Here is a 144,179-nt window from a genome sequence, read left to right as displayed (position 1 = left end):
GTGTGTGTATGCGAAGAAAACTTTTAAGATCTACTCTCTTAGCACCTTTCAAATATACAACACAGTATTGTTAACTATAGTCACCATGCTGTACATTACATTCCCAGAACTTATTCTTCTTATAGAAGTTTATAATTCTTTGTCAACCTTCACCCATTCCCTACCTCTCCCATCTGGCCGTGGTAACCACCAATCTGCTCTCTGTTTCAATGAGTTTGGGTTTTGGGGGGTTTTTTTAGAGTCCACATATAGGCGAGATCATACAGTATTTGTCTTTCTTTGATTTGTATCAGCATGGTGCCCTTGAGTTCCAATTATGTTGTAAATGGCAGGAGTTCCTTCTTTTTTATGGCTGAATAATACTGCTGTTTGTGTGTGATATAAATAATTAACATATAAATATATATGTACACCACATCATGATTTCTTTAACCATTTATCCATTGATGGACACTGAGTTTGTTTCTATGTCTTGGCTATTGGAAGTAAAGCTGCAATTAACATGGAGATACAGATATTTTTTGAGATAGTGATTTCATTTCCTTTGGATATATACCTAGAACAGGGACTGCTGGATCATATGGTACTTCTTATAATTTTTTGAGAAACCTCCGTACTGTTATCCATAGTGGCTGCACCAGTTTACATTCCCACAGTAGTGCACAAGGGTTCCCCTTTCTCCACATCCTTGCCAACATTTGCCTCTTTGTCTTTTTGATAATAGCAGGTGTGAGATTCCTAGCAGGTGTGAGATGATATCCCATTGTGGTTTTGGTTTGCATTTCCCTGAAGATTAATGATGCTGAGCACCTTGTCATGTGCCTTTTGGCTATTTTGAAAGTAGCCTGAACTTCTATTCAGGGTTTGCCTATTTTTTAATTCAATTAATATTATTTTATTATTTCTTTTCTTCTTTTTTCTTGTCTTCTTTTGCAATTTTGTTGTATGTATTTCTTATATATTTTGGATATTAGCCTCTTATCAGATATGTAGTTTGCAAATATTTTTTCCCATTCCATAGGCTGTCTTTTCATTTTGTTGATCATTTCTTGTGCTGTACAGAAGCTTTTTAATTTGATACAGTTCCACATTTATCTCTGCTTTATTGCTTGTACTTCTGGTGTCATATCCATGAAATTAACCCTAAGACATGTCAAGGAGCTTTTTCGCCTCTGTTTTCTTTTAGGAGTTTAATAGTTTAAGATCTTACATTTAAGTCTTTAATTCTTTCCAAGTTAATTTTTGTGAGTGGTGTAAAATAGGGGTCCAGTTTCATTCTTATGCATGTAAATATCCCATTTTCCCAGCACCATTTATTGAAGAGATGGTCTTTTTCTCATTGTGTATTCTTGGCTCCCTTTGATTGGGTTTAAATCTAGCAGTTTATTGTTGCTTCCTATTTATCTCATTTGTTCTTTTTCTTTCTTCATCTACCTTATTTTGGATTGAGTACATTTATGATTCCATTTTTTTTTTCCTATATTGGCATATTAGCCATACTTCTCTGTTTGTCTGTTTGCTTTTAGTGATTTCTTTAAGGCATTGGTTCCCAAACTGCATTCCTTGGACCAGCATCACCTGGAACTTGTTAGAAAAGCAAATTCTTGAGCCCTATCCAAGATCTATGTTATCAGAAGCTCTAGGTCTGTGGACCAACTGGTGTATGGTCTGTGAAGTCCCTCAAGTAATTCTGATGAAGCTAAAATCAGAGGAACATTGTTCTCAGTTTAGAGTGTACATCATTAGCTTATCACAGTGTACTCCAAATAATATTATACCACCTTCTGTACTTCCATTCCCCATGCATCTCTTTGGCTGTTGTTCTTATTCATCTTTTTTTTCCATATACTATAAACTCCATGGTACATTGTTATTACATTTCTTTTAGCATCAATTATGTTCCAAAGAAATTAAAAATTAGGCAAAATACACACTATATTTATTCACACATTTACCATTTTTGTGCTTTTCATTCCTCTAGGTAGATTCAACTTTCCATCTGATTTCATCCTCCTTCCTGAAGACTTTCCTTTAATATACTTGATAGTGCCAGTTTGCTGGTGATGACTTCTCTCCCCTTTCGTTTGAAAAGCTTATATTCCATCCTCAGTTTTGAAAGTTATTTGTGTTTAGTGTAGAATTTGCTTAGTATGGAATAGTTGGATTTTCTCTTGTCTTTCAGCACTTTGAAGATGTCACTTCATTTCCTCCTGACATGCATAGTTTTTGACAAGAACTCCATCTTTCATCTTCTGTTTATTATTTGTAATGTGTCTTTTTGCCCCCTTTGGCTGTTTTTATGTTTTTCTTTTTGTCACTGGTTTTCAGTTTTATTATAAGTTGACTTACATGATTTTCTTTGTGTATATTCTCCTTGGGGTTCATTAGATCCTTGGATCTATGTATTTGTTTTCATCAAATTTGGAAAAAAGAATTGGCAACTATTTCTTAAGTGTTTTTTTTCTTTTTCCCTTTGTCTTCTTTCATTTTGGGACTACAATTACATCTATATTAGACTAGTTGATATTGTGCCACAGGTCACTGAGCCTCTGTTCATCTTTTTTTCCTAATTTTTATTCTCTGTGTGGTCCATTTGGATAGATCGTAGTGCCAGGTCTTTAAGTTTAATTATCTTTTCTTTTGCAGTGCCTATTTTTCTGTTAACCCATCAGAATATTTATGATTTTATTTTTTTTTAGAATATTTATGATTTTAAATATTCCATTAATCACTAGAATTTCCACTTAGGCCTTTAAAAAATCTTCTATTTCTCTTCTCATCATGGTGATGCTTACCTTTGAATATAATGAAGCATGTTTCTCATCACTGTTTCAATGAAATGTCTGATAAGTCCATCATTTTTGCCATTCTGGGCCTGTTTCTGTTGACTGATCTTTCTCCCTGTTATTAGTTGGCTTCCATAACAAAATCCCACAGACTGAGTGGATTATTTTTTCAAAGCCCTAGAGACTGGAAGACTAATATCAAGATGCCAGCAGGGTTGATTTCCTCTGAGACCTCGCTCCTTGCCTTGCAGATGACCACCTTCTTGTTGCCTCTTCATAGGGTCTTTTTCTCTGAACATGTACATTCCCTCATGTCTCTTTGTGTATCCAATTTTCTCTTATGAAGACATTAGTGAGATTGGAGTAGGATCCACTCTAAAGCCTTATTTTAACTTAATCACATCTTTAAAGCTTTTATCTCCAAATACAGCTATATTCTGAAGTACTGGGGGTTTGATTTTTTCCACATAATGAATTTTGAGGGGACATAATTGAGCCCATAACACTCCTAGTTTTGGTTTATAAAATTCTTGGTGATTTCTTATTGAGTACTGTACATTGTGAAATTTAGATGTTAAAAGCCATATTTTGATCTTTTCAATACTGTTGAACTTGTTTCTGGCATGCAGTTTTGTGACTTGGGTTCGGTTTGATCCTTCTGGGTATAGATCCAGAGCACCTTCAGTCTAAGGCTAATTTTACCAACATCCACTCTGCCTCTTGCAAGTAAGGTGATAACTTTCCAGAATACTACCCATTGCCCACATATGATATGTAGATCTTCCGTTCTGGCTTGTGGGAATATGAATTATTCACAACCTTGTGTCAACTCAGAATTGTTTGCCTTACTGCTCCCTGCTAGTTCTTTATCCAGATTCATGTAGTTTCCCTCACACACGAGCACATCAGTACTCAGCCAAAGACTTGAGGATGGAGCTTCCTGCTGTGAATCTCTCATCCTTTCCACAAATTCTAGCCACTTTGTCCTCCATGAATTCCATTCTTTGTCTCATCAACTCAGTGAGACCCCCAGTCTTGGCTTGAGTTTCTCGGTGCTGCAGCCTGTAAATTGCCTCCAGGCCATAAGCAGAGACAGTTGCCAGCAACTGGTTTTCTCACCTTGTTTTTTTCTCTTTTACCTACTGTCCAGTATCTGAATATACTTATTCCATGTATTGGGTTTTTCCCCTAGTTTTTCAATGCATGAGGGTAAATCTAGTCCCTGCTACTCTATCATGGCTGCAAGTAAAAGTTCTGTTTTTGTAGTTGTTTCATTTTTCAAGGTGCAAAAATTCAGTAAAGCCATTTTTTTAAGTATTTATTATAAAATCTTGGTACCCATTTAAATGGATTTACTGGGTTTTTTTCAGCACCATTTATTCTCAGATAAGATAATGAGGACATACTATATTTATCCAAGATATGATATGAATTGTTAATCACTTTGGTATCATAGGAAAAATTCAATGCAAATAACAAACTTCGGAGGAAGATCTATGTGAAATACCAGTCATTTCCTGGGATTTATTTAGTCGATTTGTTAGGGATATGTATAATTTATCTACTAAAATTTTATGTTAGCAAACAATAAAAACTGCTTGGCATTTGGTGCAGTTATTACAGCGCATAAATAAAAAAGAAAATGTATACAGATTAATATGCTTTTGTTTCAACATGGATATAAATTAGTTACTTAGAATTATCCTCTCAAATTGGTAATAGCTTTTCTTCTTTTACTCATCGCTGCCCATGACAATTCATGGGATCTTTAGAAAAATGCATATAAAACATCTAGTAAGAGAAGATTGACACGACCCAGTGTGGATGGACATCTATCCACTGCTGCTCTTGATTTCATTTCTGCATATAATGGAAAGGCTAAGGGCAGACTGCTCACTTTCTGTCTGATAATAAGCAAATCTGTGCTCATAGTTACATTCTTTGAATTATTCTGAATTCTAGCAGGGAAAGCATGAAATACATAAAATATCGTCATGGTGATCATTTACGTTTTGAAATAATTAGGAGATTAATTCAGTATGCAAAGCAGCAAGAAATGAACTTTGTTAATACCTTAAACATGCTTCCGATACATCCTTCTTGTTATATTCTGCCTAATTTTCCACCTGATTTTCCATTTTCTCCCTCTCTCTCAACAGGAAAACCATTGGTGTTTTCTGCTGCGGACCCAATTCAATTTCTAAGACTCTTCATAAACTGAGTAACCAAAACAACCCATATGGGACAAGATTTGAATACAATAAAGAATCTTTCAGCTGAAAGCCTTTGAGAGGAACCAGGACTCTGAACAAGGAATGAGTGCAATTTCTAAGACTGAAGCTCAGCTGAATCAAGTAGCTGTGTCATGCCAAAGAGTAGCAAGGTTTTCTTATTTATGATTATTTAAAATGGAAATGCAGAGGATGTGGCAAGATGACAGGTCACATTACATGTTTAATCTGGAAACCAAAGAGGCCCTGAAGAATAGTTGCTGTGATGATTCACTTTTCAGTGCTCAAATGAAAACAAAACTATTAGATGCACACTGTTGATTTTTATGGCAGATTCAAGAACTCCCTAGTGAGGTGCCTCACTTGCTCACTGTGAGACTGATAGCCTTGGTCCTCTTTGAATTGTTTTTGGTTGAACAAATGCAAGATTGAATGAAATTAAAAATGCATTGAAACTCAGATTACATTTTCTACGTGAGTATAAACAGAGTAGTTTTGATTTAGGAAAGCTCCAGGCAAATGTAGTAGATGTTTGAAAATACAGCACAGGACTCTGTATTAATACGGGTACTTCGTGTCTCCTCTTCCTTACTACTGACGCTAATACCTCTGTTTGATGTCTGTGGCCTTAATGCTGAATGAACTTTGGTAGATGTTGATAGAGTATCTATTTTTACGTTTTTCTTTCTTCTTTTTTCCTCTATGGAAATCTGCCCTCCTTTGCATGCATTAGACATGATGATTTAATAGGTCATTTTCATCTGCAATTTACTTAATCTATTACTGTTGCAATAGTAATGAGGAAAATATCATTATGGTGAATCATAAAAGGATATATAGACTAATAACTTTTCCCATTGCTCAGCATTTTGGCCTCTGTTATTTTTATTTACTTTTTTCCCCAGCATAGATTGTCTTATTTTTCACCTCTGAAGGTACTTTGTTTAATTTGCACTTTGAGACCAGAGAGCATTGTGTCTCTCAGTGGTCACTGAGATGTAAGATATCTCTCTTTTGCCACATATTGGTTTATACTGGAGACATTGAAAGTGCAGCCACATTCCTGAACAACAAGAGGAAATACTTCATTAATTATTTGAATTTAAGTTCAGAATCAGGAATATTATTTGTTGCACCATCTGGTATTTTGGGTCTTGATGGGAAATTACCGAGTTTAAAGTCACTGTTGGGATGATACTGCATAATCCTATCACTTTATGCTCACTGGCCATTATATTCTTGGCTCAGAGGAAAACTCCATTTCCCTACTTTAAGAATGAAGTCATTTTTTGCAGTTTAGTGATTTTATTTTGTAGACATCTATCAACTGCTATCAAATAGAGCACATTGCTGAAATAAGCAGAATGACTTATCTTGCCTTTGTTAAAATTTTGCGTGGTTTCACAGAACATGATAGATGCTACTGTCATTTTTTCTCTGATTCACCAATAGCAATCAAGCATGATAAACCATCTAGCATTGAATGCCCATGAACATATTACTTATAGATATTTCTTCCTTCCCTTGGAATTCTTTCTTCTTCCTTCTGTGGAAGGAAGGCGAGTCAGAAAAAGATATGGGAAATGTGCAATATTCCTACAGATTTAGCTCTGAAGGCATATTTGATAACCAGTACATCTTGGCAACACTTTCTAAACTAAAAAGAATTTTCATAAAAACACATAACAGAAAGAACAAGTAAAAAGAAATTTGAGTTAGTACAGGCTTGATGTGCAATACTGAGTCTTTGCTGATCATAGTTTATTGATGTGATTATACTAATACCCCTAATTTCAGTAAAAAGAGATGGAAGATTTTTTCAGAAAAGGAAACATCTTTTTTTTTTTTTTTTTTTTTTGGTATAAAATGCTTGTTTCAGAAAAGGAAACATCTTTCCAGGTAGGTCTGCTATTCTAGATGAACAGCCCTGTCTCTTTGAAATTCTAGTTGATGTTCAAACATGAAATGTTAAATACAGGTCATCTTTGCTTCTATAGGTAGTAATAAAATTAGGTTTTCTTCATGCATGTAGAAGAGAGTTTTGTTTGTTTTGAGGGATTTTTTTTCTCTGGGGCTATGCCTTGTCCTACAGGTCTTAAAACAGTCATGTCAGTGGCAATAAATGTTAAAATTGAAAGGGTATCATGAGATCTCTATAAGCATGCTTTACCTTTGCAACAAATAAAGCAGGCAGTGTTTTTTCACAAGATGAGGCAAATTGAAGAAACATAATCTATTTGCATCTACACTAGCATGAGAGCCTTAGGGGTTTGAGTTCTACAGCTGTGGATGTCACTGGCCCATGGTGTAACTGTGGCAAATTGCTCCCACTTTGGGATTAAGATTTCTTGTTTGGACTAGATCAGTAGTATTAATCTTTTCTGGGTAATGTATCTTTTTGAGAACCTGATTAAAAGTGAATATAATGACATTAATGCAAAATATTACATACAATTTTGGGGAGCCCACAATCTCCCCAATTTAAGAACCCAAAGCTAGGACCCCAATTTAAGAACCTCTGAACAAAATAATCCATCACTCTAGATCTTTCTACGTGTACATTTTTTGTGATTTTTTTTTTGCAAGAAACTATCCATTTTTGTAAGATGATAGTAGGAAATTAACTCTGTGGACAAAGGAAAGGAAATTCTCTTTATATGCCCTCAAACAGAGAATCCAACAGAACATTCCCTCAGTTTTTAATTTTAGATCTCCTGCTTTATGCAAGGGAAGGCTGTGATTTTACATATCCATAACAATAAAAGACAGATTCATATACATACATGCATGCATACATACATACATACCACACATGTATTCATGGCTTACTTTTCTTTTTCTTTTTTTAAATCAGGTTAAAAAAGAAATGATAGTTTTTGTTTTGTTTTGTTTTTTTCATTTAGCAACTTAAAATGCCAGCTGGGTGATCGTTATAACAAAAGCACTTAAAACAAAAAATAAAAGCAATATAGACAAAGCATAGGCTGAATTTATTTAATCTCTATATCCAAGTTACTTACAACTCCTCAAATCACTGTTTACTTGGAGCATTCACAGCAGGTAACACTGAAATCATAAGGCATTGCTAAAGAGGCTGGTCAGAGGCAAATGGCCATTGTCATCAACAGATAATGCTAGTGCCTAAGAATGTTTATGATATTAAAGAGAAAAAGAGGAAAAAGAAACTTAAGAAAAAATTTTTTTCCTTAAGGTTAACCCAGCTTGAATGGTGGTGGTGTTTTTTTTTTAATTTTTTATTGTTAATCACCATACATTACATCATTAGTTTTTGATGTAGTGTTCCATGATTCATTGTTTGTGCATAACACCCAGTGCTCCATGCGGAACGTGCCCTCTTTAATACCCATCACCAGGCTAACCCATCCACCCACCCCCTCCCCTCTAGAACGCTCAGTTTGTTTTTCAGAGTCCATCGTCTCTCATGGTTCATCTCCCCCTCCGATTCCCCCCTTCATTCTTCCCCTCCTGCTATCTTCTCCTTTTTTTTTTTCTTAACATATATTGCATTATTTGTTTCAGAGGTACAGATCTGTGATTCAACAGTCTTGCACAGTTCACAGCGCTCACCATAGCACATACCCTCCCCAATGTCTATTGGTGTTGTTGTTTTTAAACAAACTGATGAGACACATTTTTAAGTGCTACTTATGATAAACATTCCATTTTGTGTGCAGCCCAGGACATTTTCATATCCAGTAATGTTATAGAAACATAAAAGGCTGAAGTTAGGAGTACTTTTATTTTGTGGTCGAGAACACCTAGTTATAAAGGGAAATGGTAGCTTGCCTGGTCATCCACTGGGTGAGATGTATGGCACAGGGGATACATAGTCATATCGCAGTAATGTTATGGTGACAGGTGGTGACTGCACTTATTGTGGTAGGGAGAAAAGTCATCCACTGAGTTTGTCGCAGAGCTGAAACTGGAGTTCAGCTTTCCTCCTCTCTGCTGCTCAAGGGCACTTTCCACCTCCCCATGACATCCACATCTAATAAGACGCATCTGGTCCCATTAGTTCACTGTAAACTCTATTTAGTGCAAGGTGGAAAATAAGGTACTATGTGTTAATTCGAGATTCAAATGTAGAAAATCACACTCTTCTTCCCTATGTATCTTCTGATTCTAAATGTGTTAGTCTTTTATGTTTTGCCAATTAGAACCTATTTCCAGAAATCAGTTTTAAAATATGGCAATTCCGCAAACAATGAATCATGGAACACTACATCAAAAACTAATGATGTAATGTATGGTGATTAACATAACAATAAAAATAATTACAAAGTCAAAAAAATAAAATAAAATATGGCGATTGTGCTGAAGGGATTATGTTCTCCAGAACTTTGAAGAAATATGGAATCGTTTGGTTTCTAGGAAAAACTAATATTTAATTTTAAATTTAGATTCATAAACAGAAGTCATAACTTCCAGCTTTCTAACCATCCAGGAAAATGTTGATATTAAAACGGATGATTATTGTTCTCTACTCACATGACCATTATGTTCAGGAGAAAACAATCAGCTTTTTGTTAACTAGTGAGACAGGAAATAAATGAAATCAAGCATAATGAGCATTTACTTCAAGCAGCACAGAACAATGAGAACTCCTCTCTCCTTCTGTCTAAATCTCCACTCCATTACCCCAGCTTCTTTATCCCATACTGTGGTATTCTCAAAGGACAAAGTTGCAAAAGCTAGCTAGATGAAGTTTTCCAAAGGAAAGAAGCAGAAGACTTCTAATACTTGGCGAAGAAAGGTCCATTAAGACAGAAAGAGAAAAATGGCCATGCCAGTCACTTAAAATTAGCAAAGAGTTAAGCAATGTTGCTTTAGAACAGAGACCATAAATTTTCTTTGAAATGAATATGCAGAATGTTTAGTTTCTCTTATACAAAATTGTTATATTCTTGTTGCTAAAATCTGAAAGTGGATTTCATATTTTAAACATTGTAGCAAAACTACCAGTAATCTTCCTGCAGTGTTAGGCTACAATTTAATTTCTAAGGGCAAGAAATGCCTTAGAAGAGCAAAACTAGGAAGAAAAAAAAAGGAGTCAAAGAAAAATTACTGAACACATCAGGACATGATTATGCTTTTCTTTTCAGAACTTGATAGATGTTCAAGTGTTTGGCAGAACTGGCTATTACTGTGGTTTGGGAAAATGTAAAAGAATGTAATATTTGGTTTGTTTCTAGGGGTCCTTTCACATTTTCATTGCAACTAGAATTTTAGCAGAAGCTTTACCTTTGATCAGAATTACATCTGGCTTCTAGGAGAATTAGAGTTTTCATGAGCTGCTGGTTGACCTGGAGACAACCCCGCCATTTAGATGGGAACCAGCACTATGTAAATGCTCTAATATATGTAGCAATAAAGAAGGGGAGTCTGCCATGCCTTTTCTTCAGCTGCATACACTGCACATTAAAATTCTGTCACTGCAAGGTCATATTTCTCAGCTCTCATCCTGCCACGCAGAGAATGAAACCTTCTTCACAAATGTAGACACTGAGAAACAGAAGTTCTCTCTTGCATTGTAACAGTGTATCTGTTCACCTATATCTGCATATTCATTTGAAACTGGTTCTCAATTAGGATGACTATATAATTCATTTTGGTGGTGAGAGATCTCCACAGTGTACAAAATGGGGCCTTGCTTGTCTGCTGAAAATATATATGGCAGCCAACCCATTGGCCAGGGAGAAAGCAGTTCAATCTTCTAGGTTTTCCTCTCCAACTGAGTCTCAAAAGAATGTAAACTACCTTACCACACATATACTGGAATGTGACCTGAGTTGTACTCCATGTTCTGTGATTCAATGTCCTGCACAGTTTATTCTTGATTATCAGGGACTGTCTAGTTTAGGAAAATCCTAGCTCTTCAATAAGTGTAGCTTCTTTAACCACCTAGCTAGGTGCCCACCAGGTACAATTGTATCCTTTAAAGATGGCCACCATCTGCTGACCAAATGGCATTGACAGGGACCTTTCTTTCATTTTTTCTCTTCTCGTTAAAATTTGATTCAGATTCAGAGTGGGGAAGAGTAGAAATTGCTTTCAAAAGTAGGAATGATTGACTGAAGTTCTGTTTACCCTGAGAGTGCCAGTGTCATCATTTTATCCAGCAACCTCCAATGTTAGAGTAAACAGGCCCTAGGTTAGAAATCCGAAGACTCGTAGCCTTTATCCCTGAAGCGTATTAGACTCTGTAATGTGTGTAATTTCTACCTCTGCCTACATCCCTTTTACTGGTATGTAGTGGAGCAACATGTGGGGAGGAAGAGGAAAAAAAATGCTGAGGTAAGAGAAATTTCCTGGGTAAATCTTCCTTAGTAAGTTCTTTGCTAACATAGTAAAAACAAAACAGTGCTCTGAGAAAGTAAAAACACAGGCTTTTATGAGTCACCCGTCCATTGTACCTGAAAGGCTTAGTATTTAATTATGTTTTCTAGGCAAGTAGAGAAATACCTGCAAGCAAATAAGCACCATTGTCTTTGTTTTTCTGAGATTCCCATAAACAGAGTTGCCTGTTATGTCCAATATAGCTGCCTTCAGGATTTCTCTTAAGTAATTTTGATCAGGCCCAAAGTGGCTAGAGATAGCTGTATTGATCTATGACAGTCAAGCTAGGAATTGCTGGAGGGTGATATAAGTTATCCTACTTAAGGTTTGATGGAGGAAAAAGCAAGTGTTTATGAGACATCCCACTGAATTAAAACCAAGGCCTATATCTTAGAACTAGAAATAATTCTACAGAAGGAAAAAAAAAGCACTTCACTGTAGTTTTTTTCCTAGATGAAATAAAATTAATTTATCTTTTTTATAACTCTTACCAAAGATACTTCACACTATGTATCTTCTTCGAAGCTTGTGTTCTTTTGTAGAGATTTGTATTTAAATTGTGTGTGTATGTGTGTGTGTGTGTGTGTGTTTGAGAGAGAGAGATAAAGTAAGTTGCCTGAATGAAAATGACATTCTGCAATAATGTGTAATGACACTTTCCAGCTTTCATAATAAGCATTCAGTGGTGGCAGGTTTGCAACTGGAGTTCTACCAAAATATGAGATGCTCAGCAATCCAAGTGTGGCATTTGATTCTTGTCTGACTAAATGGAGGTCTGAGTTTATACCTTGCTAGAGAGGAAGCACTAACCCAGAGTCAATACTTGCAGAGACTTGGGAAAATATATATATATATATATATATAGTTATTTTTTAATGTAACTTTATTATTGTGAAGACATGGTATGTTTGTAGAAAACCTTTATTGTTTTAGAACAGCATAGTGTTTAAAAGCTAAACAAATAAAGGTTGGACAAATATACTTAAAATATCTCTCATCATAGACTAATTGTGCACCTTTGGCAGTAATAATCAAGAATTGTCTCCTGGATTTTTAGAACAGGTTAGTGTTATTTTCATCCTAATGAAAGAACTGATGATCACACTAGCCTTACTTGTAAAGATATTAAACAAGCAATATTTAAGAAATGTTCCTTTGAAGCATTGAAAATGGTCTAATTCCAAACTTCTCAACTCTCTTAACATCATTTCATCCAATGTATAATTGCTAAATTTAATATGCTGGGTTTGGGATTTTGGTTTTATTTTTGTTTTTTTGGTGGGGTTGGGGGGTATTATTCCTACATCTCATAATCATGCCCACTGAAATATTTATATGATTTTAAGATATCAAAATTATATATATTTTTGCATAGAAAATTAATAAAATATAATATGTTCATTATGAAGTCTAAATGTTGAGTTTTTATACTTTATCACTGAGGATTTCAGCTTTATCTAAACGTGAGTTTGCTGTAAATATTTACACCCATACAGTCACTCCGGCTGAGAGGATTTTGTTTGCAGTATTCCCTTTATCTGTGGTTTTGCTTTCCGTGCTTTTGGCTTCAGTTACACGCAGTCAACTCTGCTCTGGAAGCAGATGACCCTCCTTCTGACGTGTGGTCAGAAGGTCAATACATAGTAGCAGCGGAACGCTACCTCAAGATACCTGGGTTATTCACCTTACTTTGTCTCCTCACGTCAGCATTTTACCATCTCACATCATCATGAGAAGAGGGGTGAGTACAGTACAATAAGATATTTTGAGAGAGAAAGACCACATTCACATAACGTTTTTTTTAAAGATTTTATTTGTTTGACAGAGAGAGACACAGCGAGAGAGGGAACACAAGCAGGGGGAGTGGGAGAGGGAGAAGCAGGCTTCCCGCAGAGCAGGGAGCCCGATGCGGGGCTCCATCCCAGGACCCTGGGATCACGACCCGAGCCAAAGGCAGACGCTTAACCAGCTGAGCCACCCAGGCACCACTCACATAACTTTTATTATAGAATATTGTTATAATTGTTCTATTTCATTATCAGTTATTGTTTTTAATCTCTTACTGTGCCTAACTTATAAATGAAATTTTATCATAGCTAGGTATACATATAGGAAAAAATATAGTATATCTAGTGTTCAGTACTACCTGTGGTTTCAGGCATCCACTGAGGGTCTTGAAATGTCTCCCCCATGGACAAAGGATATTTTTCCCAACATGTCACCACCTCCCTTTCTAGAAATCTGTGAATTACACAAAATAAAGAATACTGATAGGATCACTCACTCACAGGTTTGCCTGACATTTATTTACATAGGTGGGATATGAGCAGCTTGCCATAAGCTCTCAGAGACACAGCTGTGTTCCAGCACCATCTGAAAACTAGTTGTGTGATTTTCCCCCATCAGAATAATGCAGACTAGAATCTTCTCTAAGATTCATTCCATGTTGTGTTTCTGCGTTGGCTGTGAACCTATAATTTGATAGTAGACAGGATGAGTGAATGCTTCAGTATATATGATTGTGGTCACTTTTAGGTCCTAAGGTATGCCTCGCCAGGTACACAAAGTTGGAAAGCCTTTTTGCACCAGCAGAGTGAAGATACTTGCTTCAGAGTAAAAGCTGTTATACCATCCATGTTTATAAATGTATGTTCTTTACATTAAATGATTATTCATTGTTTTCTCTAATCTCAAAGTCATTCATGGGTCAAATCAGATGCCACAGTGTTGCCTTGTTTGTAGGGACAGGTTAAAAGCAGGTTACTTCACTATGTGGTACTGCATTGTTCTCAATTCCTACCACATTGCAATCCTTCAAGTGATTTATTTTCAAAGAATCTGCTTCCCTCAGATGGTGTCTTGCCTCCTGTATTTTGCCAGGCTGTCATGCATTCTGTAATGGGCATTTCAATAGGTCAAGTTCAAATGCCTTTAAAGGCAAGATTAGCTTGCATTCCCTATGTGCATTATTTGCTTTGTGTCACAATGGGGTCATGAGTGCGTGCTTTAATAGCATTAGTGTTGTAAAATTACTCATCAGCAGCAGCCAGTGAGGGAAAACCACAAAAGATAATTGGGAAAAAATGTTTTGGGGGTACACAAATCAAGGAGACTTTGATGTAAATCTCAATCCTGAAGATTAAAAGTTCCTCTAAAATGCCTTCCTTTATTCATATTGATTACCTTGCTGTCAGGAATGTGTTTGCCAGAGCTCAGAAATATGAAAATGTGTGACAGTAAAAGTTCCTCATCAGACTTTTGATTAGGCAATGAAATCTATAAGAAATCTTTTTAAGTGGCTTGTGTTACAGAGGCCCTATTTGCAGCTTGCTGAGAAATGTGTCAACTGGGAAATGTAAGCAAACTTCTAAAACGTGGTTTTGCATTTCAGATATAGACCCAAGGTATTGTGTAAAAAATATTTCTTTGAATTAGAGTGACTGTTAATTGTGACAGATTTCAAAGTCACCTTGCACGCATTTTGACAAGGTGAGTTCTGAAATTAAATTTCCAGTTTGTTCTGACAAAAGACTTTGGTGGGAGGTTTTGATTACTAAACAAACGCAGACTTCAAGTTTTTAAAATAGCTGTCTGTTTGCCTTAGGTTTCTTTTATGGTGGTGGTGACAAGTAGTTAATTATTTATTTTTAAATCCCCGATGGGATACTTGCATGGGGAAAAAAAATTTGGTCTTTCAAAGCAGATGGAAACAATATGTCTAGTAATGTGTTACAACTGTGTGGGCTTTGTGAGGTTTGCCTTTCAGAGCTGTTGGCCCTACTCTTTAACCTCTTTCTGTCCGTAACCAGAAGGGTGCTCCAAAGTCGATCAGCGGGCAGACAGCCCTGGGAGCCACAGCCGGGATCGGAAACTGTCCTATGTCCACAGCTTCTCTTTTCTGTCATTTAATATAGACTCCATTCTTTACCTGTTTCCTTGAAACCAGCTTTAACCCGGAACCTTTATCGGGACTCTCAAACATGTATTTTTAATTATTTTAATTAGTTATCCTAGCCCAGCTATAGATCTCGGAACCTCCTGGGTCCTATAGCCTATTTGTTTGGTCTTTGGATTAACCTAGGCTCTGCTTCTGTCTCTTTTCCATTCAACCCCTGAATTAACCTACTGTCCTTGGTTCTGAGTTTCCTTTGTCTCAGGGCTTAGGGGTGTCACACAGGCATGACTCATGGTCACGGTCACTGTGCCCATGGTCACTGCTGCTGACATTCACACACAGTATATTATAGAACCAGGTAACATTATGGTAAACTGAGAGGTAGAGTTTATTCCTATGTGAAGTGATGCTCTAGTAATAGCTAAGTCTTATTTTTTCTGGTAGTTTTGTTCTGTATAGATGCCACACACACACCGAATTAGTAAATCCTAAACCATTGCTCTCATTTAGGTTCTTGTGAGCCTCTGATCACAATACTTTTATCAACCAATTAATACATAACCTTATGTGTGTTTCTTATTTAATACATGTTGTTGATTCATTAACATTGAACTCTTGGCCAACAGCACTTGTAACTCATGCCTGAATGAAGCTTGTCTAACACAGTATGTTTTCTATAAGGCACATTGCGGCCACCTTGCACTTAGGAACATTAGACAGGACTTCATTATGTTTTGGGGCCATTTTAAACAGCAAAATCACCAAGGAAAAGCATAAACATGCAAAAAATGTGGCACTAGATGAACCAAGAAAAGGACAGCAATATGGGAACTGAAACAAGAAGGCAGAGAGATGCCATGTTTTACATCAGCTGAGCACATGGGCCTCAAGTGATTCCAGTTTTTCATTGTCCTGTGCAGGTCTGCAAATGACCGGGAAAATACAGCAAGTATTGATATGGGGGTTCCAAAAAAACGTAGCAAGTAGGTGACTGGCACATAAGGAATCCATGAATAACAAGGCTATTAATGATCCATGTCTACTTTTCCTGGATATGGCAACTGAGAAGGAAGATTCTGTGCCTTTTTTGTAGTTTCATCTGTATTCTTCCCACTTATTACTGATTTTGAACTAACTTGGAGTGTATTTTCTATAGGTATTTTCTATAGGTGAGAAAAATACTTCTCCATCTTGACCTGCTTCTCTTCTAATCCTTTTCCTTCTTCCACCTCAAAAATAGGGAATTTGATTGGACAGAGTATGGAATTTTTATTGGCTCACATTCATCAGTAGGCATGGTTATTGTGTGTAAAAGATTGTGCATATACTTGTGTTCAGAAAAAAGTTAACATCCAGACCTGTGACTGCTACCCATCTTAGAAAGGCCTGCTCTCAAGGTTGGCCATTTCCCGGCATCTGGGAACTTAGGTTTCAGTAGTGTTGCCACCACCCTAACTGATAAGAGTGGCTCAAGCTAACTAAACTTTTGTGTAAACAACAAGGTTTACACTGAATGCTTGCTTTTCTGCTGGGAGTCAGGAATTTTGATAAGTGCCAGGCACAGAGTGCCATGCCATCAATCCCCAACAAAAATTTTGAGTCTCCAATGAGTTTCCTGTAGACAACACTTCACAAAGTCGTCGCCGCTTGTTGCTGGAGAGATTTTCTGTATGTTGTGTTGACTCCACTAGGAGGGACTCCTGGAAGCTTGTGTCTCGTTCCTTCTGGACATCACCCCACACACTGTCTGCATTTACTGATCTTGCCTTGTGTCCTTTTGCTGTAATAAATCTTAGCTGTGAGTACAACTGTAGGCCGAGTCCTGTGAGTCCTCCTAGAGAGTCACCAAACCCATGTCATATTGGGCATCCTGACATAATCTGCGCGCCTCTCAGTACCTTATCTCTCACTATTGTTCTGTGTGCCGGGGAGGCCAGTGGATGCAGGACCTTAGCCCACACTCTCAGCCCTCTCCTTCATTTCCTCTATTCCATGCATGTGGCTGACTCTGAAAGCAGCCTGTCTGAAAGTTGCTGTCTTCTTTGTTGTGTGTCTTTTCTCCCTTCACTTTCTTTTCTCCATCCGACAGACTAATGGCAGTAAATGCCCTGGATCTGGAGTCATCATTTACTAACAGCTGAGGGCTCCATTTGAAACTATTGCTTACATCCTCCGTATCAGCCTCACTTTATCAGAGAACCCCATATTGGGGCTAGACACTGGCCCAGTTACTAATGCCACTTTTTCTCTTCTTTGCATCTTATTGACCTCATATACAATCCCTGATACACACAAAGTAAGAGTACCTGACACAAAACAGAAGTAGTTGGCAGAGCAGTATTCAAACATTCTTTGATCACTTTTGTTAAAAGTCATGAAGATACCACCCACAATGCTGATAGTCCTCATCTATTTCTATTTTCTACCCATCCTCTTCTCCAACCTGTCTGTTCTCATCTTTTCCTTAGTGGGTTGTGCTGTGAGGATTAGTTGTCTAAGATATGCCTTTTTCTCTTTGTTCTTACCTGCATTCTCCAACCTCTTTTTATCAAATCTCATAATTACACCCATAACTTACAGAACAGCCTATATTCCCTGGAAAACCGGCCTTGATTCCATCAGCCATTTTTATTACACTTTTGAAAAAATACCAGAGACCAGTTTTCCCACCATGCTTTGGTTCATTTCATACAGAAGAATCACGGCAGCCGAGATAGCATTTGTCTGGTCAACACATGACACGGTGAGGCCAATTTGATTGCTTATCAGGTGTCACATTTTTAGTGTTATACTTTGTCAAGATGGAGGCTGATGACTTGTTTCAATTGACTTTACAGACTGGTGTCTTTCTGGACCTATAGAATTCCAGAATTGACCATACATCGCAATGATAACAATTCCTTTTGAGACAAATTCCCTAAATTTTAGAGTCGTACTGCTTAAGTTAAAATCCTGCCTAAGGTTAGCTCTGTTATCTTGGGCAATTTTTTTTTCATTAACTTTTCTCAGCTTTAGTTTTCTTATCTATAGAATGAGAGTTCCATGAATGAATAGATACAAAGTATTTAGGGACACAGAATAAATGCACAATGCTGTTAATAACAATGATGATTTTATCACATAGAGAAAGATGAGTATGGAAGTCTGGAAGCAGGATGGTAGAGCAGACAGGTATGAATCAAAAGTCTAGTTCTGAGACTTTTGGGCAGGTCTCTGTTCCTTGGCTTTCTACCTTATTAAAATTAAGATAATATATCCACTTTCAGGGTTTATATGAAAAGTAGCAATTATATAATAATAGTGCTTAGAATTATGTCTAGCATATAATAGACAAATAGGTAACTATTACAAGTGTTACAGAAGAAATTTAGGCCAGCCTGAAGAAATCCGGGAGTAGACTATGGATAATTAGTTACTATTGATCTTATTTATGAAAATGTGTTTTAAGATATTGCTCTGAGGTGATAATATTTCCATTACAATTTCATAGTTATTTGTCTGCTTGCCTGACACCTCCAGTAATTGTTCATTCCTTTAATGAAGTTCACAGTCTTAGGACCTTAATCATCTTTATATTCTGGTTCCTAGCAAAATGTCTGATTCTCAGTAGGTTCTCAGTAGCTTCTTGCTAAGTTCAATCTAGTTCTCATTGTGTTGTTATAACTGAGGAGCATACAAATAGGAAATATTGGATATTGCTAGAGGTACTTCTATGCATAGAAATAATCTTAAAATAGTCCTCAGGAAAGAAAAAATATTATAAAGAAAAACCAACAGGAATCAGTTTATCATTTATATGATCAAAGATTTTTTTTAGCACTTACACATTACTTATTTGACTAGTTAGGGAAAGGTAGAATCAGACTTCAAAACTTGAATATTAATTTTTATTTTTCCTCTCTGTTACTTATGAAACCAAGTCCTCTTAATTCTTTTCTTTTTGAAGTTTCTTGCATCTGTCCTTCTCTTTTCCCATGGCTACCATCCCACCTGTTGATACAACTTCAATACCAGTTCATTAATTCATTGACCAAAATGTAGAGGAGCATTAGAGACTATTCATATTACATAATAGAAATGATTTTTCCATGTATATTTGAGAACATTTTTCATAAAAAGATATCCAATATCCATAGCTCTTGGCCTTCTTTTTTATTTAATATCAATATCTACAGTCAAAATTATTTGAGGCATCAGCTAAGGATGCATCTCAGTGAAAAGTTTCAGAGAATGCTCACCCCAGTGACCTCTAGTCATCCGGGGAGTAGGAGAGCAGGGTTTTCTTTTGCTTTGCTAGAAAAGCTCCATTATTATCAAAGGAAACAAACCGAAAATTCTTACATACTCTTTTCTGTCTTGCATTCAAACCTTGATTCAAGACATACCAGTCATCTGAATAACCAGAAAGATTAGCTTAAGTGTCATTACTTCCTTGAACTTTTCTTGATGCTCCCAACAGATGCACACACAAATGCACACAACACACAATCCTATACATATGCCAATAAGCTATACCAATATATATTTGAAAATCCATGAACTTTGGAATCAGATGTAGGTTTGAATCCCAGCTCCACATTAGCAGTATGACCTTGGACATGCCACTTAGTCTTTTGATAGTCTAGCTTCCTTTTCTTTCAGTGAAGATAATACTAAACTCACAGAATTTTAGTGACAATGGAATGAGATCAAATACATAATATGCCCAGATCTTTACATGACTATGATGAAGTCCTCTGTAAATATTAAGTCCACCAAGTCTTTCAACTTCCATAATTCTTCTCCAATGACCCCAAGCCACATCTGTTCTATCTTTATTGTTTGTTCATGTCAGTATCTCTTACATATCTTCTTGGACTGCAAACATTGTAAGGGCAGCAATTCTGTCTATTCCGTGTGCCCACAGATCCAAGCCCGAGTATGCTTAATTCCAGCCCATGATTTTATCGATTGTTTCCTACAAAGAATCGTTCTGAACTGAACTATTTTTATAAATTATTCCAGTATTGTCTATCATTAATGGCCTTTTCATCGTGATTTATCATGCTATGGAAGCTCTAATGGGGATGCTCACCATCTGCATCTAAGAACACTGTCTTCTAGAGCCATTAGCAGATTTATCATGCCATTGTGCTTTCAATTCCTGCTGAGGATCTTTCCATGAGCACTTTTCTCTTTTCAGGTTCACTCTTTTCACCAGTTTCTCCATTTTCCTTTATTAGGAGTATTACCTAGTTTCATGCAAGCCTGACCTTTTGCAGAACTATCAGCAGTCCTAAGTATTTGCAAGTCCTTTATATGCTGAGGTGGGGGCTGCCATGATTTTCTATGTACACATTGTGTTTATTCTGTTTTTAGTTTTCTCTGTTTGCTGAGATCTAACTTTTGTTGATTTCATTTTCGTTCTTCCGTGTAATATTCATCACGTGCTTACAAGAGGTCAGGCATTGAGAATATGGAAATCAACTCCAGCCTTGTCTTTGTTGAGCTATTGCTTTAGGGGAAGAAAATACACTAAACTATATGTACACAAATAGTTATGCAGTGAAAAGCTGTGGTAAATACTATGAAAGAAGAATAAAATACGTGATGAGCAGTTATGAGAGGAAGATCTGTTTTTTGAAAGTGGCATTTGAGATCTAAAGTATGAGTAGGAATTGGGGGCAAGAAGGGAGTGATATCTGGGGTGCTATGATGGCAGAAAGAATCACACATTTAATGAGCTAAAAACCAAGCAAAAGCAAACAAACCACCCTGTGGTGGGAGCACTGTGCATCTAAGAAGCAGAATGGAATGAGATAGGCCTGGAGAGACAGGCAGGCCCCCCCACAAGGAAACCTTTGTTGAGGAGACCTGGGATTTAACCAGAGAGGAATATTTACCTTCCACAGTGTTAGAAGCATGGTTAAAAACAGCCACTTAGATTGTTACGGGGATTAGAAAAGGGCAAGTGAAGAAGGTAGAATCCAGCCAAGAGGTTATCAGAGTAGTTCGAGCAACAGATGATGATGGCTTTGACCAGACCTGAAGTAGAGAGTGTACTCTCCCACAGAAGGCAGGTGAGGACAAAGGGATACCTTCTACATGCACAGTATGTTGAAAGTAGAACCAAGAGGAAGGGTAAAGGGGGATGAGATATTAGAAAGGACTTCAGCAGCTAGGGTATATAGGTGCCATTTATTCATGTGTGGCAGTTTGGGGGAGGAACTAATTTTTAGAAAGGTATTAAGAGTTCATTTTTATTTTTTATTTATTTTTTAAAGATTTTATTTATTTGATAGAGAAGGAGGGAGAGAGAGCATGAGCAGGGGGAAGGGGGAAAAGCAGACTCCCGTGCTGAGCAGGAAGCCCGATGTGGGGTTCGATCCCAAGACCCTGAGATCATGACCTGAGCTGAAGGCGCCCCAAGAGTTCATTTTTAAATGTAAGTTTTAATTTCTGAAGGATATTTAAGTAAATTTAAAAAATAAGCAGTTGGATGTATCCATCCAGAAATCTGAAAAGAAACTTGGACTAGAGATATAAGTTTAAGAATCATCAATAGTTGTGGAAATTTGGGAAAAGAAAATTCACAAAGAAAGTAGAATGGGAAGATAAGAGGATTTTAAGGATGCTGTGTTGTGAACAGATTGCTCCTTCAGGACTGAGACACTCATTTCCCCAACTACTGACAGTGTTGGCTACAGATTGTGCAGAGCTGAGTCCCTCACCAGGAACTGGAAGGGAATCTCTTGCTCAAATTTCCACCTCCTCCCCGGGACAGCTCATATACAATGAGTAGACAAGGTGGAAAAACAAAAGTTAAAGATCCTTGCCTTGATGTGGAACCGTTCTAAAGGACTTCAAATAGCTCTAGGATCAGCTGAGATATCAGGGAAACTACATGAAGACATCTGGTGTCAGAAGTCGTCTTAAGAAGCAAGCTCTGAAATAGGATCTTGCTGTGGGAAAACCTACCATTTCATTGGCAATCAAGACTCTATCGCTAGTCATCTTTGGAGAGCGGATAACTCCTAGCTTGTTGTAGTGATCAGTTGTTTCAAACTTCACCCGGAATAGGCTAATAGTAGAATGGAATACACCTGTAACTCAAGCATAATTTAGCGGTTTGAGAAGTTCAAGGCAAATGGCTCTTGTTAAGTGCTATTGATACATTGAAAAAGAGACAATGAAAAACTGGGAGTAATTATTTTAAGGTGGATTGTGAAAGCCAGTGAACCTACAATTTAAGCTGATAGGTGAAAGCCAGAGAGCCTCCTCGGCAGAATCTAAAGAGGATTTCAGCCCCTGTCACCAGAGGACAGAAACACCAGATGATCAGTGTAGGACTTAATAATATGGGAAACTGTGTTTCTACTGAGTTTGAATTTTTAACCTTATCAATTCTGATACCTAAAGATCAGGACTCTGGTTGGAACTGAGAGGAATCCTGAGTCAAGATGGAGACATTTGTGTTAATGCACTTAGAAATCTTTTTTTTTAATTAATTAATTTATTTTTAGAAAGAGCATGAGCAGGAGGGGCAGAGGGAGATGGAGAGAATCTCAAGCAGGCTCTGCCATGAGGGAAGAGCTGGATATGTGGCTCCATCTCATGACCCTGAGATCACAACCTGAGCCAAAACCAAGAGTCGGATGTTCAACCAACTGTGCCACCCAGGCACCCCAATGAACTTAGAAATCTTGAGCCCTCAGCTTCCCCTTAACCCTCTAGTTTGCAAAAGTGGCCTACTCATCTGTTTTAAAGGTTAGTCCTCTTCTCTTGCTTGAAAATGATACCAACTTTGTTTTGCAAACAACACACACCTCTTCCAGTACCTACCTCTAACTCTCCTCATGGACATCAGACGAATAATTAGGGTCAAGTGACAATATGAAACTGCTTGAGGACATATTAGGTCAGTTAAAAGAAGAAAAAGTATACACACCAAGAAGTTACAGATTTAGCTGATACATACCCAGGAAGGTCTGGGAGAATATATATGAGTTTGAACCCTGAAGAATCTGGTCAAGATAGGAAAAATTTACCAAAAGGGGAGCATCTCCCATGATACAGAATTTAATATTCTTGAAAGAATCCCAGAAGACAGTGCTAACATGATGGGAGGATCACTCTTGGATATTTGAGAAAAAGATGGCCCCCATTAATGAAAGTGAAATGTCAGAACTCCATGGCTGATGGTGGAGGAAGGATCAAAGGGCAGACCAGGATGGATAGAGTGGATAAGACTGGGAAAACCACCTGCTGACTTTTCATGGTAAGTCTTCAAAAACCTCCATTTACCAAAGTAATTAAGAATTTCTAAGAAGGGCACTGGTATTTTTTGAGAAGCTCACTGGTGTCTGTGTTCTGTAAGTCAGAACTAAGAGTAGGAGATGTAGCTTTAGCACTGATTCCGGTGGGGATCCTAGGATACTAACACTGTACAGCAAAGCAGATGTGGCAGGGAGCACATAACCATCAGATCCAAAGGGTCCGTCACCTATCTCACCACCCAAAAGCAGCCAGCTTGTCCATTTGAAGCTGTGGCCGGAGAATGGCTCAGAATCAGGAGCATCTGGTCTCCTCACCATGTGTGAGAGGTTTTGCTGTGTCAGCTTGGCTATACTGAACTCCTGTACCAGGATTTCTACTATGTTTCTAAATAGAACCACAAGGAACATTCTCTCATAGGGTTGGAAGAAGCATTTTGTCCCATACACACATCTTCAGTATCAACGATCAAGTAGAATGAGTACCATAATGTCATCAGATTTGACGATTTACAGACCATTGGTGATCTCAGTCAGAAGGGTTTCAGTGGAGAGGTAGGAACAGAAGATAGATTGGACTGGGGTGAATGGTAAGTAGGAGGCAAAGACATAGAGACCATACATTTTTATTTTTATTTTTAATATTATTTATATTTCTTTTTTTAAATTCAGTTAGCCAACATATAGTACATCATTTGTTCCAGATGTAGTGTTCAATGATTCATCAGTTGTGTATAACACCCAGCGCTCATCACGTATTTTAAAAGAGTTCTGTTAAAAAGCTTGACTGGAGACAATAAATAGGGCAAAAGCTGGGGGGAAATGTGATATCAGAGGAGAGCGATTTTGTTTTTAAGGTGAGCATGTGTAGGGTGCCTGGGTGGCTCAGATGGTTAAGCATCTGCCTTCGGCTCAGGTCATGATCCCAGGGTCCTAGGATTGAGCCCCACATCGGGCTCCCTGCTGAGGGAGCCTTCTCCTTCTCCTTCTCCCTCTGCCTGCTGCTCCCCCTGCTTGTACTCTCTCTCTAATAAAAAAAAAAAAAAGTGAGCATGTGTAAATGCTAAAGTGTCAAGGGTCCTATAGAGTGGGAAGAGTTGAAGACACAGGAAAGGAGGAAAAGCAATGGAGGAAAGGCCCCCCAGGAGTTCAGAAGGGTTGGGATATCAAGCTTACAGAGATGGGGCCTTGACAGCAGGAAGGATGCTTAAATGGGAACAGCAGAAAATAAAAATAAGATGAATAAAACAAAAATGTAGGAAATTCGTTGATTTGCTGGCAGAAAAATAAAGGATATCCTATCTGGCAATTTCATAGACCTTATACACAAAATTCAATATTGCAACCTTGTGAATCATTCCTAATCTACACACACACACACACACACACTAATATATGTATATATATATATATATATATATATATATAAAACTGTAACTGTATCTATACATCTATATTTCTGTACTGAAAAACTTTATATCTTAATAAACTGGCAAAACAGTAAAATAGCAAGAAAAGGAACTATTGTTACAAATGTTAAGATGGAATTCTCTTTCATGATTTTATACCTAAATTTATTTCTCTTTCTGACTCCAAATTTCTTGATTTGATTTAGGCCAGAAGTCAGTAAACATTTTCAGTAATGGGCCAGGGAGTGAATATCATAGGCTTTGGTGGGGGCATATGGTTTTGGTTGCAACTCCTCAACTCTATCATTGTAGTGAAAACAGCCATTGACAGGATGTAACATAAATGAATGGATGTGGCTGTGTTCCAATAAAACTTCACTTACAAAAACAGGTGGCAGGCAGGATTTTGGCCATGGCCCACAGTTTGTTAACACTAGCCATGATTTTGTTGAGACTACCTAACTACCTCATCTAATGGGTGAACTTGATGAGTTCAATTCATTTATAAGTTTCTTGTTGAAATCAGTCAGATGACTACAGAAGAATGATCAGAGTGATACAATGTATCTGGCTTTAAAGATGAAGGGAGAAGTGGAGTGTAGATGGTCTTGAGAAGCTGAAAAACAGAGGAAATGAAATCTTCTCCAGAGCCTCCACAAAGAACACAGCCTTCCTGGCTCTTTGATTTTAGCTCAGTGAGACCCATGTTGGATTTCTCATCTACTGAATTACAAGATGACAAATTTATATTGTTTATGCCACTATTTGTGGCAATTTACTACAGTAGCAATAAAAACGAATACAATCAACAACAAAGTTCTCTTTGATTTTGGAGAGAGGTGAAAGAATTTGTCTTTCTGTGTTTTCTCTTTTTCTCTGTACATGGCCCATATGCACAAACACACACACACACACACACACACACACACTGATATAAACATATCTATGCTTTGAAATTATTCTGCAAGAGTGTTTAAAACTGGTCTGCTAAAGACTGACCAAATTCCAGGCAGAGTACTTGCTCAAAAAGCACTAAAAATAAAGCATTCAAACTTGTCCTGAGGCTTGGTTTTCAGAGTCTTCCCAGCCTTCCCTACCCGTTCCATGATCTTATCTATCCCCATAGCTGACCCTGACTCTCCGTTGATTCAGACTATTTTGAGGTCTTGTGCTTATTCTACCAAGGATGGATGGATTTTAGGGTTGCTGGGTTTTTTTTTGTTTTTGGTTTCGGCTTTCCCTGCATGATTCTGATAGCTTGAGGCACACACACCTCTATACCTAGCCAAGATGTACATCTTATTTTGAGACCAATTCACATGCATGTTATTCCCCATCTCTCTAAAATTGCTTGAGTCTGAATTTTCTTCTAATTTTTGTGAGAGAAAAAAAATGCCCATTAAATTGATGTCATAATTCTAAAAAGATTTATGAAAAGAAGCAACACTCCAAGTGGCATTTAGGGTCTTCAGTTCCATTCAAAGAGAATTGCAACTCTTCTTCCTTCTTCAAAGTTCTTTACTGCTTCATTTTCTTCTTCATTCCTTTTGATCTCTTATTTTTAGACTTCATCTCTGCATTTTTAAATCCATGCAACCCTTTTCAAAAGCACTGTGGCAATTCATTAAAAAAGCCATAAAATTATTCGTATGCTTTGATCCAGAGATTGAACTCCTGGAAGATAATATAAGAGAAATTAGATGCCAAATATGTTCAGATATTCCATACAGCACTAAACATAATTTAAAAACTAGATAAAACATATAAAATTGTTGAATCATTATATTGTGCACCTGAAACCAATGTAACACTGTGCATTTATACTAGAATTAAAATTTTTAATAAAAAAGAACTAGATAAAACCTAAATGTCCCATAGCAAGGAATTGGCAAGTTATGGCACATCAATATAATTGAGTAACAAACAACAATGACATTTATAGTTATGAACAAGGAACTGGATTTAGACCTTAGCTAAATTACCTAAGCTACCGAACTGACCTAGGCAAAGTATGTCTCCTGTTTAAGCAATTGTTTCCTCATTTGAAAACACAAATAATACTTATTCCCATATTGACATGAGAAGTAAATGAGTTCACATAATATGAAGTGCTCAACACAGTTCTTGGAACATCATAACTACTCACTAGATTGTAACATCTTTGTTATTTATTTTTAAATAAGAAATTAGAAATCACTATGATCATGATTGTAAAGCACACAAGAATTGGTACATTAACATGAAGTTATAAGAATAATTTCTTACCTTGCTAATTAAGAAAAGAACTTATGAAACAATTAGATAAACTCAGGCTATCTATTGTTTTAATAAGGTTTATATTTTAAAGAAATACTCAAGTTATTCCCACATAGTTTTAAATAGCTGAATGATTTGAAAGTCCTTAAGACCTCCAGTAGTTGCCATAGGCAATTTTATATTCAAGATACTGTACAAACTAGGAAATGCTTTTGAAAATAAGCAGCATAAAGTTAAAAAAAAAAAACACACACACCTCTTTTTACTTGTATTTCAGCAGCTTTCAGAAGGAGTCTAATCAGAAGGGGAGTGGAACTTTGTTCTACTGACATGCCCTCCAAAATAGCACAGGCTAACAATAGGAGGACCCAGTGAGGCCCTTTTTATGATGACAAAGAAAAGCGTTCCTACAAATCAAAGCCCATATAAACAAGGAAAAGCCTATTTAAAAATATCCACCATCAATGCCAGTTGTCAGCCTGCTAGAGACATTGGTTGAAATGACTTGTACCCATCACATACTTATTTCTACAGATGGAGAATTATATATGTGACTTGTTGGAAAGGTTGGTTACTAAAAATACTCTTTTTTTTTTTTAAATAAAACACAGAAAGAGAAACAAAAAGAGTGGCAGCTTCTTATTCCTTTCTCTGTAACAAAATGTGCCTTGTAATGTAGCAGTAGAAAAAGAGCAGAGCCAAAGTTAAGCAATTATAAAAGCCACACTCTAAAACAATGCTGCGGAATATAATGTTGGTTAGAATTTAATGAAACTGCCAGGTATCTTCATATATCGGTCAGGTAATTTAGATACCTTATTGAGAAAGCCTTATTGACAATGTGGTGGTGGTTTTATCACAGGTATTGCTGCTATCCAAGTAAATACCTTGAGCCTCTAGAGAAACAACACAATATTCTATCTTGAAATGCAGTGATAAAGGAGGGAATTGTCTTGTGATAAAGAAAAGAATGACTTTCTAAGATCACTGTCAAAAACAATGAAAATTCCTGGGGTGGACTTCTATTTGAGGTGCTTTGTAAAAATGATTAAAAAATACCTCCTGGACTAAAATTTTGCCTCCAAATCAAACCTAGCTAAGTAACTGTATTGTGTGCCGAAATTAGACTAAAGGCAACCAAATGCATTCACTGCTACTGCTTCTTCAGAATCTTCTGGAGACCATTATCCAAATGTCTTTTCCCACTTTTTGTTCTCAGTTTTACTGGTTCCAATTCTCAGCTAAATTGAATCCAGTCCTCAGATGCCATTTTTAATTTATTAAAAATATTTTTTTTCTGGTTATGCACCAAGTTGAGCAGAGAATCCCTTGTATTTGTCCTCGAGTCCCACAAACCCCCACTGTCTAAATAAATATGCTGTTCCCCATCCCTTGCCTGACTTTTCTCCACTAAGCATCTGAAATTAAACAAGCTAGTAAATAAGTCTGACAACTAATGGGAGTTAGAAGATCATATTACTCTATTTAACTGAGTTTATTAACTATTAGTAATCTCTGAGAGTCAAAGGCATTACTTCAATAAAATCGTGAATTTCTATTCTAGATGAAAATTCGCCAAGATCACTTGACCAATGTGTATAATAGGCTAATTCTTGCTCTTCTTTGAAATCCAAACTGGGACTAAGTGAAATGTAATCATTTAAAGTTATGTGATCTTGACTCTCTAGTCAGTCTTTTCCAGATAAAGCCATTTTTAAGAGCTCAAATTTTTCAGTCCACTCATTTTTAAATTCATTCATAAACAATCTGAACACTGTGCTTCAGAGCTTAACAGAAATTGTAGAATATTTTAGTTGAAAGGTACTGCACAGGTCAGTAGGTCTCCTTTTAAATACTCTCCCAGTGGTATAGAGGTTCAGTTGCCAGACCCACGCAGTTTTATGTGAGCCTGGATGAGACAAGTCTGTCTTTAAAGCCTGGCATCAAGAGACAGTGGAAAGACAGTGTTCAGAGATGAGGAAGGAAAGGCAAATCAAGTAGTAAATCTAAAGTTATATGGAAAATGCTGAGCAGACAAATGTTAATTAGCCATAAGAGAAATGAAGAGACGGAGGATACCAGGACAGAGTAAATGAGGTTGGATATCCAGTGAGAGTGGAAATTGGGATCTGGTGAAACATTCTGGAATACTGTGGAAGAATCACAGGGACTTTCTGTAGAACGTGCTTGGTCTTATTTCTAAATGGGGAGTTGTTAAGAGTCCTGAGGAGATTTTAGTATTACTATAGACTTAATACTTAAATTCTCTTTGTAGAATTCAACTTGAATTAGCCATCCAATCTATATGTGAAGAATTATAGTGGCGACCACTTACGATTTTCTAAGGATGCCTCTTTAGGTTTTGGAAAGCTCTGAGTATTGGACAGTTTTCCTTTTATTGGACCAAAATGGTCCCCTGTAACTCCCAACAACTGGTCCTTGTCTTTTTTTTTTTAGTACTTTATTTTTTTTATTATGTTATGTTAATCACTGTACATTACATCATTAGTTTTTGATGTAGTGCTCCATGATTCATTGTTTGAGTATAACACCCAGTGCTCCATTCATTACGTGCTCTCTTTAATACCCATCACCAGGCTAACCCATCCTCCCACTCCCCTCCCCTCTAGAACCCTCAGTTTGTTTCTCAGAGTCTACAGTCTCTCATGGTTCATCTTCCCCTCCGATTTCCCCCTTTCATTTTACCCTTCCTACTATCTTCTTTTTTTGTAACATATAATGTATTATTTGTTTCAGAGGTACAGGTCTGCGATTCAACAGTCGCACACAATTCACAGCGCTCACCATAGCACATACCCTCCCCAATGTCTATCACCCTGCCACCCCATCCCTCCCACCCCCACCACTCCAGCAACCTTCAGTTTGTTTCCTGAGATTAAGAATTCCTCATATCAGTGAGAACATATGATACATGTCTTTCTCTGATTGACTTATTTCGCTGGTCCTTGTCTTTTATGCTATACATAGCTATAACAGAAATGTAATATCAATTATACTATTCTTAGAATTTCAATGGGAACTAAAAATTCAAGAAGCAAGTTTATGTGCATATCCTAATTTAAGGCTTTAATAGCTAAGAGAAACAGAAATATGATTTTACTAGAACTGCAAGCAGGCAATTCACATAATTGTTCCCAAACTTCAAATGTTTTGTAGCATTTAAACATTTTCTAATAAAATTCTTCTTAGAAAACCAAAAAAAAAAAAAGCTTTTAATAGGATTATCACTGTTATTAACATATTTAATGAGTACATCTTGAAACAGGTACTTAGCCAGATTTATTGTAGGGGTGGGGTCTTTATTTTCACTGACCTTCAAACACATAGAACTATGGCAGGAAAGAGCTGAAGGTTGTCGTCTATTTGAAGTCCTTAACACATTTTGGAGCAAGAATGTAAAATATAAAGGAAACATTATGCTTTCTGAGGGAAATAAAAAGGTACTTCTCAAGCTCAAAGGAGTCAATGTAAATTTGTTAGTATTTTATTAAAATCAAAGAAAGGGGACAATAAAAAGAAACATTTCATTAAACAATCAGGAGGAAAGATCAAAATTATTCCCACATTTTTATAAGAGCACTTTCATTCAGGTACAAGTAGCAGTCACTCATTACTAAATGGCATCCTTTTCTAAGAAATATGGGTTTGAGGAAAACTGTCAAAGGAATGATTAAAAGACAGTGAGGCAAGCACAGGTGTATTCTACCTGAACTGAAGGAGGACAGGTACCTTTTATATCAATTCTGATAGTAGACTTCATAGACAAATGGCAGGGATTGCTCTGGGGACATCTCCTTGGGGACTTGGACATCATTTGAGTTAAAGTGAGGTCAGCCTTGTGGGCCCTACTCTATTGCCTAAGCCTCTTATAAATGGGTCTGATACAACAAGCTGTGGTAATCCTCCTTTTCCATGAGGAGTGGCTGCTTTTCTTCATGGAGCCGCTTTCTCTCCTGATGATGACAAAATAGGCTCGTGAGCCCTCCCAGCACAGCAGTGAGGACAGAGCCCACCACAGCAGCCCCGATGAGCCATGGCCAGATCCGACTTGCTTGTTCTAAGTAGGGCTTAGTGTAATCTTGAAAAATGTCCCGATCTGAAACAGGAAGACATCCCAATGTTTTTACTGTTGTCATCCTTAGCATCACCATAATCATCATCAACATCATTATCATTAACGTCGTCATCATTGTCATCAGTCAGATGCTTGGGTCTGAGTGCCAGCTCTGCACTTACTAGCTGTAAGAGCTTGGAACAGCCACCTGAATACTCCTGCACCCTAGTCTCTTCATTAGGAAGATAGGAACATACCACCTCGTTGGAATGTTTTAAAATTGATTGATAACATCTGATCTGTAAGTTATGCAGTGCCTACAGCCAAGTCAACTACTGTAACTTTTAGCTTGTTATTCTGATATTTGCTTCCATATTTCTAATATAATAGGCAAATATTACCATCTTTTAATTCATCAAGTTTATATCTGGAGTTCTTCATACAGAAATAATTTTTGTTCTCTTACAACCCCCCTTTTCTTTCCTCAGTCTTTCTGGTATCATAACATCATGATTTGGGGTCAAATCCACATCTAGGATTTTCATAAGTTTTAGTATATAAATATTCACAGTGGAAACAAATACTGTGCTATGATTATATTTCCTTATATTGTATTTCCCTGGGAGTTAATAACTTGTTGTATCCTTTTCCTTGATTTAAAAATACCCATCACTACTTATAGGATACTAGGATATTCCATATTCATTTTGTATACAAAGAAAACCAGAGAGTGCATCTCGGGCTTTTCTTGTAGCAAATTACATCTATGTGACTCAAGTCTTGAGCAAAAGCAATATATGTAACTTTGGGGCAGTTTTCTCTTTTTTTTTTAAATTATTTATTTATTTATTTGAGAGAGAAAGAGAGAGAGAAACAGCATGAGAGGGGATAGGGTCAGAGGGAGAAGCAGGCTCCCTGCTGAGCCGGGAGCCCGATGTGGGACTCGATCCCAGGACTCCGGGATCATGACCTGAGCCGAAGGCAGTCGCTTAACCAACTGAGCCACCCAGGCGCCCTGGGGCAGTTTTCTTAAAAATAGGAAGCTATGTCTTCTCCTTTTTCCTTTTTTCTTTTTGCTTATCTGGAATACAGATAGTGTGTTGATGAGCCATCATGGACCATGTGGTCCAGATTAAACCCTACGTTTTGTGGAACCACAAGAAAGAAGCAGCTCTGGTCCCTGAAATTATATTCAACAACATACCAACACTGCTACTTGAGAAATAAATCAAGTAATTTATTTAAGCCATAGATCTTTGAACCTGCATCTGCTTCCTATCCCTACCTTCCCACCCTCGCTGATGCAGGAACTATAATATTTTTTGTTTGTTTGTGTTTTTTGTTGTTGTTTAGAATTTGTTTATTTATTTGACAGAGAGAGAGAATGAGCAGGAAGAAGGGGCAGAGGGAGAGGGAGAAGCAGGCTCCCCGCTGAGCAAGGAGCCTGATGTGGGACTCGATCCCAGAACCCTGGGATCATGACCTGAGCCGAAGGCAGACACTTAACCGACTGAGCCACCCAGGTGTCCCTATAACATTCTTTTATAAACTCTTTCCTTGGCTATAATTGATCAGTACATGGTAGACCACTGACTCAAGGTGGGCCAATCAGAATCATTACTCAGAATTCACTCTGCTAGAGTTGTCAGGTGGCTTGCAAGCTGATGACAGCCTTACATCTCAACCTGTGGAAGACAGGATGACACACTCCAAGAAACAGAGATGAGAGCTAGAGAATGAGAGAGAGACAGAGACAGAGAAAGACAGAGACAGAGACAGAGGGACAGAGGAAAAGAGAGACAAAGAGATACAAAGAGAGAGAGTCCTTAGAGCATTTAGTTCCCTGGTTTCTGCTGTTCCTCAGTCTCAGCTGCATTTCTGCCTTTCCCAGAGTCTGAGTGTTCATCCCTTCCTTGGATTTTTTTAAACTAATAAATTTCCTTTTTTATCTAATCTCATTCCTATGGAGCTTTTGCCATTTGCATTTTTGAAAGTCCTAATTATTTTTAAAAGTTAATTATATGCCCACCACAATAAAAGATAGAGTAATTACCTTAGGACATTTTGGAATGCAACTATATGTAAACTCCATATATAATAAAAATGCAATCCACAAACCAATGAGAAAGGTAATAACCTATCTTGGAAAGAAACATGAAATAAAATTTAAAATGAAAGTCTCACTTTTGGCCATAAACTCCATAATGTTCAGAATGATTAAAGCAGGAATGTTCTTTTTTTTAATCAGAAGAATTTGTTACAAACTAATTTCATAACACTAAAGCCCAATATTCATTCAAAGGAGAAAAAAGTGGAGCTTCCCTGGCTTACGTGGGGCTATAGGGCTAAAACCTGGTCCATTTCTCCCATTACCTTTTCTTCTTCTGTCCTGGACACCATCTTTTAACCAGCTGTCACTAAGTTACCCCTAAAATTCCTAGAGTGCATTAAGCATAATTTGAACAGTATTGCAATTTAGAGTTTCTCTTCATCAGGAAGGGATAACAACTTGCAAAGGAAAAACATTACCAAATAAATTATAAAAATGATTTATAACTTTGACATTTAAATATAAACAATGAAAGCCAAAAAGCTAAAAGTAAAAAGAAACATCAAAAAGACACTATTTTCAATATATTTAAAATTACTTTGAAAGAGGGACTAAAACGCCTGCCTTATTTTGCTAGTAGTCACTTCAATATATAAAGTACATTTAAAATGTCTAGCAGATGGGCGCCTGGGTGGCTCAGTTGGTTAAGCGACTGCCTTTGGCTCAGGTCATGATCCCGGAGTCCCAGGATCGAGTCCCACATCGGGCTCCCTGCTCGGCGGGGAGTCTGCTTCTCCCTCTAACCCTTCCCCCTCTTGCGCTCTCTCTCTCACTCTCTCTCTCTCTAATAAATAAATTAAAAAAAAATCTTTAAAATGTCTAGCAGAGCACAGAGAGGTTACATAGGAAATATGATTTCCTCTGTTTCTGGCTCAGCTTAAACCCAAGTCACAATTTCAAAATACTATTTCTACATCTGTCCTGCTGTTCAGCTTCTCTTATAATTTCTCTACTTCAGTCCACTCCAAGTGGTCTCAGTTTTTACTGTCACCAATGGTCTTCTTTGAAACACTCTTTATATTTCTCAGTGGCTCCAAACCAAAATTCAGACTTCTGTTCTCAGCTATCTGCTTTTGAACCCAAACAGTGCACCTTTAAATTCTTTCTTAATATCATAATTTTTCTATCTTTCCCTAAAGTTCCATTTTTCATTTCACCCTTTCTCTTCAGAAGAATAGTATGGTCTTCTGTTTGTCTTGTGCTCTATCATGTTCAAATCATATGCTCACTGACTCACACAGCAAATGTATGAGTTAGTTTGGGACCATTATCCTAACTTAATGAATTAGGAATCTGTAACTTAGAAGGTTTGCCTGTAATATTTAAATGAGACAATGTATATATAGCCCTTAGTACAATGCCTAGAACATAGAAAGCAATTTATAACTGTTATTGATTCTTGTTATTCCATAATAATTTCAACAATATTTCAATGGAAACAACTTCCAATAAGAATTTTCTCTCTCGGGGCGCCTGGGTGGCTCAGTCATTAAGCATCTGCCTTCGGCTCAGGTCATGATCCCAGGGTCCTGGGATCGAGTCCCACATCGGGTTCCCTGCCCGGCAGGAGGCCTGTTTCTCTCTCTCCCACTCCCCCTGCTTGTGTTCCTGCTCTCGCTATCTCTGTCTCTGTCAAATAAATAAATAAAATCTTTAAAAAAAAAAAAAAGAGTTTTCTCTCTCGAACCTGCTTTTATTACTGATTCAGGTCAGCTCTCTCTCTTGTATTCTCAGACTCTTTCTTTCTTTGCTCTCTTGGGACATGTGACACAATGGTCTATATGTTAATAATTATTTATATGTATGTCTTACTTTTCAGGCTTGATCACAAATTCTTGAGAGCAAGTATTATGTCTTATTTGATTTATCTTTCATTCTTCTATCCATTCATTTGTTAATTCATTCATACAGCAAATGTTCCCTGAGACACATGATATGCCAGGTGGTGGTCCTAGCACTGTAAGTGAAAAGATACATAAGCAGAGGTCCTGGCCTGAAGGAAACAATAACTGGAAAAGAAGACTGACAAGTACACAAATTATTTCAAGAGTAATGCTGCAATGATGAAAGTATGCAAAAAGATACAATGGAATCATGGTGGAAAGACCTCTTATATCTGTTTGGGGAGTCAAGGAAGGCCTCCCAGAAGACTCTCTCACTGAGTAGAAGAATGAATAGAACTTGAGCATGTGATGTTGATGGCAAGCCATTCCAGGAAAAGGGAACAGGACCACCACCTGGCATGGATACATATAAATAATTATTAACACATAGACAAAATTCTATATAGACAAGCGTAGTTATTGAACACATCTGTCAATGACAGAAGCCCATCATCAAATACCATCTGCAGAATGAGACACTCTAGTTACCATGATCATGTCTCCTCATCTCATTTTTAACATCAGATGTCAAGGTCTCTGGGAATATATTGGGTTTAGGAGGCTCTCAACAGAGCAGTACCATACAGAAAGCAGGATCACATTTACCAACAGCATTGAGGACACAAGCTTTCATTGCCAAAGCTTTTTGGTCTTGCCTTTTAATCAGTTATGCATGCAACAAAATCACCTGCTGCTCAATTTTTAAAAGCATCACTAAATTCGATTATAAGAGAAAATGTTTGACAAATGCGAGACATCAGCTGCCTGATTACACTTAAGTAATTACAAACATGAGTACCTGAATGATGAATAACAAACTGCTTGAGAACTAAATTATATCAAGAAGTTTTGGAGGAATTTTTTTAGTAGGCCTAAAATTTAGCAATAAGTAAGAACAAATTTTAAATTCCTTGAAGGTGCATCAGAAGCAATAGAATAATTCATAAAAGGAAAATAGGCAATTACTATTGTTTTTAAAGTCAAACTTCTCTAAAATTAATAGTGTGGATTCACAGGTGTATGAAAAGTACCCTAAATAGACAAAACATTTCAAATCTATTTTATTTTTTTAAATGTTTAACTAGAAATAAACATTAAATACCGTAAGCCCCTAATGTTACTCTTTGAGCCTCTACCCCCTCCTCTGTTCCAATGGTTTTTGCTGCCTTTTCAATAAAAAGTACCCATCTGGACACCAGGGAAGGAACCATGAGATAGAACAGAGTGGACAGTACATATGGGGACTAAAGAGAACCCTCTCTACTGTGGAGTAATGGGGAGAAAATTAGTTTGGGATTCAGTATTGGCCACTTAGTAGCTCTGTGACTTAGAATTAGTCACTTTACCTTTCTGTTTTCAATTTACCTATAAAACAAAATCAAAGTCACTACTACATAAGGTTGTGAAGATTAGCAGAGATAACAATTTATATGCTGATGTCTGTAATTTATAGCCCATTAGTATCTGCAGTCCAGAATGTCTTCTGAGTTTCAGGGCCATCCACCTGCCCCATATTTGTCCTGATGTTTCCTATCACCCCATTTCACTGTGTAGGCAATACAACCAGGAGATTCCCTCCATGTCTGGTCTTGCTCCTACTGTCGCTATCTCAGTGAGTGTCACCACCCATCATTTTCATAGGCCAGAGAGCTTACAGGCATCCCCAATATCTCCTTCTTTCTCACCTCGTATATGAATCATTTTCCAAGTTCTGTACATTTTATATAAATTCAAAATAATGTCAAATTCTTTCATGTCTTCTGCCCTCTCCCAAGCACAACCACTGCAATCCACATTGCCTTCACCTCTCTCCTGGATGCGGGTAATAGCGTTTTCACTACCTTCCCTGAAGGTGCTTTACAACTGCTACAGAATTTTCTACATGCTGCAGGAACAGGAAGGTTTTGAAACCTCAAAACAAACCATATAAAATTTATCAATGGCTTCTGTTATTTTAACAATGTGGTCAAAATGCATAATCAAGACCCCCTTTTCAACTAATCACTTCTTCCTTATTATCACTTCATTGACCCCTAGAGGTAGGTACGTCTCTAAATAAATAAATCATTGGGCAAGTAATTGTTTAAGATTCCTTATCTTCCATTATGATGTAAACCCTGTGAAGATAGGCTATGTTGCTTACCACTGTATCCATTCTAAAACAATGCTTTCTTCAAGGTAGTTGTTAAATACATGTATATAGAAAGAAACAAGAAAGGTCTCAAATACACAACCTAACCCTACACCTAAAGGAGCTGGAGAAAGAATAGCAAATAAAGCCTAAACCCAGCAGGAGACAAGAAATAATAAAGATCAAAGCAGAAATCAATGAAATAGAAACTAAAGGAACAGGAGAACAGATCAACGAAACTAGGAGCTAGTTCTTTGAAAGAATTAAGATTGATAAACCCCTGGCCAGACTTATCAAAAAGAAAAGAGAAATGACCCAAATAAATCAAATCATGAATGAAAGAAGAGAGATCATGGGCGCCTGGGTGGCTCAGATGGTTAAGCGTCTGCCTTCGGCTCAGGTCATGATCCCAGGGTCCTGGGATCGAGTCCCGCATCGGGCTCTCTGCTCCTTGGGAGCCTGCTTCTCCCTCTGCCTCTCTCTCTCTCTGTCTCTCATGAATAAATAAATAAAATCTTAAAAAAAAAAAAGAGGAGAGATCACAACCAACACCAAAGAAATACAAACAATTATAAGAACATATTATAAGCAACTATATGCCAGAAAATTAGACAATCTGGAAGAAATGGATGCATTCCTAGAGATGTATCAACTACCAACACTGAACCAGGAAGAAATAGAAAACTTGAACAGACCTAAAACCACTAAGGAAGTTGAAGCAGTAATCAAAAATCTCCCAACAAACAAAAGCCCAGGGCCAGATGGCTTTCCAGGGAAATTCTACCAAACATTTAAAGAAGAATTAATACCTATTCTTCTGAAACTGTTCCAAAAAATAGAAATGGAAGGAAAACTTCCAAACTCATTTTATGAGGGGAGGGGGGTGGGGGAATGGGTTAGCCTGGTGATGGGTATTAAAGAGGGCACATACTAAATGGAGCAGTGGGTGTTATACGCAAACAATGAATCATGGAACACTACATCAAAAACTAATGATGTAATGTATGGTGATTAACATAACATTACAAAAAAAATCCAAAAAAAAAGAAAGAATAAATAAATCAATAAAACCACCTAGAAAATACCTAGTGTAATAGAAGACTTGAAATACTTTAAAAATACATATCTAAAAATGACCTGGGTATTAAAAGGGGTGACACTTTAATGACAAGCTTTACTTATATTGGTTAAGAGATACCACACTTCATGATCAGTATCACTTGTACTCAAATTGATTCACTGATTTCACCCCAATGATACCGGATGTCATTTGATACTTAAACTAGAGAAGTTTGCAAAATGTCCATTTCTAGTCTTGTAGGACTCATAGTCAAGGTGGAGAGGGGAAAGGTTCAAACATGTAACTCTAATAAGGAGTGATTAGACATGACTATATATATATATGCATAAAATGATTTACTATCTGAGAGTTTGACATATGGATAAACAGGATCAGAATTTAGTCAGAGGGAACAGCATGTTTAAAAGCACGGGCCCATGAAAGAGTCTGGCATGTTTTGGAAATCATAAAATCCTAAGTGGTGAATCTCTGAAAAGCCATTACCAATATGCTCCTTTCCCTCCCTTTCAGAAGGGAAGACATGTTACTTGAGACTGCCACTTTTTTGACTCCCCTACCACACCTCTGCCCTTTGCAAAATCCCCTGTTCTCAGTGATCTTAACGTTTTCAAAGAAACTGATTTCTAATGCCGGCCATAGCCACTGGCTATGATTCAGATAAAACAAAACAGGTTAATCAAACCCATATTTGTTCAGCTAATGGTCCACCAAAGGGCAGGTAAAAGTTGACAAAATACAGGTTCTCCTGTTGGCCCTAAACTGTGGTTCTGCTGTGCCACATACTAGCTAGATGGCCTGGGACATCTTATTTATATTCTTTAAGCCTCTGTTTTCTCACCTAAAAAAGGAAAAAGGAAATAATAGTACCTCATTCATATAATAGTTATGAAGATTAAAGGAAATAATGCACAGGACACTCCTAGAGGAGTTCCTGTCACATAAAAAATACTCAATATATGTTAGTTATTATGAAGGGACTCCATTTCTCTCCACAGGGAAATTTCCATTGCTTCTCCTACTCAAATAGGAGAAATTAACATTGTATAAATACACTGTACACTTTCCACCTCTATTTTTCCTGTTATTCTCTTCGTTTAGAATATTCTCTGCCCTTTTCTATCTGCTACTTGCCTGCTCATCCTTCAGGGTCTTGTCTTGTCTTTCTAGGCTGAATTATTCAGAAATCATTTCTTTCTCCCCTGTGCTCCTGTTGGATTTTTGTTTATGACTCTTTTGCTGCACTTAACACAGCCTGATGTTTTGTACTTTCTTGCACAATTGTCTGGCTTCCACACTGAACTTGGAGCTCCTTGAGGTTTGGAACTATGTCAGTCATTTTCCTTAAAATCTAGCACAAGGGTTGGGAGTTGGTAAATGTCATTAATTTGTTTAATTTATTTCTCTTGTTGTTATGAATTATCATTTTTATGAATTATCAATGAATATAATGAAATATCAGTGCTTATCAAATACCTCTTACCTACAAGCCATATGCTGTTTTACTGTTTTTGGTTGTTGACCAAAAACACTCTTGTGTTAGAGTAGAAGCATAATGTATTGAATTGAAGAGAGGGCCTTGTGGTTTTGATATTTGGTTCCTCCATATATTGGTGTCTGATATTGGGAAAGTCACTTAAATTCTCATAGTATTAGTGTCCTCACCTGTTTCTGGAGATAATAATACTTATCTAATATATGATTGATTAATAACACATGTATGGGATCTGCATGTAGCAGGCTCTTGGGTGGGGGAAGACATTGCTAACTGTTCCTCATTTATTAAGAAGATATTGACATATTTCTACTCAGGAAGATTATTTAAAGCCCAGTTAGAATTATAATCTTAGAGTTTTATACTATTACCTTAATCATAGTCATAAAAATTATCATAATAGTTCATTCTTTCTTCTACTCCTTCTTCTTGTTTATTATTATTATTAATTGGACTTAAAATAAAAATATCCACATTTTCTTGGTAACCCTAGGAGAAAGTTCCCAAAGATGACTCTAAACCTGCTGGATATCTATCTTGTACCACACCATACTGGACTCTTTAATACATCATATTCATTTAATTATCACAATATCTCAGGGCGCCTGGATGGCAGTCGGTTAAGCGTCTGCCTTCCACTCAGGTCATGATCCCAGGGTCCTGGAATAGAAGCCCTCATCCGGCTTCTGGCTCAGCGGGGAGTCTGCCTCTCCCTCTCCATCTGCCTCTCCCCCAGCTCATACTCTCTCTCATTCTCAAATAAAGTCTTTTAAAAAAATTATCACAATATCTCTTTGTGGTATTCTGATCCCAATACTTCAGGTTAAAAAACTGAGATGCATGGGATTGAAGCAAAATTTCCAAGTCACTTAACAGTCAGCTGATAGAGTCATGTCTTAAACTCATTTTTTCCTTTCTGATTTTAATTCTAGTGTTCTTTCCATGGTTCCATATACAAAATGCCCTATATTATGCAGAATGGATGTGAATTTAAAGATCCTTGCAACTTCGTTCGTGTAATAATAAATTAGTGATAAATTAAGAGTTGTAATGTGCTTTCCCAATTTAAAGGCTTTAGGGATAACATAAATACATAAGGTTAGGTACTCTCTCAAAAGAAGTTGGTCACACTAGATTCACTAATTCATATGAAAGAAATTAAACTTTACCTGATTCTTGTAGGTTGCTATAATCATAGCCCAGATCTCTGGATGAAATAAAAAAATCACCATTTCTGTACAGAGGTATAAAAGGAACCATGTAGGATTCCCGGTTGTGTCCAATGGGTGCATTGGCTTCTGGATAAACTTCTTGAAGAGGATGGTGCCTTCGGAGCCACTGTTCAAAAATACTGTAGAGGAAAGGATTATTCAGACTCAGAGACATGTTATTTATAAAATATTTAGAATTCTTAAAGTAAAATAATAAGGCATATCTTAAAATCCCAAGATATGGAAAGATGCCAAATATATTTTTCATGCTTTGAAAATATTTTATAAAGCACTAGTTCATACTGTCAGGCCCTGATGAAGCTTACTCATTTGAAAGAAATATGGGAGGATAACTTTGGAAGGGGAATTTCTTAAGTAAGTGAATCTTACATGACAAGTTTAGACCTTTCAGAAAGCTGCAAAGCAAGGGTAATTATTGGTTGAGTGACAACTGGGTCAAAGTTGTAAATTAAATATGTTTCTTATCTCAAAGAAAGTTAACCCAAAGAGAGAACACATAAAACTAGGTTGGAATCAGTACTGGAATTTGGTCATTTTGGGGGTCATGGTAGGGGGACTTTCAATTATTTCAACCATCTTGCCATATTTAGTGAAGAGTATGCTTAATGAAACTTGGAGAGAGAAAGAGCTCACCTCCCATAATGGAGACTAAAAATACTTGGACTGGTTTCCCAAATTCCCCTGAAATTAGAGTATGACCATTATGATCCATACTCAGTCCATCGGACACACCCATGAAGCCTTTGAAACAGAAGATAGTGACACACAGAAGAAAGGATGATTGAAAACTATTCTGGTCATGGGAAAAGACAGTTGCAATAACAATATCCAATTTTTAGGGATTGCAAGACCAGAAGAACCAGCAAGGAAATATTTGGTGTTCTAGAGCATGGTTTTAGCAGAGCTCATGGTTGCCACCCTCTTCCTCCCTTGTTCCTACCTGTTTCTGAACCTGCTTCTCCATGATTTCCTGAACTATCCATTTCTTGTTAGTAAATTCTTTTTCTATAAATTGGCCAGAGTTAGTCTCTGTTCTGCACAATTAAAAATTCTGACTGGAACAAAAGCTTAACAATTAAGGGATCAAAAAGATTGAGTAAGAATACTCAACCTATAGAAGAATTTATAGTGTATCACTAAAAAATGTGACAAAGAGAATGACTTTGTATTATTAGGCCATGTAACAGAGGGAAGAATAAGATCTGAGGTCAGAGAACTCCCCTTGAGGCCTAGCTCTGTGCTTTAAAAGCTGTATGACTCTATAAGCAAATCACTGAAATTCTTGAAGATCTAGCCTCCTCATCCTTAAATGAAAGCAATAATATCTGCCCTGTTTCCAAAGGGATGATCTTATGTGATAATATTTGTGAAAGTGCTGAATAAGTAAGCTATGGTACTTAGCTATAAAATTTATTCCAGGAGATAAAAGGTAAGTGCATGGTCCCAGCAATGGTGCTAAAAAGGAAAATGATAATGCTTCAAACAAACAAACAAAAATTGAAAAAACATTTTGAAGTACAGTAAAGAAGAGAACAATGATGCTGGAGGGCAGCATGGTGATCATTTTTTCCATGATGGAAAACAATTTTATTTGCTTAGAGAATCTGGACTCCAAATATTAGTTGTGGTTCAAGTTGGTTTTTAATTGTGAATTAATTGAGAGATCAGCAGGCCACTGATAAGCACTGAAAATCTGGTCCATAAATATTAAATGCTCTCTAAATAGCTCAATTATTAAATATGTTTACTGAGTACTTATTATATGTCAAATTTTGGAGAAATATGAGCCTGCATAAAAACCTGAGTTCCATGGGTTGTGACAAGGGAACTTTGTAAAATTTCTTAACCTGTTTGATTTTCATTTTCTTCACCTGTAAAATGGGAAAAATATTTCTGGATTAATTAGTATAATATAAGTAAGATGTATATTTAAGTGCTTGACAAATATAAGTGGAAACAATCATCATCCACACCCCCTTCTTCCTCTTCTCCCCCCTCCTCACTATTAATGTTATCCTTGAAGAATGTTAAAATTGGCGAGAGAAGTGAGACATACTGTTATAGAAATGCCAAAGCCATGTATATTTGAGCTGGTTCTTTTTTTTTTTTTTTAATTAGGCAAACACTCAGGTTTTTTATTTTTTAGAGGGAGAGTGCAAGCAGTAATGGGGGTGTGAGGAGCCGAGGGAGAGGGAGAGAGAGAATCTTAAGCAGACTCCATGCCCAGTGTAGAGCCTAACGCGGGGCTCGATCTCACAACCCTCAGATCCATGACCTGAGCTGAAGTCAAGAGTTGGATGCTTAACTGACTGAGCCACCCAGGCGCCCCTTTGAGCTGGATCTTTTTAAGAAGGACTATGATTCTGACCAGCAGGAATGAGAAAGAAAATTCAAAAAGATTGGTTTTTCTGTGTGTGCCTTCTCAACTACAGAAATTAGGAACTGGCCTAACAAGTCCCACATTTTATTCAAGTCCTAAAATTTTATTAATTAGTTTTTTTTGTTTTAACTTCTGCAGGTTTTTCTTTTCATAAAAGCATTACTTGTTCATTATATGCAGTTCAGAAAATATAAATGAGCAGAAATGAGAGAAGAAAGAATTCACATAATCGCTTCATACTTCTGTTATATCTAGTTTATAAAATCTGCATAATAATACTACATATATTTTAACAAAAAAGAGAATTGTATTATAGTAATGTTTTAAAAGGTATTTTATTTGCATTATGCAATATTTAATGTTTAAACAATATTTAAACATGCTTAAACAATATTTATCAGCTTTTCAACTGGCAAATCTGTATTTTCAAATGAGAAGGAGGCTCTCTGATACAATTAGTCTCCCCCCCACCTCTATTAAACTTTGATTTAGAAACAGCCCACTGTTTCTAAATGAGCTACCAGATAAGAGCTTGAGGCAAAAATTGTGCCTTCCATCAATTGAGAAAAATTACTACTATAGTTCTGCTTATAAATAATCTTTTTTTCTGCCAAGAAACAAAAATTCTTTACCTAGATAAGACAAGGACATCAATTCTTAGCACCAAAAGATTTAATAGATAAAACCATTAATGTCCTCACCCACCTTATCAACCTTTTAAAATGAAGGTATTAATCTTCATTAAATTCTTCATTGGTGGTTCTCATCTTTAGTTAATTTCATCAAACCATGTCTAAAATGACTCACATTAGAATACTGATGCTTAACTTAGATAATCACACTGATATTTTGGCAAGAACTTATCTTCTTACAAAAGATTTATATAATCTGTATCTAGGCAGTTTTCTGGAATTAGGAAAACAAAGATGGTTGCAGATGCAAATAGGAAGGAATGTGTTTTATATATAAAAGTACGGCAAGACATCTGGTTTCAAGTCTTATGTGTAAGAACCCTGGACACTCCATCCTTACAGGAAGAAAAGGCTAGACTAATGGAAAATCAACAACTTTTCTTGGACCATGAGAGAATGAGGTCACAGAACAAACAGTCACCCTCCCCTCCCAAACTGCAGAGATAAGTACATCCAGGGGAACACAGCTGAGACTTGCTCTTCAGGAACAGAAATAGCTGTATCCATAAACGGGTAGAGATACTTGAACATTTTGATGAACGGTTGGAGATTGAATATGGACTAACAGTGGTAGTGAGAAACTCCTGGGAGCCACAGTGTTAGGGAAACTCCCATGCATTTGGGGATTTTAACTCCAGGAACTCTACCAGGTTTTCATGATGAAGACTGGAGAAAGATCCTCTCCTGGCTCTGTCAGAGGGAGGGAGAGAGGTACCATTATGAAGAAAGTCCCCAACCTTCTCTATAACAAACCTCTTTCATTCAGAGGAAATAACTTTCCAGAGCCTTATCCAACTGGGAGAAGGGGATTCCAGCTTTTCTGTCTCACTTAAGGGGAAATAAAACATAGGCCACATTGGTCAGGGCTTCAAGGAAATAAATTGGAAATACTGTAACCAAAAATGTAGGAAGGAGAGGAAAAGAAAAACTATACCATTGGAGAAACAGTCATAAAGGTCACAGCCCCAAGACATTAGCCAAGTAAAAGACTGAAATTTAATCAGAATATTTTAGAACACAACACCCCACCCCACCTTGATATCAACAGAGCTCCAGTATAATGACAGAGATTGCAACTGAAAGACCTACAAGACAGACAGTATCAGAGGACTAGTATACAGGAAAGCCCAAATCCAAGAGTGAAGACTAAGACAGACCTAGGGAAATTTGAAGCCTCCAGCACCTACAGCTACAGAAATCATTAAACACAGCTCAACTTCTTGCCAGATTAACATACATCCTTACATTAAAGGCCTATCTACCTCAGTTCCTCCTACTCCATAAAATATATCTGACTTTCAATAACAAATTACATAGCATGCCAAAAGGCAAGAAAAGGACAGTCTGAAGAGACAAAGCAATCAAAGCAAAGTAAACCCCAACTCAGATATGAGATTGATATTGGAATTACCAGACAGGGAATTTAAACAGTTGTGAATAGTATGTTAAGGGCTCTCACAGAAAAAGTAAATGACATGCAAGAACAGATGGGTAGTGAAGCAGATTGGTGGAAAGACTCTAAGAAAGACTCAAAGGAAATTTTGGAAATCAAAAACACCGTAGCAGAAATGAAGAATTCCTTTGATGGGTTCATCAGTCAACGCAGCTTAGAAAAGAATCAGTAAGCTTGGAGAGATAAACTTCCCAAACTAGAATGCAAAGCGAAGAAAGAATGGGGGGAAAAAAATCAAGAACTGTGGGATAATTTCAAAAGAGGTAACATGTGTAATTGGAATTACAGAACAGAGCAGAAGAAATATTCTCCAATAAAAGCAACCAGAGGTACCCACTGAAACTACTGATATAAATTAATGAATAAATAAATAAATGGGGGGGAATACATAAGTCTACCATGCAGAAGAATTTCAAATAATTATGTAGATACTCCAAATACTTAATGCAAGTGGTATATAACTCTGCACATAGTGACTTCCTTCCAAAGAGTACATTAGGGAAGAGTGGTGGAGTCATTTAACAGTTTGAGAAACTGACCAATACTACCTCTGCCAGGTGATCAAGATTAACATCGATAATCATATGTGTTGCTAGCATGCAACCTTGAAATGATGTGAAGAGAATGGTGCTTACCTCTGTCATCTTCCTACCCAAACACGTAACTCCAGTCTAAACATGAGAAAAACATCAGGCAAATCCCAATAGAGAGTCCTTCTACAAAAATCTGAGCAGTATTTCTCAAAACTGTCAAGGACATCCAAAACAAGGGAAGTCTGAAAACTTGTCACAGCCAAGAAGAGCCTAAGGGAGATGATGATTAAATGTAATGAGGTGTCCTGCTTGGGATCCTGCAAAAGATATTAAATAACTACTAAGTAATCTTAATAAAGTATGGACTTCGGTTAATAATGGATCAGTATTATTTCATTAATTGTGACAAATGTTCCATACTAATGTGAGACACTAATAATAGGGGAAATAGATGTGGGGTATATGGGAACTTGGTTCTATCTTCGCAACATTTTTGTAACTAGAAAACTATTCTAAATAAGAGTTTATTTTTTTTTAAAAAAGAACAACAAACAAGAAAGCCTTAATTTATTTAAAAGCTGATTTGCTTTAGTACCTCCTCTACCACCACAACAAAATAGTAACATACACCTCTTTAACAGAAAAAGTTTTCATTCATTTATTCATCTGAGAAATAGATGAATATGTACATTCTAAGCATCTATAATAAACTGTCTTTGTGCAAGAAAAAGTTCCCCAAGTTACCTTTGGTGAAGTTTCCTGTCCTTGTGGTACTTAGAGTCTAGGGGTGGAGACAGATACTAACCAGTAATTTCAAAAATAAATCTATAATTACAGACTGGTAAATACTATGCAAGAAAGCAACAAGGTAAGATGTAATAGGGAGACTTCATTTAGTCTGCAGCCTCTGGGAAAGTCTCTGATAGTCTATTAAACCGAGTTGAAAAGGCATATTTAGAGAAATGGTGGAGGAACATTTCTGAAGACTCGAAAAGAGTTTGCAAAGGGCTTTTGATGAGAAGTACATAGCAAATCCAAGGAACTAAATGACTGATAGGTCTATGGAAAGCAGGGAGAAAATAGAGATCAGGCTAGAGAGGTAAATGGGGCCCCCATCACGAAGTGCAGCAGAAGACACATGAGAAATATTTGTACTTTTTCCTAAGAGCATCAGGAAGTCACTGTCTCTGGGGTGGTGGGTGATTATTTTTAAATAATTGGTATGATGATCATTTTTAAAGGATTGCACAGATTGCGTTGTGGGGAACTATCCCTTACAGGGAGCAAGGAATGAAGAAATCACTGTGAAAACAAGGTCCAGGCAAAAAGATGGTGTGTGACTGTCCAAGCAGTACAACTGAAGGATGAAGTGTCATAGAAAACTCCAGGTTTTCTGGCTTATACTGCAGAACAAAATATTTTTTATTCCCAAAGATGTAGACAGCTGGAGAGGAAGTATGGCATGAGGAAAGGATGTTAATATTATGATTTTTGATGCGCTGTGTGCTTAAAGATAATTTTGAAACATTCCAATGGGGATGGCAGGTGGGCAGCTAAATATTTGGGCCTGGATTTCAGAGCAAGATTTACTCCCAGAAATATAAATGGAGAAGCCATCAGCCTGTGTTAATAAGTGAAGCTATGAGATTAGTGAGACAATGAAAGGATAAGAGAATCTGAGATTATATTTCTCAGGTTTCATCTTTCTGGAAGGCCAAGACAGATGCAGTGATCATCACATTGTCTCTGAGACCCACTGCTTGGGTTACCTACAGCCACCCAGTCAAAATTCTAGTCTAGGGTGGGGAACAAATTCATCCAGGCTGCAGTACTGTGTTATGGTGGCCCTAGCAAAACTAACACATCATAGTACTTACCTAAAGCGATTCTTGTGAGTATTAAGTGTGTTAATATGTGTGAAACCACTTAGCATAATGTATAGAATAGAGTAAGTATTGCTATTATTGATATTAAAACTATAATTACTTTGTTTTTGAGTTTTCCTTTCATAGGATTTCCTTAAACTTTTATTTTCTACTGTATCTTTTGCTTCTTCAAGGCTTTGGTTAAATGCCACTTCTATGAAAATACCAATCAGAGTTAATGTTTCTCTCCTTTGATTATTGCATTTGTCATATTGTAATTATTTGATTATGTGTCACTCTCTAACAGTGCATGGGGAAACTTGCTGAGAACAATGATGTCTTATTGATCATTGTTCTCTAAATGTCCCTCATACTACCTACCCAACAAGTGGGCTGGGTTCACATAGTTCGAAGATATGTGAAATTTAGCGGGAATTGTAGAGTTTTCTTGGGAGAGTACACAAATTTTTACTAAATTCTCAAAGAGAATGTGAATTAAATATATTAAGATATCATTTATTTAGTGCTTAGATAACAGAACTGAGAAAAAGAGGAATCCAAGAGATGCTGATGGTTTTGAGTTGGATATCTCTGTAGATAGTGCTATTCATTGATCCACCACAGTTAGCACGTGTCTAGCATGTAATAACCATTGGGTTAGGTGGTGGGACTATAAAGTCAAATGGCAAACTGTCTAATCTTCAAGAAAGTTGCAGTCTGATCAGTCACTCAGCATGGCATGGTATGAGTGCCATGGGAGAAGCAGGGCCATTAACATCTTGGGAGAACAAAGAAAGAGGAGATAGCATCTGATTCAGAAGGGGATGGGTGATGTATTAGAGTTCCCCAGAAAAACAGAACCAATGGTGTGTGTGTGTGTGTGTGTGTGTGTGTGTGTATGTGTTTGTTTGTGCTTGCAGAGAGAGACACAGAGAAAAATATAGAGAAAGGAAGATAGAGTAACAGAGAGAGCCAGAGAGAGCGAGTCTCATACAATTGTAGAAACTTTGCAAATCCAAAATCTGCCAGGTAGGCAGGCAGGCTGGAGACTGAAGCAAGAGACACAGTTAATGTCCAAAAGCAGTCTACTAGCACAATTCATTCTTGCTTGGGGAGGTCTGTTTTTTCCTATGAAGGCCTTTAACTGATTAAATGGTGTCTACCCACATTATGGAGGGTAATATGCTTTCCTCAAAGTCTACCAATTTAAATATTAATATCCTCTTTAAAAACACCTTCACAGAAACATCTAGAATAATGTTTGACCAAATGCCTGGGTACCATGGCCTAGACAAGTTGACACATAAAATTAACCATGACGGTGGTGTTGGGTAAGACACCCCATTTTAGGTGACACTCATACCCAACTCTTGAAAAATGAATAGCACAAGTCTGGGCAAATTACTAAATGGGAAAGGCAGTTTAGGAAAGAATAGAGCACAAGCATGAAGAATGGAGGTATGCCTTTGGGGCCCTGCAAGTGGTTCAAAAGGACTGGAAGGAAGGATGTATGTGGGTATATGTGGCTAAACCAAAACTATATAGGGCCTTTTTACACATTAAAAAAAGGTAAAAAGTCTGAAAATTATTTTGAAATATATGAGAAGCCTTTGGAGGATTTTAAGCAAGGAATTGACATAACCCTGTTGTTTAATGAATGCATAATTAAATGAATCAACAGCTGAATTTGGGGGCCCAAAGGTAGTAACCAGGCAGTAGATACATAACTTATTTACGCTGAGACCCCTGCAAAAACTTGGAGCCTCTTTCTGGGTTTGAAATAACAGTTCCCTGAAGCTCCTTTTCTTCATGCACCTGCCTAATGATAGAACTCATTTAAGGAGATTTTGGAAATTTTTACTGAAAAATAACACATTTAAAAGAAATGGAAACTTTAAGAGCATAGATTGTCAGGGATGAGTAGCTGCAAATGATAAGCCTGCTCCACAGCTAAGAAATTCAACCAGGGCCAACCTCAACTGACTATAATTTTAAATATATGCTCTACAACTTCTTAGCTTCATTGGGGAAAGGGCAGACAAGTCCTTGGGGAATGGGTAAGGGAGTGAAAACCAGATTAAAATCACTTAAGCTAATGATGAAACTTGAAGGAATTTTCAAGTAAGAACCAAAATATCAGTGATAATGAACCAAAAAGAACCAAAAAACTAGAAGTATATGAAAGGCAGTTTCAGAGTTTTATTTTTCCTTTTCCCATAAACATATAGGGGTGTCATCAGGTGGCAAGGCACCCTGCCACAAGCTGTTTTGAGAGAGGATTAAAAGCAAGCTGCCATCTCCCCGTGTGACTATAATATGCATCCAGGACTGAGAACCACTGTGTTAGGCAGAAGTTGCACCCGAGTTGAACGAGCCCAGCTGCACTCACAGGCCATAGCTGCTCAGAGTGGTCAATGAGGAGTATCTGAAAGGGCCAGCCCTCCCAGACAACGTTTAGTGTAAATGGGGCAGGCTTTTCATTTGGCTTTCAATAGATATTACTGATTGACCTCCAGATTCTCAGTGCTCTTCCCAGGGAAGCGGTGATAATACAGCTTCCTTTGCCCCCTTCACTAAATTTCCCATTTATTTGTTCATTAAATATTCTGTTTTGTACCCACTACATGTCAAACTCCATGGACGGATCAGAATGATCCTTATCCTCTATGGATCTTACTCCATGTTGTGATAAAGAGATACCATAAAATTCCAAATCAAGGTCAATGATGCTCTTGGAAGCATGTGTATAAAACCTATGGGACTGCAAGAGGAGCAGCTAATGGTTGGGAGTCAAGGAAAGTTTTCACAGCAGGGATGGTATTTAAACTGGATGAGTAGACTATCCTGGAGGCTTTGCGTTCAAAACAGAGACCCACAGGGAGCCTGGGCACCTATGTAATTGAAACCTGAAAATGTTTTTTTGTGTGTGGGAGTAGAATGTAGAGTGGTGGAGGATTAATAGGGAGCGAGACCAGAAAGGTGAGACGGGTCAGCTTATACACAGTACAGGGGGAGGGGAGTGTAGTTTGGATTGATCCTGAGAGTTAATTTGCTACCTAAGTACTTTAGATAAGGAGTGACCATGATTGAATTTGAATTTTAGAAATATGATTACAGTGGGTATGTGTATTATTCTATATTATATTAAGTAATAATAAGTCAACACATGTAATTTCCATCTACTGGAGATCATGATGTATCAGTGGACCAATAATGAATAAGACAACTTCTACATATGCAGACAACTATGACTTTCCTTAAGACAGCTATGCTGCCCCCATTCCTTATGAAATTTCTCTTGATTTAACATAAACTTTTCCATTACTTCCTACTATTCTTCATTATAGTGATGCTTCTGAGGCTCCTCAAATAGTGACAACCAATTCAGTAATCATTCCCATTTATTAAGTAGTTAGATATGTGGTACTATGCTGGGCACTTTGACATACATTATATTATTTCTCCAACAATACTGCAAGAGAGGTATTAGTAACAGTAGCAGTTATGAGAGTTAGCTTATGCAACATTATATGCCGGGTGCTGCTGGAAGTATTTCTCACATAGGAACTCATTTCATTCACCAAACATTCCTGTGGGGAATTTTTGATTATTTTTTTTAAGATTTTATTTATTCATTTGAGACACAGAGATACAGAGAGAGAGAGCATGAACAGGGGGAGAGGCAGAGGCAGAGGGAGAAGCAGGCTCCCCCCTGAGCCAGGAGCCAGATGCTGCGCTCCATCCCAGGACCCTGAGATCATGACCTGAGCCAAAGGCAGACGCTTAACTGACTGAGCCACCCAGGCACCCGAATGTTTGATTATTATCCCTATTTTACAGAGGGGAAACCTGAAGCACAAAGAGGATAAGACTCGCACTCAAGTTTACACAGTTAGTACAGTGGCAGGGGGCAGAATAATGATTCAAAACCAGACAATCTCACCGCAGTACCTATCCTTAGCCTTGGCAAAGTATCACGTCACTGCAGTGTTCGCATGAAAACACACACAAACCGAGCAAACAGACCAAAAGCAGGAGTTTAAGTAACTTCCTTCAATTCTTTAGTTAATAAACGGAGCAACAGAAATCAAACTCTGGTTTGCTGCCCTGCGCTTTTTCCATAACAAGTGCTTCCGATTGCGTGTTTTGCAAACAGAGTGAACCTGCATGATTCGCCCACTTTCTCATTTAGCCAGGAAGAGAGAAATATTGTGAAAGAGCTTGTGAGTGGAAAAATCTGTGGCATTTTGTATGAGAAATGAAAGCTTAATCCACTCACTACTATATCCATTAAAGGTAAAGTAGCGCCTGTATGCAGTTGGCACCCAATAAATATTTGATAAGTGACTATTCTAGAATCTGTCCCATGGGAAGGAGAATATATTATATACAGACATATTTTTAAAAACATATATTTACAAATAGTTATTGAGTATCTACTCACACAGGCAAGTAAAGGAAGTGTATGGTAAAGTGCAAGATAAAATGTCTCAAAGGGCAGAGTCCTTCCCTTAAGCAACTTCAGGGAGGAAATCTACTTAAACCATTTATATATATTTTTTCTGTAGTTTTACTTTAGCCAAGGTTCTAGGACCTGTATCTGATGTGGAAAATTGTCTTTAGGTATCATGGAGTAAAAGTCATCATTTAAGGCAAGAACAGTAAAGCAAGTTCAAGGTGGGCGTAATTAGCATAAGCACCGTCTCACTGACCCGGCATTGCTGTCATGAGCACCAGACGACGCTGTGGTTTCCAGCATTCTAAATTGGGCTTTTAATACCATGTCTCTAGGCCCTAGGCATCAACTTTCGAGGTGATGTTAGCAGCCTTACTACTTTCCCTCAGTCATGATTGATTTTACGGCTTCTGAACGTTACAGCAGAGAGTTCACCACACATCGATTACCTGCACAGATGGAGAACTCCTTTATTTGTACTGAAAGCTCTTTTCTCCAGACAAAAGGATATTACTACCATTTTGGCATCTGGCCCTTCAGATGCTTTCAGCCTCACCAAGAATTGGTATCGTTCGATGGAAATTCAGAGAGGTTATGGAATTATTTCTTCTTCTAAGAACCTACCTCACAGGCTAGAGATCCCTGCATTCTCGGCTACACAAAGGCTATAATTCCATTAATCAGTTTTCACCAATCCCCAACTGGAATAGGATATCTTTTATTTTCCTCGTAGGTTCTATGAGTCCTTGTTAATAAAAATCACTACGAATCTCATTCTTCACCTTGGATCATAATAGGACAGGTGCCAACTCATAAATACCTATACCTGGCATGCATATCTCCTGGGTTTCTTTCTCTTTTCCAGAACATTTAATGAAAAAAAATGATTATGTTCATTTGGTGCATATGGATAAAAGAAGGAATAGTGAGAAAAATGGACAGACAGGAACAAAATAGCAAAAATCTATGGGTGTCAGCATAAGGCATTTGAATTTATTCCATATGTAATCAGAGTCACTGCTGCCATTTGAGAAGGTGAATGACATGAAAAAAAGTTGGGCATAAGGAGATGTATATGGAAGTGTTGCCCAGGAAGGATTTTTTGTTGGAGAGGTTAGAGGCAAGGGACCAACAACACATATGGGGTAGCTAAGTAACTAGGGCCTATACTAACACTGTAAGAAAAACTGAAGGTAATGTCTGTAAATGAAACAAGAAAGCAAAGAAGGTCACAAATGTTTGAACACCAGGAATGCCATCTGGCAGAAGAAAAATTCAATATGAGCTCAAATGTTTCTTTCCAGTGAACAGCAATATTCTATGCATGCCTAAGAATATTTATGATGTACAATTATAGAAACACATGGAACACAAATATGCAAATAATTTATGGAGCAATAATACTAATATCATTGAAAATTTAGATGAGAAAAAATAATACTGTGTGCAAGTCTAGCCTAATGAACAAAGAAGACAATGTAAAACATCCTTCAGAAAGCAAATTCATGTGGAATTTGAGAAACAAGGCAGAGGATCATAGGGGAAGAGAGGAAAAAATGAAACAAGAAGAAACCAGAGAGGGAGACAAACCATAAGAGACTCTTAATCTCAGGAAACAAACTGAGGGTTGCTAGAGGGGAGGGGAGTGGGAGGGATGGAGTGGCTGGGTGATGGACACTGGAGAGTTTATGTGTTGTGGTGAGATCTGTGTATTGTGTAAGACTAATGAATCACAGACCTGTACCTCTGAAAAAAATAATACATTATATGTTAATAATAAAAAAATTTAAAAAAAGAAACCAAATTCAACTGGAGTGGACAACCCAACATCTTTTTTTTTTATTGTTATGTTATTCACCATACATTACATCATTAGTTTTTGATGTAGTGTTCCATGATTCATTATGGAATGAAGCACCCAGTGCTCCATGCAGAATGTGCCCTCTTTAATACCCACCACCAAACTAACCCATTCTCGCACCCCCCTCCCCTCTAGAACCCTCAGTTTGTTTTTCAGAGTCCATCCTCTCTCATGGTTCATCTCCCCCTCCGATTTCCCTCCTTTCATTCTTCCCCTCCTGCTATCTTCTTTTTTTTTTTTTTAACATATATTGTACTATTTGTTTCAGAGGTACAGAACTGTGATTCAACAGTCTTGCACAATTCACAGCACTCACCATAGCACATACGCTCCCCAATGTCTATCACCCAGTCGCCCCATCCCTCCCACCCCCTGCCACCACTCCAGCAACCCTCAGTTTGTTTCCTGAGATTAAGAATTCCTCATATCAGTGAGGTCATATGATACATGTTGTTCTCTGATTGACTTATTTCGCTCAGCATAACACTCTCCAGTTCTATCCACGTCATTGCAAATGGCAAGATTTTATTCCTTTTGATGGCTGCATAATATTCCATTGTATATATGTACCACCTCTTCTTTATCCATTCATCTGTCAATGGACATCTGGGCTCTTTCCACAGTTTGGCTATTGTGGACATTGCTGCTATAAACATCGGGGTGCACTACCCCTTCGGATCCCTACATTTGTACCGTTGGGGTAAATACCTAGTAGTGCAATTCCTGAGTTGTACAGTAGCTCTATTTTCAACTTTTTGAGAAACCTCCATACTGTTTTCCACAGTGGCTGTACCAGCTTACATTTCCACCAACAGTGTAGGAGGGTTCCCCTTTCTCTGCATCCCCGCCAGCATCTGTCGTTTCCTGACTTGTTAATTTTAGCCATTCTGACTGGTGTGAGGTGATGTCTTATTGAGGTTTTGATTTGGATTTTCCTGATGCCGAGCGATGTTGAGCACTTTTTTATGTGTCTGTTAGCCATTTGGATGTCTTCTTTGGAAAAATGTCTGTTCATGTCTTCTGCCCATTTCTTGATTGGATCATTTGTTCTTTGGGTGTTGAGTTTGATAAGTTCTTTATAGATTTTGGATACTAGCTCTTTATCTGATATGTCATTTGCAAATATCTTCTCCCATTCTGTCAGTTGTCTTTTGGTTTTGTTGACTGTTTCCTTTGCTGTGCAAAAGCTTTTTATCTTGATGAAGTCCCAATAGTTCATTTTTGCCCTTGCTTCCCTTGCCTTTGGCGATGTTTCTAGGAAGAAGTTGCTGCGGCTGAGGTCGAAGAGGTTGCTGCCTGTGTTCTCCTTTAGGATTTTGATGGATTCCTGTCTCACATTGAGGTCTTTCAACCACTTGGAGTCTATTTTTGTGTGTGGTGTAAGGAGATGGTCCAGTTTCATTCTTTTGCATGTGGCTGTCCAATTTTCCCAACACCATTTGTTGAAGAGACTGTCTTTGTTCCATTGGACATTCTTTCCTGCTTTGTCGAAGATTAGTTGACCATAGAGTTGAGGGTCCATTTCTGGGCTCTCTATTCTGTTCCATTGATCTATGTGTCTGTTTTTCTGCCAGTACCATGCTGTCTTGATGATAACAGCTTTGTAATAGAGCTTGAAGTCTGGAATTGTGATGCCACCAGCTTTGCTTTTCTTTTTCAACATTCCTCTGGGTCTTTGGGGTCTTTTCTGGCTCCATACAAATTTTAGGATTACTTGTTCCATTGCTTTGAAAAAAGTGGATGGTATTTTGATGGGGATTGCATTGAATGTGGAGATTGCTCTAGGTAGCATTGATGTCTTCACAATATTTGTTCTTCCAATCCATGAGCATGGAATGTTTTTCCATTTCTTTGTGTCTTCCTCAATTTCTTTCATGAGTATTTCCTAGTTTTCTGAGTACAGATTCTTTGCCTCTTTGGTTAGATTTATTCCTAGGTAGCTTATGGTTTGGGGTGCAATTGTAAATGGGATTGACTCCTTAATTTCCCTTTTTTCTGTCTTGTTGTTGGTGTATAGGAATGCCACTGATTTCTGTGGATTGATTTTATGACCTGCCACTTTACTGAATTCCTGTATGAGTTCTAGCAGTTTTGGGGTGGAGTTTTCTGGGTTTCCCACATAAAGTATCATATCATCTGCAAAGAGTGAGAGTTTGACTTCTTTGCCAATTCGGATGCTTTTTATTGTTTTTTGTTGTCTGATTGCTGAGGCTAGGACTTCTAGTACAATGTTGAACAGGAATGGTGAGAGTGGAAATCCCTGCTGTGTTCCTGATGTTAGGAGAAAAGCTCTTAGTTTTTCCCCATTGAGAATGATAATTGCTGTGGGTTTTCATAGATGGCTTTTATGATATTGCGGTATGTACCCTCTATGCCTACACTCTGAAGAGTTTTAATCAAGAACGGATGCTGTACTTTGTCAATGCTTTTTCTGCAACTATTGAGAGGATCATATGGTTCTTGTTCTTTATTTTATTAATGTATTGTATCACATTGATTAATTTGAGGGTGTTGAACCAAACTTCTAGCCCAGGGATAAATCCCACTTAGTCATGGGGAATAATCCTTTTCATGTACTGTTGGATCCTATTGGCTAGTATTTTGGTGAGAATTTTTGCATCCATGTTCATCAAGGATATTGGTCTGTAATTCTCCTTTTTGGTGGGGTTTTGGTTTTGGGATCAGGGTAATGGTCACCTCATATAAAATGACTTTGGAAGTTTTCCTTCCATTTCTATTTTTTGGAACAGTTTCAGAAGAATAGGTATTAATTCTTCTTGAAATATTTGGTAGAATTCCCCAGGGAAACCATCTGGCCCTGGGCTCTTGTTTGTTGGGAGATTTTTGATTACTGCTTCAATTTCCTTAGTGGTTATGGGTCTGTGCAGGTTTTCTATTTCTTCCTGGTTCAGTTTTGGTAGTTGATACATCTCTAGGAATGCATCCATTTCTTCCGGATTGTCTAATTTGCTGGCATATAGTTGCTCATAATATGTTCTTATAATTGTTTGTATTTCTTTGGTGTTGGTTGTGATCTCTCCTCTTTCATTCATGATTTTGTTGATTTGGGTCATTTCTCTTTTCTTTTTAATAAGTCTGGCCAGGGGTTTGTCAATCTTGTTAATTCTTTCAAAGAACCAGCTCCTAGTTTCATTGATCTGTTCTACTGTTCTTTTGGTTTCTATTTCATTGATTTCCGCTCTGATCTTTATTATTTCTTGTCTCCTGCTGGGTTTAGGCTTTATTTACTGTTCTTTCTCCAGCTCCTTTAGGTGTAGGACTAGGTTGTGTATTTGAGACCTTTCTTGTTTCTTGAGAAAGGCTTGTATTGCTATATACTTTCCTCTTAGGATTGCCTTTCCTGTATCCTAAAGATTTTGAACAGTTGTGTTTTCATTTTCATTTGTTTCCATGAATTTTTTAAATTCTTCTTCAATTTCCTGGTTGACCCATTCATTCTTTAGTAGGATGCTCTTTAGCCTCCTTGTATTTGAGTTCTTTCTGACTTTCCTCTTGTGATTGAATTCTAGTTTCAAAGCATTGTGGTCTGAAAATATGCAGGGAATGATCCCAGTCTTTTGGTACTGGTCGAGACCTTATTTGTGACCTAGGATGTGATCTATTCTGGAGAATGTTCCATGGGCACTAGAGAAGAATGTGTATTCTGTTGCTTTGTGATGGAATGTACTGAATGTATTTCTGAGGTCCATCTGGTCCAGTGTGTCATTTAAAGCTTTTATTTCCTTGTTGATCTTTTGCTTAGATGATCTGTCCATTTCAGTGAAGGGGGTGTTAAAGTCCCCCACTATTATTGTATTGTTGTCATTGTGTTTCTTTTATTTTGTTATTATTTGGCTTATATAATTGGCTGCTCCCATGTTAGGGGCATAGATATTTACAACTGATACATCTTCTTGTTGGATAGACCCTTTAAGTAGGATATAGTGTCCTTCCTCATCTCTTAGTATAATCTTTGTTTAAAATCTAATTTGTCGGGCGCCTGGGTGGCTCAGTCGGTTAAGCGACTGCCTTCGGCTCAGGTCATGATCCTGGAGTCCCAGGATCGAGTCCCGCATCGGGCTCCCTGCTCAGCAGGGGGTCTGCTTCTCCCTCTGACCCTCTTCCCTCTCGTGCTGTCTCTCATTCTCTCTCTCAAATAAATAAATAAAATCTTTAAAAAAAAATAAAAAATAAAATAAAATCTAATTTGTCTGATATAAGGATTGCCACCCCAGCTTTCTTTTGATGTCCATTAGCATGGTAAATGGTTTTCCACCCCCTCACTTTCAATCTGGAGGTGTCTTTGCGTCTAAAATGAGTCTCTTGCAGACATCATATTGATGGGTCTTGTTTTTTATCCAATCTGATACCCTATGTCTTTTGTTTGGGGCATTTAGCCCATTTACATTCAGGGTAACTATTGAAAGATATGAATTTAGTGCCACTGTATTGCCTGTAAGGTCACTGTCATTGTATATTGTCTGTGTTCCTTTCTGGTCTATGTTATTTTCATGTTATCTCTTTGCTTAAAGGACCCCTTTCAATATTTTTTGTATGGCTTGTTTTGTGTTTTCAAATTCCTTTAGTTTTTGTTTGTCCTGGAAGCTTTTTATCTCTCCTTCTATTTTCAATGACAGCCTAGCTGGATATAGTAACCTTGGCTGCATATTTTTCTCATTTAGTGCTCTGAATCTATCATGCTAGTCCTTTCTGGCCTGCCAGGTCTCTGTGGATAGTTCTACTATCCTAGGTTACAGATCTCTTGTCCTGTGCTGCTTTTAGGATTTTCTCCTTGTGTCTGAGACTTGTGAGTTTTACTATTAGATGTCAGGTTGTTGACCTATTTTTATTGATTTTGAGGGGTATTCTCTTGCCTTCTGGATTTTGATGCCTGTTTCCTTTCCCAAATTAGGGAAGTTCTCCACTATAATTTGCTCCAATATACCTTCTGCCCCTCTCTCTCTTCTCCTTCTGGAATCCCAATTATTCTAATGTTGTTTCATCTTATGGTATTACTTATCTCTCAAATTCTCCCCTCATGATCCAGTAGTTGTTTATCTCTTTTTCTCAGCTTCTTTATTTTCCATCATTTGGTCTTCTATATCACTAATTCTCTTCTCCCTCATTTATCCTAGCAGTTAGAGCCTCCATTTTTGATTGCACCTCTTTAGTAGCCTTTTTGATTTCGACTTGGTTAGATTTTAGTTCTTTTATTTCTCCAGAAAAGGATTCTCTAGTATCTTCTATGCTTTTTTCAAGCCCAGCTAGTATCATTATCTTCATCATTTTGAACTCTGGTTCTGACATCTTACTAATGTCTGTATTGACTAGGTCCCTGGCAGTCGGTACTGCTTGTTCTTTTTTTTTTTTTTTTGAGGTGAGTTTTTCTGTCTTGTCATTTTGTCCACAGAAGAATAGATGAATGAGAGAATAAAATGCTAAAAGGGTAATAATGACCCCAGAAAAATGTACACTAAACAATCAGAAGAGACCCAAATTTGGGGCGGGGGGGGGGGGGGGGGAGGAAAAAAAGAATATGATCAGGCTGGTGAATAGAACAGAGCCACACACTAGATTTTGGGTGTATTTTGGTCTGTTAGAAGAAACTGCCTCCCAAAATTTTAAGGAAAGAAAAACATATATACACAAAAATAAGGCAAATACGGTGAAGGGATAGAATATGACTGTAAAGATGAAAATTTAAAAAGATCTTAAAACAGGAATTGATAAGATGTTGGTTGTAAGAGCAAAGAAGAAGAATTTAAAAAAAAAAATAGAAAAAAGCAGCGCCTGGGTGGCTCAGTCATTAAGCGTCTGCCTTCAGCTCAGGTCATGATCCCAGGGTCCTGGCATCGAGCCCAACATTGGGCTCCATGCTCAGCAGGAAGCCTGTTTCCCTCTCTCCCACTCCCCCTGCTTGTGTTCCCTCTCTGGCTGTGTCCCTGTCTGTCTAATAAATAAATAAAATCTTTAAAAAAATAGAAAAAGAAAGAAAGAAAATTTTAAAAATTTAACTTTGAAAGACTAAAGAATCATGGGGAAAAAGCCACGAATTCTATGTGCTGTATTCCCCTAGTCCTGGAGTTTTGAAATTCTTATTGATTGGTAAACTTGGTCTTGACTGGATGTTCTTGAGGCTGCTCTGGGGGAGGGGCCTTTTGTAGTGATTCTGAAATATATTTTCCCCAGGGGGAATTGCACTGCCCTTGTCAGTGGCTGGGCTAAGTAATCTGCTCAGGTTTGCTCTCGGTAGCTTTTGATCTCTGCAAGCTTTCCATACAGCTTTGGAGGACAAGAAAGAATATGGTGGCTTCCCAATCTCCATCCTAGAGGAGCCGAGAATCCTGGGCTGCACTCCTCAGTGAGCCCACAGAGAAAAGCTGTCAATCACCCCTGTCTCCCTGGTCTCTGGCTGCACTCCGTGCTCACCCAGCCTGTGACTGAGCATTTCTATCTCTGGCACAAGACCCCGTGTGGAGTCTCCAAACCCAGTAGATTCTTGCAGTGCGCTCTTGTGCTGCTCCTCCTGGCGGAGGAAGGGGAGTCTCCCTGGATCTGCCACTTGTTGGGTCTCTATACAGTGGAGCAGATTTCTAAAAGTTCTGATTTTGTGCTCTGCCGCTCTATCACTTGCTGGTAGCCGGCGCCCTCCCCCTGTGGTCTATCTTCCTGAATATCACTTTGATTCTCCGCACTTCCTACCTTCCAGAAAGTGGTCGCTTTTCTGTTCATAGAATTACTGCTATTCTTTTCTTTGATCTCCTATTGAGTTTGTAGGTATTCAGAATGGTTTGATAATTATCTTGCTGAATTCCTGGGACCAGACAAAATTTAGGTCTCCTACTGCTTCGCTATCTTGCTCCTCCCTTCGAGAATGGTTTTTAATTAATATTAGGAGACATTCAGTGTAACAATAGTGAAATATATTTTAAGAAGTTCTGGATCCTTCTCTTTATTATTCAGTAAGGGTTGACCAGCAGACATGCTGGGGAATTGATAGAATGACAGTCTGAAGACAAAGATGTAGAGCCACAAGTAAGGTGAGTCTAGGAAATTATTCTGGCATTAGATAGGTAATCCACTGAACAGGGAATCCGGGGATGTAAACATGAGTGTTCCAAAGGATGTAATGGACTCTGGCTTGACTTTGGCTTACTCAAATTCACAGGCCTTGAAAACTCATTCCTTGGTCCTATTTCTTCCAACTCTTCATATGAATGATCTTTATTCCAAAATCTAGCTATATTATGTACTTCAGTGTCATTATATTTGGTGCTATTTACAAATTGTTTTCATAGAAGAACCTAATTTAGTGTGAAATCTATGGTTCAGGAATGGATGGGTGCTGAGTTTTAGGTAATGTAGTTTTAGGTAGTCTGTCTGCTTGGCATTCCTTTATCAGTGATAGAGGTTTAAGCAGTGTCAACCTTCTTGGGAAAAGGAGCTTAGAAGACTTAGGCATGATACTGGTGTCCTAGCCAAGTATCCTTCACAACAGGGCAAAATTTAATTTTCAATGTGAAAAAAGGGATGCTAAGCTTGAAAGAAAGTCATCTAGCTGTGCAGAAAAGGGGTTAAAAGAATGATGTAAGCTGATGGCTGTGTTCTTAGAATTCACTTTTGGCACATCTGTGGCTATATACATGTTGCTAATTCTAGACCCATTCATTGTGGGCATAAATACAGTGGTCCTCAATCCATTAACATGCTGAGTCCCAGGCCTCTATATTTATTATATAAGAAGCCTTTTACAATATTGATTTTTATGTATATTAATTCAGTTTGAGGGTGTGGCATTGTGGCAATGAGGTACATATTGATTGCTATGGTGAAAGATAAAAAAATCGTCTCAGATGGGTTCTACCCAAACATAGATGAGAAAATTTGTGTTTTTGTTTTTGTTCATTTTATTATTTATAACTTGAGGAATTATAACACCTAATATCTTGAAGGCACCAAAAAGGAAAAATTGTGTCTTCATATTAGATGTCTGTATCAAATCAAGCAAAAACACACACAAAAAAATTGATTTGTTTGCTAGAAGTCTGATGGATATACTAATTCATTTTTAAGAGAAAAATAAGGAGAACCTTCCATCACCTATATGCCAACACATGACCAAAGGAAAATGTGAAAAACAGAAAAACAGTGAAATAAGTTGGGGGTGCTTCAGTGTGAAAAATGAGACAACTTTAAAGTTAGGTATTAGATTAGAAAAAAAAATGAGGATTTAAGTGTCACCTCCTCTGGCACCTTTGATGATGTGCATCATAGAATATACTGGGGGAAAACTCCCATGAAATTATGATCCAGATAATGACTAAACAGACAAATAAAAGCAAAACATAAGTGGATGGATATTGAGTGGATTTAAGAAAAATAGTGTTCTTATTGTACACTTAATTATTAACAAAGTAAATAAGCACTGACTTATTTTTCGAGCCTCTGCAAGCCCTTTTAACCCACGTTTTGCTTAATTTCTAACCTCAGGCTCTGGCATGTACCAGTTTTGAGGACTAACTGTGATCTCAGTAGAAAGGATTGGTAGACCACCATGACAATACCTAAGTTCTCATTGATCATGGACTGACCACTTATGTACATTCCAATAACTGTGCTTCTTCTTTTCTGCTATGTTTTCCTTGACCTGGGTCATTATCTTACTAACCTATTTGTGAAGTCCTTCTAGAATTGAATCCGTATCTACCAAAATAAAACTTCTTTGAACGTTGGGTGTCTTATCCCAAAGTAAACCTGTTTGAGTGGGCAATTTTAGTTTCCAAACAGACTACCCCTTTCAGCTGCAGCTAATAGTATGGTATCTGGCTATCCTCTGCATGGGATAGAAGCCTTATATTTGGCACATTCTCCATCTGCAATCAAGAGTCATTTTTTGTTTAGCCCCAAACTTGAAGTGTTCATTCAAAATTCAGCAAATATTTTGGAGTGGCTACACTGATTCTTGCACATAAAGACCTCAGAAATACTGGTACCTGCACTTAAAAGTGCCCACAGTCTGGAAGGGAAGACAAATACAGGAACATACAATTTTAATAGACACTAGGATAGAGATAAGTAAAAGAAAGTAATAAGGAGGAAGTGATCAATTCTGAAGGGAAGGAAAACAAGAAGAAGCAATGTCTGAGCTGGAGTTTGAAGTGTTGCTAGAAGCTTAGTTGGTGGATGGGGAAGGAACGAAAAGCTGATGGAGAATTTCAAAGGAAAAGGTAACAGTTTTCACAAAGGCCCTTTGGAGGGGGGCACATTCTTAATGACTCCACTTAGGATGGAGAACTCAATCATTCCCAATGAGTCCACTCAACTGAGGAGAATATAGTTGAGAAATCAGTGAATGTATTTCTCTTCAACTCTCAGGGCCTTGAGTTAAAAGTATTTTTTTATTCTCTCCTCAAATGATGTATACTGCCCTTCTTTGAAGTGAGAGGACTTCTTTGTAATTAGTATGCAAATAGGAAGGAACTTTCTGATTAATCATGACATACCAAAGTCTTTGGGATCTGTCCATCTGAGAGGAAGTAAAAGATATTTTCAAAAATAATTTACTTGCCTTTCTCCATAGAAGGAATTCTCAAGGGAGGAGTCTCTGAGGGAATTTATATTAAAAGGAAAAATAGATGCTATTAGAATAATAAAATTTTATATTTAGAACATGTGGTAATTATTAAGCTATTGTCTCACAGACCCAAATACATATCCAAATGTCTCACAGACCCTTCCATTATTGGTAATAAGCTATACATTCTGTTGATGGCATTCAGCCTCTTCCCCAGGTTGCAACAGTGTTGCTCAAAAAAACCCATGTGCACAGTAGTCATAGTGACAGATCAGGTGGAGGCTGGGAACGGATTCAATGATATAGCTTTCCTTCTCAAAAAGGCTGACTTAGCTACCACCACTAGGGAGTGCCAAATCTGTTAATACCCTCTGGTGTATCAGATTCTGATAAAACACCATGCCTTTGGAGCAGGGAATTGTTCTCTCACCTGGTACATTGATTACGTTGGACTTCTATCGTCATAAAGCATACAGCAACTGCTTTCACCAAAACAGATGAATATGTGTATATGGATTTGCTTTCTTTGTGGATAATGCTTCTGTCAGCACCATCACCCATGGACCCAGACGATGTTACTTTATTATCACATTATTCTACTCAACATTGCTTCTGACTACAGAACTCATTTTATAGCAAAAGCAATGCACTATTGTGCCATTTCCTATGGAATTCACTAGTTTTACTATGCACTCCATCACCTAAAAGCTGCTGGCTTAATAAAATAGTGGATTGACCACTGAAGATTCAGTTGAGGCACCAGTTGGGAGAAAACATCCTGAAGAATTGAGGTTCTGTCCTACAAAGGCAGTGCATGTTTTGAATTACTGAGTAATATTTCTCCCATGTGCATCCTTACAGGCGCTGGAAGTAAGAGTGGGAAAGGGAATGGTTGCTTCACAGTTGCATTTTACAACTCACTTACATAATTTTTTTCCTATAACCATAATTTTGAGATTGTTTGGTTTTCAGGTATGACTTTCCAAAGTAGAAGAACTGCTTCCACATAGCTACACAGAAATATTGCATTGGATTGGAAGCTTAATGGAAGGGTATTTTAGATGCTTTATGCCACTGAGCAAGAGGGATACTATATTACAGTGGTTGATGCAATTGATCTTGATTATCAAGGTTATGTTTGGGTTGCTGCTACACAGTAGTGTGGGAAAAGCTATGAAAGTCAGGGCATTCTCCGGGGAGTTTTTAGCATTTCTATATTCAATGGTAAAACTTAATGGAAGACTATAGAAGCCAAAGAAAGACAAAGTAACTTAGAATTCACATCCTCTAGGAGTAAGAGTTGGGGTCATGCACTAGGTAAAGAGCTTTGGCTAGCTGAGATACTGGCTGAAGGCAAACAGAATGTGTTATGGGTAGTGGAAAAAATTATAAATAACAACCAAGGCATTATCACCTGTAGGGAAATGAGGGCAACAGCAGCTCTGCATGTTTTCTTCCCTGTCTATTCTAGGTTATTTTTACATACTCCCTAATTTTTTGTGTCTATCTATGTCCCTATATTTTGACATATTAACTAACATCTTTTTTTTAACATCTCCTTCTTATTCCATACAAGGGCTATCAATAATATTTAATTTTACACTTTAGTTTTTAGTGTGCAGATTATTCAATATAGACTATTACAGAATTTGAGAATCATATAACATCTCCCAGAGAGGGATACTGTGACTAGTAATCAGAAATGAATATTTCTTTTTGGGGATAGAATGAGTGAATCTTTATTTTTAAAGAAAAAAACCCCCATCAATACAGTACAGCTTTAACATGAAATTTAACTGTGTGTGGGAAGGTGTGTCTATGTTGACTCTCAAAAGCCAAGGGGTGGACTCTGCTGGTTATTCGCTAGTGTTTCTCAACCCTAGAGATATCCTTCTATACCCTCTTTGTGATACTGTGATACTTGTAAGCTGCTTATCTCCTTTCCTAGCTGGATCCCTCCTAGATGTTGACATGGACTGGGAGAAGAATAAGGGGCTTGCTCTCTCCTGTTTATTTCAATGACTGCTCTTGACCTTGCGAAGGCAGTAGAGTCCAGCCTCCAGCTTTTTATCAGCACTCCCAGAATCAGCATCATCATTCCCCTTAAGAAGTTTCAACATAGGTTAGGCTATATTCCCCCCTAGAAGTCTAATTAGTTCTGTAAAATGCTGCTAAACTCTTGAGTTATCAGTACCAACTGACTTAGAACCCCCTACTCAGAGGTTTGAGTTCCTGCTTTCATGAAGCCCCCACTTCTAATATCAACTAACACCATGAGGTACCAAACCTAACTGAACAATATCCCCTTGTCAGAAGTCTGAGGCAAGTTCTGTGAAGGCCTTCCCAAAGCCACCAGATTCTAATATGTCTAACCACTTCCTTGTCTTTTCCCAACTCTAGGGGTTTCCTCCAGCTCCTATCCTTATATTCTTTCAGTTTCCTTTTTAATTCTCAAATCTATTTAATCTACCACTACTATTTGTATTAAGTTCTCTCTGTTAAAATAACTGGCATTATTTGTTTTCTCTCATTGAATGCTGGCCAATACAGAACACACATACACTTACACGCACACACACACACACACACACACATCCCTGTCAATTTTTTATAATAAACTATGGAAAATAAAGTTTTTCTTGGCTAATTGGTCATGGGTTAAATTTTTTTCTCAGACAAAGTTAAGAAAAACCTAGAGAGTAACTATAGAGTATAATTTGAAAACATAAGACATAGGAGAGTATCAGAAATACTCAATGTGTACTTAGATTTCATACATTTTACAGATGAAAAAAACATATATTCAGGTACCCAAATTGTTCCAAACATACTTAAAAGTTCTCTAACAACAGAAACACACATCCATTTTTAAATTAAAATTGAAAATTGCATACCTGAGTTGTACTAGTAAAATGTCAAGTACTCAGTAGCCACATTTGCAGACCTACACTAGGCTTTCTTGCTCACACTGCATCCTGGTGATACAACAATCTATGGATGTAATTTCGCAAATACATGCGGCAGTTGCATGATGCCAAAGGTCAGAACACAAGTAAAATACCACTACTCAACAGGATTTCCATGTTTTTTCTGTGTTCTGCGTCTGCATTACCCACAAAACTGACTGAGAAAGGAAGCTCAGCTCTTCCAAATCAATCCTATGGTAATAGCAATGCAGCACAGGAGTTATGCTGGATGGAAAATGGGATCACAGAAGCTCTTGAGCCTTTCTTTATTTCTTCTGTTCTGAGCTCTGACACTTACTTGTGAACTTTGATTCTAAGTTTACATGCTCCTAGTTAGCCATTCCTCGGACATCAATTCTGTATCAGCATCTGAACACCCTTTTATTGTCTTAGCTATTACTTCGGTCTCTCTCCGGATCCATTCCTCTCGCCCTATATTTACCCCAAGGTTTTTTGCTTGATTACTTCCCTCTTGACACTTAGCACTAACACTAGAATTGCCTTCCCTTTGTGACGGAGAAGAGAAAATTAATACTTGTCATCAATCAGCTCTGCTTCTGCTTACAAGCTAAAAACATCACAAGCGTACATCATTCCCGATTTAACAATAAAAATAAGTCATAATTTAAAAATCACATTTTTGCCTCCTCAGAGAGCTAGCCTCACAGTGAAAGCAGGCAAATTGATTACAATAGGTGGCAAGACATACTGAGGAGAGACAGGAAATGTGAACTGTTTCAGCTTGCCAGAATATGAGGGGAAGGGGTAAAAGGGTTAAGGAGGAAAGAACTGAAATTTTAACAAATGGGTTGTTTCTAATTCCTGGGAATGCAAGACACAAGGGCAATATATGACCACTTACAAGCTCTTTTCCACAGGCCTCTACCGGATGCCCGTGGGAAAGACTAGGAGGCCCAAGAGAGGACATGTTGGGCCTGTTTAGCCCTGAGGCATGGAAGATGTCCCTGGAGGACCCATCTGTGCTCTGAGCTACAAGAGCACAGGGTATTAACTGGCTGCTGTGGGACAGGCAGAAAACCTGTTCAGGTCACAGATCCTTCTTTGATTTGAGGAAAAGACTTCAGCTGCTGGAAAATGGGAGGAAACATTTGCACCTCTACCCAGGTCCCTGCCCTATTGCCAGGAAAAGATTAGCCACCTCTGGGAGAGGACTAAGAATTTGGCCACCAACCTCCACACTGTGCTGACACTGGGTGAAACCCCCTAAGACAAATCTGGAAGCTTGTATGATTGTGTTTTTCTTGCTGAGATTAAATGAGCTTTACTGCCTTTTTTTTTTTTTCTTGAGGGAAAGGCACTTTTCTCAAAAACTTTTTCTTTTTGGATAAATATGTGTAACTTTCTCCTGAAACTGTGGAAGAAGCCAAGATGTGGTTCAAGAGATGAATGGATAAAGAAGATGTGGTTCATATATACAATGGAATATTACTCAGCCATCAGAAGGGATGAATACCCACTATTTGCATCAACATGGGTGGAACTGGAGGAGATTATGTTAAGTGAAATAAGTCAAGCAGAGAAAGACATTTATATGGTTTCACTCATATATGGAACATAAGGAATAGCACGGAGGACCACAGGAGGAGGGAGGGAAAACTGAATGGGAAGAAATCAGAGAGGGAGATAAACCATGAGAGACTCTGGACTCTGGGAAACAAACTGAAGGTTACAGAAGGGAGGAGGGTGGGGTAACAGGGTGATGGGTATTAAGGAGGGCATGTGTTGTGATGAGCAATGGGTGTCATATGCAACTAATGAATCATTGAACACTACATCAAAAACTAATGATGTGGGAGGGGGAAAAGATGGTGGAGGAGTAGGGGACCCTATTCCAACCGGTCCCCGGAATTGAGCTGGATATCTACCAGACCACTCTGAAGACCCATGAAATCAGCCTGAGATGTAAGAAGATCTGGATCTCTACAAACAGAACATCACAGGTGGTTGGTTTCAAGGTATGAAGCGGGGAGTCTTGATGCCGTGGGCAGATATTGGAGGATAAATGGCAGTGGGAGGGAGCCTGGCTGTGAGGATCCTGCACTGCCGGTGAGGAACAGCCTCACGCGCTGGGGACAGGGCACAGACTCGCAGACTGGTAGTGGGGAAAGGACTTTAGGGCAGCCTCCCTGAGGGAAACCCAGAGTGGTGGGGCTGTGCATGCGAACTGGGAGCTGCTGGTGGTTTTAGACGCACAAAGGGCAGAGACAGACCCCGACCTAGAAGTGAGGACTGGGAGCACTGTTGAGGGGCACGCAACCCAGGACGCTGCAGTTAATAGGAGCACAGACAGAGACAGAGATAGTGTGGCCTGGAGAGCTCACTGAAGAACAGACTAGATCTCTCTGCTCTGAGGCAGAGTGTTGGAAATGGTCTCTTCTGCTCTGACTCTCGGAAGAGAGGGAAAGCCACCAGAGAACAAAAGCCCCCCCCAAAACCAGTTTTCACTGAGCCCATCCACCACCACAGAGGGCAGGGCAACTCTACCCAAACAGGGTTGCCTGAGTAATGCGGAAGGCTCTCCCCCAGAAGAGAAGCTGGGAGAATAAGAGGCCAGCAACCTTAAGGTCCCTAGAAAACAGGTGCATCTTGCTTGGGTTCTGGTCAATAATTTGGACTCTATACATTCCCTCAACCACCCCTCAACAGAATGACTAGGAGGAGGAACCCCCAAAATAGGAACGACTCAGAGATTATGACTTATGCCACAGATTTACAAATGGAAACAGATATAACTAAGATGCTGGAGATGGAATTCAGGCTAGCAATTGTGAACACAATAGCTAGAATGGAGAAATCGATTAATGGCAACATAGAGTCTCTAAGGGCAGAAATGAAAGCTGAATTGGCAGAACTTAAAAATGCTATCAATGAGATCCAATCTAATCTAGATAATCTAACAGCTAGGGTAATTGAGGCAGAAGAATGATTTAGTGACCTGGAAGAAAATTTAATAGATAAAAAGGGAAAAGAGGATGCCAGAGAAAAACAACTCAGAATCCATGAAAATCGAATCAGAGCAATAAGTGACACCATGAAATGTTCCAATGTCAGAATTATTGGAATCCCGGAGCAGGTGGAGAGAAAAAGAGGACTAGAAGATATATTTAAGGAAATTGTAGCTGAGAACTTCCTAATCTGGGGAATAAAACAAACATTCATGTCCTAGAGGCAGAGAGGACCTCTCTCAAGATCAAGGAAAACAGACCAATGCCCCTGTATGTAATAGTAAAACTTGCAAATCTTAGAACCAAGGAAATCATCTTAAGGGCAGTTAGGGGGAAGAGATTTCTTATGTACAGAGGGAGAAACATCAGAATAACGTCAGACCTATCCCCAGAGACCTGGCAAGCCAGAAAGGGCTAGCAAGACATATTCAGGGTACTAAACGAGAAGAACATGCAGCCAAGAATACTTTATCTGGCAAGGCTGTCATTTAGAATGGATGGAGAGATGCAGAGCTTCCAAGATTGGCAGAAACTGAAAGAATATGTGACCACTAAGCTGGCCCCGCAAGAAATATTAAGGGGGTGCTATAAAAGGAGAAAGTCCCCAAGAGTGATATAGAACAGAAATTTACAGAGACAATCTATAGAAACAAGGACATCACAGGCAACATGATGACAATAAATTCATATCTTTCAATAATCACTCTCAATGTGAACAGCCTAAATGCTCCCATAAAATGGCACAGGGCTGCAGATTGGAGAAAAAGACAGGACCCATCCATATGCTGTCTACAAGAGACTCATTCTGAACCTAAAGATACATCCAGACTGAAAGTGAGGGGATGGAGATCCATCTTCCATGCCAACAGACTTCAAAAGAAAGCTGCGGTAGCAATTCTTATAACAGACAAATTAGATTTTAAACTAAAGACTGTAGTTAGAGACACAGAAGGACACTATATCATTCTTAAAGGGTCTATCCAACAAGAAGATCTAACAATTATAAATATCTACATCCCCAACATGGGAGCAGCTATCTACATAAGCCAACTGTTAACCAAAATAAAGAGTCATATTGATAACAATACGTTAATTGTGGGAGACCTCAATACTCCACTCTCAGCAATAGACAGATCATCTAAGCAGAAAATCAACAAAGAAACAAGAGCTTTGAATGACACACTGGACCAGATGGACCTCATAGATATATACAGACATTCTATCCTAAAACAATAGAATACTCATTCTTCTCAAGCGCACATGAAACTTTCTCCAGAATAGACCACATACTGGGTCACAAATCAGGTCTCAAACAATACCAAAAGACTGAGGTTATTCCCTGCATATTCTCAGACCACAATACTTTAAAACTGGAACTCAATCACAAGAAAAAATTGGGGAGCATTTCAAACACTTGGAAGCTAAAGACCACTCTGCTCAAGAATGTCTGGGTCAACCAGGAAATCCAAGAACTTAAACAATTCATGGAAACCAATGAGAATGAAAACACACTGGACCAAGACCTATGGGATACTGCAAAGGCGGTCCTAAGGGGGAAATACATAGCCATTCAGGCCTCACTCAAAAAAATAGAAAAGTCCCGAATTGATCAACTAACTCTACACCTTAAAGAACTAGAGAAAAAGCAACAAATGATGCCTAAGCCACTCATTAGAAGAGAAATAATTAAGATTTGAGCAGAGATCAATGAATTAGAAACCAGAAACACTGTAGATCAGATCAAAGAAACTAGAAGTTGGTTCTTTGAAAGAATTAATAAGATTGATAAACCACTGGCCAGACTTATCCAAAAGAAAAGAGAAAGGACCCAAATTAATAAAATTATGAATGAAAGGGGAGAGATCATGACTAACACCAAGGAAATAGAAACAATTATTAGAAATTATTATCAACAGCTATATGCCAATAAACTGAGCAATCTGGATGAAATGGATGCCTTCCTGGAAACCTATAAACTGCCAAGACTGAAGCAGGAAGAAATTGACAACTTGAATAAGCCAATGACCAGTAATGAGATTGAAGCATTGATCAAAAACCTCCCAAGAAACAAGAGTCCAGGGCCTGATGGATTCCCTGGGGAATTCTACCAAACATTCAAAGAAGAAATAATACCTATTCTACTGAAGCTGTTTCAAAAAATAGAAACAGAAGGAAAACTTCCAGGCTCATTCTATGAGGCCAGCATTACCTTAATCCCCAAACCAGGCAAAGACCCCATCAAAAAGGAGAATTTCAGACCGATATCCCTGATGAATATGGATTCCAAAATCCTCAACAAAATCCTAGCTAATAGGATCCAGCAATACAGGGAAAGGATCATCCACCACCACCAAGTGGGATTTATCCTCGGGATACAAGGGTGGTTCAACATTTGAAAATCAATCAATGTGATAGATTACATTAATAAGAGGAGAGAGAAGAACGATATGGTCCTCTCAATTAATGCAGAAAAAACATTTGACAAAATACAGCCTCCTTTCCTGATTAAAACTCTTCAGAGTACAAGGATAGAGGGAACATTCCTCAAGTTCATAAAACCCATCTATGAAAAACCCACAGTGAATATCATCTTCCATGGTGAAAAGCTGAGATCCTTTCCCTTAAGATCAGGAATACGTCAAGGATGCCCACTCTCCCCACTATTGTTCAATATAGTACTAGAAGTCTTAGCAACAGCAATCAGACAACAAAAAGAAATAAAAGGTATTCAAATTGGCAAAGAAGAAGTCAAACTCTCTCTTTTCTCAGATGACATTATACTTTATGTGGAAAACCCAAAAGACTCCACCTCCAAATTACTAGAACTCATACAGCAATTCAGTAATGTGGCAGGATACAAAATCAATGCACAGAAATCAGTTGCTTTCTTATACACTAACAATGCAACTGTAGAAAGGGAAATTATAGAAAGGATCCCATTTACAATAGCACCAAAAACCATAAGATACCTCGGAATAAACCTAACCAAAGAGGTAAAGGATCTATAGTCTAGGAACTACAGAACACTCATGAAAGAAATTGAAGAAGACACAAAAAGATGGAAAAATATTCCATGCTCATGGATTGGAAGAATAAACATTGTTAAAATGTCTATGCTACCCAGAGCAATCTATACCTTCAATGCCATCCCGATCATAGTTCCAATGACATTTTTCAAAGTGCTGGAACAAACAATCCTAAAATTTGTATGGAATCAGAAAAGACCCTGAATCACCCAGGAAATGTTGAAAAAGAAAAGCAAAGCTGGGGGCATCCTGTTGCCCAATTTCAAGCTATATTAAAAAGCTGTGATCACCAAGACAGCATGGTACTGGCACAAAAACAGACATATAGACCAATGGAACAGAATAGAGAGCCCAGATATGGACCCTCAACTCTATGGTCAAATAATCTTTGACAAAGCAGGAAAAAATATGCAATGGAAAAAAGACAGTCTCTTCAATAAATGGTGCTTGGAAAATTGGACAGCTATATACAGACGAATGAAACTCGACCATTTTCTAACACCATTCACAAAGATAAACTCAAAATGAGTGAAAGACCTCAATGTGAGACAGGAATCCATCAAAATCCTAGAGGAGAACATAGGCAGTAACCTCTTCAACATTGGCCACAGCAACTTCTTTCAAGATATATCTCCAAAGGCAAGTGAAACAAAAGGGAAAATGAACTTTTGGGACTTCATCAAGATATAAAGCTTCTGCACAGCAAAGGAAACAGTCAACAAAACAAAGAAGCAACCCACAGAATAGGAGAAGATATTTGCAAATGACACTACAGATAGAGGGCTGGTATCCAAGATCTATAAAGAACTTCTTAAACTCAACACCCAAAAAACAAATAATCAAGTCAAAAAATGGGCAGAAGACATGAACAGACACTTCTCCAAAGAAGACATACAAATGTCTAACAGACACATGAAAAAATGATCATCATCATTAGCCATCAGGGAAATTCAAATCAAAACCACACTGAGATGCCACCTTACACCAGTAAGAAATGGCAAAAATTGACATGGCAAGAAACAACAAATGTTAGAGAGGTTGTGGAGAAAGGGAACCCTCTTACACTGTTGGTGGGAATGCAAGTTGGTATAGCCACTTTGGAAAACAGTGTGGAGGTTCCTCAAAAAATTAAATATAGAGCTACCCTATGACCCATAATTGCACTCCTGGGTGTTTACTCCAAAGACACAGATGTAGTGAAAAGAAGGGCCATATGCACCCCAATGTTCATAGCAGGAATGTCCACAATAACCAAACTGTGGAAAGATCCGAGATGCCCTTCAACAGATGAATGGATAAAGAATATGTGGTCCATATATACGATGGAATATTACTCAGCCAACAGAAAGGATGAATACCCAACTTTTACATCAACATGGATGGGACTGGAGGACATCATGCTAAGTGAAAGAAGTCAAGCAGAGAAAGTCAATTATCATATGGGTTCACTTATTTGTGGAACATAAGGAATAGCATGGAGGACATTGGGAGAAGGAAGGGAAAAATGAAGGCGGCGAAATCGGAGGGAGAGATGAACCATGAGAGACTATGGACTCTGAGAAACAAACTGAGGGTTTTAGAGGGGAGGGGTTGGGGGGATGGGTTAGCCCGGTGATGGGTATTAAGGAGGGCACGTACTGCATGGGGCACTGGGTGTTATACGAAAACAATGAACCGTGGATCACCACATCAAAAACTAATGATGTATTGTATGGTGACTAACATAACATAATAAAATAAAATAAAATAAAAAACTAATGATGTAATATATGTCAGCTAATTGAACATAATCATAAAAAAAGAAAAAAATGATAAATATATGTAACTTTCTCCTGATAGATTCCTTTGTATAAGGATCCAGCTACAGAAAACTCTTTCATTATTACTGCCGTTGTGACTTGGATTTAGTAATATGTCTTTCCTGAGTTTCCAACAGATTCTCATCCTCATCGTTATTTGTAGATCATTGTGACATTTCGTACATGATAATAGTTATCTTGGGCCTTCTTGACTCCAGGCTAGAAATAACATTTATATTGTATACCCTCGGTTTTCTCTGTTCTCTTCTTTGCCAATCCTACATGCAGAAATTTTGTTTTGATATTTCCAGAAACCCTTGTATCATCTAAAGTAACTTAATAAAACAAAGTCATATGATAAAAAGACATTTTATGAATAATTTGACAAATGAAGTTCTCAAGATAGCATTTCCTATGAATGTTTTATACATCAGTTATCATTCTTTGATTAGGTTTTCCTTTGGAAAAAAATATGGGATATTTTTCCCTAGAGAATCACCCTTAGGACCAAAGCCATATATCTTTTTTCATAGTTTTCTTTTTAAAGCATTTCAGTGTGCTTCACATTTAATGCCCCCCCCCCCCTTTCCTTAGAAAATGTCTCTGAAGTTATAAATTTAGTCATGGATCCCTTATTGTCAAAGAAAAAAAAAAGCCATTCCAAAACACTTTTTCTGAATTCTTTTCAAACAATTTGCTGTCCTATTTTATTTTGTCATCACATTTTAAAAGCTTGGTCTCATTTGACATTTTCAATTTCTATCTTGTTTTCATTCTACTACAGTTTGACTCTCATCATCACCATCTGTTATGAGCTGAATTATACCACCCCCGGCTGCCTTTATAGGTTGAAGTCCTAATCCCAAGCACCTCAGGATGTGATGGTACTTGGAGATAGGGTCTTTAAAGAGGTAGTTAAGTTAAAATGTGATCATTAGTCCTTATCCAGTATGACTGGTGTCCATTCTATAAAAAGAGGAAATGCAAACACAGACATGTAGTGGGGGAAGGCCATATGAAGATACTGGGAGAAGACGGACATGTGCAAGCCAAGGAGAGAGGAACCAACCTTGCCAATACCTTGATCTCAGACTTCTAGCCTCCATAATTGTGGGAAAATAAATTTCTCTTGTGCTATGGTACATGGCAGCCCTAGCAAACTAATCTATCACCCTACAGATCATGTTTCTGATATGATTACAGTGACCTCCTCGTTGGCATGATGATAGAACTGAAAGATAGGGATTTTCACATCAGACTAATGAAATTTTTAAATTTAAAATCTTATTTCCATTAATTAGAAGCTCTGAAATATTTAGTCTTTCTGACCTCAGTTTTCAAGCTTCTAAAAAGGGGATAATAAATACCTACTTTAAGTATTAAGAAAGATAGTGTAAATGGAAATGGCTTGCAGAATATTGAGCCGAGATTAATGAAACTTGTGTTTTATTTCTTTCCTACTGTCCAATTAGCATGTTTCTTTAATTCAGCAGACTGCTGCTATATTGAATGACATAAGTTAAAGATAATTTATTTAATTTTTTTTCTTAAACCTTCCACAAACTCTTCCTCTCCCATCTTTATTCTTTTAGTCAGCTCTTACCTCATTTATTTATTTATTTATTTATTTATTTATTTATTTATTTATTTTTAAAGATTTTATTTATTTATTTGACAGAGAGAGACACAGCGAGAGAGGGAACACAAGCAGGGGGAGTGGGAGAGGGAGAAGCAGGCTCCCCGCAAAGCAGGGAGCCCGATGCAGGACTCGATCCCAGGACCCTGGGATCATGACCTGAGCTGAAGGCAGTTGCTTAACCAACTGAGCCACCCAGGCGCCCAGCTCCTACCTCATTTAGAGCTGATGACCTCCCCTCATATTTCAGTGAGAAAATGGAAGTAATTGAATCAGAAAACCCTAATTTTTCCAACAGCAAGTTTACAAGTACACATGCATCTACATCCTATATTTTATATCCATTCAAGCATAAAGGAAAACCCATCCCTAGTCGTTGCAAAGGCCCACCTCTCCACTGGGCTTTGGACCTCAAATCTCAAGAAGCTTTCTCTGGCAGAATTTCCCTCTCATTAACATGTCTCTTCCTCTGTAGTTTTTCATTTCCACTGGCATACAAACATTCGTCAATGTCCTCTCTCTTTAAAAAGGAATAAGAAGTTTCAATTTCTCCTTTGGTCCCCTATCCCCTTCCCTGCTTCCCATCTCTCTGCTCCTTTTCTCGTCAAAAGCTTTCAAAAGAGTTGTGTAGAACCCACTTACTCTGGCTCCTGATGCTCCTATTCTACTATAACTGTTGCTCTCAGAGACACAACTACCCCCATGTTTTCAGACCTGATAGGTTCTTTCTCTCCCCACTGTATTAATCTCTTAAGAGCACTAGATACATTTTTTCACTTCATTTTTTTGCCTACATGGCTTTTGTGACTTATTATCCTTGTTGCTCTCCTCCCTCATTGACCAGTGATTCTCATCCTTCCTTGCTGACTCACCTGTATCCACTCATCCTTCTGATAGGGTTTGCCAGACTGTGGCTTTTCCTCTATTTATTCTGAGAGCCAGGGTGTTCTCCCTCCACTCCACTCACCATATCCAAAAAGGACCCTAATATATCCAAGAGAGAACTCTTGATTCAGTTTTCTTTACTAAATTCATTACTTGCCTTGTCTTTTCTACTTCAGTAATGGCCCCTTTGTCTTCCCTAATGCTCCTAATCCTAAGAGTCATCTTGATTTCACTTTTTTTTTCTTTTTAGTATTAGATACATTTATATCATCATCTAGTCCAGTGACACATCCTGTTGGCTTTATCTCTGAAATACATGTGGGCTCAGTCTCATTCATAAAAACTCTGTCATCAACCAACTGGTTGACATCACTATCATCTCTTGTTTGGACTAGTGCAATAGAGCAATTTATGTCCCTATTAAAGTTCTGGCCCCAACAATCCATTTATCACAGTAGTCAGGATAACTTTCGAAAATGTCAATCATCTTAAAATTATTGCACTACCCTGATAAAATCATTTAAAATCTTTCCACTGTTCTTAGGCCTCTGCTGATCTCTGCTGATGTCTTTAACCTCATCTTGTACCAGGTTCCCTATGGATGCAACATGGTAAACACTATCTTTTGTTTTGCTGGTTTCCCTGAGACAAGCCAAGCTCTTTCCTGCCATGGTCCCTTTGGAATTGTTCTTCTCACTTCCTTAAATATTTTCCCAAAAGAATTTTCTGGCTGACTCCTCACGAGTCCAGTGTCAACTTATAGCTCATTTCCTCAGAGAAGCCAGTCTATCTAAATTGGAAATTTTCCAAGTAATTCTTTATAAAATATATATTTTATATCACATTATAGTGCTTAATTGGATTTTGTGTTTATTTCTCTATTTCCTGGTTTATTTGTGTTTTCCCCTTCTAGAATGCAAGCATCTTAATGGCAAGACCTTGTCTGTCTTATAATTGTGCACTAAGAACTTTTGTATACTTTTATAAAAATATATTAATTATCAAAGCTACAACTTCAGATAGCTACTAATATTAGCGGAATTTTATGGCTGAGAAAGGGAAGGCTTAGGGGACAATAAGCAGCTTGCCAGGAATCATGGAGCTAGATGTAGCAGGCTTGGGATTCAAAATGAGGTATGTCTTTGCTAAAATCTGTGATCTTAATCACATGATTCATTGCCTCCTAGTCTCCTGATTTCCAGCTTTTTGACTTATTTTATAGCCCTGTTCATCCCTTGGACCTAATATTTGGTGCTATTTCAGCCATTCTGACCTTTAGCTCTCTAAATAATTATGGTGAGGACCTTCCTATAGTCACGCTGCTTCTGCCTTCCCTGGTTAAATATCTCCCTGTCATGTTAAAAAATTCCATTCTGTCTCTGAGATCTCCTGCTTGGCACCACAAGACCTTGAAATACTTTTCTCTCTACTTCACAGAAAACTGTGTCCTTGAGCAGGTCACCATCTCTGGTCCCCAGCTTCCTTATTTGTAAAGCGAGGGGTTCAGATTGATCTTGACATTCTCTTTCAGATTTAAAAATTCAGCAAAAATGATGACAACTCATGTTTCTTTATCCTCTTTCATTTAGAATTTTTAAGTTATCAATACTTTAAGCAATTTAATTCCCCTACTACTAAAACAAATTAATCCCGCAAAGAGTTGGGAGATGTCCCACATTGTAGGAGGAACATTCTTTAGGTTATTATAGTACATGGCTTCTTCATCAGCTAATAGGGTGCAATTCAATTCCCTTAGATTAATATTTTACTCCACCACAAAATGTTATTGATAGCCCAGCAGATGGCTGCCTGCCTTAGAATTATCATACCACACTTTAGTCTAATAAGTATTTAATGAATGTGTGCTATGTGCCAGGGTCTGTGTTAGGTGCTAGACTCTGTGCTGGATGCTAGAGTGGTCAATACATAGACCCTGTCTTCAAGGAGCTCAAGACTTATTGGGAGAGAGTGAGAAAAACCTCCAATTGGTCTAACCAAAGCCTACTGATATAAGAGCTCAATTGAAAAATAACAGCAACAACAAAATTAGCCATGGGAATATGGGTAAGTATAACTATGATGTTATAGCTGCTCCCTGTTCTAGGGAATTAATTCTCCTGCTTTAGAAAACAAACAGGGAACATTTTGAAAGCTGGTTACAATCCAACAATATGAAAAGATACCAAGAAACAGCCAGGTCCTCCTCTGCCATTCCATCTGATTCCTAGAGCAGACTTAAGACATTTCTCTGGCTTCTGAACTCACCTCCTTTTATAACCCTGGGATTTCTGCCTTTCTGAGCAAGCTTCAGCCTTGCAGTCACCAGCAGGCAAGCAATCTGCTGTTCATTCCTAAAGCTCCAGGGACGTGCCTTCTGCCTGGACTATTTCTAGGCTGCCAAGTTGGCAAGGCACTTTATGGGCATGTGGATCAGGGCAGCCTTCTTTGGAGAATGGCCTAGGGGATGCTTGGGGAGTAGAGTGGAGGGGAAGCCTCAGCCCAAATATAGCCAACAAGTCTCTCCAAAAGATGTAATTAATCTGTAGCTGTGTTGTGAGGCAGGCTTGCCATCCCTGGAACATTCTGCTTCACGTTGGTACCTAGCTGGGATTCCCATGCACTCAAGAGACAGGCTACAGGATGGGGTGTTATCTATACTGAGGAACACATGGAAAATAAATAACAAAAGCACTGTATGAGCTTTTAAAAGTCCCTTACACTCTATTCCCTTTACAACAGCTAGTCACAGTATAATGTGTTATAGTTTTTAAAGTGTAAACTGATATTCCTATGAGGAAGGCAGTATTATTAATGCCACTTTATAAGAGGAAAATAAGGCTGGGAGAGGTTCGGCAACCTTCCCAAGGTCACACAAGTATCACAAGCCAGGACATGCTCACAGGCCTCTGACTGCAGGTGTCAGGGTTCATCCACTAGAGCACTTCTCTTCCCCACTTATAATCCAGGGACCAGACCACGAGCTCCTAGAGGCTGGGTGCTGGACCACCTTCTCCACCTCCACCATCCTTCGCCCCTGAGTCCCGGGCTGGCCTAGTCAGGCTGATGGAGAGCCCCACCCACCTCAGAGGGGGGTTAAGAATCAGTGAAAACTTAAGCTTCTGGGCACTCTCAATGGGAAACCTCCCCACTCCATTTTCAGCCTTGTCTTTGTTCTCCTTCCCACCCCTGCACCCCGCTGCTCCCTGCCCCCCCCCCCCCGCCAGTTGGAGCTTGCTAAGTATTTCTTTTTTACCAACTTGTTCTTGGAGTCCCCTCCTGCTGCACTAATCCTGCTGCTCTGCTGGTGCTCAAAATAACCACCTCTTCTGGCAGCCCCTGCTCCCCTGTTGAGGGAAGAGAATATTCTTTCTCTCTCTATACACGTCTTCTGCTAACTCTCTAAATTCCTTATGAAGAAGCATATAGTACAGGTTAAGGACACGGGTTCGTATCCTGACAGATGACTTCTCCTCTCTGTGCTTCAGTCTATTCATCCCTCAGCTAAGGATGAAAATGGCCCTTCACTGGTAGGACTGCCCGTCAAGCCACGTGAGGCACTTAGCATTCAGGGCACAGTAAGCCCAGTTAGCTGTGTTCTTAGCATCTTTTTTTTTTTTAAAGATTTTATTTATTTATTTGACAGAGAGAGAACAGAAGAAGGGGGAGTGGGAGAGGGAGAAGCAGGCTTCCCGCGGAGCAGGGAGCCCGATGCGGGGCTCGACCCCAGGACCCCGGGATCACGACCCCAGCCAAAGGCAGCCGCCCAACCGACTGAACCACCCAGGCACCCCCGTGTTCTTATCATCTTACTATGTTTTAACTTTTGTCTCGTTCCTAAAAGTTTTTTGTTTTTTTTTAACCTCATGCTTCTGTGCCTTTCTTATTTTGTTCCCTATGCATTGAATGTTTTTACTACCAAAATTCACAAGTCAAAAATCCAACTCATTCTTCATAAAGCCACCAGTCATAAAAGTATTCCAAACAAGAGACCCAAGTGTTCATTGACTAGCCACCCTGTGCCGGGCTTGGGGCAGGTGCTACAGATCTAAGGGTTGAAGAGGACAGCTCCTGGGGTCCTGACATTTTGGTGCTCTTTTCTGCTCTTTCACATACCCCAGCCTATTAAACCACTCTGACTCAAGACTTTGACATCTTGTTTTGTGTTACTTAGCTATTCACATATCTGGACTGGGTGGCTTTAGGTATTTAGTGACTCCTGCAGCCTAATGGCCTAATACAGCACACGAAACAAAGAGGGTACTTATTGTGGAACTAACAGATGAATGCATGCATGCATGCATGCAGAGGTGTGCTTGCTTTTGCCCATGTGAGTCCTTCTTGTGTGATTAGGTGTCAAGGAAAGGGAAGTATTTCCAAAGCTCCTTTTCTCTGGCTCTGACATTTATCCACATACACCATCCAGCAGGCACCCATGCTCCTCTTCCTTCCGGAGAAAACTATAAGCATAAAAACTCCGACTTCCATTGCTTACACATTGGCTTTGCTTGATGGGTGTTGTAGTGTTAGATTGGTTTAAAGTTTCAAATCCCTCTATTTTTAGCCAGATTTATGCCCCAAATCTGGTCTTCTTAGAGAAAAAGAAGAAATAACACCCCAACCTATTCTTTCTTTTAGGGTAATCACTCAACTTTCTCTTTTTGCCAGAAAGTTGTTTTTTTGTTTTTTGTTTTTAACAAACCTGAGAACAGCTAGAGTCCCTTGTGAGACCTTATTCTGAATGGCAGAGGAAAAAAATGTAACTATGAATTGGACTTATTTGTCAGTTACCTATTAATCATAACTAAAAAACAGGATTAAACTGTCACTAAGAAACCTGTGAAAGCCCTGTAATTGTGCTAATGCATTCTATTGTCATTTCTTAAAAAAAAAAATATCCAGAATATTATAGAATCCAGAAAGGACCTTGGAGCTTTTATAGCAATCCATTCTTTTTACAGATAAGAATACCACAGAACAAGAAAGTAAACACTGATGCCACAAACAAAAGAATGAATAAAAAAGGCAATATAAAAACAATTAACTTCTTAAGTGACAAACATACCATTAAAACTTAAAAGATAATTTTAAAATGCAGAAAATATTTGTAATGTTTATGATAAAAGGGCCTCCTTTTAAAAATATTATGAAGAGCCTATACACTTTAGTAATAAAAAGGCAAAAAAATATATATATATACAAAATAGCAACAAATGTCAACAGATTTTAGAAAAAAAATCTATAATATGTACAGGAAATAGAGAAATTCAAATAGATATTTTTCTACTTTTCAGAGTAGCAGAGGTTAATAAGGCTGATGACCTCTCTCTCATGCAGGTGAAGGTACAGGGTGAAGGAAATACTTTCATTCTCTACTTGTGGGAATGTAGTTAGCACAATCATTTTTGAAAGGTAATTTAGGAATACCTACAAATTTTAAATGTATTTAACCTCTCACCTTTGAATTCCAATATTAAGAATTTGTTCTTTAGCTATACTCACAATGTTCAAAATTATATATATGGTATATGTATATACATATATGTATATACACACATTGTCTAGCAAAAAAAAAAAAACAGAGCGAGAAACAATCAAAATGCCTGTTAAAAAGTGATTACTAAATTAAAGTGCATCCATATAATGGAATTTTTTTTACACGTTTATTGATTCATTTAAAGAGAGCAATGATGAACACATAGCATGTTAATGGTATCTTAATATTATAATGAAATTAGTGTTGAACTTGTGGAGCCCTTAAGCTCTGTCTTAAAGTGTCAGTTTGTTCCATAATATGAAGGAGCTAATAAAAGACAAAATTTGGAAAGTAAATTTTATTTGACCTGATTTAAAATACCTAAGTTTGAAAAAGTTACAAAATTTGTTAAAAATCTTAGCAAAATGTTTTCAATTTTGATGGCTTTACTTCCTTAGTTTTTTGCTTATTGCCTTTGCCTACAATATGAAGGATTATGCTTTACTTTCTGGATAGCAGAGATTCTGTGTCTAACCAGAATAATTTCCTATACTTTATGTTGACTTTATTATATTCCTATTTAAGAAAGAAAATCAGGAGGCGCCTGGGTGGCTCAGTCAGTTAAGCATCTGCCTTTGGCTCAGGTCATGATCCCAGCGTCCTGGGATCGAGCCCTGCGTCTGGCTTTGTGCTCAGTGGGGAGCCTGCTTCTCCCTCTCCCTCTGCCTGCCTGCCTGCCTACTTGTGATCTCTCTCTCTTTCTCTCTGTCAAATAAATAAATAAAATCTTAAAAAAAAATTAAAAAAAAAAGAAATAAGAACAAAGGTTTCTCTTTCCTCACTTGTAAAAGAACTAAGATTCTTTATAATCATGTTACCTTTTTTTTATTTTAAAATGTTTTACTGACAATTTGATTAAATATATAACCAAATATTGTTTTTCAGGCACCTATAATCCCATCTTAATCAACTGTTCAGTTCTTCTCTGATAACTTCTTTAATTTCCGTCTTGCCCACATCAGATCCTAAATATAGAAAAAGTTAAATAAATCTTTTAGAATATCTTTTACACCTAAAACTCTCTGTGATTTCTTAGAGAGCTCCTGGAAAAACCACAAAACTTTGTTCTTTCATCTTATGAAAAGAGAGAGAGAGATAAGGAGGTTTATTTCTTAGTTACGATTGTTGAGTTACATGGGAAGAGTTCTCAAAGAGGAAGAGATACTCAGCCTTCCTTAGGTTAAATTTGTATAAGTAAATGACATTAATATCCATTATTATTAATATTCATATTAATGTTAATAATAAGTAAATGACTATTAATTGTCTTTTAGAAACTGTATGCTTTATGGGAAGTTCCTAAGATTCATCAATGCCCTGACTGTCCATGATACCTTTCTATTTATGAGTCCTAATGGTGCTTTGCCTGATATTAAACAGCAAGAGAATGGTGTCATGTCATAATTTCAGTTATTTAAAATGTTAACTAGCCCATAGCCTTCTCCTTTTTTTCAGAGAAGTTTTGGGTTCACAACAAAATTGAGAGGAAGGTACAAAGATTTCCCATCTACCTTCTGCCCTGACACATGCATCACTTCCTCCATGAGCAACATCCCTCCCCAGAATGATACATTTAGTACAACTGATGACCCTACAATGGCACATCATTACCTCCCAGAGTCCATAGTTTACATATGGGTTTACTCTTGGTGGTATACATTCTTCAGGTTTAGAAAATTATATAACAACCTATATCCATCATTATAATATCATAGAGTGTATTTTCAGTGCCTTAAAAATCCTCTGTGCTTTGCCTATTCATCTGCCCCTGTTCTCACCTCTGACAACCACTGATCATTTTATAGTCTCCATAGTTTTGCCTTTTCCAGAACATCATAGAGTTGGAATTCTACAATATGTAACCTCTTCAGATTGGTTTATTTTACTTAATAACATATATTTAAGTTTCTTCCATTTTTTTATGGCTTAATAGCTCATTTCTTTTTATCTCTGAACAATCCACTGTCTGGATGTAGCACAGTTTATTTATCCATTCACCTACTGAAGAACATTTTGGTTACCTCCATGTTTTGGCAATTATGAATAAGGTTGCTGTAAGCTTCCATGTGCAGATATTTGTGTGGGCATATGTTTTCAGCTCCTCTGGGTAAATACCAAGAAGCGTAATTGCTGGATCATATGGTAAGAGTAGGTTTAGTTTTGTAGAAAGCTGCCAAACTATCTTCCAAAGTGGTCATATCATTTTGCATTTCCACCAGCAACAATTGAGAGCTCCTGTCCCACTCTATCCTCACCAGTATTTGGTGGTGTCAGTGTTCCAGATTTGGGCCATCCTAATAGGTGTATATATTGTTGTTTTAATTTGCATTTCCCTGATGACATGATGTGGAGTATCTTTTCATGTGCTTACTTGCCATTGTAGATCTTCTCTGGTGAGGTATCATTAAGGACTTTGACTCACTTTTTAATTGGATTCATTTTCTTCTTGTTGAATGTTAAGAGTTCTTTTTATATTTTGGATTAAGTCCTTTATCAGGTATGTGTTTTGCAATCATTTTCTCCCAGTCTGTGGCTTATCTTCTCATTCTCTTGATAGATGATGAAATTCTATAAAGCTTTCAAAAGGAAAGTAGATCTACATGTACAGATGTGGAAATATATCTGAGATTATTAAGTAGGAAAAAAGTACAGAATTATGTGCAAATACAATTCTTCAGTGTATATTGGAATGGTGGAGTAAGGCTTCTCTTGTTAATTTGTTCCTTTCTCTACTTTTCTGAATTTCCTAAATTGCAGACTGGATTTGTAGCATTTGCCAATTTCATGGTATAAATACTCCCACCATGGCTAATTTCAAACTATAGTTTGAGGTCACTAAAGCAAAGTGGGGAAAAGATGTCCATATTAGATCTTGCTAGTCACTGTGGGCTGGCTCCAGCACACTCTGGATGGGAGAGATGGTTACAGATAGGCATGGTCTGGATAGACTTCATGGAGGAGGTGAAAATTGAACCTAGTCTTAAAGACTGTATAAAAATTAGATAACTAAAGGAAAATATGTTTCAGGTTTGGAGACTAGTATAAGCAATGCATAGAGGCAGGAAGGAATGTGGAATATGTAGGCAAATATATTCAGCATCTAGTGGGTACTCAATAAATATATTTGTGAATAGTTGAATGGCAGTGAATCAGCCATCTGAATGAGAAGAGACTTGAGAGGTATTCCAAGTGGTAAATCCACAGGTCTCTATCCTTCATCATGGTGTTTTTTCCTCCCTCTCCATCCCCAGAATCTTCTTCAGCTTGGCTCTGTGGGCTGAGTGAGAAACTACTTGGCCATTTGTTTATTATTTTTCAGTTATTTTAATAACCGTACTGATATCTAATAGTAAGATAGGATTAGCAGAGAATTCTAAGAGGGTAGAAAATTTTAATTTTCTAGAGGGGAGGGAGTGGGGGGATGGGGTAGGGGGATGGGTTAGCCTGGTGATGGGTATTAAAGAGGGTGTATACTGAATGGAGCACTGGGTGTTATACGCAAACAATGAATCATGGAACACTACATCAAAAACTATTGATGTAATGTATGGTGATTAACATAACATAATAAAATAAAATAAAAAAATAAATAAACATGACATGATAGTTGTCTTTAAATATTTTTAAAGGGCTGTCATGTGGAAGAGGGATTAGAATTTTTTTTTTTGCCCTTGTCTTTGCGAAAGGGAAGAAATTAAAAGGAGGAAAATTTCAGCTCAGTACAAAAAATAACTTTCTACTAAAATGGACTTTCTGAATGCCATCTTTAGAGGTATCTACTCAGAAATTGAGCAGAATCCTCTCTAGGATCTTGTGGCGCATTCCTGTTTATATGCACCTCCCAACTTTGAACTATCCAGATTGCAGTATCCATGAAGGCCAAATCCATATGCTATGTTTTCTTTTTTTGACCAGTAGAAGTGGTCCAGTGCCCTGAACAGGGTAGGACCTTAATAAACATTTATTGAATATATGAATGTTGAATTTACCTTTTATATATTTCAGCAGGAAATGAAAGGGTGTGTCTGCAATGCAGAGTTAAGTAAACATTTGTACCAATTCAGATTTATTCTTTATTTAAAATACAATTGTTGAGCTAAAAATTAACAACAACAACAACAACAAAAAGAGTGGCCGAGCAGCCTAAAAGCCACGTATCTGCGTAATGGATCTATCTCTGTTAAACAAACATGCCTCGAGACACTGATTTCAAGTATAGTATTTTCTATGAAGACAGATACAGGCAAGCTAGCTAAAGATCAACTTTTTTTTCTCTCTTCTGGCATATAAATATGGAATTCTGTGGTTTGGCGGGGGTCAGCAAACTTTTTCTATAAAAGACCAGCAACTAAATCTTTCCCACTTCGTGGGCCATATGGCCTCAGTCACAACTACTGGGCTTGGCCTTTATAGAGTGAAAGCAGCCACAGATAAGACATCAGTGAATGACTGTGGCTGGCTTCCAATCAATCCTTATTTACAAATAAAGCAGGAGACAGATTGGGCCTATAAGCCATAGTGTGCTGATTTCTTGCTTAGAGCATCAAGGTGTCTAGAAAATCTAGAATTCTTTAAAGTTCATGGGACACTAAAGATCAAAAAATGCCAAGAGTTAGCAGGACAATAGGATGTAAAAATGACTTCATAAAAAGAGCTCAATCTATCTTTTCTGGTAAAATGTTTTTCCAAACCTCCTGCTCCCTTCTTTCTATACGGGTATAGGTACTTATGATGTCATGTTAATATCATAATTTTGGTGCTTATACACTTTCTTAAAAACTGATTACTGAATGAAACTTGACTTGGGCTGTTAATTCCTATAAAATTAGAGCTGTCCTGCACAATAACAATCTGCCTAATAATCTTCTAGGCTCACGGTCACTTTTTTATCTGATGTCATGTCCATGTTCCTACGGAAATGAATGAGTTAGAAATGGTGATAATTTGAGTAAAACACTTACTTTCAGTGTCAATTTCTTTATTTTTAAAACAGGAAAAATAGAACTTGTTGTATTTACCACAGAGAAGGAAAGTATTATCTTAATGGCAAGTATAAATCTGTGCCTTTTATTCAATGGAGAAAATTACCTAAGAGAGGACCAAAAAAAAAAAAAAAAAAAGTCTTACAATCACCAGTCATGATTCAATGCTTTACCTTCTCCTCTCTTCTTGAAGAATTCCAGAAACAGACAGCTGACCTTCCTCCAAGTACTTTCTCTTCTGCTATCATCACCTATGATTAAGTCTAAATCCTTTATGGATAAGGCAATGCACATGTAACAAAGAGGAAGAGAGATAATAAGGGTGAAAAAGGCTCCAGGAGAATTAAGTCACTTTAAACAAGATGGTTGGGCCATAGTGCATCATGTCTGGAGAGCTAATCATATAACACTCAGACCGATGGTTGAGATCAAAGACCATATCTGCTTCTATGTGAGGGTCTGAGATTGGAAAAGAAGAAATAATAATAGGGCGCCTGGGTGGCTCAGTTGGTTAAGCGACTGCCTTCGGCTCAGGTCATGATCCTGGAGTCCCGGGATCGAGTCCCACATCGGGCTCCCTGCTCGGCAGGGAGTCTGCTTCTCCCTCTGACCCTCCTCCCTCTCATGCTCTCTGTCTCTCATTCTCTCTCTCTCTCAAATAAATAAATAAAATCTTTAAAAAAAAAAAGAAAGAAATAATAACATTGGCAGAGAGAAAGAAAATGTTTTGAAGAGAGATGTAGCAGATTTGTGTCCTGCCCAGATGTCCTTAGATCCCTTGTGCCAGCTCTGTGCACCCACCTCTCTGATTCTACATGCTTGATTCCCAGCCACAGGGCCCTGCCACATTCAGAAGACTGCCCTTGGGCACTGGAGCACCACACAGCTGGTCTGGAATGGACTAGTACCTGGGAGCTTTATAGCTCCTACCTCAGGGCAACCTGTAACCAATGACTATTTGATATGTTAATACAAAAACTCAGTTCCCTTGTTTTAAGGCAAAACAAACTGAGGTGTCATTCACACTCTGCCAAAATCTGGCTGAGTCTGGGACTTCAGCTGAAATCATACTCTTATTTGGCTTTTTTCCCCTTCTTACTATGTTTACCCATTCTCTTACTGGTTTCTCTTTAATAAAACACTTAAAACATTTGCATCCAAATCCTTAGTTTCGGGTCCATTTCCGGAAGAACCTGATGTGAGACAATAGACTGTACCATAATTTCTTAGCTTTTATGTAATAAAGTCCCACTACATTTAACACCAATAAGCACATAATTTATGAAAAAGTGTCAACCAACCTGTCAACGAATGCATGGTGAAGAAGAAAAATGGGGTCGTTGGCAGACCCCTGTACCTGAGACATTGTCCCATTCATATAGATGTGCAGGGCGTTGTGCATACTGCTTTGAGAGGCATCTGCTATCCCAGTAAGTGGACTAGCAAATCCTGTTGGCAACAAGAAGATCGGAAAGGAAAAATCAGTTTGCACCAATAACTGAAAATCTCAATGATTATCTCATTTGGTTTGCAACTACACTCGAGCACTTAACTCCAAGTAATAATAATCTATAATAAAATTCATTCCCTGTGGGGATTCCTTACATTTTGGATGCCCACTGAGTATTTAAGAAATCTTGGTGGAATTGAAAGCTGTTAATCTGGGTACAGTGGACAGATTAACCAGATGGAATAGGTAGAGCCAATGGTATTCCCTCCTGTTGCTTCTGCCTATTATTTCTCCATTAGATACTGCAAAGGAATAAGACCTTTCTATACTAATCAGCATGGTCGCTCTCCCTTCAGTCTTTAATGGCACTTAGAGCAGATCTCTCCAGACAGTTACATGTCTCCTTGTTTCCCAGTTCTGGTGGTAGCTTTTAATCTTGGTTTCTAGTTCCAAAGAAAACAGAAAATTTGTGACCTTCCCTATCACAGCCTGGAGAACATCAGGTCAGAATGTGTTTGAGTTTGCAAACCATTTATTTCAAAATTAATCAGAACTCCATTAAATGGTTCCTTTCACTGCATCAGGAATACTAATAGTGGGAGAATAATGATAATACAAGCTATTATTTTCTGAATATTAATTGTGCTAAACGCTTTTGGTGACATATGTCCTCCAACCTTTTCAGCAACGCTGTCAATTAAAAATTATTTATCTCCACTGGAAAGAAGAGAAAAAGAGAAAACTGAGGCTCAGAGAAGTTGAAGTCCCCTAGGCAACACAGGGAGTTGGTAGAGTTGGAATTTTAACTTTGATCAACTAAGCTTCAATACCTGAGCTCTGGCTATTTTGCGTTCTCTTTCACACAGTCCCTGGGAAGAGGAAGAGGAAGATAGCATTTCATAGTTCATTCAGGCAAAACATAAAACATAAATAGAACTCAGATTCAGAACCAGAGAAAGAAGTCCATTTAGCAAACCTAGTTGGGGGAATATGGCCAAAGGCATATTATTAAATTTCAGAATTTAGAAATATCATACAGAAACTGGAAGATAATAATAATAAAGGTAGGATACACACAGTGAAGGCACTATGATTTGGACAGGGGAGATCTAGCTAATTTTATGCAACTAGGATTATTTTGTTGTCAACCTGTTCATTTTTTTTTTTTTCAGATTTTATTTATTTATTTGTCAGAGAGAGAATGAGAGACAGAGAGCATGAGAGGGAGGAGGGTCAGAGGGAGAAGCAGACTCCCTGCCGAGCAGGGAGCCCGATGCGGGACTCGATCCCGGGACTCCAGGATCACGACCTGAGCCGAAGGCAGTCGCTTAACCAACTGAGCCACCCAGGCGCCCCTCAACCTGTTCATTTTTAAAGGTGCAGCTCTTGACTTCCACATTCAATGCTTTGTGCCCTTCCACCATTGTGGCTCAGTATTCCTGCCCCTCAGTTTGTGATTTTTTCCCCCTCTCCTTTTGAGCTTTTTGTGCTCATTCTAGGAGATCATGCTAAGCCTGGCTCCTACTAGGAGCTTAGCCTAAGAACATGCACTTCTCTCCCCTCTCGTCTATGAAACTTTTGTGATTATATACATAAGGCCTTTATGATATGCAGGGATTTTTCTAAGAGCTTGACATGATTAATTTCATATACCCTTCAGAGTGATCCTACAAATTAGGTACCTTTATCATCTCCATTATATCAGTTTAAAAAAAGGGGCTTAGAGAAGTCAAATAACTTGTGTAAGATTTAGAAACAAATAAGAGAAATTAAGGTTGGGACACAAGCTTGTTTTCTTCTAGAGCTCAGGCTCTTGAATGCAATGGTTTACTGCCTTTCCTATGTAGCAATAAATCCTGCATCATGGAAGACAAACTTCTGTACAGCAATGGTCTTTAAGCTTTTACCCTTGATAGCACCAAATGAAAGTTTTAAGACCACATTTTATATGTGCTCTCACATATTGTTAAGTAGATCCAGATTATTTTAATTCTAACTGTAAATACTTTCAGAGGATATAACTTTAGATATATTGCAAATAGTATAAATGTAAAACTAAAAATTTAATACCACTTTTTAAAAATGTATCCACCTCATACATGATCATCCATATCAAAAATACTTAAACAACTCTATTATCATCTGAAATTTTATGAGGTTTTCTTTTTTGACTTCATCTCATATTTGTATTCTACTTTCCCAGAGAAACATACCTAAATATTATACAAGTTATGCTTGATTAAAAAAATTTTTCTGCAATGAAAATAGGTATAAAACTTAAAATTACTTTTCAAAAATTTCATGGAAACATTAATCTAATCTGGGTTAATTTATCACTAAATATTTTAGCCATAAACAACTTATCAAAATCACACAAATATATTAAAACATTTTATAAAATATTAAATATAAAAAAGTAAAATTTTACTGAAAGTTTATTTCTAAATAATATTTGTGAAAGATTGTTAATTAAAAATTAATGTCCAGGATTAATATTATTTATTGCTGCAAAGGGATAAAGTTTAACATAAATCTCATTCTAAATATCAAAAACTAAATCTGGGTCCTGAGAAAACTTTGTTCTCAAAAATAACCACATGGAATAAAAGATTTTTCATAGTAATCTCAATTATTTGAACTCTCTTTTAGTTACATGCCAAAAATGACTCACTGATCCAGCATCAAAATAATGTGTTTCATCAGCTGACAACTCAGTCAAGAATTCTTTAATGAAAGCAATCTTATATATTACTAATTTATTTACAAACCTCATGACTTGCAAGTTATTCGCCACCTAGTCATTAAAGTCATGCCCTTTCACAACACTGGCACCAATATTTTGAATGCTCCACTTGTTTGGCACCCTCTCAGTTTTTACCCCTTCAGAGAATGTGCTCTGTTGAGAATGGATTTGGGATATGTGAGAGGAAGGCTTTTCTCCTGAAAAGTAGAAGAAAAGTATTGGGGAAGAGGCAGAGGAAAAGGAGAACCTTCAGGAACTTTCCCATTCAAGATTCATTTTAGAAAAATATAATTGGGGGGCGCCTGGGTGGCTCATTCGGTTAAGCATCTGCCTTTGGCTCAGGTCATGATCCCGGGGTCCTGGGATGAAATCCAACATCGGGCTCCCTGCTCAGTGGGGAGCCTGCTTTTCCCTCTCCCTCTCCCCCTGCTTGTGTGCGCTTGCTCTCTCTGTCAAATAAATAAATTAAAAAAAAGAAAAAGAAAAAGAAAAATATACTTGGGAGGAGGACCTGGAAATAAATTTCCTTGACATATTCTGTACCAGGTATCCTGTAGAAAGTCTTAGTGAGCCTGCAGTAGTGTGTCTATCCCAGTGTGAAGTTACTGCCATAGAGAAAAGATTTTTAGAGCTCTGCAGACCTGACTTTAAATTCTGTTACTCACCAAACATACAGCTTTTGGTGATAGCTATCTTTTTTGAGCCTCAGTTTCTTCATTGGTAAGAGAGGGAATAATTAATGCCCATCTGGATTCTGATGAGGAATAATTTTGATAGCAGGTGTGAGGCAGAATCTGGCACAAAATAGATGCTTCGTGAGTAGTACCTACCATTTCTATCAGCTCATTGCATTTGATCAATGGGTACTCATCATGAAAGCTACTAGCCAAGAATATGATGAACTCCCACTGCAGAAAAGTCTCTTTTGCCACAACTACCCACCATCAGGACCCATCCCATCACCAGACACCTCTCCCCTTCCTAAACTCCATTGCTCTACAGACCCTGCCTGCTGCTTGCCCTCATCCAACGTTAGGATGATCTTAGAAAGTAGGACTGCATTTCTATCACTGGTCTCAGCAAGGCTTAGTATTTCTTTACTCACTTCTTTGGCCTAATTGCCAGATACTGCACCTGGGAAAGCCTCCAATGTTATTAAGAAAGGACATCTGAATAAGAGGCACATAGAGTTTGTCAGACTATTGTGATACATGCTCAGAAATAGTTCAAAGATACAGGTTGAACAAATACCCAACCTCTTTGTGATAGGTACTAGATTATTAATATAGATAATCTTTTTATATTAACTCTTTTAAATGAACTGTGCATATCTTCTTTCTTCAAACAGAATGGAAATGCCTCCAAAGTAGGGACCAAATCTTTTGCTTTGATTTTCCACAAAGACAGAGACTCTCAAATCGTTGTATTTAAAAGAAAACCAAATATAAAATATGTTTAGATCCTTCACTTAACCCATTCTACAGAGACTGGGAATAGGAAAGATACATTTCTCTCCATAAAATCTTAAGGGACCCTCAAAGTGCTCTACTCTGCTGCTTGTTAAGAGAAAAATAGAGGAAATGTCATGGACGTGAATAGTATGAAAATATGAATAAAGATTTTCTATTTTACTTCACACAATTCATTTTTTGGCCGCTAAATCCCCTTGGAAAAATAAGAAAGGATTACACCAATATCAGTAGGTTCTCTTGCTGAGATTTTAATTCTCTTTTGGAAGAGCAGGTCAAAAAGGAAATTCTAGGCTCCAAATAAAAACAGTTTATACATGAAGCTCTTGAAATATCTCTTATGTACCTGATCTCATTTGAATCCCTGGGCTACCTGTGATATAAATAGTATCATTGTCCCAATTTACAGATGAGAAAATTAATTTTATATAGAAGTTAACACGTCTATTACTTAACACATCTAAATTCAAGCTAGTCATGGAGGGAATCAGGGAATCGAAGATAGCTCTGACTGGTTTCAAACCTGTGATTTTTGGTATACTGCAGTTGGGTTGTATCTGTGCTGACTTGCTGATTCACCTCGGAAGCCTCTTTTTCCTGTAGACTATCAAGTGAATTTATGAGCTCGCTGTTTACTTGTATTAACAGCATGATGCAGAATGCGTGACTGCTTCACTCTTGTCCAAGGATTCCCCAGGATGGGAAGTCCAGTAAGCCAGCAGGGACCTTGTTAGCAGTCGCAGACACCAAAATGGCTGCCAGTTCTTCGGGAAGGGAAGTGAGGGTTGCCCAACGCACTCTGGGTTAGGCCTTCATGTCTGCGTGCTGCATTCCTCTGGGAAATTAATGACCACAGTTCTGGCTGATCCTAACAATACAAAACTTCAGCTCGTCAATCTATGGCTTTTCTCTTTTGTTTCCTCCCCAATAGTACTCTGGAGAGTTTTTCTGTTTGTTTGTTTGCTTTTTAATATTGAAGCCTCTCTCCAACCCCTGGAGATTCAGATTTAATTGGTATAGAGTGGTGCTCAGGCACTTGGAGTTTTAAAAACACCTAAGTGATTCTAATGTGCAACCAGGGTTGAAATTCACTGATTTAGGATAAATTGCTTTCCATCCTCCAAACCTGAGCTCACAGTTTAAAAACTTTACCTCTGAATGTATTATTCCCTTCACTTGAAATTTTCTCCTCCTATATTCTGGAAGTCCAAAAATGCTTCTGCCTTTAAAAGTCACACACCACACACTTCTGCCTTAAAATATTTTCTTGTTGGGGCACCCGGGTGGCCCAGTCAGTTAAGCCTCGGACTCTTGACTTCAGCTCAGGTCACGATCTCAGGGTTGTGAGATTGAGCAATGCTCAGAGCAAAGCCTGCTCGAGATTCTCTCTCACCTTCTTCCTCTGCTCCCTCCGTACTCATGCTCTCTCTCTTAAAAAAAAAAAAAAAAAGATAAAATATTTTCATGCTGATAACTGTTCCGACGTGTACCCTTGAAAATGATGTTTAAAAAAATTTAGCAACTACTACGTGGCAGGTACTGAATGGGCATTTTTATGCATATTATCTTATTTAATTCCGTATGCTCCTTTCTAGGAAGATGGGTTATAGATGATACACTTCATCATGCCTAGTAGATTTTGAAATGTGAAAAAGTACATATTTAATCTTCAGAACAGAGTACATTTATTTGATTTAATTTTATTTTCAGTACATCTCAAACCTCTTTTAATATTTCTTAGAGTTTCAGTGATATAAATGGAGAAAAGAAAGCAAAAAGATAGACAAGTGTATGTTAGTGCATCTGAAAATTGAAGCAAAGTGACTGTCAGGCCCCCTGTGTACATTCCCTCTAATTAGTCTCCTAATGTGCAACTTAATTCAGGAACTATGAAGAGCATAGCCCCACAAGGTTATACACAATGAATTTAAGGGTTGTATTTGATGGCTGAGTACTTTAAAAAGGTTTATAATTTAAAATACTTGCACCAGAAATATAATATTGCAGATCAAAAAAAAAAAAAAAAAAAAGATCTTGGCTCTAAGCAGGTCCCTAGGTATAATGGAAGCATTAACTTTCAATCCAATTTCAAGCTTTCTCAAATAAAGTACTAGCTCTACAGTCATAAATGGAATTAATTAGCATTTATGTTTATTAGAAAATACTTTTTAATTTGACTCTGGAAATTCCTTCAACAACAGGGAATGGAGCAATGAAACAAATGTAGCAGTGGGTTATTGCTTCTACCATATAATTATTAGATGGATGGTTAAGGTCACAAATGCTCAACAAATTCCATGGTTCTCAAAAATATGGCCCCAGAGCCAGCAGCATTAACTTATAAATTTGTCAGAAATGCAAATACTCTAGCCCTCCAGAGAACTATTGAATCAGAAATCAGTGAGATTTACCATTTACATCAACAAGTCTTCCAGGCAATTCTAATGCACACTAAAGTTTGAGAACCACTGTTTTAATTATTTTCGTTGCTTGTACAAAGACTATGGATAATTAGTCATAGTCATCTCCATAAACTCAATAAAAGAGAGCAACAGAATTATTTCATGTGTCATCACTTTAAATTTATTGTTTTCAGTATCAGACTAATTTCTCCTGTTAGTAACCTCAGTGTGTGTGTGTGTTGTGTATGTGCATACACATATGTGATTATTTTCTTTACATACATGTTATAAATACACAACACATATAATTTACATCATCCAGTGATTTTTTTTAGCATTTCTTAGATCTTATCTCCAGTTTATGGACACATCTATAAAATGATCTTATACATCAAGGATAATTGTCCATTTCTTCATTTAAAATTTGTCTGAAACTTACTTTAAGGTAAAATTTTATAATGGCTTTCTATATTCCAAGATTAGATTTGTGTGTTTGGCAAGACAGGAATGTTGAACCACACAGTACAGTCATTTAGTTCACCAAATTGTACAGACTGAAACAAGCAAAGATCTTTATAGACAATGTGTTATTCAAGCTGTATTCTCTTCCCTGTTCTTCACGTATGACTGAATTGATAATAGTTGGTGCATTTGGTATATTTCACTGGGTACGCTAAAACTTTGATGGTATATTAATGCTAATGCTAACTATTTTCAAAGCAAAAGTACAGTAACCAACCATCTTAGTCCCTTTTGTCCCATGCTGTTCTGGTTTTAGCACTGAAAATCTTGTGTCATAGGTAGGACAGGTTTCATAAGCATGCAACTGAGTGTTCCTCACCCAGAACTGCCCATACTTGGTTTAACGCTCTGCTGTTGCTATCTAGAATTTCTTAATATTTTTTGAACAAGGTGTTCCATATTTTCATTTTGCATTGGGCCTTGCAAATTATATAGCTAATCCTTGTCCTGGGAAACCCCATAATCCTAGGCAAACAGAGATGGTTAGTCACCCTGCAAAGGTTCTATATAACATTCTGTCATTCCAGCTTGATTTAATAGGGCAATTCTATAAAATACAAGTCAAATGATTTAAATGTGTCCTACTATCTTACTTATGCCTTGCTTTTTAATTAAGCAAGATCATTTAGTGATATTTTCATATACAAGTCACAGATTCCCTATATATCTATGACTTTCAATAATGAATATTTTAACATGTTTGCATTATATTTTATAGTTTGCAACTACAAAATTTTCAGGCACTTTCAGGCACATTTTCTCATTTGACATTCCCAGTAGTGTGTTAGCAAAAGATTAATAACCAGATCTTAGAAGGGAAACGCGGGGCAGGGGCAGAATATGTTGTTTTGTAACCTCTGTCAATTTTCAGGGTGTAAATATTCCCACGATTGTTAATTTCAAGGTACCAACTTAATGTCTTTGAGTAAAGAGTGGAGAAAAGATGGTGTCAGCTCTCATAGCGGATATGAGTCAGCTCCAACACAATCCTGGATGTTCCTCATGTAGGGGAGTTAGAATAGGTACCACCATGCTTCTAGTGCAAATGCAGAGGTTGTGGCATCTAGGTGACATTAAAGGTCACATGTCTTTTGAGTGGCTAATGCCAAAACTATCTCTTCAATCTTCTCATTCTAAATCCTGTGTTCTTCCCCTTATGCCATTCTTTCTTTCTTATCTATAAATTTGTGTGTAGGAATTATTGCTATGAATGTATGAGAGCATACATATGCCATGGATGAAAAAAAATTAGCACCAAATAAAGTTAGTTGTAGGGAAGCAAAATTAATAAAGATTCTACTTATGTTAAATCAAGGGTAATATGTTTTTTAATTGAAGTATAGTTGACATTCAATGTGACATCAGTTTCGGTGATTCAGCATAGCAATTCACAAATATATGTTATGCTGTGCTCATCACAAGTGTAGCTACCATTTCTCACTGTACAAAAGTATTACAGTACTTTTGACTATATTCCCTATGCTGTACCAGGGTAATTATTTTTAAGATGACTTTGATTAAAATCACTTGAAAATATGTTCAAATCTTTCACAAGTGTGTTTGCATTTTCAACCTTCAATTTCAACTAGAGGCTTGTGCTTGCATATGGCAAAGCTTCCTCTTCACAGTTTAATTATAAATGGAAACATGATTCATATATTTTACTTGCCTTTGTTACTACTTAGTTACCACTAGGCAACAAAGGTTTTTGCTATTACAACACTTTCAACTTCTGTGTGGTAGGCACTAGGCTAAGTGATTCCTTATGTTTTTATGCAACTTGATCCTCATAGTAACTCTGTAAAGAAGATATCATCAAGCCAACTTTCAGGTGGGAAAACTAAGATGCAAAAAAGTGTGGTGGTTTATCCAAAGTCAATCAAGTGGTAAGAGGCAGAGTCAGGATTTGGGTTAATTATCTACCAGATTTCAAAGCTCTGCTCTTAGTCATTCTGTTACTCTTAGTTGATATAGAGCTATCAGTTGTACTAAAATATAAAATCATTGAGATAACAACACATCTTTTCCAGTCCCAGCAGTATGCTTGTTTCCCTTAATTCTTTTCAATGAAAAAGCTGAGGCATCTGATCCAGTCCAGTTTTCCATAATATTCTCTTTCAAGATTGAGAAGGCCCTATCATGGTGGTTCCCACTCTCCCTCTTTTTTCTGGATGAGTACTTTACAAGCTTCCTATCACAGGACTTCAAACGGTTTACAGTCAGCTGGATCAATCAGATTCCTGTTGTAAAACACAGAGAAGGCTGGAATTTTTTGGAAGTGCCACCATTATATAAGGCCAGATGTTCACCTCCTTAAGCCCCATGTTTGTTTCTGTCAAATTGAATTCCCTTACTGAATTTCAAAAGTTTGTAGAAGGGTTTAATTGCATCTCAGATGTTGATTTTAAAAGTCATTTTAAGTAGAAAGTATTATCATGTTGTTAATGCTTTGGATGTCAACTCAGTTTAGGACTAATACTTTTCTGGAATAATTTTTGTCCACTGGAGATCTAAAATACTAGTCCACTCCATTGTTTAGAATTTGGTTTGTATGTGGAGCTAGAAAATAAGACTGTGCATCAGCATGCAAGTCAGTGACTTTATTATATATTAAAATTTTTCCATTACAGAGACTGTTCTAAGTCATTTATAAATATTAACCCATGTAATATCACACAAGGTAGGTATTGTGATTATCCTCACTTTGTAAATAGAGGACTTCAAGTAAAGACAGGTTAAACTTACCAAGAATCATCTGGCTATAAGTGACAGTATCAGGATTTTAACCCAGGCTGTTTGATTCTTAACCTCTACTCTCTATTTCCTCTAAAACTTCATCTCTCTATTTGAAAGACTTGGAGACATGACCTCGCCTGTTGATGATCCGATTTTGCTACCTATTATCTGTGTGACCTTGTCAAGTTATTCTGAATCTCAGTTCCCTCATTTCCAAAATAAGTGTAATGATAAAGATGGTATAAAATCTTTTGAGAGGAGCAATTAAGATAATGGATCTGAAAAGTTTTTAAGAAGTGAAAAAGTAGAGCTATATTGACACCAGCAGTTGTTATTAATTATAAGGACTCTCTGAGAATTTATAAGACTATTTTGTTAGGATATTGGAAAGAATTTGTAATTTTCCCCTTTTTTATTCTTTGTACTTTACCTGACCTACTCCAACTCATCCTTGAGAATATCAGATCCTCAAACAGAGTTTCTCTAACAATAAACACTTGGTTGGGTCCCTCTATTTAATAACACTTATACTTCCCTCTTCTTAATAATTTATTATCTTTGGATTATATTTACGTATTCATGGTCCAATTCTTAATTAGACTGTAAGTTCCAAGAGAGAAGGACCTGCATCATATTCACGAGTCATGCCTAGTGTACTGCACACAGTAGATGCTTTATAAATATTTGTTGAATAAATAAATACATGACATTTATTTCTCTTTTTAAAACATGTAACTCCAGGGACGCCTGGGTGGCTCAGTTGGTTAAGCTTCTGCCTTCAGCTCAAGTCATGATCCCAGGGTCCTGGGATCGAGTCCTGCATTGGGTTCCCTGCTCAGCAGGGAGTCTGCCTCTCCCTCTGCCTGCCGCTCCCCCTCCTCCTGCTCTCTCTCTATCTCTCTCTCTGACAAATAAATAAATAAAATCTTTTAAAAAATTAAAAAATAATAAAAATAAAACATGTAACTCCAGTTGCTAGCATAATTTTAAAATCAGTTAAGCTAAAAAAAATAAAATCAGTTAAAGTTTTTAGAATGTGCCCCTAATGTTCCTAGGTTTATGATGGCATGAGATGGATCATGGCTCTGAATCTGGCTCTTATGTTTTTATTGAATAGGCCATTCTCTCAATATTTTCCTGACGCAATAATTAATTGCATATAGGGAAAGGCCCGAACAGCTTGTATGAAAAATAGTTATGGCGTTGCTCTGCATGGGGAGATAATAGTAGATGTTAGGAAAGAAGAGAGAGGTGATTCTTCATTTGAAAAAAACATATTAATAGAAATAATTATTCATCCATTGATCATGGGATACATTTTGAGAAATGCCACTGGGAAAGAAGACTATATAATGGCTAGGGAAAACAGAATTTCATGGCCTTTTTCTACTTGGTGGAAAATGGGGTCAAGTGGGAAAATATTGTAGAAAGTTCGGTGGGAGGAAGAAAGCAATGACAAGTGAGAACAGGTAAATTAAGAATTGAGGTTTCAATATGAGCCCAAAACTAAAACCCCCAGCAATTACTAAATCCTAGAGAGGAAAAAATTGAAAAGACTCAAAGAGAAAGATTCAATACATAGCCTTTCAATGTATTCACAAAACCTATTTCTTCAAATTCCTGGATGTACAACCAACCTCCTATTTAGGTGTGGCCCTGTGAATGAACTGTGGCCAATGAAACACGGGCAGAAGGTAGGTAGACCACTCCCAGGCTTGACTTATATATTCTTCCCTTAGAACCCTCCAAACACCTTCTTCTCTTGTCTCCTAGGAACGTGAAGAATATCCATCAGAGAGCTGAGGGAGAGTAGAGTCACTAAAATAGCCACATGAAAGGCTACTCACCAACTATTAACATCCAAACTGGACTTGGTGTGAGCAAGTAATCAATCAATTTTTATTAGGTTAGACCACTAAGATTTGGGGCTTTGTTTGTTATGGCTCTTACGTCTTAGTCAGTGTGAGCTACTATAACAAAGTATCATAGACTAGGTGGCTTATCAACAACAGAAATTTACTTCTTATGGTTCTGGAGGCTGTAAGATGAGGGTGCCAGCATGGTCATGTTTTGGTGAAGGCCCTCTCCCAGGCTGCAAACTACTGGCTTCTGGTTGTCTCTTCACAGGGCAGAGAGCGGAGGAGGGAAACAAGCTCTGTTGTGACTCTTATAAGGACACTAATCCTATTCATGAGGGCTCTATTCTCATCACCTCATCTAATCCTCATTAAATCCCAAAGGCCCACCTTCTAACACTTCACATAGAGGGGGAAGGTTTCAACATATGAATTTGGAGGGGACACAAACATTTGGTCCGTGCATTCTAGCACGTTACTCTAATTTCCTAAATTATATAATAAATTCTCCAAGTTTAATAACTCGAAAGGTCTGGAGTAAAAGAATATTTTGGTACTTCACTTACCACTACAGATTTACTGTTGTCTTACATGAAACATAGTAGACAGAACATACTTGATGTTCATTTTACAACAAACACTAAGGAAATTATTTCAACAAACACTAGGGAAAGGGATTGTAACAGAAACTGCTATTTTTTTCACCAGTACTAGTTCTCTTCCTTTTCCTAATAATAAGTATCCTAAATGTAGTGGGGCACATGGCCACTAGCTGGAGATGACATTTTTCAGTTGTCATTTAGAGCTAAGTGTGGCCATGTCTGTTTGACCATAGGGATAAAACAGAATTGATGAGAGACACTTCTAACGTGTGCCTTTAAAGGAAAATGGGCACGCATTCCTCTTTCCACTTTGTGCTCTTCTTGCTGATTAAGATGAAGATATTAAAATGAAGATTTAGAAACAGATGTTGGGAGTTGAGGATGGTAGAATTGCACTACCAATCCTGGATTATCTACTTCTGTTGTGGTTTCATGATAGCAAAAAAAATCTGTCCCTTTTAAGCCGCATTATTTGGGTTTTCTTTCTTACAATATTTTAAAATGAGCCCTAACAAAGAGAAGGAGAAATAAATAGATTAACTCAGCAATATCTTATAGAATTAATGACCGGTGGAATCTTGGAAGGAATACTTAGAGCATAGTTGCTTTTGGCTTCTTATCCTTATTAATTACCAAATTTCAAGTATTTCTGCCTATAAAACTAATCCTTTTTATCAGTATATTCTTATCTACTTAAACACTAAAGTGATAATTCCAAGTTCATAAACGTTCAAAGCTTCTATTGATAAGTCACCTACTGTGAGGCCACTGTCACAAGATTCTGAATTTACTGAAGGATGAAAAAGAAAAATAAATATAGTTTGGGTTACAGTTATTGATAGAAAGATAATAGAATTCAAAAACTATGAATAAATCTTTAAAAAGATTTTCTTCATTGTGGTATAACAGAGGCTTCCCACATTTAACAAACATTTCTTATTTGATACTCACATGAACACTAAGGGATAGATAGTACAGAAATATTACCTCCATTTTGTAGATGAAACAGATGTGCTATGTGAATGTAAATAGCTTACCCATTGTCTCATGTCATGAGTTCTAGAGATCTTTCTTCAAGGATGGTAGTTATACTTGTCAAGTTTCTAAGCATTTCCCATTGAGATTAGGGGCTCAGAATTCAGTATTGACTTTGGATTCCTGCTCTGCCATTTATGATCTATGTTGCTATAAGCAGATGACTTTGCCTTTCTGACATACTTTTTTTTAATACATAAAATGGAGATAATAAATAAAACTTAGCACTTAGGATAAGGTTGATAAAAGGGAGAAAAATCGTTTACTAAAGTACCTACCATTTAGTAACCTCTCAATAAATGTTAGCTATTAGTTTTTTAAAGTTAGCATAATAAAAATGTACAACCCTAGGGAGTACCATTTAGATTATATTTTATAATTTCCTTCTCTGGAGCACAATACAATAAAAAGTGGATGGTGTCCCTAGAGTTGTGCAAGCAACAACCTTAATGAATTTTTTAAAAGACCTTGATAGTTTTTACTCACACATACTTGGCATTGTAAACAGTCTTCTACTTCACATGTTTTCTCCTGGATCCTGCTGTCTAGTTTCATTCTTCTGCATGTTACTGTCCAGTTTTCCCAGCACCATTTGTTGAAGAGACTGTCTTTTTCCCATTGGATATGTTTTCCTGCTTTGTCGAAGATTAATTGACTGTATAGTTGTGGGTTCATTTCTGGGTTCTCTCTTCTGTTCCATTGATCTATGTGTCAATTTTTGTGCCAGTACCATACTGTCTTGATCACCACATCTTTGTCATATAACTTGAAGTCTGGGCTTGTGATGCCTCCAGCTTCACTCTTCTTTTTCAAGGTTGCTTTGGCTATTCAGGGCCTTTTGTGGGTCCATACAAATTTTAGGATTTTTGTTCTAGCTCTGTGAAGAATGCTGGTGGTATCTTGATAGGGATTATGTTAAATGTGTAGATTGCTTTGGGTAGTATAGCCATCTTAACAATTTTTGTTCTTCCGACCCATGAGCATATTATGTCTTTCCATTTCTTTGTGTCATCTTGAATTTCTTTCATCAGTGTTATAGTTTTCAGAGTACAGGTCTTTCACCTCTTTGATTAGTATTTCTCGGTATTTGATGGGTTTTGGTGCAATAGTAAATGGGATTGATTCCTTAATTGCCCTTTTTGCTGCTTCATTATTGGTGTATAGAAATACAACAGATTTCTGTACATTGATTTTGTATCCTGCAACCTTACTGAATTTGTGTAACAGTTCTAGCAGTTTTTTGGTGGAGTCTTTTGAGTTTTCTACGTAGAGAATCATGTCATCGGCAAATAGTGAAAGTTTCATTTCTTCCTTGTTAACTTGGATGTCTTTTATCTCTTTCTGTTGTCTGATTGCTGTGGTTAGGACTTCCAGTACTATGTTAAATAACAATGATGAGAGTGGACATCCCTGTCTCATTCCTGACCTTAGTGGAAAAGCTCTCAGTTTTTTCCCAATGAGGAGGACATTAGCTGTTGGTTTGTCTTATGGCCTTTATTATGTTGAGGTATGTTCCCTCTAAACCTACCTTCTTGAATGGATGTTGTACTTTGTCAAATGCCTTTCTGAAGCTATTGAAATGATTATGTGATTTTTTATCCTTTCTGTTATTAATATGATCATGTTATTGATTTGCAAAACCCAGGAATAAATCCCACTTGATAGTGATTGATTTTATATTGTTGGATTCAGTTTGCTACTATTTTACTGAGAATTTTTGCATCTGTGTTCATCAGGGATATTGGCCTGTAGTTCTCTTTTTTAGTGGCATCTTTATCTGGTTTTGATGTCAGGGTAATGTTGGCCTCATAGAATGAATTTGGAAGTTTTCCTTCCTTTTCTATTTCTTGGAATAGTTTGAGAATAAATAATCACTTTGATCCTCTTAAACTTAACAGTAAAGAAGGAAAGGATAATTATTCATAATCTCTGGCATGAAATTGATTGGCTCTAAAAAGATGGAGACTAGAGTTAACCCTTCTTATTTGTAGGTGTAACATTTTAATTTTAGGCCAGTGTTTGAAATTTATAAGCCAAAAGAGTTTAAAGAGTATTTGGAGAAATAAAAGATAAAAGGTGATGGTAATGAATAGGATCTATGGTCAAATTAGTCAGAAGTTTTTCTAGTTAAACAAATCAAAACAGCTTTCTATATTGTAGAACTTCTCAGATTCCTTATTCTAGGATGTGTTAAAAAAGGTATGCATCGGTCCCTGGGTGGCTCAGTTGGTTAAGCGACTGCCTTCGGCTCAGGTCATGATCCTGGAGTCCCAGGATCGAGTCCCACATCGGGCTCCCTGCTCAGCAGGGGGTCTGCTTCTCCCTCTGCCCTCTTCCCTCTTGTGCTCTCTGTCTCTCATTCTCTCTCTCTCAAATAAATAAATAAAATCTTTAAAAAAAAAAAAGGTATGCATCATCTATATTTCCCAAATACTTTAGTCTAATAATCAACTTTTCTATTTATCCTACTATTTACATATCTCTTCAAAGGAAAAATAGATTGCTTATTTCATAGATTGTTTAGACTATGTACATCAGATTCCCAAAGCTAATGACATATAACTTTTAACATTTTTCTTCAAACCAGGAATCTGATGACTGCAAGACTTAAAATAGGACCAAGGCTTTTTCTTAACCAGTGAGCTAAGCTAGTCACCTGCTTGGCCATTGCCTCATTAAAATGTTTCTGTTCTAACTTTACTATAACATAAACAGTAGCTATTACGAATTTGTATGGAAACTTATTCTTCCATAAAATATGACTATAAAATAAAAAGTAAACGTTAATGTTGTTTGTATAAATCAAAACAAGGCAAGGATATCTAAGGATGGTTCTTAAGATTAATAAAGACGTTTTAGAGGTATTCGCAAAATTAGAGATGCAGGTAGTTCTTGGTCTACTAAAACTATGAGGTATATTTAAGGAAATTCTCTGTAAATAATCTATAAATTCAGGTGAGTTGTATACCAGTTATTGGGAAATTACTTTATTCTCTGGGGCAATAATTCTATTAATCTCAAACTATCAGGAAAGAAAGTGATAATAGCTATTTGTGGAATGTGACATTTAGAATAAAATCTATATTATGTTTTCCCTAAGCCTACTTTCCCATATATCAATAACTGTAATATCATCTTGGATAGCGCTACACATTGCATCTCTTGATTTATGAATAAATGCCAATACACAAAACTATCGTCAATTGCTTGACCAAAAAAGACTCAATATTAGGGTCTTTTATCTCATCCATCTATTTAAAAGTAAATTTCAAATATTGGCCTAAAAATTTTTTGTTTGTATCTTGGTTTTGTCATTTTAAAATTAAAATTGCAATTTTCAGATAATTGTAGATTCACATGCAATTATAAAAAATAATGAGAGATTTCATGTGTCCTTTAATTTCCCCCAATGGTATCACCTTGAAAAACTATAATATAATATTACAGCCAAGATATTGTCCATGTAAGAGTCAAGATGTAAGACACATATTGAATTAACCTTGCATAAGGGATGTTGGGCTGTGGTTTTCTTTCTATCCTTTTTTTTTTTAATGATATTTTCCTGTTAATGTTATTGATTTCTAGTTTAATTTCATTTTGGTAAAAGAACACAATCAGTATGATTTCAATTCTTTTAAATTTGTTGAGGTTTGTTTTATGGTCTAGGATATAGTCTATCTTAGTATATGTTTTGTGGGCACTCAAAAAGAATGTTTATTCTTTTGTTGTTGGGTGAAGTGTTCTATAAATATCAATCAGATCCTTTTGGTTGATGGTGCTGTGAGTTCCTCTATATTTTTGTAGATATTCTGTCAAGTCTTATCAATTGTTGAGAAAGGATTATTAAATTCTCCAACTATGATTGTGGATTTGTCTATTTTCCTTTCAGTTTTATCAGCTTTTGCTCCATATATTTTGGAGCTCCATTTTTGGTGCATACATATTTAGGATTGCTATATCTTCTTGGTAGAATGACTCATTTATCATTATATGATGACCCTCTCTGTCATCTCAATGTTACTGTCTACTGATGGTCTTTTTCATTCAAGCATGAGATTTTCTCAGTGTGATGATTTTTGTTTGAAACCTAAACATTTTGGGTATTAAGTTTTGAAACTCTGGATCTTATTAAAATCTGTTTTAACTGGTCTTCTCTAACTCAAGTCCAGCAAGGGACGGGGAAACAAAACATTGCCTCATAACTGTTGAGGGGGGTTGTGATAGAAGTCCAGCTTCCCCACTTGACCTATTCTCCAGGAAGCCTCTATACTTCCTGGCTCTGAGAGGTGGGAATGCCTCATGACTGCTTCCTACTTGGCTTCCACTAACACCACAGATTGGATGGCCTCAGTATCACTGGGTAGTAGTAGAGGCCCTGCCTCTCCATAAGTCTCTTTCGACACCAATCCAGCAGAGAAGGAGTGTCACCTTTTTACTGCCAGGTAGGTGTGGAAGTGCAGGTCCCCTGTATGGTCTCCATGTAAGTAGTGGGAATGGCTCCTTACTGCCTGGCTGGGATGGATATCTCTGCTTCTTACTCAGACTTCTCTGACACCATGCAAGCAGGGGATTGGGATACACTGTTAGTCTGATAATGATGGAGGTCTAGTCATCCCAACTAACATTTACTGACAGGGGTGGGGATTCTACCACAAAGTATTCTTTTCTTTTCTTTTCTTTCCTTTCCTTTTTTCCTTTTTTTTTTTTTTTGTATTTTCATTGTTTGGAGTATAGTGGTTATTGCCTAAAAGCTTTCTTCCCTATTTCTTTTGGCTAAAGAGAGCAAATGTTTTGTTGCCCTTAGTTTGTTTGTTTGTTTTTCTATACCTCTTACTATTTCCAGGCTTCTTCAGCTCTAGATCTTGGATATATGAGGCAAAAAGAAAGCACAAGGGTCTCCTTACCATGCAAGAGGTCACAGGCAAGTCTGCCTTACCTTCACCATTTATATTATTCTGTTTTATGTACAATATACAGAGATTTTAGTTGTACTTAGAGAGGGAAATAGGGAAATGTATATATACTCCACTTTCCCAGAAGTGGAAGTCTATGTACTTTTATTAGTTTATTGACTGTGATTCTTCTTTATTTTGGGTCTTCTTAAAAGTCCATTGTTTTTGCACAATGATTTCTTCTAAGATACCCACACAGAGTGAGTGATTAGTGCTGGGCCATAGAACAGAAGCAGGATTGGGAGTGTATCAGAGACCAAAGTTCTGCTCTAGTAACCTAGAGAAGCCAGAATGGGACATACATATGTAATACTTTTGCTGCACTCTTAAGTATGATGGTTATCTAGAAGAAAAGCAGTTGTGCCATTATATTGAGAACTGAAATAACCATGCTTTTAATGGAATCCATTTCTACCTGAATGCACAACTGAGACATAAACTCTGGTTATTCAGACTTAGGCATTTGGCAGACATTTTCTGGAAATTGAACAAAATAAGTATGTCACTTAAAAGAAAACAACTGATGGGGGTGCCTGGGTGGCTTAGTCGAGTCAGTTAAGCCTCTGATTCTTGGTTTAAGCTCAGGTCATGATCTCGGGGTTCTGGGATGGAGTCCCACATTGGGCCCCATGCTCAGGGGGTAGTCTGCTTGAGATTCTCTCCCTCTCCTTGGCCCCTCCCCCCCCACTCTCTCTCTCTCAAATAAATAAATAAATCTTAAAAAAAAAAACACCTGATGACAATTTTTTGCCCATGATAAAATTTGAGTTTTCAAGCAAAAATCAGAATTTTGAAAAATTTGATTCCATCACTGTAAGCTCAAGAGATTCTCAATACCTTCCGACATTTCTGATGAGATTATTGGTGATATTAATGAATGTGACTTTTTGATATATTAGAGATATTTCAAAATTTGAAAGATCTACAAGTCCCAGTGAACCAATATTTTACAAATGATCTGTGCTTGATATTACAAAATAAATATGGGGGAAAATCCACTCATAATGTAAGATAGATTTTAATAGATTTTAATGTAACAAGTACAAAAAGTTCACTTATATGGCTTCAGATTTGACAGTGTAACTCAACTTTTAAGAAATTACTACTTGACAAGTTTGGGTGTGCAAAAAAATTAAGATCCACAATTATCAGAAAATATTTTTTTTTTTAAAAATACTTCTCCTTATTCTAATTTTATATGTGTGCGAGGCTGGGTTTTCTTCAAGGTTTTCAACCAAACACTGTATCATAATACCATTGAGTGTAGAGGCAGACATAGAATCCAGATGTCTTCCTTTTTTTTTTGCAAGAATATAAAGCCGTAGCATGCTACTTTCTATTTTTTTGAAAATACGTTTAATTATGTTATTTATATGCATGTAAGGAATAATTTTTGTTATTTTAATGAATTAAATATTTTCAAATATTTTTTTAGTTTTAGTTTTAAAAACGGTAAGTAGCTATAGATATAACCCACATAAACAAAGTCTTATTGGAGTTCTCCATACTTTGTAAGAGTTGTAGATAGATACTGAAGCCAAAAAATTTTAGACTTACCACTGTAGAAGATTACAAGGCAGTCCTACATGAGACATAGTTACTTTGTCTTTCATATCCTGAAGTCTCTCAACTCGTATTTGTTAAATAAATAAATGTATACAAACAGAATCCTGATTTTTCTTTGCAGTGTTTATTACTAATGAGTGCTGGCATTTTCCTCAAGATTTGTCCCCAGGAAGTGCAATTTCCTTATGTCTAATGCCTGACTCTCCATTTAGAACAGGTGCATTATTATTTTGCTCCTTAAATATTTTCTGTGACTTTAAATGGAAAAAAAGATGATCCTTCAGCAAACAGCCATTTTTGACAGTGAATTCAAATGATGAAAAAATAAATAAAAGCTATCTATTATGAATAAATACATATCATGAGGACTAATAGCTTACTAAATTATAAAGGAAGTTGAGACAACTATTGAAAATTACAAAGACAGGAGTAGAGAAAAGGAAACATGTGTATATAATAGGAGCTAGGTGTGTGTATATTCTCACGATAGCCTAAACAGGTCATTATTAAATAAATTTTAAAAATGAGGAATGCTCATAATATTAAAATGAATACTCAAGTATATTGCTATATGCCTTCAAAATCAGTGTTTCAATCCACTTTATAGAGATCTGGGAAGTTCTTCTCTCTCTCCTGTGTAGCTTTCCCAGATGGTGTTTGCCAGTACATAATACCAGCACCTCTTAATTCATAGCAAAGATGATGCATTACTTAAATAAATTTCTTTACTTTCTCAATATTCACATTTGGCAAGGACAATATGCATAGCATTACAACTAGTCAGAGAGGGTAAAAACAGAAGAATTATTTAAAACTGTATAAATATATGAGGACTAACATGCCAATTTTGTTTTGTTTTGCTTTGTTTTGTTTTGTTTTGTTTTTACAGAGAGATCTCGGGGTATGTCATTATCACATTATGCTAAAAGTTTACTGAGTATCAAGAAATAATATCCCCACACTCTAAACTATTCTGTTTTTAAGGTATTTTTTTCTGAAAAAAAGATAAAACTGTAAGCTTCTACTACCCAGATGTCTGAACAATGTCACTCAGTCTAAAGAAATCTGTTTCCACAAAATTTAAAATGCCCCGTAATGTTCAAACAGTCATAGTTTCTAGCAGACGATCACTGCATCCTGGCTAGAGAGTGTCTAACGGCCAGATAAAATAAATGTATTCTGATCTTGTCACCTTTCTGCTTTGGGAAATAAGGCACTTATTAAGAATTTAGCATGCATTTCATATATAGGAATTATGTTTGACTTATAGTTTATGAACCTAGTTCATAAGTATTAACTCTACGCTGAGTACAGCTTCTGCCCTAGATCTCTTAAGCATACGTATATATCCACAAAGCCTTCTCCATAATATAGCAATCCTTATTTTATTTCAGCCTTTTAAAAAGGTATCCTGATTAAAGAAGCACATTCAAAGAAAACCCACTTGTAGAATAATACACAGCATACTTGTTTGAATTCCCTACATGTTATTGGAAGGGTCTTATTTTCCATGAGAACTGGGAATAAAGAGAAAAAAAGCTCTCCTTTGAGTCAAATGAGTTGAATCAGCTCACTCAACTGGAAGGAGACACACTGTTTTCTTTCTTTTTTTAAAATTAATTAATTTTATTTTATTTTATTATGTTATATTAATCACCATACATTACATCATTAGTTTTTGATGTAGTGTTTCATGATTCATTGTTTGTGTATAACACCCAGTGCTCCATTCAGTACATGTCCTCTTTAATATTTCTAAACTCATTGGGATAACTACTTAAGATGGTCCTTTAGTTTGATCAATGAATGTTAAATATCATAGGACTGTTGTTAGGATTAAATAATGTAACACGTAAGAAATGAGAATGTCTGCCACACAGAGATTTTTATTATTATTATGATCAGGAACATTGCCTGATCCAAATACCAATAGGGTTGGCAAGGTGGTATTTCTGGGGAGTTAAGTATCCCAAGCTTGGAAAAGTTTTCTTGTTCTGAGCTTCTCAAAACCTTTTGCCTCTGTTCTGAGTCAGTGAACACCAATCTATACCAAGCTGTTCAGCTCTCTGATTCCCTCAGAACAGGTAAAGGTGTGCAGGAGAGGACTGGAACCTTCCCATACTAGAATGTCCCATCTCACTGAAACCATCTCCTTGGCATTAAGATTTATACAGTTGGTCTCAATGGAATTTAGTTTTTGAGCCTGTGTGATCATTTCTGGATGTCCTAATAAAGTCCATTTCTCAAGCACAGACACTGAAAACTCAGTCATTCTTTGAGACTTCACTGTGACTGGCTGCTGGCCTTTCTCTTCAAATATGCACACTGCTATAAAATATCATTCAAAATGTCAAAACTTCCATTTTCTTTCATTAAAGCCCAGAGCTCTTTTTTTTTTTTTTTTTACTTTCTTGAACTGCTCCTCAAGAAATCCTAGCAAATGAAGAGGTGAGATACTTCCCAGTGACGTGTTTGGCAGTCACAATAAAATAGGGTTGAAGGGCTGCCCAAAAGAAAAGTTTTGGAGAATCATAATAGCAGTTATTTTAGAAGAGCCATCATATGAAGAGAAACTAGATTTTAAATGGTGTATAGCTTGAGAGGACAAAACAAGGACCAATTATGAGAAATCGATGGGAGATGTTTTAGAACCATTCTTAATGTGTTGCTCACCTGTCTGTCTCCCATTTGGCTACCAAGAGCTCCTGATCCTCTATTCTCGAGAGTATACAAAAGTTGCTAGACTCCAACCAACTCATCTGCATCTCAGTCTCCCTACCCGAAAACAAGCCCTCACCATCTATTTTCCCCCCCAATGGCTCACTGATTAATCATCCTGTATTCTCCTAAGGCCACTATCTTCGTACCTTGTTGACATATAGAGAGGATCATATCAACTTCCTGCTGGCCTCTCCTGACTCACATTGTCTAGAGCAATGTTTCACAAAACAAGTAGTGTAGACATATTTTTGAAGATACAAACATAGTATCATGGTTTTTAAACACTGGGTTTTCAAATATCTCTCTTTTACAGGGAAGCTATGAGAGACATTTACATAGAACAAACTTTAGTTTCCTAATTCCCTAGGGATCTGTGGGCATATTTTTAGGACCCTATAACTTTTTTTCCTCTAGAGCAGATTGAGATACAGGGGTATACATGATGTATTCTAAGTTCTTGACACCTCTTCTTATCTCCCATTGCAAACTTAATATTTTAGCCATACACAACTTCTTATTTTGTGGTAACTAATTTCACACCTCTGTTCCACAATGCATGTTGTCTCCTCTGCTGGAAATGCCTTTCTTCTTCCCTTCTTGGTGAGAAATTATTGATATTTCAAGATCCAGTTCTTCTATTTTTACCTTCTTGGGAAATATGTCTCTCTGGTAGTACCAGGATCATGGAGGGCTTTTTAAATCGAATAGAACTACGGTTGTTGTTTTTTTTCTGTACGCTGGAGCTTTTTGTTCTCCCTTGTGAGGTAGGTTAGTCCCTGTCCTTGAATGGCCACGCAGGGATGTTGTCATAGTGGCATCTCAGCACAGTACGGGATATCGGAGTGAACGCATGGAGAAGTGTCTTTCAGCTCTAAGTTTCCATGATCTTAAGTTGCACTGTGCTTAGGGTTGTGAACACAGCTTTAAATTAGAGTTGTTCCTTGTTCTTGTACCTTTTCCCCTTTTGGGGTCACACGAGCTGCCTTTTCTCTTGTCTCCTTGTTTTTGGGAACTCTCCCTGAAAAATTATTTGTCACCAGAAATGCTATCTATCTCTGGGTCTCTCTCAAGAAATTTTTTCCATTGTTCTCCCTCCCCATTTTTCTACTACACCTAGCCCATCATGACCTATTTTCTCAGGAGTCAGTCCATACTTGGTTTCTAAGCTAATTGTTAGAAAAATAAATGAGTGATAACTGAGTTATCAACAACCAATCTCGGTTTAACATAATTATAGCTGCCATTTATTGAAGCAACATTGTAAGTTCCTTACATGTATTATATCATTTCATCTTTACACAAACCCCATAAATTATTATTCTTATCTACATTTTAAAGATGATGAAACTAAGGCCCAGAAGTGAAATAACTTATTTTTTTTAAAGATTTTATTTATTTATTCATGAAAGACAGAGAGAGAGAGAGAGAGGCAGAGGGAGAAGCAGGCTCCCAAGGAGCAGAGAGCCCGATGCGGGACTCGATCCCAGGACCCTGAGATCATGACCTGAGCCGAAGGCAGACGCTTAACCATCTGAGCCACCCAGGTGCCCGTGAAATAACTTATTCAATGTGATATATCTAGGAAGTGGTGGAGTTTGGATCAACTTCCAGTCAGTTTGATTGCTTTTAACCACTTCACTAAATTGGCATTCCTCCCTCAGCCCCCAACACACATGCCACTGCTAATTTTGCATTAGTACTATTATAAACTGGGAAGTACAGCACCCTGGGCAGTCAGAGATTTGGATGTGAGAAGATTCTTCTTTGAATCCAATAGCCCACACTGCATGGGAACCAAAAATTTAGCCTAATCAGAAGACTACCTTTTATAATGCATACTTATTTTTTCTTTGCTTTATCGAAGAACATGAGTCTCTTTTACACAATTCACAAGTGGCCCATTTTCAATATTTATTTCAGCATTTAAATCTAAGAGGAAAGCTGAGGTTACATAAATAACTTCAGCAGATGAAAACACCACAGCTCCTCCATCCCAGGACTGGCTGTGAGAATGTGTTCAATGGGATGTACATTACACACCTCTCACAAGGCTGGAAAGAATCAAAGGGCAGCAATAACTGTGAGGTTCAATCAAAATTGACCATTCCATTCCACCCGTTTTATTGAGAACAGAACGCAGTAGGCTGCCTTTGCTCCTGCTTCTCCTGCTCTGCGCTCCTCACAGCTATACTCGCTTGAGCACTCCTTGCAGCCAAGACACCCCACATCCCACCTTATCTGGTTTTAAAATGTGTCTAGTGGGCAAGACTTGCTCCCAGATCTTTGTTTCTAATATCCTTCCCCACAGAAAGGAACCATTGTTTCTGAAAAAATATGACTGATTCAGGCCCGAGGCACTGCAGGTACAAGATGACTCTAGAATACTTTGTTATACCAGAAAGAAAGAAAATGCTAACAAAATAATGGGGATGTGAAACAGAGACATAAGAGCCAGCTTGAAGGGGTGCCCATCGATGGAATCTGGGACCATCTGAGCACTGAGGTAATTATGCACCTTAAAGAATTTATACCATTGAAAAAACTGTAAGTCTTTACTCAATACCATAGATAGATAGATAGATAGATAGATAGATAGATAGATAGATAGATAATAGATAGATGATAGGGAGAGAGGGAGGGAGGAAAGAAAGAAGGAAGGCAGGCAGGTGGGTTCTTGCTAACAGTAGAATCCTGAGTGCTGGCTAATAAATGTAAAGAGAGTGCTGAAGTTGGAAACATCATTTTGTAATGGATGGCAACTGCAGGAGAAAGCAGAATATTTGCATAGTATTAAAAAATGTCTCCATGTACTCAATTTATTATTTTGAAAGAAAGAAAATAAGTTACTATGAAATGGGGAAAATGGGCCACATCTGGAGCAGATGACCAAATGCACATCATCAATGTGAGACAGATGGTTGTCCTATGCCTCCCAATGGGATACGCTCTTAGACACAAAGCCACCTACATAGAATTCTGGCTAAGAAGGCATTACCTGCATCCAATCATGAGGAAATATCAGACAAACTCAAAAAAAAGAAACTCTATTTAAAAATGTTGGGAAGGACTGTATTCCCCCAGTGTCAATCTCATTAAAGAAAAAAAAGGGATCTGTAAAAATATTTTAGATGAAAGAAGGCTGAAGAGACATGGCAATTAAATGTTACCTGCCCTAGTCTGGATCCTGTTATGGAGGGAAAAAAAAATGCTATAAAATATATTGGTAGGCCTATTGAAAAAAATTAGAATAGAAATATTAGATTAGAATAAAGTTTTATATCAATATAGAATTTACTGTAGTTAATAACTGGTCTGTGATTATGTACGAGAATATTCCTACTCTAAGGAAAAAATACACTGACATACCCAGGGGTAAAGAGTTCTAATCCATACAACTCATCCTCAAGTGGTTCAGTTTGGGAGAGAGAAACAGCAAACCAGATATAATGTAAACAGTAAGTGAATCTGGGTGTATATGTCTTTTGTACTATTTTATTGTTGTAATTTTTCTGCAGGCTTAAAATTATTTCTGAATAAAAGAAAGAAAAGAAAAGAGTAAAAAAAATGTGGCCTTGATCAGGGAAAACCCTTATAGCTCAGATCATTGTTTGCTAAGATTTTCCCACCAGTACGTTGGCAACACACAACACTGATAAGTAAACTAAGTGGTAGGTTAGATGCAATTTGAAGTGCATTAAGTTTTACTTATGTTCAGTTACCAAAAACTTATTGAACACCTATCATGTGCCAGATAATGTGCTATGATAAGCTTTTTTTTCTCCTCCTCAAGAAAGCATACTGGACTATGTGTGAATGAGAATAATAAAGAAAAAAATGAAGAAGAAAATAATTCACAATCATAATTTATTAATAGCAGCAAATTATTTGTGATAAATCTAATGTTCTCCACTCACCTCTGTGCATTAGAAACTCATTTGAAAGCCATTGGATGAGTTGACACAGCCAAGCCATTTTCTTTTTTCACCTTGAGGCCCAGAAACGTGTGGCTCCCTTACCTTATTTTTGTGACCAGCCCATGTTCCTTAGTTTCAAAGTTCATGCTTTCCCACTGCTAGAAAATCTGCCTGAAAAACCTATAAAGTACTTCTGTCTCCTTAAGGATGAGGCCCAACTTTGCAGTGTCATTAAGTCAGAATTTGGAGTCCTGCTGTTAACCTCTGCATAGTCCAATGAGACACCCAATCCTCCCAGATGGTGACTGTCAACTTGTGTGTGCACCTCTGTCTCAGTATATAGGCTCTGAGACTCCTGACACCATGCATTGCCTTATTATATTATTGAAGGTTCAGCTTGATATATTTACTGTTCACCCTCAAGAAACTCTCAACCCACTTTGGGTCATCAGAGTACAATGGAAAGCACTCTTGGGTTTTGGCACTTGACAATTCTCAGAACAGATTTAGCTCTGTCACTTACTGAATGAATGCTTATAGCCAAATTATATAATATCTCTAATCCTGTTTCCTCTCTTTAAACTCAAAATAATGGTGCTATATTTCTCAGAGGATGGTTGTAAGAATTAAGTGAGATAGTGTTTGGCTGGAAAATGTTAATCATTAAAATTACTTTCAGAGGATAAACACAATTTTTATTTTAATGGCTGGAAGCAGGATTCCTCTTTAGGGTGATATACTCCTTGTTTAAACTGCTTCTCGAGGAGAGCAAGGCCCGAAGGTTATGGTTGGAAGGACCCAGGGATATGAAAGGGACAGTAAAACTACTCTGTATAGTTGAGAAACAGAAGTTAGAGGATAAAACAACAACCACAATGACAAGAAAACAAAACAAGAAAGTTAAGAAGAAAGAAATAAGAGAAAGGTTTGTCTACATAGTAGGGTGCCAAAGAGGCTTGTAGGAGGTGGACGGTTTAGTGTTAAATGTTGAGTTGTTGACATTGCAACAAGTTAGCCCTCTGTCTTCCCAAACTTCCTATTAAATCTGTGACAAGTGAATGATCTTGATTTTGTTTTGTTTGTAGTTTGTTTCCATAATGCATATTGAGGTGAAAAAAGTGAGTTTCATGACTAGGACAGCATTGAGCAGAGAAGAATCAACAGGTGCTGAAGGGAAGAGCAAGCAGGACTGAGAACTTTGTAGGAAAAGTAGGACCTAGAAGAGCCTCTGAGAAGGAATCTCTGACAAAGCACAGAAACCGTGAGGGATAATGAGATGGAGACTTAACCTGACATATAGATTTAATCCTTATTATAGGTAAGAGAATGGACTTGGCTCAAAGAGCCTAGTGTTCAAAGTATTTTAAACTAGGTAAAATACTAAATCTTGCAAAGTATGATAGATCCACAGTCTTTTATCTATAATTGCAAAATACTAATTGGTCTGAAATGTTTTGTTCGGCATCAATACTCTAAAAAAAAATACTCTATCAGTGGAAAAAGCTGACCTTATTCACCATTAGGCTGCCAATCATCTTTCTTTATTGTGACGGTGGGTGTATTCATACCTCTTGCTAAAGAGTTGTATGTGTTGGATTATGGTGCTGCTCAGACTCTGTGAGGATTATTGGCCATATAGGCATATATGCCACTTGTCTTTACTCAGAAAATTCTGAATTCTTAAACATATCTGGGGTTTTGGATAAGAGATTACAAACAGTGCAGAAAAACAGAGGAAATTTTAAATGAGTGATAAAAGAGGATTACCTTCCAGTGTATTTCTAAAGCTGAAATTGGCAGCTTTATCCATGGAATCCGATTCATACTGGGTCAGACTTAGGCAGAATTCCACATCAGCGGAGGAGGGGAGCCTCGGGGTCCTGGCTTTGTCATGGTTTCCAGGATTGCGCAGTAGCGGTCCCTCCGGAGTTCCGTCGCATAAAACCTGCTGGCTGTTGTACTCCTCCAGGCGGGTGCAGATTATCTACACAAAAACCTTTATGTTAAAGGAGTTGTGGCCGCCTCAGCATCAAAGTGGGGAAGGCAGGGAGATTCACCGAGAGTTCCATATTTTAAAGGAAATTGTTGAAGGAAGCAGCCTTCTGAGGGTTGCCGAATAAGCAGTGAAAGCTAAAATCTAGAACAGAATTCTCATCTTGTATCTACTTAAGAAAATGAGTCAAATTTCCTAGGCCTCATCGATCGAAGGAGGATAATAAAAATGACTTCATATAATTTTGTCAAATATTTATTTGATGAGAACATTAGCCTGACAAACATCTGTTAAACATCCATTGTGTGACTTTGCTAGTTGTCTGCCCATGAAGCTAGCCCTGGTCCCGAGTTTACATCTGTGCCATCTCCTGTTTTCTCTCTCTACATATCTTCTCTTTTGGCTCTCACAAGTTTCATGGCTTACATGCCAACTCCTTGGTGAGAACTCCCTAGTTCCTATCTCTAGTTCAAAACCACTCCTCTGAACTTTAAACCTGTATATCCATCTCTGACTTCCTATTTCAGTCTTATCTCCCATGCATCTCACATGTCACGTTTAAACTCCCCAAACTCTGTTCCTCTTCCCATATTTCCTATCACACCAAACGTCCTGCAGCTCAAACCTATGAGTCATCCTTTTTAAGCCAGAACTGGTGACTTTTCATTTGTATTTTATTCTCTTATGTCTTTCGCTTATGATTGAAATCATTAGCCAGTCTTGTCAATTGTACCTCCAGAATATAGCTTGAGTCTGGGCACCATTCTTCAATTTGTTTACAAATGATGCGATCTGACTGCTAAAGTCAGGTTGGCTACCCTTCTCCTAGCATTACTTGTGCTTCTCCCTGCCACGACTTTTTTCATGCCTAAGCATGCTCACTCCTTGCCATGGATCTGACATCTGACCTTGTCTTCAAGGCCAAGGCAATATCTTAGAAAAAACAGACGCTGTTAACTCTGACTTCGAAAGTAATTCAAAAGGATCTGACTCTAAATAGGAAGAATTTTGAGGAATTCTTCACTGAATTATTTTGCTTATAGTTTCATTTACAGGTAGGCAGAAGAATGAACTACAATAAAAATATTTCACTACAGAAGTCAAAGGAGCTCTTTCAGTATAAATATAAAATAAAAATTGTAAAAGATTAAAAATATTACACCATAATTTAATAAGCAGATTTATCTTTATTTTTTGGTCTCAGTGCTATATAAATTAATTCATCTTAAAATCACTGATGCCTTAGATTCAGTGAGAGCAATGAACTAAGTAGCAAGATATCAATCCTAACCCAAAACAAGAAGTGCAGAGAACCACCCTGCCATGACTGACTGTTCATAACAGGCACATACTTCCACAGGAGGCCTGTGCCCACTGAGCAGGTAACATCATTCTTTGTCAAATGTAGACTTCATTTACTTTAGACTCCCTTGATAAACAATCAGTATCACTTCCCTTAGAAAATGTGATCTCCACGAGGACAACTTTATTATTATTACTGTTCACCTAATCTAGAATAGAGGCTCAATCAATATTTGATGGATGAAAAACAAATCAATGGACGAACCAATGAATCTTCAACTACAAACATGTGTTCAGCAGACTTTTTAACTCGTCCTGTAATTGGTACCAACCTCTGTCCTGGAAGGTATTTTTTAAATGTATCATTTTTATTAAATATATATTGAGGCCCTATTCTGTTCCAGACCATCAGGAAGGCATCGCTGTGTACATTTTTTAAATTTCACACAACCACCTTGTAGGTTTATATGATTTTTCTTTCCTATTTTAATGATGAGGAAATGCAGTCTGAGTACGGAAGAATACAAAGGGTTAGTAGCATCTAAAACCCTGTATTATGATGAATACTTTTATGGGCAACAGGCAAGGCACATGGAACAATATTTTAAAAGTGAAAAGCCTTCCTGGTCACTTGTTTGCATCACAGTTAAAAATAATCAAGACAATCTTATCAGTCTCCTGCTACAGTGAGTTTGCCCTCTAGAGAAATGTAAAAGCAAATTCAATTATCATGAGATGGAACTGAATGAGCCATGCCCCCCAGGAATAGCTGGTACTATGTTCAACGAGAGACACGTAGAGAAGCTTTCAATTTTGGGTCACTAAGATATCACTTATGAATTGAAGCATTGTGTGTTGGAAAAGAACCGGATGTCAAATTCCGGTAGATGTGGGCGTCAGTTCCGGCCCTGCTACTTAATCGCGATGTGTCACTGAGCACATTATTTAGACTTGCTAAGTCTCAATTTTCTCAACTGTAATATGAAATCATATTAAATATAATAGGATATAATAAAAATATACTATTATGTAACACAGTAATGTATAATTCACATCTACTATATTAATAATAAAATAGAATAGTAATAGAAAGCACAGTTTTTTTGCCCAGCAAATGTCGGTCTCCAGGTTTCTTCACACTTCACAACATTCCTCAATTCTTTTATCCATGCATAATTGAGAAATAGATCTGTTGGGTGACTTGTCTAAGGTCATCTGATGCTTAGAGCCAGGGCTAGAACATTAATACACAGTGCTGATTCCAAATGTATATATCCACTACATTTATTACTGCCTGTAAATGGCTTAGGAATGGTTGAATAAAGCTAACCTAGCTTTTGCCTTGAATATAATATGTTGGATTCCTTTATCATGTCGATTAACTAGACATCACGACAGGTACATAAACGAAATCATTTCATTCCTGTTGGAATAATAAACCATCTCAGGACATTTTCGAAAGATCCTACTGCCTCAAAAACTCCTATAGCAGACTCCTTTAAATTAGAGAGGTTTGAATGGAACTATTTTTGCTGAAATGCCAACTGCCAAGTGACTAAGTGTTCAGATGACTGGATGTATTAGTAACAAGGAGGAAATCTACCCTGGTTCCAGAAATAATTTGAAAAACTTAGTTCCAAGTGATCATGTTTGTATTTGTTACAGAAGGAGAGTCAGGGAGGAGAAATCGTTAAACACAATGGTTAGGATCATGGAGCTGAGAGTCAGACATGATTTCTAGTATTGACTATTATTAGATACATGACCTTGGGCAAATTACTTAAGCTCTCTGAGTATTAAGTTTTTCATCTGTACATGGGTATTATAACAGCTTTTAATGAAGGATCAAATAATTTAACATATGCAAAGCACTTAGTATACAGTTTCAGGTATAGAGTGTTTAATAATAATCGCTTTTGGGGCGCCTGGGTGGCTCAGTTGTTTGAGTGTCTGACTTTTGATTTCTGCTCAGGTGATGATCTCATGGTTGTGGGATCAAGCTCAGCGGGGAGTCTGCTTGAGATTCTCTCTCTGCTCTCCCTCTATCCCTAGCCCCCCCCAAATAAATCTTTTTTAAAAAATGACAGCTATTATACTATTATTGAATATAAACCCATTGGGCAAGCCACCAAATTGTAATAACAAACATTGATATGTCATATAAAGATATGTTATAGTAATAATTTCCACACATGGAACTCAAAGAATATGTCAGATACTAAACCAGTCATTTTACATTAACAGATTCCATTGAATCCCTCCACCATAATGCTTTAAGATATATTATTCTAATTTTAAAGGAAAAGGTCCCAGAATAAGTAACTTGTCCAGTATCTTGTAGCGAAGGAAGTTACAAAAGTCCACTGAAACTCGTGTTTCTGTGATTCAAAAGATTATACCTTCCACTACATTATTCTGCTTTCCATTGCATTTAGTGCTTTCATTAACACAGAAAACAAGCATATATAATAACTGCACCCCATTTTTTTCTGTTGAGATAAACCAAAGGTCAAAGACTCTAAATAATTTGTTCACTATCATCTGGTAAGTGGCAGAGGTCCTATGATGAGGAAGTTCTTCTTTTTCTATTTGAACACTGGTGATTTATAACATATGATGGGGAGAAAAAATCAAGTGTCCCAAGTCAAATGAAAAAAGAGAGATAGAAAGAAGAAAGATGTATTAATTGAGGTGAAGCTAGATGGTGTTCTCTTAAACTTAAGTAAATAGCAACAAATTACCAGTTATTAGAAGCTGTCAGGAGCAAAGATTCTATTAGGGCATTAGAGATTTATTTGTGGGGAAAAAAAAAAAAGTAAACCATATGACATTCCACAGAATCTTTTCCATAAAGAAAAAAAAGAAGCTGTTATTTCACTGAGCTGTTGCCATGGTTACCTAAAACCCATGACTCTCTGCTGAAATGTGACTTTTTTCTTTTTTCTTCCCACTGTTCGCTTCCATGTGATGTGCTTTTCACCTGATGAGTGAATTCCCTGGCCACATTTCAGTCATGGCTATCATCTAGGAATGTTTATTTCTCTTTATTTTGATCCATCATGACAGCTACCCTGATCTACCTTTGCTTTTTATGGCTGGTCTATCAGCTGCTTGCATAACATTGGATCTAATTGTGTTGAGCACAGGTATTTGTACTTTAGTGTTATTAAGGACCCCCATCTCCAAAAATGTTGGACTGTTTTAATTAATGACAAACATGCTTCTACATTAAAAGCTCTTGGCATTAAAGAACTAAATGAAAAAATATATACAAAAAAGACATGCATTCTGAATATGAGAAAAATAGTTTTCTAAACATACTAACACTGATTTACATATTATTTTATTTAATAGAAAACCCTATCAGTGAATATTATTAATCTCACTTAAATAACACTCAGATATGTTGTAACTTGCTTTATTTTCTCTATTGTATATTCTTTTTTTCCTTTTTGCTGCATAAACATACATAAATAGAAGCCCAGAGAGAACTACATAAAATGTTTTATTCTACGTGTTCAGTGAGTCACTGCTTATTTTGCATTGTTGTGTCCTTGGCCTTGGGGATCCAGTGCTATAAAGAAGTATGGTCTAAGGTTCTAGAAATCCAGGCATGCGGAGTTTAATTTTTGATGTATGTTATTATTAGAGCTAACATTTCTATGATTTTTAGTTTTGTTCAATTCAGCATATGTTTATAAAGCCCATTATAGGCATATATCATGGTTCTGAGCTCTGTGGATACAAAAATAAATTAGAAATGGTCTCTTCCTTGGAGAAGCTGACAGTCTGATAGACAAAAACAGGTTTGAAAACAATGACATGTACTGAAGAGTTATAGGTGCCATCATATAAATCTGTACAAAGCTCAAAGGGGTGAGGGTCAATTCTACCTGAGTAAGGGATGTGCATCAGTAAGAGTCTAATGGAATATTTTTATTAACATAAATGAAAAGGACTACATCAGAATGTCTGTCCCAGTTGTCTATGCAACTGAATTTTAAGGGAGTCCAAGTGGCTACAAGTCAAATTTTATATCCATAAATTAGTGACTTAATTGATCTCTTCTGAGCCTAAATGGCTCCATATTAACAGAGAAACAACATTGGAGTCAGAAGCACCAGGTTTCAGTCCTCAGCTGTGTGACCTTGGACAAATCATACCTTTTTGGGGCCTCTATCTTCTTTTATAAAATAAGGGCACTACACCACACACCACTGAGTGTCTCTTAGCTCACAGTTAATAAATGCTATGAATTTCTAAAACCTCTGTTTTTGCGTTGTAAAACATATCTGACACTGAGGAAGAAATGGAGGCTTGGCATTCAAAGGGCTAGCAGTCTAGCTAATTTCGAAGGTCTCTGTGAGTTCACTGAGTCGGGAAGCTATTTGATTCTCCCTTCACAGAGAGCAGCTCACTTCTCGATTTGAGTGTACAATTAGGCGAAAACATTTAAACTAGGGGTGTGTTTATTACAGAACCTGAGTTTATAAAGTGAAATAGATACCAAAACAACTTCCAGATTCATTAAATCGGTGATTCTCAATGCTGACTTCACATTAGAATCACAAAGGAAGGTTTCATTTATTTATTTTTAAAGATTTTTTTTTCTTTATTTTAGAGAGAGAGAGGGAGCATGAGCAGGAGGGGCAGAGGAAGAGGGAGAGAGAATCTCAAGCAGACTCCATGCTGAGCGTGGAGCTTGATGTGGGCCTGGATCTCACGACCTGAGCCGAAACCAAGAGTCAGACACTTAACCCACTGAGCCACCCAGGTGCCCCACAAGAGCCACCCAGGCGACCCACAACAGAAGGTTTTAAAAATGCAGATGCCTGGGGACGCCTGGGTGGCTCAGTCGTTTGGGCGCCAGACTCTTGGTTTTGGCTAGGGTCATGATCTCAGGGTTGTGGGATGGAGCCCCATATGGGGAGTCTGCTTGAGGATTCTCTTGCTCTATCTCCCTCTGCCCCCCTCCCCCCAAAATAAATAAATAAATCTTTTAAAAAATGTTTAAAAATGCAGATGCCTGGACTTTCCAGTGGACCACCTGAAGAGGATTTTCCAGCAGGAATTAGGTGGGTGGATCCATGCAATTTTCTTTAAGCTCCCTAAGTGGTTTAGATATTAAGAACTACTGAATTAAATGTATATAAACAACTGATCTTCATTTTTAAAGGACAGTAACCAGAAATGGAAACAGCAACTGTCACCTCACACAGTGACACCACTCACAGTAGGCAGATACAAATTCTCTTTCATTTCCCCTTTTTTATTTAAACTATCATTTGCTTGTTTTTCTTCAATGGTCTTTGTTCACTCTGTTTCTGAATTTGATTTTTAACACCAATTACTACGCAGCAGTTTAATCATTGAATAATATGGAACCTAATGACATAATTTCAGTCCAGTGTTTACCCACTAGACCCCAAAAGATTTATTTAGAAATAAAATTGGCCACAATCATAAAGAAAAGAGGGGATGGGGAGGGACTTCCCCCTCAATAAATGATTAGAAAAAAAATGCACATATAATTCTAATCATACCAACTAGCATATATCTCATGTAATCAAATATCAATTAGCATCTGTCTATTAAGCTTCCGTGTGGATGTTGTAACATTTTTGGTAATTTAGGTAAGCCACCAGGCTTTCTGGGTCAAGTGAGGCTAGGCTGTACAGTTAAGGAAAGCATTATAATGGACTGAAAATCCCTGTCCTCGCTTAACAGTATTTTAAGCAGTAACAGAGGATGAGAGAACTAGATGAGAGTTTTGCACTTTATAGATTAAGGTAGGAGGTCTGAAATCTTATTGAAATAGATTTTTTTTTTCAAGCTCATCTTTTCCAGCCTTTCCTGCATAAATACACTCATGCTTCTTGGTAAATAGCTGACATTAGTGATACCAGATATGACACTATGACCATTTTTAAATGAGCTTCAATAGGCGCCATTTGGAAGGTGTGTGAACTTAGTGGGGAGGGTAGGAAGCCGTTCACACTCCAAACCTGCAGAGCACAAGACGCGAATGCCAGATTCTTCCCATCCCATTTAAACATTGGGCTTCGTTACATAAAGCACTACTAGTCAAAAGTGCTGTATTAGAAATGTCTGGAATACAGACAGAAAAACATTTCTTCCTCCTTATGGTTTTAAAATGATAAATTATTAAAAGCATATTTCTTTGGTCACATTTTGCCCCTAATCCAGAGTGAAAAATTCAGCATAGGAGAAATAGAAATTAAATTTCAGAATTGCAATCCCTTATCTTGTACCTCTAAAGTTTGCACATATTTAGAAAAAAAGCTAATTTCTTCTGCAGCCTAATGAAAAAAGATGAGACAGAGTAAGCCAGATTCTTTGGCTGAAGACATCATAGCAGTCAGGTCCTTGGGAATAGTATAGGCGGTCAGGCAGCCAAGCCTGACCTGTCTCTGCTAGTTCCTAGTGATCCTGTGATCTTGTACAGGTTATCTTTATAGCTCAGTGTTTTAAACCTTAGCAAGGTGAAGGGATAGCAAAAGTATTAACTGAGTTAAGTACACAGAAACACTTGCAACAAGGCTTCACACAGGCTAAATGCTCAATGTAAATTCGCTGTTTTCATTATTTACCTATTTGGGCCCCAGGGTCATGATATATATTTTTTAAAAAGATTTATTCTCAATAATATTCCCCAAATTTCCCTGATGATAATAATCACCATAGACATTTAGTAAATGATGCCTTCCCAAGGACCCCACCCCCACCCCCGCTGAAGTTCTGATCAATGGGTCTAAGGGTTAGGACCAGGGATTTGTAATTTGTACACTGTATGAATTTTTTGTGAAGAAAATTTCAGAAACACTGACCTAGATCATTAACTTAATCATCTAAATATTCATTCATCCATTCATTCAACAAATACTTAATGAGCCCTTACCACTTCCCAGGCACCATCCTAGGTGCTGAGAGATACAGTGATGAACCAGATGCTCTTTATTTATTAGAGTGTAGGAACCTGGTAGAAGATATTAGACAAATAAACACACAAATACTTATGTAATTACAATTGTGAAGTATGCTATAAAGGAAAAATACAAGGTACGCTGAGGACTTTTAATAGGGGATCTTTTCTACTCTTGGCAGAGAGATGGGGAGGGAGGTGTATGAAGACCTGCCTGAAGAAGCAATTGCTAAGGTTCTTTTAGGCTCTGATATTGGATGTCCAGGACTCCTTACCTGCCACGAGGAGAAGAAGGATGCTGGGCTGAGTAAGTTAGGGTTTGCTGGGTTGCGCCCTCCCATGTACTCATCCGTGCAAATGTCACAGCTTTTAGCATCTCGCCAATCCCAATATGGAATAGTGAAGTTCTCATCCCCGGTCAGCTTCTGGATTTCTTGTTCCCACAGCAACAAGAAGAGTCTGTGCCAAGGCAGGAAACCTGGGGCTTCATGAGCAAAATCAATGTCTCTCCAGACTTGAGACCCTCCAAGCAGTGTGTCCCTTGACACATAATAATGCATCCAGACAAAGAGGTCATAAATGTTGATGTCATTAAACTTGGGGTTTGATCCATTATTCATTTGGCCATAGGTGCCTGTGGGGATGACATAGTCTGGACTGGTGGTATGCTTCGCTAAAGTAAGGTAGGCAAGAAATTTGTTCTTCTCTGGGACACTCAGATCAAAGATGTTTTTTCTCACCAAAAGTCGCTTCTCTGTGCAGTTTGGTCCCCAAAAGCCAAACCTGCAATTTCCACAGTTGAATCCCATGAAGTTGCCAAAGCACTGGCAGGTCCTATTGTAAAAGACCGAGGGCCAAGACTCCCGGTCATCCACCCCTGTGAAGGGGAATTGAGGCCCGAGGGGGGCATTGGACAGAACGATGTCCTGACAGGCACCCCTGCCAGAAAGCTGGCCACAGGGACTCCCGTCACCCCTCCACGGTGGGCAGCATTCCTTCTCCATCAGGCTCTTGGAGGAGGCACAGGCTCGAGGGAAATGACCAGTGGAGGTCTGGAAACTCCACAGCAGACAGTACAAAGCAGCCAGGAGCATTCTTCCTCTAGTCCTCACGGATCTGCTTGAGCCAGTTAATTGAGCCACGCACTTCTCTTTCCAGCTACCCCTACAGTGACTATCACATGTTTTGGCTAAGACCTATATAATACCAGTCCTACCTCCAGCATCAAACACTCTCAGGCTTTATCTTAAGCTTTCATCTTCTGAAAACCACATGACTAACTTGTCTTTGGAGTTGGCATGAATCCCACCAGTGGGACAGGCCTATGTTAAAGTGAGAAACACTATTCACCATTAATAGTTAAATTCACATGGTAATTAATAATAATAATGCCTGATCTAAGGAAATGTAGTTAGTTGACTAGGAGATTAATGATGATTTGAATTGGAAAATAGAAGGTAGTGTCAGGAATAGAGCTTCTCTTATTAAGAGAGTTCAGGCAATGTTAGAGATTACAGGTACAAAATAGTTGTTTCTGAGACCGTAAGTAGGCCACAGAATTTGCAGAATTCAGCTTTGCAGAAAGAGATACTTTTCAGAGCCTAGAGATTATATCTTATCTCTAGTTATATTACAGCTTATTTATTTCATACGAAGTATCTGAAGAAAAAGAAATCTTTCTGCTATGTCTCCCTGATTATCTTGATGCAGTTGACTAGTTGCTAGCAATCTAACCATTTATTTTCTGATTATTCCTACGGATGGGATAGGTGGGTGGTCTGCTTTATTGTGGAGACTTTTACTAGCTAATATCCCAAAGGAAACTCTTTTTATTTAAATGCTATAGCCATGCTGTTTCACCCATAAGTTCTAGAAATCAGAAATTGTTTTGAAATTTTGTCTACCATAGGGTCTTATAAAAGAATTCTCAATTTAGGGTGTGAATGAATAGCTTCACTATGTTTATTCAGCAGATATTTATTGATCATCTACATTCAGGAACTCTTTCTCTGTGTATAGTAAAGCTAGATAAATTGAAATGAATGGATAAAGATCTAATTCTACCACTTATGCTAGTTTTCAAATAAGCAGTATAGATATTATGTACATCAGACTTTTAATGGAGGGGACATCTTTGTGAACTGAGGATACTGAAAAGGATTGCATAGTTTTGGATAATAGTATTCAAATTTTACTAACCTTTTAGTAACCTTGAATAAAACCTTAGCAGTGGCTGTAAGTTGGAAAGACAAAGAGACTGGAGATAATCCTTCAGGCAGGGAGAAACTACAGAGGCAGAGCTGGAGAACTGGATTCAGGTAGGCTCCCCACACTAGCAGAAATGAAACCCAGGACCAGTCCGTGAAGGGGCCTAAAAACTAAGTAGTTTAAACTAGGGTGAGTTGGGGCGCCTGGGTGGCTCAGAGGGTTAAGCGTCTGCCTTCGGCTCAGGTCATGATCCCAGGATCCTGGGATCGAGTCCCTAATCTAGTCCCGCTGAGCAGGGAGCCTGCTTCTCCCTCTGCCTCTCTCTCTCTCTCTCTCTGTCTCTTATGAATAAAAAAAAAAAAATCTTTAAACTAGGGTGAGTTGAAGAATTAGAGGATGAGAGTAGTCAAACCACAGTTGTCCCTGTGAGATTTCCTTCTTTATCCTGTTCCAGACGTGAAGTAGGGTGGTCCCCCTACAATACAGAACAATCGAGCACAAGGGAAAGCTCCGAAGAAGGCAGCCGTGTCTGGTCCCCGAGCTGCGGGGTCCTGGGGAAGACCATCACTTTCCACGTGACATCGCAGTGTCCGCCTCTGCTTTCTTCCCCTTTCTGCTGGAGTTTGTCTCATTATTTAGAAAAACATCAAGGTGCCTCCATATCCCTCTCTTGGGACTCAAAAGCAGCCTTTTTAGGTGGAAGGAGCAGTGTGTGGGTGAAGAGGAAGAGAAGAGTAAGTTTCCATGGAAATGCTGCCTTTGGCTGGGATCAGGAAGTCATCACATGATCTCCACAAGGAGGCTTAATCTTTTTTCTTCCTCCTTTCAGAGCCACCAAGAGATTAACACAGGGCTTCTTGCCCCTGGGGAGTCTTGGTTCTGTATTACTTATAACCACATGTGGCCTTTTCTAATTCTATTCCATCTACTTGCAGACAGAATTCAACTTCTAATGTTCAATTTAATTAAGAATTTTGCTTTACACTTGCCCCCCTATCAGGCTTCCCAGTGAATAACTTATAAAGCCTTCACTCCGCTGGGCTTCTGTGTCTATTCTCCCAGGTCTGTTTTTTTATAGCCTTCCAAGCATGCTTAGATGAATGGCAAAAATGAACTTTGTCCTCTTAATTGCCTTCACAAAAGTGATTTCTTTAACTTGACAGACCTCTTTATTACTCTTAAATATAGAACACTATCTACGCTGGCCCACATGTATAACAGTCTTATTGTCAAAGCAAACTTCCTACATAGTAAACCCCATTTAAACTGGTTCTTCCCTGACCTCTAGATGTACATTCTCTAGGTATCTCTAGTTTATAGAATTATAGAGTATCCTATCCTATTCTAAGAGATTCTTGTATGAGTTAACACCTAAGCTAATGCAATACTCTATTAGCCAGAATTAGAACTTAGTAAATACCCTGCAAATATTTATTGACTATCAGTTATCAGGCATATGCTGAGAGATAGGGATGTTATGGTAAACACAACAGAAAGGTTTCTACCCTCATAAAGTATATAGTCTATTAAAATAACATTTTAATTTTAGTAATTTTAAATAACATTTATAACCGTATTTTAATTTTTTTTTCCTGGTTAAATGACTTTTAAAGCTACTATAAAAGAAAAAAAGAGCTACTAGGGAAGATGGCAGGGGGACCTATCTAGTCATGAAGCATAGTCAAGGAAGGTTTTCTGGAAGAAGTTACATTACAAGTGACATCTGAAAGATTAGAAGTCTGTTTGGTGAAAAGGACAACTGGATGTGAGTGCATCCCAGGCAGAGGGAATATTACAAGCAAAGGCTCCAAAGTGGAAGGAGCATAGCACGTTCAAGGATCCTAAAGACAATTAAAGTAGCTATAACCCCAAAGACTGTGGAGATGCGATATAAGTATGGAGGTGTACATAAGGATGAGATCATAGTCCTTGATGGATTTGAACCAGAGTTGTGATGTTCTCACACATGAATTGAAAACATTTCACTGAAGCTGCTGAGATGACAACAGACATGGGGATGGGAGAAAGACTAAATCTAGAAATCACCGTTAGCGATTATTGGAGTAACTTGGGCAAGAAATTTGGCTTGGGACCAGAGTGATGATCCCTGAGAAGGACAGAGTGAATGGATTTGAAAGATATAGGGGTGACGAATTCAAAAGGAGTGAGAGGTGAAGAGGAAAGAGATTTTGGGCTGACGTCTAGGTTTCTAGCTTGTGTCATTAACTAAAATGAGGAAAGATTGAGGGTAAAATGTTTGTGGAAATTGAGTATGGGTTCAATTTTAGACATGCTGAATTTGAGACTTTAAGGCCTAATCTAGTCATAAACAATTGTCCTCTGGTTCCTGGTGTTTGCACTGATCATTCACCCACTCGTTGGTTTTGGCCAGTCAACTTTGCTCTTTTCCCTTACTCTGATCATTTGTCTTTGCTCATTTATTTGATGATAGTTTGAACCCTCTTCCCCAGCTTCGTTTTTTAGCCTTCCTTCTCTCAGTTTTAATAGGAGCTACTATTTATTGAATATAAGTAACATAATGAGCTCAATTTGAATATTTACCATTTCAAAAATAAATTTTACTATGGAAATAGTTAAATATACTCAAACCAGAAAAAAAATAATATAATTAATTAGCATGACCCATCATCACACTTTAACCTCCATCATCTTTCTGTAGGCATTGTTTCTTCTGTCCCACCAACATAAAAAGAAAAAAACTTCTTTAATATTTTAAAATAAATGTCAGATAACATAGATTCTCTGTAATGTCTCAGTATACACAGGTAACAATTAAGGATTTAAAAATATAACTACAATACTAGTATAACATCTCAGACAAAAAGAAAGAACATCTGATTTCAAGTCTATGCTCAATCTACATTAATCATCTTAAACATATTTTTTTGAAGATCCAAACAAGATCTATATATTGCTTTTGGTTAACATATTTCTTGTTTTTAAAAATCTATGTTTCTTGGGCACCTGGGTGGCTCAGTTGGTTAAGCGTCTGCCTTCGTCTCAGGTCATGATCCCAGGGTCCTGGGATCGAGTCCCGCATCAGGCTCCATGCTTGGCAGGGAATCTGCTTCTCCCTCTGACCCTCCCCACCGCTCATGTGCTCTCTCTCTCTTTCTCTCTCTCGCAAAAATAAAGCCTTTTTTAAAAAAAAAACTACATTTCTGGGGCACCCGGGTGGCTCAGTCCTTAAGCGTCTGCCTTCGGCTCAGGTCATGATCCCAGGGTCCTGGGATCGAGCCCTGCATCGGGCTCCCTGCTCCGCGGGAAGCCTGCATCTCCCTCTCCCACTCCCCCTGCTTGTGTTCCCTCTCTCGCTGTGTCTCTCTCTGTCAAATTAATAAATAAAACCTTAAAAAAAAAAACTACATTTCTCATCTTTTCTTTTAAAAAGGTTTTTATATATTTATTTGAGAGAGAAAAAGAGAGAGAGAGGGAGATAGGGACAAGCAGACTCCATGCTGAGTGCAGAGCCCGATGTAGGGCTCAATCTTATGATCCTGAGATCACGACCTGAGCCGAAATCCAGAGTCCCACGCTTAATCGACTGAGCCACCCAGGTGCCCTCTCATCTTTTTTTTTTTTTTTAAAGATTTTATTTATTTATTTGAGACAGAGAGAATGAGATACAGAGAGCATGAGAGGGAGGAGGGTCAGAGGGAGAAGCAGACTCCCTGCCTAGCAGGGAGCCCGATGCGGGACTCGATCCAGGGACTCCAGGATCATGACCTGAGCCGAAGGCAGTCGCTTAACCAACTGAGCCACCCAGGCGCCCTCATCTTTTTTTTTTTTTTAATGAAACTTACTTATGGAAGAAACTGGATTTTGTTCAGTAGAATTATCCACTCTTCAAGGATGACTAGTTTTGTCCTTGTAGTATCATCTAACACATTTCTTTATCCTGTATTTTCTATCACCTCATGGATTTTCAATAATAACCTCTTGGATTTTCTATAATTAGGGAATTCGATTTAGAGATTTGATTAGGTTCAGGATCAATTTTGTTATTGTTTTTGTTAAGAATTTCTTCACAGGTGTTGTCATGTACTACTTTTTCAAAGACATCAGAGGAACATGTTGTCTGCTTTTTTGCACTCTTAGTTTTGTTTGTTTTTTTTTTTTTGATTTTTTTTATTTATTTATTTGAGAAAGAGAGCACAGAGGGAGAGCGAGAGGGAGAAGCAGACTTCCCACTGAGTGGAGAGCCCGATGTGGGGCTCGACTCTAGGACCCTGAGATCGTGACCCGAGCCGAAGGCACTCCAATCTTAGTTTTACAAATTGAACAGTAGTTTGAGGTGATGTCAGACCGTCATGTCTATTATATAGTTCTCTGACAAACTTTTACCTCATAATTTTATCATTCATTGACAATAAATTCCTATATCCATTATTTAGTAAAGGTTAAGAGAATAGTGGGTGCCTGGGTGGCTCAGTTGTTAAGCGTCTGCCTTCGGCTCAGGTCATGATCCCAGGGTCCTGGGATCAAGTCCCACATTGGGCTCCCTGCTTGGCGGGGAGCCTGCTTCTCCCTCTCCCACTCCCCCTGCTTGTGTTCCTGCTCTCACTATCTCTCTCTGTCAAATAAATAAAATCTTAAAAAAAAAAGATTATGAAAATAGTGAATTTTGTAATTCTATTTGCATTTATTAACAGTGATTCTTTTGAAAGAATAACTTTTCCTTGTCAATTATTTGGTTACTCTGAAATACATTCTATACAAGAAGGTGGGGTAGCTGCTTAATTGTTGTTCTTTATCAATTTTCACAATTATGATTCAGGGCCCTAACAATCTATAAGCATAACCTACCTATTTGTTTTAACTATTATGAAGACTTCTAGAATTTTATGTATTTGATTAGTAGACATCAGCTAACCTACATTATGATAGTTGTGTAATGATTATTATCATTGTGTTTATGTGTATGCATGCATAGAGTTGAAGGGAAAAACATGTAACTCATTCATTTATTCAATAAATATTCAGTCCAAGAATCTATGCTAGATACCTGGGGGTTGCAAATTTGTGTGAGTCACAGGCCTCAACTGTGATTTGATGCTCTGGAGTCACTGAATTTTTATCCAAGCACTCCCAGTTATTAGTCTTAAGTCTCATGGGAAGAATAAAGGGGGAAACATAGGCAATACTTATGATTTGTTCAACAATCTCACTTATCATGGCTTCAGTGGACTCAGCCCTATCACATAGGTTGCTTTCGAGTTTTAAATGATAAGATATATGTTAAACACTCAATACAAGTTCTGACATGTATGAAGTACTCAATAAATGTTAAATGTTACTATTAAAAAACAGAAATTGGGTGCTTATGGTGTTCATCACTACAGGATTCTCATTATGTCTAGGACTTTGCAGTGTTAAGAGCTAGGAGATAACTATTTTATTAGATATAATTAGATATCATTATTATAGATTGCCCATTCTTCTCTAACCAGCATCCTCCTTTGCCCTTTTCCTCTAATTAAAGCCTTATTCTCTAAGACACTCAGCTTCTGCCATTACACCAAGATGTCTTGCTTTCCTTAGAATTCTGAATTTAGTACATGCCCTTTTCCCTACTGAGAATGCTTCTCTCTATTCACTTGCATAATCTAGTCACACTGTACACATTTAGCCCAGATGTCAATTAAGCCTTGCTTTCTACAGGACTCCTCCAAGGATGGGTGCAGGGACTTTCTTCTATTTTCCCATCATACCCTGGTTTCACCTTTGGCATTGCACTCATCAGAATACCTTGTAATGATCTGTCAGTTGTCTCATGTCCCCTTTAGACCATGAGTCTTTTGAGGGCAAAAATAATGGTTTCATGCCAAGTACCTGGTAGTTCCTGGCACTGTACATATTACTTTATTAGAGGGATAATGGATGGATTGATAAATGGATAGATCTATTTCTTCTTCTTTTATTTCCTTATTTTGTGAAGTGTGTTTTAAAGTTCTAAAATATTTCAAACATACAGAAAAACCTAAATAATAAAATGAGCAACCATAAATCCACTACACTGAGTTAATAAATCATAGCAGTTTAGGCTAATGGATGAACTTTTAAGATCACATTATGCCATATCATTATAGACTAGGGAAGGTGAGAAGGCCCACTGTGAAGAGATATTGACAGGGAGAGTTAGGGACACATTTGCCAACATCCTGACAGAGGCCTTCCTAGCTGAAGAGAAAGAACTAGCATTTACCTAGGATTTATTCAACAGTCATTTTCATGCAACATTATTTACTAAATGTCTACTCTGGGCTAGGCTTTTTACACAACTTTTTTTTTTAAATTTATCTTCACTTTTCATGAAGATGGTGCCAAAAGCGAAAAAGAAAGTGCCTGCCCCTCCCAAAGCCAACACCAAAGCCAAAGCAAAAGCATTGAAGGCCAAGAAAGTGGTGCCAAAAGGTGTCCTGAGTCACAAAAAAAAGAAGATCCGCATGTCACCTACCTTCCCATGACCCAAGACACTGCATCTCCAAAGGCAGCCCAGATATTCTGGAAAGAGCACCCCCAGGAGAGACAAGCTTGACCACTATGCCGTCATCAAGCTCCCCCCTGACCACAGAGTCAGTCAGGAAGAAAATAGAAGACAACAACACACTTGTGTTCATTTTGGATGTCAAGGCCAATAAGCACCAGATCAAACAGGCTTTGAAGAAGTTCTATGACACATTGACATGGCCAAGGTAAACACCCTGATCAGCTCCAAAGGAAACAAGAAAGGCATATGTTCAACGTGCTACTGCCTATGATGTTTTGGGTGTTGCCAGTAAAAGTGGGATCATCTAAATAGTCCAGCTGGCTAAATTAAATATAAATTTTTTTCACCCTTTCCAAAATTTAATCCTTATAACAAGCCTACAAGGAACATATTATAGCCCTCTATAGTTAAGAAAATTAAGGTTAGTGCTTAACATCAAACTACTAGGGAATCTCAGAGGCCATATCTATCTGTATAACTCCAAATCTCAGAGATATTCTATTTTATTTTTATGTTGACCATATCCTTGCTAAGCTTCTAGAGTAGAGATGAAACTTAGCCATCCTCTGCTCCAGTGTGAAGGTGGTCTTTTGTGATAGAGTACCTCAATCATACACTAAATCTCCCTTCAAAACTGGTTCTCATAAAACTGTTGGGTGTTAGGTAAATCATGGTCACCACGATACAAAATGACTCCTATTTTCTTTGCTTCAATTGAACTGTCTATAAATTATCCTAAAGGCATAGGGTTTTAATCTTTGTGTGTCCATTTCTTGATTGTGCACAATACTATGTGTAAAGCTAGTTTAGCTATTGCTTAAGGCATACCCCACTTTTAATTAAATTTTTATTAGAAATTATCTAAACAGCATTAACAAAGAGCAAAACCTGTTGAAGATGAAGATGGTGCCAAAAGCGAAAAAGAAAGTGCCTGCCCCTCCCAAAGCCAAAACCAAAGCCAAAGCAAAAGCATTGAAGGCCAAGAAAGTGGTGCCAAAACTGTCTATAAATTATCCTAAAGGCATAGGGTTTTAGTCTTTGTGTGTCCATTTCTTGATTGTGCACAATCCCTGCATTGTGCACAAAAACCTGCATTATAAGAAGAGAGGGTATAATTTAAGACACATAAAGAAAATGGGGGGTGCCTGGGTGGCTCAGTTGGTTAAGCGACTGCCTTTGGCTCAGGTCATGATCCTGGAGTCCCAGGATCGAGTCCCACATCAGGCTCCCCGCTCAGGAGGAAGTCTGCTTCTCCCTCTAACCCTCTCCCCTCTCATGCTCTCTCTCACTCTCTCTCTCTCAAATAAATAAGTAAAATCTTAAAAAGAAAATAAAATGGGTTAGTACAAAGACACAATTGCAGAGTGGCCACTGAAAGACAGCACAGCCTCTGATGACATTAAAGCAAACCTAGCTAATGAACCAATATGTAGAACTAAAATGCACAGCATTTTTGCAAGTGAAAAAACACTTGTTTTCATATCAATAGATAATGATCAATAGATAATACAGATCCTCTGGGAGAAAGTACATTGTCTTTCAGTTTTTATTAAACATAAATAATGATACAAACCTATTGGTTTAATAATTCTCTCATACAAATTCATATTTTCTTTTTATAGCAGTGAGTACATGCATTTGTAAAACATTAAGTATATATGTTTAAGTCTCAGAAATTACTCCGTCTACACATAACATGGTTTGTAATTGAACATTCAGGACCCCATATGTTAACTAGTTTCCCTAAGGGCTCTGCAGCTAATGGGTTGGGAAATCACCAGAAAAGCAATGTCATCCAATGGTTTGGGTGTGCTTTTAAGAACAAGGGTGGCTCTAGGAGGACATCAACACTTAAACCAAGGGACACCTGGGAGGCTCAGTCAGTTAAGCATCTGCCTTTGGCTCAGGTCATGATCCTGGGGTCCTGGGATTGAGCCCCACATTGGGCTCCCTGCTCAGCAGGGAGCCTGCTTTTCCCTCTCCCTCTGCCACTCCCCCTGCTTGTGTTCTCTTTCTCTCTCTGTCAAATAAATAAGTAAAATCTTTAAAAAAAAAAAACAAAAACAAAATAAGAGCTGACATGAGCAACCCTAAGTGTTTTATCAGTAAAGATAATCTTATTATCAAAAAGCATCTTATATGGGATGCCTGGGTGGCTCAGTCAGTTAAGCGTCTGCCTTCAGCTCAGGTCATGATCCCAGGATCCTGGGATCCAGCCCTGCATTGGGCTCCCTGCTCAGTGGGGAGTCTGAGTCTTCCTCTGCCTGCTGCTCCCCCTGCTTGTGTTCTCTCTCTCTCTGACAAATAAATAAATAAAATCTTTTTTTTAAATGTTCTTTTTTTTTAAGATTTTTATTTATTTATTGAGAGAGATAGTGATAGAGAGAGCATGAGAGGGGGAGAGGCAGAGGGAGAGGCAGACTCCCCGCTGAGCAGGGAGCCTGATGCGGGACTCGATCCCAGGACTCCAGGATCGTGACCTGAGCCAAAGGCAGTCGCTTAACCAACTGAGCCACCCAGGCGCCCCTAAATAAATAAAATCTTTTTTTTTTAAAAAAGCATCTCATGTAAGTGCCAAAAACAACATAAATAAGTTAAATTCATTATAATAAGAAATAAACACTTAGAAGAAAAGCTTTGGGTAAAAAGCCTACAATAAATGGGTCTACAATAAAGTCCAATAAACAACTGGTCAACTCTGGATGGGATGAGTCATCCTGGTAAGGTGGAAAGCACTGGGCCACATATTAGTTCATATTAGTTGTGGTACTGCCATGTTCTGTGTGACTTCAGACAAAGCACCTAACCTCTCTGATTTTAACCTTCCACAGTTATAAAATGGAAGTAATAATGCCTGCCTGGTCTACCACCAAAGTTTGTTAGAATGATGCTACTTTTTCATAGATTGATTGATTGATTTGTCAGAGAGAAAGAGAGAGAGAAAGCATAGCAGGGGAAGCAGCAGGCAGAGGGAGAAGCAGGCTCCCTGCTGAGCAAGGAGCCCAATGTGGGACTCGATTCCGGAATCCTGGGATCATGACCTGAGCCAAGGGCAGACGCTTAACCAACTGAGCCACCCAGGCGTCCTGATAGATTTAGACAACAAAGTACATCCGCAAACTCGATCTCCTGTCTCTTAAAGTTTAAACTATTTCATCCTGAATCAGCGCCCCCATTACAAATCAGAATTTCTAATTGGCCATTTGAAAGCCATTGCCTTTTCCTGAGCTGCTCCAGTTGTTCCTGGGTACCCAATGATCCCTGTGATGAACAGAGTTAAAAATGTGATTCCCATAATTATTCCTACCCCCACTAAATTAACATAATTACCATACCTCTTATGGTGAAGGGAAAAAAAATTAACCTGGTGATTATACTTCAAGTGGTATCTTCCCAAATGGATGAGCCACAGTAATGTTCAATGCAAGACAACAGTTGGAAAAATGTATACCTAAATAATCTATGGAATGCTTCCTTTCTCAACTCACTTTTCTCTGAATGGTTACATAGATTATTAAACTAAGTATAGATTTATGAAGATACTCACCCAAACTCAACTTTTGTGTCCTCTCCAGACTTCAGTCAGTTCTGCTTATTCTTTTAAGCTAGTTTCATATGACACTTACCCTGATGGTCCGTTGACTGTTCCCAAGAATAATTTGCCTTGAAACTTTCCTTTTAATCATCTTAAACTCTGATTTCTGGACAAATGCACATTCATTATAGCAGATACGTATTTATATCACCCATTTTGAAGCACTGTGCTCAGAAGAATAAAGGGCAGTGTCTACTCTTAAGGAGTCAGAATAATATGCATCCCTTCCCTCATCTAATTAATCAACAAACATTTACTGAGTGGTTATAGTTTGCCAAGCATTGTACGTGACAACAGAGAATAACAGTGACAAATAAACCATGGTCCCTGCTCTGCAGTAGTTCATGGACTGGCAAGGGATTCAGAAAAATCAAGAGACAATTACAGAACAGTTTGTTAAGTACACATTGTTAATAATATTGAATGTGATATTTGTCAGGGCCCTGGCAGAAAACAGCTGACATACTTAAGCTAGCTTTTTGAGGAGGGTTTAATAAAGGAACTATTTACAATTTGGGGAGAAGAGTTAAAAGAAATGAACAAGGGATAACGCAGTATCCTGGGCATGAAGGGCAAGGGGAGGGAACAATTGCTGGAACACAGAGAAGGTCACTGTATTGACCAAGCCAGCTGACAGGAGCTGTGGCCTTATAGAAGGATACAGGCAACCCCTGGCTACAAAGCAAAAAAGGATCTGGGGACTAAATACCTTGACCCCTGACTTCAGTTGCCTTCTGCCCTCTGATCTTTATGTCTGTGCACCTCTGTGAGTGAAGCCAACCTCAAGCCAGAGGGGCAAGGAGCCCATTGACACAGTTCTTATAATCAGCTTCATGTGTCCCAGAATGAGGTAGAGAAGGCAAAGAATGGACCCGGGAGACCAAAGGAATGATATCCAGCATAAACCCTATTCTGTGCCTTTTGCATACTGTCATTCATCCTTAGGGCAAACCTGAGTAAAGTGCTTATTCTAATCTTGCCAATATGGGAAATGAAGTCGAGAAAGTTTGAATGACTTACCCAAGGGCATGCAACTAAGAACCGATGGATCCAGGGTCTGAACTTACCAGTGTAGTTACAATACCTCTGTTCTTCTCACCAGATCTATGTCGGGATTTATGTGCAGGGAATTAGGGGAACATGGTGGAGAGATGCTTTCCATCTCATATCTCACCATCACACCTGTGAAGGGGCCTGAGGAGACAAGATTGTCAGGCAGCTTCCTGGGGAGAGATGATGCCTGAATTGAGCTTGGAAGGAAGAATCGTATGAGTACACAAGTGAAGGGGAAAAGAGTATAGCCCAGGTAAGGGAGCAGCAAAATACAGAGATGACAAGATGCATTTAGGACTTCAAGTATTGGATTATGGTTGAAAAGAATTAATGAGAAGATATGACTTCTCTACTAGCAGTGTGAAAAACTGACATGATTTAGGGATGAGTTTAAAGACTGCATGCTATACACTTCATGGTGTATAGGTATTAGGGCTCATGTGGACAAATGGATAGGATTATTTTAGGTGAAAATAAGAGAAAAGGAGATACAGCAAGGTCATGACAAACAAAGAAAAAGTGCTTCCTCATTACAACAACCCAGTTCCTTCACCATTGGCCCTTGATTCATCACCATCGAGGACTAAGCCAACATTTTGTAGAAATTTTCTCATTATAAAATATATAATCCTTATTATGGGCACAGTATAATGATTTTGTGCTATTCGAGTGGCTGTCAGCCTAAATCAATGACAAATATTGCATGTGTGAGAAAGAGTCAATCAATAATGCCAAGTCTATAAGGGAATTAGCAAGACTTCTGGGGCCTGGAAGTTCCATGATAGCACATTTGCTATAGCTTGGTCCCTTCACCACTTAGATGTGAACTCTATTACTTTTGTCAAACATCTTCGTTTTATCCAGTGGTCAATAATATAGCCTTTTATCTAGAGTCAATCATGATACATAAGAAAATCAAACAAACAAACCAAAATTGGCTTTAAAACAAGGGAGTCCATCATTCAAGGCCAAAGTTTTGTTTTATACCAGCCATTGACCTCATTTTGAGCTTCAGTTTATTTTGTTTTTTATTTGTTTATTTATTTATGTAAAATAGGGATAATAAAATTAGTTAACAGGATTACTGTGACAATTAAATTAGATATCTTTAAAACAAGAGGTTTCTATCCTCAGCCCCTCAAAAATTCCATGCCCTTTTCCCTTTGTGTTTTACACATCTCTTTCCTGGAGGGCATGCCATTACTTAAAAGATAAAATTCAAAAAGTGGAATTCATATATATTGAATTTGTTCCTTATATTAAGCAGTTCTAAAAAAAATGTTAGACAATGAATATGAAAGATTTATACAGAATTTCAGATTATCAATTTCTTTTTCATCCCACATTATCTCAATTTATAAACAATTAAACTTAGGAACAAATATATCTTTGTGCTACTAAGATTCTACACCCTAATATTTCTATTTCATATGTTCAAGGATCAGACAGTCTAAGGGATTAAGAAACTTCTTCCTGACCTTCTGAGTATTTTATAGTTGTAACTAAATTCCCAAGCATAGAAGGCCTCATTCTCTCTGATCACTTACTCCTCAAAGATCTGATATTTGTAAAGCCCTTTGAAAATTGCTGCTGTGCACAAAGGCATATTTATATCATATGATCAGAGGCATTGACACACAGAGAAAACATATGCTTCATACTAGAAAAACAACTCTGAAGCAGCCTGAACTTATTGGCCTTTTGTTACCATGAAAGAAGCTGGAGATGAGGCAAATGCTCTGCATCCAATTCATTTTGCAAAGTAGTTCTGGGGAAGAAGAAACTCTGGAAAATTCTGCTAGTTTTCCCCAGAAGCAGGAACTTCCACCTATGCCATGTTATACACAAGTTCAATTCAACTGTGTCTTCTCAATAGCCTGACTACAAAACCAACCTGATTCCCTTCTTTCACCCTGTCAAGAGACGACACTTTTGTTTTTGTTTTTTCTTTTTTTATAAACTAGGAATATGCAGAGCACTGATGCTTTCACATAGTCTTTCATGCCAATTGTATGACTCAGTTCAGTTCACTGAGGTATAATGATTAAATGTGAAGTCCAAAGAAGGTCATACTCTACAAAGGGTGAGCTAAGGACATCAGGGCTGTGTCAGAAAGACAGAAGAAAGGGGAGGTTTTCTTTATCTGACAGCCTAAACCCTACCTCAGTCAACCTATGTGTCTACACCGCTAGTTAGTGGCTTAGAATCTTTTCAGCCAAGATTTGTGTTAGCAGACTTATTTTCTTAATGAAAGTCATATTTTTTTCTTTTAGTATCTAAATTAAGAAAAGTTAAGAGAATATGTCAGATATAAGCTTTATTTTATTATATTCCTCGGGATATGTGTGATTATTTTCCTTTTCCTTTTTGGATTATAAATATAATATATACTTATAGAAATATGAAGGAAAAATGGCAGAGTTCCAACATGGTTTAAAATAAATTTAAATTCTGAAAAATATCTAAAAAATAATTGGTAGAAGTCAAAAAGAAAGAAAGAAAGTGTAGAAGGATGAGAGAGATGAAGAAAGAAAAGAAAAAAGGGCAGAAAGGGAAATCCTGAGTTCCAGACATGAATAGAGAATCAAAAACCATTTTGGTCATTTATCAATCCGTTGCACTTAGTGCCCATGAAGACAATAATCCAGATATGGACTTAAAGCTAAGAGAAAAGGTTTTCACACTTATGTAGGGGAGGAGATTAGGCCTTAGGCCCATAAAAGAAGGAGAGATGAAATTTGCACAGTCAGCAGTGTGAAGAGTTTGCCTCTCAGGGACAGACTGGATGGGACATCATACCACCTGGCTTGGGGAAATTGCAAAGATGATTAATAATTACAGATGAGTGAAACTTTTACAGAATTATAGAACAACATTAATTCTCTATTTAAGAAGCACAGTGAGCTGCAAGCAGAGCAAATAAAATAGACTTCCAAAAATATTATAGTAAAACAAAAGAAAATCGAAACAAAACACAAATCTTAAAAAAAAACCTGGTAGAAAAGACAGAAAAAAATTTTTTTAAGTTAGGCAATTATTAAGTACAGAAGACAATACAAAGACATATGCAAAAATACTAACAGAAAAGAGTCCCCAAACATACAATTTCATAGTTTAATGTATTATGATATAAGAATGAAATTAAATACAGATACATGGAAGGAAACACTGAGAGGATTTACCATTCACAGATTCCCAGTGAAAGAGTGACTAAACTATGTATATCATTGTGGAGAACAAAAAAATCCAGAAAGATGGAATGTTGAGCAAATACAACTGGGTAAAAGATGTGGGAATTTATAAATACACTGACCATAACATCAATAACAATATTGAGTAATTTGAGTGGTTTAAAAATGGAGAACTATAGTATTAAATAACAAACAATATAGACTTTAAATGTTTTATTAAGGATAAAGAGCTATCACTTAAAGATTGGAAGACCAATTCATTTACTAGAAAGCTAATTTTTTTTTCTGAATTTGTATACACCTATTCATTGCCCCAAATGAGATCTCAAATGTAGAGGTACCAAAACATTGAAATAGAAGAAAAGAAACTGGAAATTATTAACCAAAATAAATCTGTAGCTTTATTATTATCAGATAAAATAGACTTCAAGCCCAAAAGATGTTGTAAGGATAAAGAAAACTATTGTTGATAATAAAAGGAACAGTCCCATGCCATATGAATTCAAGGCTATTCATTTCCATTTAGAACCATCATCTTTTTTTTTCTTTTTTTTAATATATTTTTTTATTATGTTGTTAGTCACCATACAGTACATCATTAGTTTTTGATGTAGTATTCCATGATTCATTGTTTGCATATAACACCCACTGCTCCATGTAATACATGCCCTTCTTAATATCCATCACCGGGCTAACTCATCCCCCCTGAAACCCTCAGTTTGATTTAGAACCATCTTATTTGATAATATAAATTTTAATTGTAACATTTATGTTGCTTAATTCTAAATCTTTATAGCAACATATAAATTCTCTACTTTTTTTTTGGTAAAGATTTATTTACTTACTTGAGAGAGAGCACGTGCCCACTCGGTTGGTGGGGAGCAGAGGGAGAGACAGAATTTCAAGCAGACTACCCACCAAGTGCAGAGCCCGATGCAGGGCCGATCCCAGGACCCCAAGATCATGATCTGAGCCAAAATCAAGAGTTGGACGCTCAACCAACTGAGCCATCCAGGTCCCCACTCTATACTTTTAGATTCCCCCAAATTTATGAAATGAGCACTGCCAGAATTGAACATTGATGCTGAAATGTCCAAAAGTATAACAGGGATTTCTGAGAAACCATTACAACAAAGTTCATCTTTTTAATAAAATATGAAACATTTTATTTTTTTTTAAAGATTTTATTTATTTGACAGAGAGAGAGACAGGAAGAGCAGGAACACAAGCAGGGGGAGTGAGAGAGGGAAAAGCAGGCTTCCCGCTGAGCAGGGAGCCTGATGTGGGGCTCGATCCCAGGACCCTGGGATCATGACCTGACCCAAAGGCAGATGCTTAATGACTGAGCCACCAGGTGCCCCAATATGAAACATTTTAATAGACTATAAACCAGGCCAAAAATTTAATCTCAACAAATACTGAGTGAACAAAATTACACAAATGTCTTTTCTGACCATATTGCAATAAAAGTAGTAATTAGTTACAAAAAACCAAAATCACACAGCATATACTAATCAATATTTAAATTATAGAAGAAATCAAAATAGAAATTACAATATACTTAGAATTAAACACACACAAGTTTTATGTAACAAAACTTGGAGGATGCAGGAATAAA

General features: G+C 37.6%; 2 protein-coding genes across 4 annotated transcripts in view; one reads left to right on the top strand and one right to left on the bottom strand.

Annotated features, from left to right (window-relative positions):
* NOX4 (NADPH oxidase 4) overlaps positions 1-5,066 on the top strand; it is a 177,356-nt gene extending 172,290 nt beyond the window's left edge. For both annotated transcript variants that reach the window (XM_021679096.1, XM_021679095.1), the window contains one exon: positions 4,946-5,066. In XM_021679096.1, coding sequence (XP_021534771.1) covers positions 4,946-5,066 — 121 coding nt within the window. The remainder of the gene's footprint in view (positions 1-4,945) is intronic.
* A 25,879-nt stretch (positions 5,067-30,945) lies between these two features.
* On the bottom strand, positions 30,946-127,141 carry TYR (tyrosinase). Of its 2 annotated transcripts, XM_044919495.1 has the most exons (6): positions 126,279-127,097; positions 123,479-123,480; positions 117,533-117,636; positions 89,099-89,246; positions 41,128-41,309; positions 31,074-31,303 (listed from the first exon to the last, which is right to left on the bottom strand). In XM_044919495.1, the coding sequence occupies exons 1-6, from the start codon at positions 127,095-127,097 to the stop codon at positions 31,074-31,076; spliced, it is 1,485 nt and encodes a 494-aa protein (XP_044775430.1). The 2 variants fall into 2 exon arrangements, with proteins under 2 accessions (XP_021534772.1, XP_044775430.1); XM_021679097.2 differs by lacking the exon at positions 123,479-123,480 and having other exon boundaries at positions 30,946-31,303; positions 117,533-117,749; positions 126,279-127,141.
* Positions 127,142-144,179: the final 17,038 nt, after the last annotated feature.

The sequence above is a fragment of the Neomonachus schauinslandi genome, chromosome 11 (assembly GCF_002201575.2).
Source record: "Neomonachus schauinslandi chromosome 11, ASM220157v2, whole genome shotgun sequence".
NCBI lineage: Eukaryota > Metazoa > Chordata > Mammalia > Carnivora > Phocidae > Neomonachus > Neomonachus schauinslandi.
Note: the sequence above shows the minus strand (reverse complement) of the source record. Positions and strands in the feature narration are given on the sequence as shown.

What these genes read in the sequence shown, in the direction of transcription:
- TYR (XM_021679097.2), bottom strand. Translation starts at nt 127,097, where the DNA reads ATGCTCCTGGCTGCTTTGTACTGTCTGCTGTGGAGTTTCCAGACCTCC. An exon ending in CTTTAGAAATACACTGGAAG is followed by an intron (nt 89,247 to 117,532) that starts GTAATCCTCTTT and finishes TGTTGCCAACAG; the next exon opens with GATTTGCTAGTCCACTTACT. An exon ending in TAGCAACCTACAAGAATCAG is followed by an intron (nt 31,304 to 41,127) that starts GTAAAGTTTAAT and finishes TTCCTGTTTCAG; the next exon opens with ATCGGGACATTTTTCAAGAT.